The sequence below is a fragment of the Gracilinanus agilis genome, chromosome 3 (genome assembly GCF_016433145.1).
Source record: "Gracilinanus agilis isolate LMUSP501 chromosome 3, AgileGrace, whole genome shotgun sequence".
Taxonomy (NCBI): Eukaryota; Metazoa; Chordata; class Mammalia; order Didelphimorphia; family Didelphidae; genus Gracilinanus; species Gracilinanus agilis.
Genome location: NC_058132.1, coordinates 653,221,111 through 653,365,289, shown reverse-complemented (window position 1 = coordinate 653,365,289; position 144,179 = coordinate 653,221,111). Strand labels below are relative to the sequence as shown.

At 37.1% G+C, this 144,179-nt stretch overlaps 1 protein-coding gene across 1 annotated transcript; it reads left to right on the top strand.

Moving 5' to 3' along the window:
• The first annotated feature begins 33,633 nt into the window (after window positions 1–33,633).
• Window positions 33,634–131,285, top strand: GPR149 (G protein-coupled receptor 149). The gene is made up of 4 exons (XM_044667689.1): window positions 33,634–34,650; window positions 36,237–36,429; window positions 46,183–46,661; window positions 130,713–131,285. The coding sequence occupies exons 1-4, from the start codon at window positions 33,634–33,636 to the stop codon at window positions 131,283–131,285; spliced, it is 2,262 nt and encodes a 753-aa protein (XP_044523624.1).
• Window positions 131,286–144,179: the final 12,894 nt, after the last annotated feature.

Genomic DNA, 144,179 nt, shown 5'->3' with positions numbered 1-144,179 from the left:
TTTTCCAGGACTCGAAGTATTCCTGTCAGGTGCGAGAAAAAGGAGGAAACCCCAAGGAGGAAAGTTGGTGACATGAATTATTTGGATGCAAAGGCAGTGCTCACAAAGATATAATTTGGACAGGGCACATTTGCTGTATCTGATGTGGCAGAAAGAACACGGGGTTGGGAAACAAAACTTCAGCTCTTCCTTCCTCTATTAGTTATCTGAATTTGGACTTCATCTCCCTGGATCTCTGTTTTTCTTCTATGAAGTAAGCTTCCAGCCTAAGATGTTCCCAGTCATAAACCAATGATCGTGGGATGCTATGTGAAGCTTGGACAGTCCTCAATGTGAAGTTGGAGTTGGGACTACATGAAATATCAAAGGAAGGAAGCACCCAGAAGAGCACAGAGGGTCACCTTTCCATAGTTCCCTCTGGAGGCTTCCACTGTGGGGGCCTCCTGCGGCTAAATCTTCTATCCTATTCTAGTTCCCAAAAGAGTCAACAAAGTACAGAGGAAAGTGCCTTGGAAAGCAAGTACAGAAGTACTGTGCTGCCTCATTAATGTGGAGAAAGCAAAATCAGCAAGAGAAAGAGTTAAGTAAGTGGTAATAATTCAATGGGGGGAAGAATGTTAGAGGAGATATGAAGTCTTATATTCAGTTAATCAGCGCAGAATCTCAACATGGTATGGTGAATTCCTGATTTAGAGCTGGAAAAGACCATAAAAACCATCTAGTCCAACTCCCTCATTTTGAAAAGGAGGAACTGAAACCCAGAGACAATGACTTGCCAAAGATGACAGAGAGGGCAAATGACAAAGCCAAGACTTGAACCCAGAATCTCTGATCCAGCACCAGCATTCTTTTCATGGAAGAACATTGCTTCCTAATAGAGTGATAAATGTGGGTTTGAGAAACCCTTGGTTTAATACTGACTTGGACAACTAAATAGTTTTTACTAGCTTTGCTTGCACAAGTCATTTTTCCCTGGGAAGCCTTCATTGCCTCATCTATAAAATGAGAAAATTAGGTTGCTCAGTGGATAGAGTACCAGGCCTAGAATCAGGAAGATCTGAATTCAAATCTCGCCACAGTCATTTCCTAGCAATGTGACCCTGGGCAAGTCACTTAACCTCTGATAGGATCACCTGACAAAAGGCTCTACCAGATTCACTAGAGAAGGAAATGGTAAACCTCATAGATAGCTATGGTCCATGGCATCACAAAGAGTTAAACATGACTAAATGACTGAACAAAAGCAAAACTAATAACGGCTCTAATGCCAACCTCATGATATTACTGGGAGGCTTAAATGTATGTGAATTGCTTTCCAAATTTGAAATTGCCATATAAGCATGGATTATTATGAATATTCTCCTTCCTCAAATCTCACTGCCTGCAATTAGCCCCTGAAAAGTTAAAAGCCAAGAACCAGAATCATAGTTCTAAAGAATTGTACATGGGGTCAGCGCAATGGTAGTATAATATACACTCTGTAGCATGATCCAAAAAGAGTAGTGCCTAATTTATTAATAATTGACAGAAGTAGATAGAGAACCAAGCCTGGAGACACGATGTCTTAGGTTCAAATCTGGCCCCAGGTATTTCTTTGTGGTATAACCCTGGGCAAGTCACTTAACCCCAACTGCTTAGCTTTTATCACTCTTCTGCCTTGGAACCAACACTTAGCATTGATTCTAAGATAGAAATTAGGGGATTTTAAATAAAAATAAATGATGATGCAAGAAACTGGTACAGTGGATAGACCACCAGGCAGACTCAGAAAGACCTGGATTCAAATCTGTCCTCCATCACTTCCTAGCTATGTGATTCTGGACAAGTCATTTAACCCAATTTCCCTAGCCCTTGCCCTTCTATCTTAGAGTTGTTACAAAGACAGAAAGCAAGGGTTAAAAAAATAACTGTCAAAAAAGCATTTTATGTGTCTGATCTTGAGGAAGGCTCACTACTCAGTCAATTACTGGGTACTGAGTGCTATGTTAAGCACTGGGAACTCACATACAAACAAACAAAAAAAAAAAACTCCCACTGACCTCAAGAAACTTCTATGCTAATTTAGAAAGAAAGCACATACATGGAAACTAAAAGAAGACGAGAGAGAGATGAAGGAACTGGGAATGGGAAAATGGCAGAGAAGTCAAAGAAGTCCAGAAAGTAGCCCAGTGAGAAGTGAAGGCATGGCCTTCTTTAAATGGATATTAGAGGAGGAGCCCTCCAATCAGAAGGAGAGACCAAAGAGATGGAGGATACTTCCAAGACATAAACTTTAAAATTAGAGTGAACATCTAGGAAGGACAGTTTTCTGGAAGATGGGAGAGAATTTCAAAATTCAGGCTGAGAAATATAGAAGATCGCTATAAGGCACATGTGCAAGTTTTCTTATCCTCATTTTGTTGAAGGAGAATCTCAGATACTAAGAAGACAAAGGTATCATTCATGTCCAATAGCTGCAGGTAAGAATTGAATCAAGGTCTTCCTAATTCCAGATCCAGTACTTTTAGCACTTTGCTTAATTTAAAGCAGTGGTTCCCAAACTTTTTTTGCCTACCGCCCCCTTTCCAGAAAAAAATATTACTTAGCCCCCTGGATATTAATTTTTTTATTTTAATAGCAATTAATAGGAAAGATAAATCCGTGACCATCACCACCTTCCCTGGATTGCTGCAGCACCCACCAGGGGGCACTAGCACCCACTTTGGGAATCACTGATTTAAAGTATATCCCAGCTCTGCTCAGACAAAAAGAAAAAAAAAGCTAAAGGTTAGGAATCAATTTGTTATTCCAATAAGAAAATAACATTCATGTTCATTTCATTCTTTCAGAGTTCTTGTTGGTATTTTTGAAGGGCACATGTGAATTAGTAGCATTGTCACCAGAACAGTGGCAAAGTTATGGCAATAATATTGTTCACTTTTAAAGAGTTATCACGTGTTTCTATCTTTTATTCATGATGACAAGGACTGAGAACTCCAGTTCCCTTCAGGATAAATACAGACAGCAACTTCCTATGTTAAATCAAAATTATTTTTAACAAAAAGATACCCCAAATCCCAATGAAATAACTAAAGTATTATCAAAATACTAATAGAAAGTGTCTTTGCAAAAGTCAACCTGTAAGCATAAACTGGGGACAACTCAGTCCTAGGGCAATCATTATTAATAATAGAAAAGGTTATGCAGTCAGTTCATCATTTGACTTGGGATAACTTTCTGAACTGTAAACTTCAGCTAATAAATTTGTGGCTTTCAAGTGGGAAGGTAAGAATGATGAGTCACATTCTATGACTCTCTTATGTTTAGATGCAAATTGCACACATCACTTCTTGAGATTTGCGTCAAACATTCTTGTTTCAAGGGTAGAAATGGGCTTATCTAATTTTCTTAATTCATTGGTGCTCAATCCTTTACAGTAATCAATTTAACTAATTGCAAAAAGACATCAGTGTTTTGAGTTCTCTATTGCAAATCCCACTAAGCCTCGGCACTGCTGTTTCTGTGATTGTCCTCAAATGAAATCTCAGTTCCAAGGTCAGACTAACAGAATAGCTAGGGAAACACATGTGTCTTCTCTGGTTTCAGAAAATCAGCTCACTTATAGAACTTCTTTTAGATCCTCAAACTATCACTCTAAAAGCCTAGAAGCTAATGGGTCCCAAGAGACCAACCTGGAAATCATTCAATCAATGCTGGGAAAGCAGCCTACCATTCAATCATTAGTTGTTTTCATTCAACAGAAATTTACAATCCTACTAGATATTTTTCTTTCTTGGGAATGTGGCATTGCCAGAGAATGCTTGGCTTTCCCAGGTCATTCTCTAATAAGGTTATAAGGGAAATAATTCAGAGTAATTTAAATAACTTTTCCCAATTGATCCCAGAAACAAGAAGGATAATTAAAAGAAAATAGAAGACATTTTTCAAGCTTCTAAACTAAGTGAAAAACATTTTAGAAGTAGAAGAAAGGAAATGTCAAATTGTGAATTTCGATATGGCCCAGACTGATCATGGAGATCCAATGGAGGAGAAGGGATGTTAGATAAATCCTCCAGAGAGACCAGGAGTAAGTAGGAGCTACAGCTTTAAAATTGCCAGATCTTCAGGATGGAAGACACCTTTGTCTGGTATTTAATCATCAAATCAAGATTATCCACATTTTGCTACACCAAAAGGCATGATAATTGACTACCCTGTGACTACTTACAACTCTCTGACTCCCCAGATGAAAACTTACTTGACTAGCATTCCCCTTTATAAGTGGTATCATTCCATTACAATGGAAGCTCCTTGAGATTAAGGATGGTCTCATTTTTGCATTTATATTCTAAAGGCTAGGATTCTAAGCTGCTCTTGATGTTTTTCAAGAAAGAATTCATTAAGTTTCACCTACTTCAGAACAACTGGAGCCGTGTTTATTTTGCTATTAGTGTATGACCTAGCTAAGTCACTTAATCCAGTTTACCTCATTTTCATCACATATGAAATGAGCTGGAGATTGAAATAGCAAACCAGTACAGTATCTTTGCCAAGAAAACTCCAAATGGGATCACAAAGAATAAGAAAGAAATATAACAACTTAACAATAACAACAATAGGCAAAGGATTTACACTTGGAAGAGACATGTGCTATCACCCACCCCCTCACTTGATAGATAAGAAAGCAAGCTCAGAGGGAATTAATTATTTACCTAGGATTGTACAGGCAGCAAATGGATTCAGTCTCATGTGTTTAGAATCCAGGTCTCTTTCCACTTGTATTGGGGCTCTAACCTGTGCCCAGACAACCTGAGATGATGTTGTCACATGGAAAATGCTAGAGAGATGCTTCCAGAAGAATTGTGAAGGAAGTGGATGGGAGAGTCAGACTATGAAGCATGCATAGTCATTTTATACTTGTACCACATGGTAAATAAATAGGAGGTTCTTCACTTGGTTGTGTAATGATTCTAAAAGGTCTTTCATCTCTAGCCTCCTGATATTTGCCTTGGCATAATTTGGAAAGTTCAATGTGGAATGGAACTCATGACCTTGAGTGAGATTCATATTGCAGAGAGGAGTTCAAGCTGTAGAGAGGGGTTTTGGTTACAGCACAGAATTCGATAGGGCCCCCCCAGAAAGAGAGGGGGCAGTTAAAGGCAGTTGGAGCCCTGGTATAAGAAGGCAGGTCACCCTGTTTGCTGGTCCAGAGTCCTGGGCTGGTCTTGGGGGGCTTGGGTCTTGAATCTGAGCAGAGAGTTAATCTGGGTGACTCTGAGTTGAGCCCTTTAGTTCCTGACTGCCAAACTGCTTTACTTTAGTTAGACATTCAACAACATCACAGTCTACCTTAGTTTTGTTATCTTGATATAGAAGAAGAATATTTATAGGGTTAGAGATCAGATCAGCCATTCAGGATACCTATCCCCCTTTGGGGGAGGGGCTGCTTTGACATAACTGTTTGAGGGTTTCCCTGACCTTATCAAACCTTATCCATCTCCCATCCTTCCCATTCCCACCTATCATTAAACCTTTTATCAACTAGAAGCAGTGCCTAGATATATATTTTGGAGATATACTCACAAACTCCTCAAGCGAAGTTCCTCCTACTTCTAGCTCTGAAGTATATCCTAACCTCTGTGCCTGTCAGCTTCTAAGACATCAAGCTTCTCCAATACAATCTTGTGGGGAATTAATTTAGAAAAAGATATAATCATAAGGAGCTTGCCTTTCTCCCCATCTTGGCTCAGAAGATATGTCAGATTGTCCTCCATACTGTAACTGACTTGCCAACTGTCTAGTGGGAGGGGGGAGGTGAAGGAGCACTTTGACAAGATCCTGCCCCTCCCTTCCAGTCAAGCCTGCTTGTGGGTGTGTCCCTCCATTGACCAAAAGATTAGGAAGATTTGATTGCTACAGACCCCTGTCATCTTACAGTGTTTCCCAAATATAACACTTGTGAGTTCAAAAAGTCCAAATCACTCCTTGACATCCAATGTAGCATGTATGCTATGACCCATATCTCTCAGGGCAGTCAGACTACATCTCTACTCAGAGTTTGAAGGTGCCATCAAAGGCGTTTTATGGATTTTTCTCTACTGCCGTGAACTCAAGTCCCACACTCGTGGTATTTTCCTAATTTTAGGGGGCCAAGTGACCAGCACCTCTTTCCCATTTAACCACTTAAGATCTAGTAATTTGAAGAAAGGAATATTTACTTCAAAGTTATAATGAACAAAAAGTAAGCATTTTTTTAACACTCCAGGAACATAATTCCACTATGCAGTCTTGGTCCTTCATGGGCGGGGAGGGTGGGTTGGGAGGAGGGGAAGTGATGGAGGTTAGGCTCAAAACTTAACTCACTTTCTACATAGTTCATGTTCACATGTGACATGACAACCAGATCATCCTGAGTCTCAGCTACCTCTGTATCGGGTTCTTAAAGGTTATTCTGGAAAATGTACCACTTGCTCCTCAGGGCATCACTACCACACTAGTTTTGAAACCTGAACTGAAGAATGATGGGATACCATTGGAAGTTCTTCATTCCTCAGATTATCAATGTTGTGTTGACTACAAATCTGAATTCTAGAATGACAGGATGCAAGGATTCAAATCATAGGCTCCCCTCTCTTTCCTGATCCTCAAGCATGCTAAGACAAAGATCAATAGGCTGAAGCTGATAAATATTTTTGAACAATTCTACAACCAATCCAAGAACCTCCTATTCACACTGTGGAAGCAATCACAAGTTATAAAATGTCTACACATCTTTTTGTTTTGGGTATGTGTAAGACCTCTATTTTATGCTACTAACAGTAAGGAAAACTAAGATATTTTAGTAGAACCTGAGGGATCCCTTCATGTCACCAATTAAATCCTGTTCAAGTAAGGAGGTATTTAAAAAATAATGATATTTATTTTAAAGAAAATATTTCACAGGTCTTTCTATGTGATAAGCACTGTGCTACTGAAGCAAAAAGAAAGTGACCTCTTCCATCTAGGAGCTTACATTCTACAGGGGGCAGCAGACCATGTGTGCACTCATGTCTTGCTTAAGGGAAAATCCAAACACAAGTTATTGATTTGATATGAAAAGAGGAATATGTTCCCAGGACACAAATGATTTATTATACTGAATATATATGTCTATGAAGACCTGGGACTATAGATAGAAAACCCAGTTCCAATAGCCTACCATCAAATGGCTGAAGCATGCTACATTTTCAGTAAACCATGGAGCAGTTGCAGCATGGTTGATAGCTATGTTGTCAGGAGAGTAATAATCTTTGGCTGAGGATATGATTAAGTGGGACAGGCATAGTTATATTGATTTTATTAAGTAGTGCCTGAAAAAAATAGCAGATGTGTTAGTTTGACAGATATCCCCAAATATTGCAGAGTAACTAGAAAGGCTTAAATCTGGTGAAAACTACAGTATCTCATATTTGAAAATTTTTCTCTATATATGGAGAGAGAGAGAGGGAGAGGAAGAGAGAGACACAGAGAGACAGAGACAGAGAGAGACAGAGAGAGAATAATCCTAAATTGAAAGGAGACAATGTATAATTTGATGCATGTAAAACAATAAAAAAAACTTCAGCAATTAACAAAAAAGCAAAAGAAATACTATCTAGCACCTATACTCTGCCACTCACAAGACCACAAGCCAAATTAAGCCCTATAAGCATTCTCCTGAACTATTATTAAAAAAGCCTCCTAACTGATCTCTCCTTCCTCTCTCCCTTCTCTAATATGTACTCCCCACTGCAGCCAAAATAATCTTCCTCAGACACATCTCTGCCATTTCATGAAAGCAAGGTATTAACTCTTCAACCTGGCATTCAAAGTCCTCCACAATCTGGCTCCCAGATACCTTTCCAGAAATTTCATATAAATTCTATTTATGAACTTTATATTCTTGCCAAAATGATGCAATGAATCGCTTCAGACTTAGCATTTCATATTCCATCTCCAAGCCTAAATTTTTTTCCCATCTATCAAGCATTTATTGAGCACCTACTATTATCCACCAATGGAAAATCACTGGGTGGAAAATGAACCAAAAAGTCTCTACCTCAAAAAACTTCCATTCTTTAGGAAGAGATTACAGTTTGTGACTCAGATTTGAAATGTCATCCTTCATATCTTCCATCTCTTAGAATCATTATGCTCCTTCAAAGATCAGCTCAAGTACCATGTTCTGTTTAAAACCTTTCATGATTTCTCCAGTTTTTAATGTTCTCTCCTATAACAAATTACTTTGCATTTACTGATATGTGTATGGATATTTCTTCCTCACTCCCACCCCAGAAAAGTACAATTTTTTGTTTTGTCTTTTCATTCCTAGTGCCTAGCACCACTGCAGAAGGGTAGATAGATGGAGATAGATAGATAGATAGATAGATAGATAGATAGATAGATAGATAGATAGATAGATAGATAGATAGACAGACAGACAAAACAGACTGAGTGAAAAAGCCCCCACCCCCTTTTATGAAGATTAGATTTTAAGGTTAGCAGTAGCATTAAGTTAATCATAATTGTAATTCTATGACAGTTAAATAATGTTAGCATAAGTGATCATTTTAGTTGACCTTTTGTGATTATTTTAGTATAAGTTCTAAGGTTTTAAATTTAAGTAGATAACTGATTTAGCATAATTAATCATTATTATCATAGGCCTTAGTTTTGGACCTTAACCCATAAATTGTTATATCATACATCCTCAGCAATTATGGTCTTGAACTTGTGATCTATTGTACATCACCAGTCTTGACCTTGGGTTCAAAGCCTGATACCACCCAGCACCACCCACTTACCATCATTTACATCATCAGGCTTAGAAGACAGGGTTCAGGCTCCCCCATTTCTCTTTCCTATCAAGTGACTTCTTGTACCAATGAAAAAGGCTTTCTAGTTGCCTCAACCAATGAACATTGCTTCTAGGTGCCTCTATTTTCATATGGGTTCAACTTTTGTCTTGGGATTATTTTTGTGCTGGTACATAAAACATGATATTCTTGGAGTATATAGGAAGGTCTCCCACAAGGCTCTGGGTCTTTTGGTCTTGACCAGAATGTCTGACTTTATTGTGAGACTGGCCCTCTCCCAATAAATCTATTTCTTTTTGGCTTGGAGACTTTGTTTCTCTTATTCGTGTTCCTGTACTTAGAAATTACTCAACAAGACAGACAGACAGACAAACAGACAGATAGATAGATAGATAGATAGATAGATAGATAGATAGATAGATAGATAGATAGATAGATAGATAGACAGATAGATATAGATAGAGAGAATACTAGTTAGATGATAGATGAATAAAGGATAAAAGAATAGATAGATAATAACTCTACATATGTTTATTGAATAGAATTACATCTCAGAAGAAAAACTCTCATTCTTAACAAAAGGAGAGTCAAATCTCAAGGGAACCATTAATATTTAAAAAATAATGAGGCAAATTTAGTTTAATTCATTAAACTGTTTTAGTAATAAAAACTTATGGAAATATAAGATTGTTCTATTTCCCTCTAGACAACACAAAGGAAAAAGTGAGGGGAAATGCAAGAAGATAAAGCAAAATTAATATCTTCTTACATTAAAGGTGAATTGCTTCAGCTAATATATTGAAAGAAAGGGGTTAGAAAGTGGATAGAGAAAGTAAAATTAGTGAAAAGAAAGCAATCAAAAGCAATTATTTTTAAATGTATAGGAAAATTTAAATTTAGATAAATTTGCCTGAAATATATCATTCTATTAATATTTGACATTAATATTAATTATTAATATTTTAAATAGCAAAAGTGGCAGAACTAAGATCAGGTAAAATATAATTCAATTCAGAAAGAATTTTAAAATGTCATATGAAGTGATTTTATAATGGTGAAAAGAACAATTCATATTGAATATTTAACTATTTTTAATTAGGAGATATAAATTTTTGAGTTAAACTCACAAAAGAAAGGTGATCGACAATACAAAAAGAAACACATAAAATGTAATTATAGCTGAGGATTTAAATGTTCATTATCAGAATATGACAAATGTAGGGAAATCTTTTTGAATAATTTCAACTACCAAAATAAGAAAAAGTAGTGAAAGTAATTCTCCCAGGTCTAGAGATTACAATGAGTATAATCTCTAGGGATTTGATGGTCAGAGAGACCACTAACTGAGAAACCACTGTGCCTTCCTAGACAACACTGTCCCTCAGAAAAAAAAGGAATTAGAGCTCTCCTAGGAATTGACATTCAAAAGCATGAGAAAGCATAGACGCAAAGAGAATTTTTTCATACCAAGTGGGAAACAAAATGATTATGAGGAGGGAAGGAGCATATAATCAGAGATGCAGGAAAAGTTCTACCAGGAGACACTGCTTCTATCATGTGCAAGAATTGGTACTTCAAAAATAAGACAAAATGGGAAAAAATGGGAGAGGAAGAAAGATCTAAAAAGTAATTTCCTTGGTTGGTTGTTGTCTTTCACACTTAAAAAGAACCAAAATGACATTATGGTGGTATCTTTTGACTTGCATATACATTGGATTTAAGTAAGGCAGAGATACAAAACATCACCTCACTCTTCCATAGTCATTGAAGTCCAGTGGCAAGAAAAAAGCCAGAATTAAAGGCAGTGGCCTGAGATTCTAAGGGTGACCTTGATTTCTTCAACAGCTGACCAATATCTAAGCACTCCACTGTACCTGCTTCCACTACTTTTATGGCCATTGAAACAAATTCTTCTCAGCCCTTTCCACAAAGGGAAGTCTTCCCATGCCTGGGGTAGATATTCCCCTAATTCAGTGATAGATTTGAGACCTCTCAATTACCCTCAGTTTGGATTAGCCTACCTCATAGACTTAATATCATTTCCAATCAATGGCAACTGTATGTGTAGGCTGGAGAAGAGAGCCCATCAGAATAGGGTTACTTTAATGAAGATTAAATTAAAATAATTGAGGAGACAAAAATATTGTCTTAGAAAATGGAGACAGAACCAAGAAAAAAATCTTAACTCAGAAAAAGCAGGAGTAAAGCCAAATTGGGGAAACATAAATCTAATATATTACTTTGTATGTAAATGGGCTAAATAATCCAATTGAAAGAGAGAAGCAAATTGCATAAAAAGAAAAGCCCACAGTCTTTTGCTTGAAAGACACATTTGCAAAGACATATACCTAATAAAAAGAAGAGGAGAGAAAAAAGTTTATTCTGCATCAGACAAATCCCTAAAAATCAAGAGTTGAAGTCATATTATCAGAGAGGGCAAAAAAAAGAAATTCACAATATTGAGATTAACAAGGAAGTTGCATTTATGCCAGAAGGCATCACAGAGAATGAACCAATATCAGCATTAAACCTACATTTCAAATATATTAATAAATGAAAGTTTAATTATATAAAAAGTAGACCTAGTAACATATCAGGAGACTTTCCTGTCTCTCATATTTGAATCTAAGTTTTAAAAAAAGAGAAAATGCAAAATTGAACAAATTACAGGAAAAAAAACTAGACCTAAAGACATGTAGCATCTATCAGCAGCAACCATGAAAATATCTGTATATTTCTCTGTACCCCAAGGAATTTTTACAAAATTAACCATTCATTTTGGTGCAGAGATATTGCAAATAAACATTTGTTTGCTTAAATGGAAATTGTAAATAAAATATTTACCTGTAATAAAGTAATAAAAATAGTAATTAGTTCAGAAGCATAAACAAAAGTCATATACTTAGAAGGAGTCTTTAAAAAAGAAATCCTGAATAATAAGTGGGTTAGTGTCTGACACATAGTAGATACAATATAAATGCTTGTTCTCTTCCCCCTTACCCTTACCCTTTTATTTGAAGAATAAGCCACAGAAACAATAAACAATTGTGTTAAAAGCAATGATGATGAAATTATGTAAATTTTTGGAATATAAAATCAGTTTTTAGGAAAACTATATCTCTAAAAATATATGGCCACTGTTCATGGCTTAACTGAGCCAATAAAATAAAAATGACACTACTACCAAAATTAATTTATGGTTTTAATGATATACTAATCAAACTATCACAGAGAATTTATGTAATTTAATAAAATAATTTAAAAATCCATTTGGAGAAATAAGATCTTCTATATTAGGGGAAATAATTAAAGAAGTGAGAATGAATGGGGAGAATAGCACTTTCAGATATTATAACATATTACAATCCAGCTCTGAAGATAGATAAATCAAAAGAACAGACTAGGCAATGATGGAAAAAAAGATGAAGCACAATAACTCAGTGATCTAAAACCCCAAAATATAATTTTTAAAGAAAAATAATAATATAATTTTTACTAAGCATTTTACAAACATTACTTCATTTGATAATATTTGATCATCTCTACTTGTCATTTTCCATCAGTGTCTTTGCTTGATTTGACTATAGACAACATCATATCCCCCCCCTTCCTTTTGTGCATTGAATTTTCTCATTAGATCATGAGCTACCTGAGGGCAAGGTTTGTTTATAGGTTTCAAATTTATATTTCCCAGGACACATTGTCTTGCAAATAGTTATTCTTGTTATTATGATTAAAACTGAGGGACTGGCCAAGGATTTTATTATTTTATTAATCAGAAAGGAATAGGGGAGAAGGATGAGAGAGAGAAAGGAGGTAGATAACTTTTATGGAAGATTTACCCTAATCTAGCTTCTCTATTTAACTTGCTGTTCAACTGCAATCATTCAAGCTACCCAGTGAATACCCACATAGAAATCCAGAGAGAGAAATCATCTTGCCTCAGTTTATCAAACTTTTTTCCACCCACTGACTTTCACATGTCTTGCCTGGTAAGCCAACTAACTATCTTCTTTCTCCTTTGCCTGACCCATCCAAGAGACAGCCCAGGCCTGCCTCCTGCCTCATGATCCTTTACCTTAATTGCTGGCTTTTCCTGCTAACTATGGGGTAGGAGTGGGGCACCAGAGCTTCCATTCTATCTTCATGATAAAAGTACCCTCAATAATTTCCTTCACACATTGTTATAAAACCATTTTTTCATGTTCAACTTTCCATTTTTTCTGTTTGTTTTTGGCAGGGATATGGGAGTAGTTTGCCATTTTCTTCTTTAGCTCATTTTAGATGAGGAAAATGAATCAAACAATGTCAAGTGACTTGCCCAGGGTAATACATCTAGTAAGTATCTGAGGCCAAATTAAAATAATTGAAGAAGATGATTTTTTTTTTACTTCAGGCTTAGCACTCTATTTTCCATATCTCTTAGCTGCTCTTGCAAATACTAGTACTTAATAAATGTTAGTTGAATTGAATTGATGAAAGAAATCTCTATATGGTAAAAAAAAAAGGAAAATTGCAAGAATTAGGCTTAGGCCAGTATTTTGCACTATATTCTAAAATAAATTTATGTTAAGTCTATGATGAAAAAATTAAAGATAAAATAATTTTAAAATTAGAAGAGAAGACATTGCAACTTTTAAATCTGTGGATAAGAAGTGAATTCTCAATCAAACCAGGGATAGAGGCAATTACAAAATATAAAATGATTTCAATTACATAAAATTAAAAAGCTTCTGTGCACAAAAAATATTAATACATCTAGAATAAAAAAGGAAGTGGCTGAGTGGGAAAAAATCTTTCTATCAAATTTCTCAGATTAAGGGTTTGTATTTAAGAAACAAACTGTGTATTTGTTTTGTTTCTCAATAGATGTTTCCAAACACTATGAACAAACTTCCCCAAAGATCAAACTAGTAGAACTCTGTGAAAGAACACTCCAAATAATTAATAATAAAAACAATGCAAAACAAAAAAACAATCTAAAACCAATCTAAAAAAAAGCAATCTAAGGTTTCATCTTGTACACATCAAATTGTTAAAGGTGACAAAAGGCATGAATAGTTAAGTTGCTGGAGTTGTTGGAAGATAAGCACACTGGGTGTTTTGTTGATGGAGCTGTGATAATTAAATTAAGTCTACACAAAGTTGAGAGCACCTTCCAATTCTGGGAATTGTGCTAAAGTGAGTAACCAATCAGAATCAATTCACCACCCCCTATGCTTTCTATGAGAAAGAGTCTATTGTGATTGATCACTGAGGCTAAGGGAAGGCACTGGAAGTGAGATATATGTGAGCCCTTCCAAAGAGTAAGGGAGGGAGGCTGCAACTGGTGTGGTGAAGGAGACCTGAGGGAGTTGCTGGTTAGTGACTGAGACTGTTCCACGTGGTGAGTTTAAAGTCTGAATCTTCCTGAACCTCTATTAAGAAACTTCCTTTTATAAACTCAGAGAATGAAGTTTGCTCCATTCACCTCCAGGCCTCAGGCCCTTTAACTCTCAGCTGAGGGTTGAGATATACCTGGACTATTCAGTGAGATAGATTCTTATTTTCTTCCTCTTTCTCTTCTCTTATGTAAATAAATTTACATAAAAGTCAATTTCGATTTGAGATTATTCTTAATTGAGGATTGATAATAAATCAATCCTCTGGCAAACACCTTTTAATACACTGAACCCATAAAGCCCCTTTTTCCCCCTTACAGAGGTATGGTTCAATATACAATCTTTTGGGAAAACAATTAGGAATTCAGCAAATAAAGTCATTAAAATGTCCATTCCCTTTGCCCCAGAGGTTCTACTACTCACTAGATGCATATTTGAAGAAGGGCATTGGGAGGCTTCTAAGAATTTATAATTTTCAATGTCTCATACATTCTGTAGGATAGCTAATTAAAAGCTAGAGCTGTCTACTGTTGTAACTTAATAACCTCTGGATGCTTTCATGTAGGAAATGAATTATGGGAGGAAGACTGGCCTTGAAGATGCAAGAATAGTTTCAGACAATATTGTCATGTGCCATCCAGGGCAAAGGCAGCATATACAAGTCATAATGATAGTTTCTAGGCAGATATAGGATAATTCTCCTCCATTTACTGGAAAAATAGTAGACATAAACCAAGGACTAGATTGAAATCAGATACCCAACTGACTGTTAGCAGGAAGCCTAAAAGCCTAATCCACCTGACTGGCTCAAGAGAGCTAATTGTTCAAATTTTAGTTGGAATGTTTATACATAGGAAATCAGCAAATCATATAAATAAGGACTTGACTAATTGTTCTGTTGATTGTCTAGAATGAAAAAAGTGATGGAGAAAATGCCAGTAATGCAGATAAAACTGAAAATGTGTTATAATAAGGACATTTTTTTCCAGAAAGATGGATGTTAAACATTTATAAGCATGCCTATGCTGGCAGAGATTGATGTCCATGGCATCATAACAAAGAAGATGAGTGTGTTCTTTGTCCAAGCACAAAAACCAAAGGGATCTGTGAATAGTTAGGACGATAAGACACTGGAAGGACAGGAAAGTAATTTTTTTCTGAATCTATTCTTATATTGTCCAGATAATTCGGATACAATTCAGAAACTCAGAAATCTCCAAGTTAAAGGGACCTGAGAAGTCTTCCTGTTCAACCCACAACTGAACTTCCTATGAAGTGCAAGTCAACTCGACAAGTATGTATTTATTAACTGCCTACTATGGAGGAGTTAATGTGTTAGGTCTAAGAGAACTCAAGTGCTATCTGGAATATAAGATGCTTTTAGGAATTTCGATTTTTAAGGTCTCGGGCACTTTGTAGAGGACACAAAGATTAAAAATAAAACAGATCCTACTATGAAGGAGTTTATATTCTACTGAAGGGATACAAATGTACAAAAACAAGAAAATACAGTATATACACAGTGATTTCAAAATAATATCAGGGAGGAAATAAGCATTTATGTAGCACCTACTTTATATCAGAAAGTGTCATTATTTTTGCAAATATTATTTTGTTAGTTCCTCACAATAACTGTGTGACATAGATACCCATATTTATTGTCCACATTTTACAAATGAGGAAACAGAGGTAGCCAGAATGACTTGCCCAGGGTTGTACAGTTAGTATCTAAATTCAAATTCTTATGCAAGTCTTCCTGACTCCAGTCCCAGTAGTCTAGCCATTGTACTACCTAGCTGCCTCCAAGCTTTCCTCTCAGAGAAGAGGGAAAAAACACTATTTAGGGGGATCAGGAAAGGCCTAGGATTAGAGATGATGCCTGATCCAAGTCTTGAATGAGGCTAGAGATTTCAAGAAAGAAAGTGGATGAGGAGAAAATTAACTCTAGGCATTGGCACTGGGGATACTCAATAGGAAATTCTTCCTGCACTTTGAACAATATGAACCTTCTTTCCTTTTAATGAAAAATATTTTTAATTAAATTGGATTCTTAGCTCTCCTGTTCTTATCCCTTGAGGAAGAAAAACCCAGAGGTTGTCATTTCTATCTTGTACTTTTCTATGGGGAACAATCCCTGCCTTATCTTAGCCAAACTTCTAGGATTCTGGTTCAGTCTGTTTAAATTTATTCCCTCTTTTTCCAAGCTGATGTACTTTCATTGCCATTCCACACTTCTAATGGCCTACATGTTAGCTGATATAAATAATGTCTGATGTACCCTCAGATCTCATTGGGCTTATAATCTAATGGAGAGTAGTGCATGCCATGTACAAGCATGTTTCAGGATGCATAAACCTGCCTCTTTATCCATGATATCAGCTTGATTTTCCAAAAGCACATCCAGAATCACCCCTGGGCAGAAGCATAAGGGATCTTGATGACCATCTAGTCTAACCCATCCTTGAAAAAGGCTCCCTTTGTCAAAATCCCTGACAAGGGACCATTCATCCATTGTTTACAGATTTCCAAAAAGAAAGTTTCCTGCTGCTTCCAAGAGCAGTCTACTCTTCTTGGAGACAATTCTCATTGTTAGGGAGTATTTCCTTTTTGCCACTTTCATCTTCGTAACTAGTTCTGCCTTCTGGGGAAAAAAAAACGAAAGAGTATTATCACCTGTGACCTATATGAGAGTCCTTCAAATACTTGAAGACAACTCTAGGATTCCTCCATTTCTCCTCTCAAGGCCAGAGAATACAATAATCATACTTTGCATTTACCCAGAACTTTAAGGTTCACAAGGCACTATGCAAAATTACTTCATTTAATCCTCACAACATCCCTGTGAGGTAGATGCTATTAGTCCACTCACGTTTTCTGATGATAAATTTGAGATTCAGAGAAGTTGGGTAATCTGTTCAGGATCATGCAGCTAGTGAGTGTCTAAGATGGGGTTTGGATCCTGAATCCAAAGTCTAACATACTAGCCACCATGCCATCCCCACTTTTCAACTAATCCTCCTATGGCATGAACTCAAATGTTGCCACCATGTTAGTTGTCCATTCTGGACACTCTCAAAGGTATCCATGTTATGCTTCATGTCTTCCTGTTACAACCTTCATATCTTACCACCATATATTTTAAACTTCCTCTACAGTGCCCCTGTGCTTGATACCTTCATTCCCTCACTATCTCACCATGCCTCTCAGATTCCTTTTGACTTTCTCCCCCTCCCCACCCCCACCCCCGTTAGAGTATAAACTTATGGGCAGGGAGTATCTTTCTTTTTTTTGTAGTTTTATTCTCAGCCCCCTTGACACAGTGCCTGGCCCATAGTAAGCACTTAATAAATATTCTTTGACTGACCATCTGACCTTTCCCTTTGTAAGGATGTTAACTCAACCCATCAAGCTGATCACTTTATATAGGACCTGGGCATCAAACAAATAGTTCTTAAACCAAAGAAGTCCTACTTGCCACCAGGGTGCCACAGTAATTTGTCTGAGAGCTTTAACTTAAAAAAATTAATTAGGTGGCTCAGTGGATTGAGAGCCAGGCCTTGAGATGGGAGGTCTTGAGTTCAAATATGGCCTCAAATACTCCCTAGCTGTGTGATCCTGGGCAAGTCTCTTAAATCCTATTGCCTAGCCCTTACTACTCTTCTACTCCTGACTCCACAATTTCCCATCTGTTTCCTCATCTGTAAAATTTGGAGGTTGGACTAGATAATTACTAAGTTCTGTTCTGCTTCTAAATCTTAGGATTCTACAACAGTGTTGCTCTATGTTGACAGAAGTAGGGACAGGAGGGCTGAGCCTCATTTACACCTTGCAGTATATATGCTATATTTATATATCCATTTCTATATCCAGACATTCCATTGAGTTTACTTTGATCAGTGAATCACTTCTGATGAATCTGGCTGATTGGACAAGTGGAGCAACTTGAAAAGGAAGTAGAGAAGGAGCTATATCCAAAAATATTCTCATCCTCCAACATCATCTTCATTTGTAATTATCAATATACTGAAGGGAAACTAGGTAGCTCAGTGGATAAAGATGGGAGGTCTTGGATTCAACTCTAACCTCAGACTAGCTATGTAACCCTGAGCAAGTCATTTACCTCCATTTGCCTAGCCCTTTCCCTTCTGTTTTATAGTTATTATTTAGACAGAAAGCAAGGGTTTTAAAAAAATGTTCTGCCTCTGCCAAATACTGACTATGTGACTCTGGGCAAGTTGCTTACTCTCTCTGAGCTCTAAGCACCTCTCTGAGACTAGAAATTGTCAGGCAAGTGATGAACCACGCTAAAAAAGGGATGTTTTCTCACCCCAAAGTCCTCTGTATTTATGAAATCCTTGGTCCCATTCTTATCCTCTATCCCCATATCATCAGTATAGCACATTATTGGAGGAAGTTCCCTAGCAGGAAATTTCAATTGATTTTCCTCCTTTTGTATCCTCAGTGTTTAACACAGTGCTTGGCACATAGTAGGTGCTTAATAAATATTATTGATTGATTGAATATTGTGTCTCCAACAATTCCCTTTAAAGAAAATTTTCACAGAGTAAGAAATCTTCATGTGCAAGTATTTTTAACAAACTTAATACCAATTTTGGAGACATAAGAATTCAAAGTAAAACAAAATTTCTCGGTACATCAGGCCTAATCCTCAAAATTAATGCTGTCTGTAGAGACCATGAAAAAAAGGAGGAAAGGAATTAAGATAACTTGGGCTGTAACTCTACATTTGATTTCTTGTCTGTGATATCATAGAAGAGGATTAGATCCTATACTCTGCTGACCTAAGTATGGAATTTATCAATGGAATAGAAACCAATCTGGGAAGAGAAAAATAATGTGGGGAAAATGATCCTAATAATGATTATTATTCTAATAAATAAAATGAAGAAGGATTATTTCTTTAGCATTTTAATGTCTGTAAAGTACTTTATGTATATTATCTCCTCTGATCCTCCTTCATCCCTCACAAATCTGGGTCACATTTTTTGGCTCTAGTCCTAGGAAGGATGACAGCACATGTCAGGGAGTAACTAATCTTGTCCAGAATGGAAAGCTATAAGGCTTTATTTAAGAAGACTGAGCTAGTTGGTAATATACTGTTTTATCCTTCTGAGTTCAGAGGGAGCTGCAACCTTTTAAAGACATATAAATCCAGGGAAAATGGACCCCAAAAATGTTTGAATGACTACAGTCATAGAAAAGCCAGAGAAGGATAAACACAAGACTTAGTCAAATTCTTTGGCTTCAGGGACAGGACTTATGGTCTTATCAGTCTTATCAGTTTTTCTAGCTATTCCTATGTCTCCCACTTCTCCTTCTTCAAGGAAAGAGTCCGATCTAAACAGACCACGTCACCAAAGTGTCAAAACAATGAGTTGATTCAATAAGGGGAAACACACGTTAATTTCATGAAAAAAAAAATTGGTTGAAACAATGATTTAAAGCCTGAATTGGGGGCAGCTGTGTGGCTCAGTGGATTGAAAGCCAAGCCCAGAGATGAGAGGCCCTGGGTTCAAATCTGGCCTCAGACACTTCCTTACTGTATGACCCTGGGCAAGTCACCTGACCCCCATTGCCTAGCCCTTACCACTCTTCTGCCTCAGAACCCATATACAGTACTGATTCTATGATGGAAAGTAAAGGTTTTTTTAAAGCCTGTATAAAGCATCTAAATTAATGGTTGAGGTGAACTCATAGGTTTTAGAGCTAAAGGAAAATTCTTTCATTTTATGACTATAAATTAAAAAAAAAAACTAAGGTCCAGAAACACAATTATTTACCCAAAGTCACACATATATCAAGTAACAATACTGGAATTAGAACTCAGGTCCCCCACAACAAATCAGGGCTTTTTCAATGGCACCAGGCAAGCGTTTATTAAATAAGATATTTATTAACTTATTATTATATATTAAATATAAATATTAAATAAGGTAGAGTGCTATATGAACATGTTCAAAAACTGTTAATCAGCTACATAGTCGGTCTATACAACAGCAAACAGCTGGAAACACTGGAGAGAAATCCTACAGGAATGAAAACTAGCCTTATGGTACATTTTTGTCTCTGTACATGTGTGGTGTGTGTGTGTGTGGTATAAACAGGAGTATGCTGTTCAATATTTAACTGGTTCTTTAAAAAATGCATGCAAGATAAACTTTTTGGTTTCTTCTGCCTTATTAATATTTCACCATGGCTTTTTGAAAAGTCTAGAGAGTTTACAAACTAATCCCAGCTCAAGTTTGTATCATTAGTCGATTTCTGTGGCATACATAATCACATTGAAAATTTACCATTTGGCTTTCAGTTCTTGAACTAGCTCCAACACACAAGACATGTCCTTAGAATGGTATGGTCTCATTCTACTGACTCATTGTGGTTGGAAGAACTGAAGGTTTTGCAGGGGAGTAAAAGTTCCATCTAATCTCTGATTTCTAGCAAAATGTCAATTCCTCAAGTGATACTATCTCACATTTTTATGACACTTCAGATTTGCAAAGTGTATTACACATTTTCTTTTATAATCCTCACAACAACCCCATGAGGTAAAGGCTACTATTATCTCCATTTTTCAAATAAAGAAAGTGTGTAGTCAATAAAACTGAGCCAAAAGGAATGATGATAAGAAGAATTCAGAGAAATTTGAGATATACATGAACCGATGGCAGATGAAGCAAACAACACCAGGATGGCAATTTACCTGGTAACCAAAATAATGATAAGAAAACAATGCTTGGAGACCTCTCAACTATAGTAGGGACAGTGAACAGTATCTAGTTCAGAGGACTTGGTGGTCAAGTCTGCCTCTCACCTCTTGATAAAAAGATTTTAGACTATAAGTATGGAAAGGGGCTCACTTTTTCAGACCTGAACAATGAGTTGATTTGTATTGTTTAATTATTCTTATCTCTCAATCAACCAACCAGAAGTATTTTAAAAGAATTTACCCTATGCTAGACCCTTAGGATTCTGTACCATCAAGAGTCACTATTCTCAAGAGTATACATTCTTTTTCCCCCCTATTTTAACTTAGAATATTTTTCCATGGTTACATGATTCATGATCCTCCCTCTTTCCTCACCCTCCTGAATTGGATAAGCGGTTCCACTGGGTTATACATGTATCATTGTTCAAAACCTATTTCTGTGTTATTCATACATACAGTAGCACAATCCTTTAACATCAAAGCCCCAGTCATATCCTATCATATTACATGATCGATCACATATTTTTCTAATGCACTTCCATTTCCACAGTTCTTTATCTGGATGTGGATAGAATTCTTTCACATAAGTCCCTCGGAATTGCCTGGGTCATTGTATTGCTGCTAGTAGAAAAGTCCTTTACATCTGATTGTCCCATAATGTATCAGTCTCTGGTTCTGCTCCTTCCAGTCTGCATCAATTCCTGCAGGTCATTCCAGTTCACATGGGGTTCCACCAGTTCATTATTCCTTTCAGCACAATAGTATTCCATCACCATAAGTTACCACAATTTGTTCAGCCATTCCCCAATCAATGAATGCCCCCTTATTTTCCAATTTTTTACCACCACAAAAAGCACAGTTATAAATACTTTTGTATGTTATTTTTTCCTTATTATAAAAGTGTACATTTTAATGGAGGAAATAAGTCAGCTTTTCACTGGAAAGGAAATCATTGGAAAATGACTGGTATTTTAAAAATGAGAACAAACATATCAATAAAACACTTTTAAATTTTCAGTCCCAATAACAGACTGTATATCTATCACTTGAAAATGAGCTTAACTGAATTAAATAAAGTTCATCCCTAGAGATCTGTACATTAGGTAGTAAATGATTATTGGTCCCAGCAATCAGGAAGATTGTTTACTAGGGCATGGAGGATTGCAAATTGTTGTTAGTAGAGGGAGTGTTGACACTAGTGACTCATTGATCCATCAAAAAATCACTGAGCTATGAAGCATTATAATTAAAGCTAAACACTTTTGATTTGATCATGTATTTGCCCTCCAGGGCCAAAGACTTACTATGAAAAACACTCCATTTTTCTTTCATAGTTTTTAGACATGATATAAAGTTTTAGAAAGATGAATTATCTGCAATGATTTTCAGAAATCATTATGCCAAAGATGATTTCATTTAAAATGAAACTGTCATATTGTTCATTGCTTGTTGTCTGAGACTTTGTGTTGCTATAACTAAGAGGGAATTTATGTTTTGAACTGTCAAAGTAAATTAAAATGTCATGATAATCCAAAAGATATCAATCCAGGTTTATGTACATCTGATACAAGTATAATTCTTACTGACATCAAAGCCAATTTTGCCTTCCCATGTCACTGGATAATAGTATCCAAAGTTAAAATTATCAAAGACAGCAGGTCTTATACAAGGTGAGTAGAGTGAATGAGACATCCTGTGAGATAGTTCTCCCAAAGAGATGAATTAGCTCTTTAAAGACTTGAAAGTATTTCCTAGAAATCTTTCTTTCAGAGCCCTCGAATTACCCTGATTATTTCAGAGTTTTTTTACAAGGTGTTTTCTTGTTGTTGTTGTCATCTCATGGTCATTGTTGTTGTTGTTGATGATGAAAAAAATGTTGTAAGGAAAATGGGCTACTTACCATTTCAAGTAACTTGGACCTTTTTGAGCCATGAAAGGGCAACTGTAATCCTCTTAACAAAAAGTAATGTTCCTGGAAAGAAGTTAGTAAATTGAATTTTGTGTAAATTGAATTGCATTTCAAATACACTAGAAGAGCTTGCCATTCATAATTATCACATGAAGAATCCTTGCATGAAATAATCCTTATATAAAATTAATGATCACTCCTTAAGCAATCTGTTTTGTAAATTCTGAATTTTGCATTTGTCTTCTTTTTTTAAGGCCAAAGTATTAGTAATTACAGTGCATTTTATGATAATAATTACTTACAAAAGTATCCTAAATGACAGCAGCTCTTGTTCTTGCTTTCTTAATCTATGTATCATATGTTCATGACATGTATGTAAATATATACAGATACACATACATGATATTTACCTAAAACTTAAAATTATATATAAAGTTCAGATGTTATGATTATTGAATCCTAGACATATGATAGATATTTTCTTAATGACAATATGATCTATGGTCAAGGTAATAAGTTACATCATAGGAAAACACATACATATATACTTACATATGGATATATGTACATGTGTATATATACACACATACATGCACACATAAACACCTCATATATATACAGGTGTGTATATATGTACATGTATATATATATATATGTGTATATATATATATATATACACGTGTGTGTGTATACCCATACAGCCTAGATATCACTGGTATAGGGAACTTCTAGAGCAGAAATTTCCTGTCCTGATTAAGAATGACTACTTGCCTATAACTGAAAGACTTAGAGTTATCTACATTATCAAGAGATTAACTGACTTTCCCATAGTCACACCAAGAGTTTATTAGAACTAGACCTTGAACCCATGTCATCCTGACTCCAAGGCTAGCCCTCTAGGTACAACACTGTGTTACTTTGAATATTCAGGTTAAATGGCAAAAAAGCACAACTGAAGTCCACACCACCAACTCTTCCCAAGGACAAACAATCAAAAGGAAAAGGCACTGTAATACCAACATGCAATGCATGACCTATCAGGAATATCAGGTCAGAGCCAATTTTAATGATATTCTTTAGAAGCAACCCCATACTTTCACTGGTGTGACCATGTATTTCAGAGTGATTTTAGTCATTTTACCTAGAAAGAAATGAAATTGGAAGAGAACTTTACAAAAAAAATGTGTAACAACATCCTTGATGGAGAAAAGAAAAGTGTTAGGTTCAGGCATAAAGGCCAGAACAGCATGAAATAATGTTCCAGACTTGAAAGAAGCTCGGAAACATCTAACCCAAACTTTAAAGTAAGAATCTTGTCTTCAGTATCCCAGAGAAGTGGATGTGTAGCCCCTCTTCATTTGAAAATCTACAAATGATAGGCAATTCTCTACTTAAAGAGGAAGTTTTGGAGAGCAGGAGTTTTTCCTCCTATTGAGCTAAAATCTGCTTCATCTATTCCATTCTGTCTGAGTAAAATTGATTTTAAGCTTGAATTGATGGCCTCAGATTAAGTTCTATTAATCATATCTAATTGGCTTCAGTTCATTGTTCTAATCTATTCAGTCCATTGTAGATCTCAATTAGAGATGAAGTGTGAATCAGAGAAAAAAAAACTTGGGATTTTGATTTAAAGGATTTAAAGTCCAATCCAGTGTCTGTCATAATCTATGTAACTCTATAACAAAGAGTAATTTCCCTTGGCCTCAGTTTCCTTATTTTAAAAAATAAGAGTTAAGTTATATATTCTCTAAGGTTGTTTCTAGCCCTAAATTTATAACATTCTACTCTACTCTCCTGTATTTGGAAGAGTGTTTATTATACTTTCTGCAACATGCTAATGACTAAGGAAGCACTGCCATTTATTTCCATTTTATCAGAAAATTCAGAATGGATAGATGGGAAAATCAGTGAGGATGTGATGTGTGGGCCAGGGATGCAGTGGTAAGAAGTGAAGTTGCTGTTTCCAGCTTCCATCCCCTGTGATGATACAAGCTGGAATCCATTTCTGTGAAGGCTGAGCCCTACCTCCATAGAAGCCAGAGCTAGTGAAATCCAAGAAAAGAAAGTTCTTGCCACCAAAACAGCACCACTTGACGCTGTTAAGTGGCTCATCATCAGATATAGCTATGACTTTGTTGACAAAACATCATTACAGATACTGTCGTCTTAACATAGACTATATCATTATATACTAACAGACTATGGAAGTTTCCCACCTTACCAGCAGCTAAAACCATTATGCAAGGCATCTCAAAAGTCTTTATCTTTAATAGTTTAAAACTTTGGGATATCTTGTGTGTATTGTGTCCCCCACAAAGAAAGCTTCTTGAGGACAGGGCCTGATTTGTGTTTGTTTTTCTGTTTATATCACCAACATCTAGCATAGCGCTTTGTACAGAACAACTCTCATGCTGATACTATTTCCTCTCTTGGTTTTTGAGATACAACTCTCTCCTAGTTCTTCTCCTATCTATCTGACTATACCTTCTCTCTCTCCTTTGCTGGATACTCCTAATCATATCCCTCAATCAGAAGCTTCCCCCAGGATTCTGTCCTGGACCTGCTTCTCTTCTCCTTCTATATTTACTTTACTTGATGATCTCATCAGCTCCCTTGGTTATAATGATATCCCTATACTGACAATTCTCAAATATTTCTGTTCTGCCTAAAACTCTCTGCTGACCTCCAACTGCCATCTCAAACTGGATGTCCAGTAGATATCTTAAACTCAATCTGTCCAAAATGGAACTCATTTTCTTTCCTCATAAAACTTGATCCCCCCTACCTTGCATATTACTGTTGAGGGCAACACCATTCTTCCAGTCTCTCAAGTTCTTGAACTAGGAGACACTCCAGATTCTTCACTTTCTCACCTTCTCCATCCATGATCTGTCAATTTCAATTTTATATCATCTCTTGAATATATCCCCTTCTCTTATCTGACACTGGTACCTCCTTGGTACAGGCCCACATTTCCTAACCCCTCACCCATGGACTACTGCACTAACCTACTATGGGAATCTGTTTGCCTCAAGTTTCTACCCATTCTAATTCATCCCCATTTAGCCACTAAAATGATTTTCCTAAAGCACAGGGATCAAATGTCATCAGTTATCCACGTAATAAACTCCAGGAGTTCCATATTGCCTCTACTATCAAATATATAATCTTCTTTTTAATATTCAAAACCCTTTATAATCTTGCCCCCACTCCTTTCTAGTCCTCTTATAGTTTACTCTCCAAAATGTAATCTTTGACCCAGTAACACTGGCCTCCTAGATATTCCTCTACCCATCACACTCTATCTCTTGGTTTGTAGCATTTTCTCTGGTTATCTCCATGCCTGGAACTCTCTCACTACTCTTCTCTTCCTATTGACTTCCCTGGTTTCCTTTAAGTTCCAACTAAAATCCCATCTTTAATAGAAGTCTTTTTCAACCCTTCTTTTTTTCATTTTTAAATTTTTTTAGAAAAATTTTCTGTACTTACATGATACATGGTCTTACTTTCCCCTTCTCCCCTCCTCAAATATCTTCCCCCGTAGTCAAAGCACATTTCCACTGGTTTTAACATGTGTCATCAATCAAGACTTATTTACATATTATTGATAGTTGCATTGATATAGTCATTTCAAGTCTACATTCCCAATCATGACCGCATCAACCCATGTTTTCAAGTAGCTGTTTTTCTTCTGTGTTTCCACTCTGTAGTTCTTTCTATGAATGTGGGTATCGTTCTTTTCCATAAATCCCTCAGAATTGTCCTGGGTCATTGCATTACTGCCAATACAGAAGTCCATTACATTCAATTTTACCACAGTATATCAGTCTCTGTGTACAATGTTCTTTTGGCTCTGCTCCTTTCACTCTGCATCAGTTCCTGGAGGTCTTTCCAGTCCACATGGAATTCCTCCAGTTTATTATTCCTTTGAGCACAGTAGTATTCCATCATCACCATATACCGCAATTTATTCAGCTAGTACCCAATTGAAGGGTATATCTTCGTTTTCCAGTTTTTTGCCACCACAAAAAGCACAGCTATAAATATTTTCTTACAAGTCTGTTTATCTATGATCTCTTTGGGATACAAACCCAGCAATGTTATGGCTAGATCAAAGGGCAGGCGGTCTTTTAGAACTCTTTGGGCATAGTTCCAAATTGCCATCCAGAATGGTTGGAACAGTTCACAAATCCATCAGCAATGCATTAATGTCCCAATTTTGCCACATCCCCTCCAACATTCATTACTCTCCCCTTCTATCATTTTAGCCAATCTGCTAGGTGTGAGGTGGTACCTCAGAGTTGTTTTGATTTGCATTTCTCTAATTATTAGAGATTTACAACACCTCATATGCTTATTGATACTTTTAATTTCATTATCTGAAAATTGCCTCTTCATGTCCCTTGCCCATTTATCAATTGGGGAATGGCTTGATTTTTTATACAATTGATTTAGTTCATTGTATATTAGAGTTATTAGACCTCTGTTAGAATTTTTTGTTATAAAGATTTTTTTCCCAGTTTGTCATTTCCCTTCTGATTTTGGTTGCATTGTTTTTGTTTGTAGAAAACCTTTTTAATTTAATATAATCAAAATTATTTATTTTACATTTTGCAATTTTTTCTAACTCTTGCTTGGTTTTAAAATCTTTCCTTTCCCAGAGATCTGACAAGTACACTATTCTGTGTTCACTTAATTTACTTATAGTTTCCTTCTTTATATTCAAGTCATTCATTCACTCTGAATTTATCTTGGTGTAGGGTATGAGATGTTGATCTAAGCCTAATCTCTCCCATATTGTTTTCCAATTTTCCCAGCAATTTTTGTTGAATAGTGTATTTTTGTCCCAAAAGTTGGGCTCTTTGGGTTTATCATACACTGTTTTGCTGACATCACTTACCCCAAGTCAATTCCACTGATCCTCCCTTCTGTCTCTTAGCCAGTACAACATTGTTTTGATGACCACTGCTTTGTGGTATAGCTTAATATATGGTACTGCTAGACCACGTTTTTTTCATGATTTCCCTTGATATTCTTGATCTTTTGTTATTCCAAATGAACTTTGTTATATTTTTTTCCAATTCAGTAAAAAAGTTTTTTGGTAGTTCGATAGGTATTGGCACTAAATAAGTAAATTAATTTGGGTAGAATGGTAATTTTTATTATGTTAGCTCATCCTACCCATGAGCAATCAATGTTTTTCCAATTGTTTAGATCTAGTTTTAATTGTTTGGAAAGTGTTTTGTAGTTCTGTTTGTATAATTCCTGTGTTTGTTTTGGTAGATAGATTCCTAAGTATTTTATATTGTCTAGGGTGATTTTAAATGGTGTTTCTCTTTCTACCTCTTGCTGCTGTGATGTGTTGGAAATATATAGAAATGCTGATTATTTCTGTGCATTTATTTTGTATCCTGTAACTTTGCTAAAGTTATTGATTATTTTGACTAGCTTCTTAGTTGATTCTCTAGGATTTTTTAAGTAGACCATCATATCATCTGCAAAGAGTGATAGCTTAGTCTCCTCATTGCCTATTTTAATACCCTCAATTTCTTTTTCTTCTCTAATTGCTACTGCTAGTGTTTCTAGTACCATGTTAAATAATAGAGGTGATAACGGCATCCTTGTTTCACTCCTGATCTTATTGGGAAGGCTTCTAACTTAGCCCCATTGCATATGATGCTTGCTGATGATTTTAGATATATACTGTTTACTATTTTTAGGAAAGGCCCTTCTATTCCTATACTTTCTATTGTTTTTATAGGAATGGGTGTTGTATTTTGTCAAAGACTTTTTCAGCATCTATTGAGATAATAATGTGATTTTTGTTTGTTAGACTGTTGATATGGTCAATTATGTGGATGGTTTTCCTAATGTTGAACCATCCTTGCATTCCTGATATAAATCCTACTTGATCATGTTGGATAACCCTCTTGATCACTTGCTGGAGTCTTTTTGCTAGTATTCTATTTAAGATTTTTGCATCTATGTTCATTAGGGAAATTGGTCTGTAATTTTCTTTTTCTGTTTTTGATCTACCTGACTTTGGAATCAGTGCCATATTTGTATCATAAAAGGAATTTCATAGGACTCCTTCTTTGCTTATCATATCAACCCCTCTTAATGCCAGTGTCATCCCTCTGTTAATTATTTCCTCTTTATCCTATAGATATCCAGCTTGGTGTAGATTTATTTACATGTTGTGTCTCTCATTATATTGTAAGTTCCTTTAGGGAAAAGACTATCTTTCATCCATTCTTTGTATCCTCATTGATTAGCACAGTGCCTAACATATAGTAGATGCTTAATAAATATGTAATGATTGCCTGCCTATATGTTCAAGTAATTTATTTAACCTTTATTAAGAAGCTTCTTCTCCTATGAAAAGGTGAGGGAGAGAAGTATGGCAATAAAAGTACCTACCTCACTGTGTTATTGTGGGGTTCAATTAAAATAATACATCAAGGGCTATGGCTAACATTAAAGAGTCACTAAATAATAATTGTGTAACAGATAAATCTAACTAATCAAAAAACAAAAGGCCAAAATCAAGTTGCCTCTCTTAGATGAGGTTATGGTACAGACATGGTTTGGGAAGTAGAAGAAAATTAAAAATGAGAGAAGGCCAAATGAAATCCAAATTTTCCAATAATAGCTAAAAGGGGTTTGGACTTGACTATCATTTTTGACATTGTAGAGCATTGCGACTGGAAAATCCATTGAAATAGAATCAGATATCATAAATTTTCCAGCCCATTTTTGTATTGTCACAATGCCATTGGATAATTGGCTCTCAGTATGGAGACCCAACATTTAATGCAACTAGTGATGAGCCTGCTTTCAAAACTATTCTAATGTGTGATTAGATATCAATATAGTGTGATAACAACAACAACAACAACAAGATGATATTCTGACTTTGGGAATAGGACATGAACACTAGCATCTGCTTTCCCTTCCTGCTTCCACAGTTCTGGGTCCCAGAAACACTGGCCTTGTTGTAGTCCCTCCAATCCAACACATAATCTCCTATTTCTAAGACTTCACAGTGGCTGCTTTCTCATGGCTGGAAAGCTCTGTACCGTCACTTCCAATTCTTTATTTCCCTGACTTCTTCAAGACTCAGTTCAAATTCCACTTATTTGAGGAGGCCTTTTCCAAACACTGTGATATTAATTCTTTTCCTTCTCAGAGTGCCAAATATTTCCCATCTATGGCTTGTATCTGCCAAGTTTTTTATGGTTTCCTCCATTAGAAAGTAAACTCTTTGCAATTAGGCAGAGACTATATTTTTGCTTTTCTGTGTATCTGTCATACAACACAGTGCCTGGCACATAGTAAGTGATTAATATATACTTGTTGTCTTGATGTAAAATGCAATTTCAATCATTAACTAAATCAATATGATACTCTAAATCTTATTACTAAAATGGTTCACTTTGTTGACCTCAAGCTTCTTTCTGTTTCTCCAGTGTAAGAGGCTTCAGCATAGATCTACAACATTTGAATGGATGGATCACTACAGGTCAGAGACAGAGAGAAAGCTTAGACAGAATATGACAGCATGGACCAACATTTCTTTCAAATGTCTGCTGCTATTATTTACACACTAAGCAACTCTTTTAAAGAGAGGAAATGAATGGAGGGATGAAGGAATGACATGTTTATTAAGCATTTACTATATGTAAAGCATTGTGTAGATGCCGAAGATAAATTAGAAAAGCAAGACAGATCTCAAAGAGCTCACATCGTAATTGGGGAAACTATATGCAGAAGGTTTCAGCTGCAAGTTATTTGGAAATGCCTCATGGTCTGGAAGGCACAGCACCAAAACAGATGGCAATTTGTTGTCATTCAGTCATTTTTTAGTCACGTCCAACACTTTGTGACACCATTTGGGGTTTTCTTGGCAAAGATATTGGAGCAATTTCCATTTCTTTCTCCAGCTCACTTTATATATGAGGAATTTGAAGCCAGTGGGTTAAGTCCCAAGGTCACACAGCTAGTAAGTGTCTGAAGCTGGATTTGAATTAAAGAAGAAGAGTCTTCATGATTGCAGGCCCTGCACTTTATGGAAAAAATGGTAATGCTTCCTCTTTAATATCATTTTCACTAATAAAGTAAAGTTGTTCACTGTTTTCTGTTCAATCATTTGACAACATGTTTAATGTTCAATCATTTGACAATATGTCAAGTACTTTTGTGGCAAAAACTTTGTTTCTAGTGTCTTCAGTGGTGGTAGTCATTCAGTATTTGGTCTTCTTTGAAAATGAAGGACAAAAACTAGCCACATTCAGAGGAAGAACTGTGGGAGGAGAAACACAGAAGAAAAACAACTGCTTGAACACATGGGCTGATGGGGATATTATTGGTATTAAAGACACTAAACAATAACTCTAGTCCAACTATCAATAATATGGAATTAGGTCTTGATCAATGATACATGTAAAACCCAGTAGAATTGTGCGTCAGCTAAGGGGGGTCAGGAGGGTTTGGGGGAAAAGGAAAGAACATGAAAACATGTAACTATGGGAAAATATTCAAAATAAAAATTAAAAAAAAGTATTTGAGTAAAATTCACAAAATTCTCTTGCCCAAAATTCCCCTTTCCATAGGACAGGGGTTTGATCAGAAAATCTGCACATATTAGCAATGAAGCCTAAGATTATCAGCAAACAGTCATCCCTCAAGGCAGGGGGACCAAGATTTGTAAACCTTTCCAGGGACATAAAAATGGCACTAGTCCTCCAGCATGTCACAGAATCAGAGAAAGGCAAAAGACCTTTGAGACCATCTTGTCTAATCTCTCATTTTACATAAGAGGGAACTTAAAGTCTAGAAAGGAAGAATGACTCTTCCAAATGTATTAATACGAAGCCTGGAACCAGAACTCAGTTTTCCAAACTGCCGATGCTTCAGGGTTTTCCCCTAAAGCATGCTATCTCATTTGTTTTTCTTTTTTTACGGCTTGAATCTTCCTATCTTGCTCGAGCTGGAAGTTCAGGAGCTATCCGCAATCCAAGTCCTACTTCAGTTCCATACCACTGGAGCTCTTACCTTCTCAGTTTCCAATCTGGGCCAGTTTTCCTCTATTAGGTAACTTATGAGAGAGAGAGAGAGAGAGAGAGAGAGAGAGAGAGAGAGAGAGAGAGAGAGAGAGAGAGAGAGAGAGAGAGAGAGAGAGAGAGAGAGAGAAATGATCATATCTATGCAGTCACATAGCTGACTGCAACTCAGAATTCTGGAGTTCAAGTGACCCAATAGCCGGAGCCTCCACAGGAGCTAGGATTAGAGGCATGCCCCACCAAGCCCAGCCGGTATTTATTTTCAAGTAATGATGGAGCTGCTGGAGAGAACAAATGCTTAAAGGGCACTATTTACAGAAGACAAAAAACACAAGCCAGGAATGAACTACTGTTCTTATACACAGCTTCTGTATTGTCCCTTGTGAAGTTAATTGTGCTGAATATTATAATGACTCCTTTGGATTGGGGGCTGGACCTGGGATTTTACTGATATACTTAAATACATTTTTTTCTCTGAGTATTTGGGCGTTGGGGGAGTGGAGGGAAAGCCGCGATGTCTATGAGATCTGGGCTGTACTAAACTACCGGGGAGGAAACTCCCTCTACCAGTGCGGATGGGTAACTGACTGTTCTGCAGTTTCTGCTCTTAGTAGTGCCTGGGGGCACTGAGAAGTTTTATCACTTTCCTAGGATAAGAATCCGTGTTTGCCAGAGGCAGAAGCAGAGTCCAAGCCTTCCTCAATCTGAGGCTGCCCTCAATCCACTCTGGCACACTCTCTCTCTACTTCTAGGAAATTTGCGTGTGTGGCACAGATGGAAATCACCGTTCTTTTTCATCCCAACGAGGAGACTGAAATCGCTTTCATCTTTTTCCAAGAGGAATCTGTAGGCTTTGCGCTGGTCTCCATTGGGAAACAGAACTGGCCATCAGACTGAGAAGAGCATCTGAGCCGCTCGCTGGAGGAGTTCCGAGCTCGGAAGTACGACTGCAAGCGCGAGCAAGTGTTTGCTTGGGGTTTGAAGTCTCAGCCTTGAAGGGTGTGGCTTCACAAGGGCTGCTTCTGGCTTGGGATCAGACTGGGAACCAGGTCGATCCATGAGCACATGCATCCTCTCCTTCTCCTTCTCCCCCTCCCCCTCCTTCGAGTTCCTGCCTCTACCCTGCTCAGAGCTGACTCCTCCCTCCTGCAGCAGCAGCAGCAGCAGCAGCAGCAGCAGCAGCAGCAGCAGCAGCAGCTCGGTTCAAAGACAGAGCCTCTCATTCGGTGCTCTTTCTCTCGCTGAGCCAGCGGGGTTGAAACGTACCTGAGGATTTGCCTTTTTTCCTGACCCAGCTGTCAAGCGAGGCTCTTCTTGAACTACTCTCCAAAGTGAATGGAGTTTGAGTATTCTGAGAAGCCAATGAAACTGTCTGGCTGCATGGAAAGGAATAGTAAAGGATCCAAGAGGAATTGCTTTCCTGTCTGAAACTTGTGGGCTGGGGAGCTGGGAGTTTGAGTTGGCTTTGCTTTTGGTCTTATTTTCTTTGGAATGGAGGGTGGGGAGTTTTCTATTAATATCCAGTCCAGTGGAGCCCGATTTCTAAAAGGTGGGATGGCAAACCTACAGGACTCGTGCCTGACCCTATCCTGAAGAACTGACCAGAGGCATCACCTGGAAAGACAGAAAAGAAATTTGGTGGGAGCCAAGAAAAACTCCATTTGGCAATTACTAGCCATGTCTTGCCTGGCGAAAACTTGCAGAGTCATTGATAAGGACAACTGAGTGTCGTTCCGGGACCATGTCTGTGATGCCCAGTAACTTTTCCATGAATGGGACTAGTCCGGGGATGGAAAGCCCCATTAAGGACGCGACTCCCAACCGACCAAGACCGTTAACGGTCTTCTTCCTCTGCTTAACATTTGCGATGACTATCACAGCGCTGGTGGGAAGCATTTATTCCTTAGCTTCCCTGCTGAAAATGCCAAACAAGACGGTGCTCTCCATGATGGTGGCCTCTTGGTCCGTGGACGACCTGATCAGTGTCCTGCCCATGACCATCTTCCTGTTTCTGCAGTGGCCAAAAGACAGTCCCAGGGACTCCCAGCCCCTGTGCGCCACGTCCGCCTTTCTCTACCTCTTCCAGGGCATCTCTAGCAACCTCAAGGCTTCAGTTATAGTTTCCTACAACTTTTACACGCTACACAGAAGTGTGGGGAGCCCTGGCGCGGCCGGCCAGCCCCGCGCTCTTCTCGGCACTCTGCTCGCCATCTGGGTGGCCAGCCTGCTCCTGTGCACTCTCCCCCTCTGGGGCTGGGGTGCCTTCGTTCGCACGCCTTGGGGGTGTCTAGCAGACCGGAACAGCTCCCTGCTGCTGTTTGTAGTCTACTCGCTCAGCTTCTGCGTTCTGGCCGGATTCTCCGTCCCGCTCACTTACCAGCTGCTGTGCTCTGACCAGCTGCCGAGATTTCGAGTCAATTACCAGGAAATCTCCCGCGGAGGAGGTTTCACGCCGTGCACCCCTCCGTCCCGGGGCGGCGCCCTCCTCAGCACCCCGGAGGATCCCCAGGCCTCCACAGTGCAATACCACAGGGGAGCAGGACGTACCTTGAGCTCAGAGGCTGCCTTTGGCCTGGGTCTACCGGCAGGGCAGGGGCCCAGGACAGGGACCGAGGCAGGGGCCAGAGGCTGCAGGCGGCCTGAGCGCGAGCAGGGGGGCGTCCAGCGCGGCAGCCGAAGCTTCACCGTGAGCATAGCCCAGAAGCGATTTTCCCTGATTCTGGCGCTGACCAAGGTCGTCCTTTGGCTTCCAATGATGGTAACCAAAACACACACACACACACACACACACACACACACACACACACACACACACACACTCACTCACTCACTCACTCACTCACTCACAGAAAAGGCAGAAAAGCATGTAGAAAGTAACTCCGGATGGATGGATGGATGGATGGATGGATGGATGGATGGATGGATGGACAGATCCTTCTGTAAGTGTGTTCGTGCTTGCCAGTGGGCAGACCACTAAGGGGGTTACTCGATTGCCCCCAGTGTGCCCACAAGTGACTCCTCTAATTTCAGAGTGGCTCCCTGAGCAATGGGCACTTCTCTAGAAGCCTCTGTAGGAATGTGCCGGCTTGATAGGCTTGGGCGTGTGTGTGTGTACCCGTGTGTTAATATTTTCCAAATAAACTCTTTGAGGTTTCCACCCAAGGGCCAGAGATCCGCCCTCTTCCGAGGTAGTTCTGGGGATTCAGAGAGGGCAGCGAAGAGGGAAGTGTAACTCTCCTTTCAGCAGATACCTACCGCCCCCTTCCCCGTCTCCACCTCAGCCCCATCACTATCCGTGAAGCCCATCCCAATCTCCATCCCCAGCCCATCCCAAACAGTCCCCTATCTCCATCTCTGCCCTCAACACATCCCTCCAGCGCATCTCTCATTCCAGATCTCGTCCCCATCCCATTCCTCACCCCTATACCTAATCAGCCTCACTCCCATCCTCACCCCCGAGTCCCGTCCTGATCCCGGCCCCCAGCGCTATCCCAGCTTCATCCCTCATCCCTGGTCCTTTCTAGCCGCACCCCTGCTGAGCGGGAACAACGCCCGGGGGGGCTAGTGAAGAAAGAAGGAGACCGACAGGTGGGAACAGGCAGTGCAGACACAGGGGGTGACGGGGAACCGAGGATGCCTGTCATGGATCTCTTGCCGAGAACCGGGAAGACAAGGCGGCTCTCCTGTGCTGTATCCTGTGATGGGGGAGCTGGGGTCCCAGGAGCATCTGACGGAAGATCAAAAGCAGCCCGGTCCCTTGATGGGGCCAAAGCTAGGGCAGAGGAGCCGCTAACCCAGTCAAGGCCTGGCGGCGGCAGCATCCACTAAGTTACACTCCCTCTCCGACGCAGGGCTGGAGGAGCTCGGGGTCTTGCCAGCCTGGGCTGGGCAGGAAAGGAAGAGACCGTGCCCGTTTTGGGTTGCACTGCAGGGACGGCCAGGCCCCGGGTCCTGGATGCCTCCTCCGTGCCTCCTGCCTGCTTCTCCTTTCCTTTTCTCCTCCTGGCGGGGTTGAGTGACCGACCGGGGCTCCTGCTGAGGAGCTAAGGGTCCTTCCCAGACCTGCCCTGGAGCTAGGGAGCAGAGGAGCAAGGCTGGCGAGCCGAAGGGCAGAACCACCCCCAGACAGGCAGACAGGCGAAGAGAAGGTGTCCCCGGGGAGAAAGGCAAGCAGAGTGGCCAGGAAGGGAAGACAGGAGGCAGGATGACCTAGAGGGCAGCCAGGCCGGAGGCAGAGGAAGCCAGGGCAGGTAGGACATGGACAGAGACAGAGGAGGGTCCCCTGGAGGGATGGAGGGCACAGGGTTGGGAGTCCTCGCACTCTGAAGCCTGGTGTCCTTGCAGATCCACATGGTGGCCCGGAGCACCCCGGAGTTCCAGAGCCTCTCCTTCGAGCTCTTCAGCTTTCTGTTGACTTCCCTGGCGGCCACCGTGACCCCAGTGTTCGTCTTGTCTGAACGCTGGACCCACCTGCCCTGTGGCTGTATCATTAACTGCCCGCAGAACTCCTATGCGGTGGCTTCGGAGGAGACCAAAAGTAAGGCAGCCGGCTGGTGGGAGAGGGGCACAGCGAGCCAGGGGCTAGAGGGCCACCAGCGGGGAAAGGATGCAGGAAGCAATGATGCACACCTAGAAGAAGCCAGGGAGGCCTCCCCTCCCCCCACCAACACACACTCACACACAGAGACCCCTCAAGCCTCACTTCCTTGGCCCGGACTGTATCACACTCTCCCTTTATGTAGGCATCAGGAAGGGAATGCAAGTCGGAATACCTGACGCTGAACAAAAAGATGACAGGGGCTTGGCGGGGGTTGTTTGTTTGTTTTTTAATCCCAGGCTGTCGAGCCCCTCCCCTCCCCACTTCTCCTAGAGCTCCCTTTCCAGGTAACCTCGGGTGCCCCTGGCTGGCCCTTACTCTCCCATTACCAGTAGGGGTAATGAGGACCAGGAAGGGGACCCCACTTTGAACCCCTGATAAAGAGCCAGAAGCAATGAGTAGCCTTTTTATCCCAGGCTAGCAGAGCACTAGAGAGCTAAGACAGCTTTCAAGCAAGTCCCAAGCTAAGCTTTGGAGACCAGACACAAAAAGCCCCAAAATTCATTGGCATTCAAAGCCCACAAGCAATCCACGGGGCCTTGAAGCTTTCACTTCCTCATTACCTGAACCACTTAACAAGCCTATCCCAGACTGGAGGAAAGGGGTGGGGGTGGGGGACAGCTACCAAGCTACAAAGATTTACATCAAATTATTATGCAGCAGCAAACCTGGGAGGAGAGAAAATCCAAGACGCCAAAGTATTGTGTTTGGCCTTCCAAAGGAAGGGCCAATTAAAGCAAAGGTTCCAAGGCTTATGTTCTCTTCCCTGGACTGGGGAAGAGAAATAAGCGTAAGAAAGCAAAAAGGAAAGCTAGTTGAAAAGAAAAAGACAATCTCAGGGCTCTTTCTGGAAAGGTCTTTGAGAACAGCAGGACAGAAATGGCTAAGAGCCAAAGGGGGGGAGGGGGGAGGGAGTAAAAGAATTCTCCAGTGTTTCAGGGAAAGGGATGATCATTCTGGAAAGTTGCTTTTGGAAGAAAAATCTTGCCCTGGTGTCCACTTCAGTTGTGTTTTGTGGGATGTGACCTAACCCTGCATACAGGTATAAAGATGATCACACCCCTGTTTTTAACAAGCTGTTAAAACTGATTTGAAAAGCATCTCTGTTTTGATGGTGCCAAGGAGCACAATTTCCCCTAGATGTAGTTATGGTCCGTGGGACCCTTTTGACGTTGCTTAGAAACATACTTTGTGGTTTCCAGATTGATGATTTGGAATTTTATCAACAAAAAAAAAACACCTCTTGTGACCCTGGGCAAGTCTCTTGACCCCCACTGTCCACCCTTACCACTCTTCCACCTAGGAGCCAATACACAGAAGTTAAGGGTTTAAAAATGTAAAAAAAAAAATAAAAAAAAAACTTTTGATTTTTGAAATTATTGCTAAGCTATAATGTACATATAACCTAAATCTCCCCAATTCCTATTTAATACTATTATTATATTTCTGTTATTGATTGAAATTATTATTAATTTACTAGTATTACTATAAGTATTCATTATTATGTACTCCTTTATTACTATTACATATATGTTATATATATTATTCTCTAGAACTATCTGTGTGATCTTGGGCAAATCACTTACTCTCCTGGGCCTCAGTTTCCTTATCTGTACGATGAGTAGATAGGACTAGCTAGGCTCTGAGGGCTCATTGCTTCCTAGGTCTATGATTATGATCTTGTTCCCTCTGCATAGATAGAAGTAGATAGAGAGGCTTCTTGATATAATGACTGAAAGCTTTTGAATCAGGAGGACCTGCTGCTGCCACATGCTAGCTGTATGATTATGGGCAAGTCAGTTAAATTCTCAGTATCTCAGGAAATTCTCCAAGATTTTCAGAGATGAGTTGCTGAATTGCATCATCTGAGAGAATTTTTATCCACATCAATTAAATCACAAATGCAGAACCATCTCCTTACCACAACTACCAATTACCAGTGATGGGCAAATCACAGCCCTCGGGCCAGATGTGGCCCCCTGAAATGTTGCCTCGAAACATTATTCCTAATCTGACGAATACAATGAGTAGGACACATACAATGAAACTTAGAAAGAGTTGCCTTAGAAACAGACTGACAGATGGGCATTTCCTTTCCTTTGGCCCCCTCTTTAAAAAGTTTGCCCATCACTGAATTAAACAAATATTGAGTTCTCCCCTACATGTAAGATTTGAACTAGCCACCAAGACAGAAATAATACGTGAATAGTCAAATCAACATAAGGAAGGGCACTTCCCAGACAAGGGGATATCCAGAGCACATAGCACCTGAGCTGAGTCTCAAAAGAAGCCAAAGATGTTGAGAAGGTATAGGTGAGAGAGAAGCACTTTCTGGGTAGATTAGGTGATCTTTATGAAGGTTTAGAGATGGAAGACAGAATTGCCAGTATGGGCAAAGCAAGTAGACTAATTTAAGTAACATGTAGAGTATGTGAAATATGGTTATATAAAATAAATTGGAGAAGGCCAGCAGCAACCAAACACAAAGGGACTGAACAGATGAGGCTGAAGAGTTTGTGCTTGAGAAATCCTGAAGTGAGGGAACCATTGAAATTTCAGCAGTGGGAAGAGAGTAGTGAGGTCAGACGCATGCTTTGAGGGACTGATTTTTGAAATGGCTTGGAAAGTAAGTGGAAGATTGTATGGATTAAAAGCTAAGGCACCAGTTAGCAGATTGTTGCAATAAGGCATGAGGCAGAGCAGGTCAAACAAGGGTAGTGGCTGTCAATGAGGGGATGGAGTGAACAGAGAAAGGTTGTAGACCTAGAATCAGGCAATTGTCTGGAAATGGGAAGGATGAAGGATAGGGGAGGGTCTCAGAAGATCAAAGGAGGGTGCTGCTCTGCTCAAAAGGATCATTTTAAGAAGTCCATAAAGCTATCTCTGCTTTTTCAGAGTGCTTCATGCACATTATCTCATCTGATCCTCACAACAACTTGGGAAGGTTGAATTCATCATCATTTTATGGATAAAGAAACATTCATAGAAGTAAATGAGATTGTCTGGCCATCATACAGCCACTAAACAAATGAGACACATCTTGAATTTGGATCTTCCTGAGCCCAAGGCCAGAAGTCAGTCACCTATACCACAGTGCATCATAGCTAATTATTCTGAGTCATTTCCCCATATCAATAGCTGGAGAAGTTTTACGAACAATGATTGGATATGAACTATGGTACATGTGGTTTGACTCCCTGCCTTAGTGGATAAAGGGGCTGGCCTCAAAATTAGGAAGAGCAAAGTTTGAGTTCTCACCCTGATTGTAACTGACTCTGTGACTTCAGCCATGTCCCTAAACCTCTAGAACCCTTATTATCTAAAACAATAAAGGGCAGGGTAGTACCAATCTGCAGGGGGAGGTATCTAGGATCATCTAGAGTTACCTATACCAGGAATATCCCAGGGCCAGGCCAGGGGAAAAAAACAAAATTGAATATGGTCCCAGTACCTGATTATGATTCTTTCTATCCATGAATCAGATTTCTAGGCTCATCACCAAAAGTCTGGCAATCAGTTGATTTGTTTTTTGGTCAGAGAAGGTCTTGAAGAGTGTCAAATAAAGTCTGCAATAATGGAAGGAAGGTTTTGAAGAATAGAAGAAAATATTTACTAGATATTACTAAATATCAATGTCTTTGTAGCTTCAAAGTTCTATTACTTTCTTATAAGTCAAACACTACCTCTAAAAGGATGAATTTATTCTGACTTGGAATACTGGCTTTGACCCCTGAAATATTAGAGATTTGGGAGAAAATGGACTGCTATGGAGGGTGAAACTCCAGTGAAATGATTTATGCTAAGTTGACAATGCAGTGATTCTTTCCTTACTCTCCATAGTGCCAGAAAAAAAAATCCTGAGATTCTGGTGAAAGTGTGTAATATTTATGTTAGTGGAAAGACTGCCATAAATATGCTTGTTGCTGGGGTGACAGAAAGCCAGATTTTGAAACCTGGCCCCTGGCAAAGTCGGCATGTCATAATGGTCGGCTCCAGTGGACCAGATGGCAGATTTCTTATTGTACTGTCATCCTTTGGAAGGAAGGATCAACAGTTCTACTTCCAAGACTTTTCTACTTTAACAAAGTAAAACAGCATTTCCTTCACATTTTATCTTGCATGAGTCAATTGCACTGGCAAAAGAGTGACATTTTTTTTCTTGCAAGTAGAGTTGATACCATTAGTTGACTGTGAAGATATAAATAAGACTTTGCATCTCAGTTTTCACTGAATGTTAAATATTGGAAAGTGAATTCAGGCAACTAGGAAATAATTAGCAGAGATCATCCCTTTACCCTGTTTCCAACCACAAGTTATATTTAATAATGCCTCAGAAAGGAAATATCAACATTAACAAAAATTATTTCAAAAGCTAAAATTATGTTCCCTATCCCTAAAATACTTGCCATGAGGATATACCTCTCATTATTTTATAGAGATTTGGATTTGGATTTTAAAAGTCTGCAAGAAACTTAAATATTTTGAAAGGAGTACAGGGGGAAAAATTGAGGTCTTTTTTTTTGAGCTCCAAATTCTAGTAACATCAAAAATTTAGTGAGGTCTGGTTTTGCTGAGATGTGTTCACTCTCCCAAGAGTGGGAATGAAGCATATAGAAAGACCTGAGTCCTGCACTTTTAGCCCTCCCTGGCTAATTATCATGTTATATATAAAATGTGGCAACAACTTAAAAATTTTTTAAACATCCAGTAGAGAAATTACTTTTTTTAAGTAAGTTTTTAAGAAGCAAAAAATGTACTTCAAAAATATTGTTCAATCATTCATTCACATCCAACTCTTCATGACCCCATGGACTATCAGCAGGGTTATCTTGGCAAGGAAACTAGAGTGGTTTGCCATTTCCTTCTCCAGGTCAAAAATATAGCCTAGATGTTAGATTATATTGAGATGTTCATGGCTTAATAGATAGAAAGCTAGCTTCAGAACCAAGAAGATGTAGGTTAACAGACATGTGGCTGAGACTATGTAACCTTTTGTCATGATAAGGCCATAATACATCCAGATGGGATATATTTTTAAAGCATATTAAATTATATTTAAATTAACATATTTGGATCAGAAGATTCTCACTGGCCATAGACAATTTTCTAATGCTCTACATTTCAGAAAATATTTTCATCAGAATAGGAAGATGAGGTTCCTCCCCAAACACTACCTTCATTGATGAATTTTAAAGTCTTATACCTAATAAAAGCAGAGAATAAAATTCAAATTATTAAGAAACAAAATTATTTTTCTTTTCAAATTTAGAAATTTTAAGTTCTCATGATTATTCTGTCACCACATTGATTTCATGTTTTTTAAATAGTCTTTGTCATTTCCCATTCAGATGAGTATGTATTTTTAAAATTCTGCGATAGTTTCATTTTTATGGTTTTAAGTTTAAAATGGACACTTTCTCCAAGATGGACATCCTTTTTTGGTTCATTATACTTGACCATGACCTTTTAATATTCTTTCACAGCTGAGCAAATTTTGTCAAGTAAACAATTCATTCAGGTTATATCTTTTCTCTAGAAAACATGTGTTTTCTGCATTCGTAGAGATGAATGATTGACACACAATGAAGCATGTTCAATAATGTGCACCAAAATGACTTATTTTGACTCTTCATAGTGATGACTATTCTGAAAGCAATAAATAACTGATTTTGTTGCTTGTTCGTTCAAGCAAAACCAACAGAATGTCTACAGAAAATTGAGAACGATAACTCATATTTACATGGTTTGACAAGATATTTTCCTCCCAAAAACCTTTGATGCAAGTAGTATAGCTATTATTCCCCTTTTATGCACAAGGAATCTGACCCTCACAAGTAACAAAAACAGGATCGATTCTAAGTTGTTTCTTCCTGATATTGAGACTAAGGCTGTTCCCACCACATCACACTGCTCTATTCGAAAAGACTTTGGAAAAATACATTGTATTGTTTTCATCTAAAAGCATTTTATATTATTATCTGATATTTGTCTTTGTATCCCAAGCATAAGAACTAACATCTAAGTAAATACTTAGTAAATGCTTGCTTAATAAAGTACAAGAATATTGAAATGAGGATAATTTGGTTTTCAGCCCAGAGTTTTCCACAATGGCCTATGTTGTCATGATCCTTCTTACAAATCCTTTTCCAAAATATTCTCCTTCTCAGAGTCTTTAATTAGAATATTCTATTAGTGTTAACTGTATAATTATTGTTAATAATAATTATTATAACACATTCACATTAAAATATTTACTTAACTCATACACTATTGCCTTAATGACTTTCAACATTCATCAAATATTCCTTAAACTCCTAATTTCTGCAACTGCCTCTTTGTGGTACTAGGGAAAATACAAAGTTTAAATAGAGCATAGACTCTGTCCTCATAGAACTTAGAGAGAATGGTGACAACCTCAGGGAGTTATAATGCACAATATTACTAAAGTAATATTGAAAAGTTTGAAGTAGATACCATATAAGATCTGAGCAAGAAGATCATTGTTATCTAAGAATATCAGTTTAGGATTCTCAAAGGAACTGACATTTGAGTTGATCTTCAGAGAACAGCCAAGTTAAATGGTGAGGAAGGTGAAGGAATATTATGCTAGCAACAGTATGAGTAAAGATACAGAGAGGTTGAGTCTATAGGACATGATCGTGGAGTCAAAGATAGGCCAATTGGGACAGGAATAATATCAGCTAAGTTTGGAGTGGTATGGTAGTGATGTATTGAGAAGGTCCTTACATGAAAGATGAGGAGCTTGAATGTTATTTTGTAGGTAATAGGAAGCCATTGAAATATTTGCAACCAAGAAGCACCATGATTACATAATTGAAAAGGAATGATTCTACCAGTGGTATAAAACATGGTTTGAAGAGTAGACAGGGTAGAGGCAGAAAAAATGTTAAGAAATTACATGAATAGTCCATTTGGCTTGTAATTGAGGTCTGTATTTTTGTGGTGGAAACATGAAAAGAGATGAGAGTGGAAATATAAAACTTATTGCAAAAGTGGAATCAATAGAATTTGGTAAATGAAGGATAGGAGAGGTAAGGAAGAGAGGACAAAGATAAGACTGGATGAATGGTGGTAGTGTAGAAAATCATGCTCTAGTGTTCAAGAGGATAAGCAAGTTTAAGAGGAAACATAATACATTTGATTTTGGACATGATAAGTTTAAACTGCCAACATTATGTCCAGATAACATACGATTTCAATGTCTAATAAATTAAATGTATTTGGATCAACTTTTTTGTCTACTTGCAGTGTTATAGCACTAGTCAAAATGATTAGAACTTTCCTTAGCTCCCTCAGCTTCTAACATTTTCACCTTTTATTCTTTTTGTCTCCTTCAGACAGCTTACTATATATCACAAACATGGAGGTGTGTTCTCAATGGACATACCCCTTAAAGGATTTTATACATGTAACTGAGACAACAAAATGATATACAAAAAAAATCCCAATTGAAGTCAATGCTATTCTCATAGTCACCAAACTAGAGTTTCTTCTGACCTATTCAATGTATTTTTAGAGTCCAGTGGTAAGCCACTAGTTGCTACACTAAGATGACATGCTTTAAATTGTGTTCATTTTAACTAACAAGCAATGTAGTGTAATTCAATAATCATCACTACATCGATTGAAAATAAATAATTGAAAGATCCCAAGATATTTTCATAAATTGTTAATAGGACTGGACTTTTTTTCTGTTCCCTCTGAATAAAAATATTTTTTATTTATGTTCTGGCATCAAACCATAATGAATGGTGCTCATAAATTCCATTTTGTCAGATGGCAGAACTAGCTTATAAATCCTGACTTTGGGGAGCATTGCAGTAATAGAATCGAGTTTATGGAAGGCACAGTGCTATACAGGAAAATGAATCATATTTTGGCTGTTCCATTGCCATATAAACTTTAAAAGTTTTCACAAATTCTTTCCTTCCCTCAAGAATGGCTAAAATGTCTAACAATAAAACATGCAGCCTGCATATTATTTGTAGAAATACCACCATGTTTTAATAGAAGAAAACTGAATACTTTACTTAGATTATACTCTGCCATAATGTCATGACTTTATACTGCCAGAGTGTAAGTTCCTTAGTGACAGGGAAGAGCTCATAAAAATAATAACTGGCATGTAGCACTGTTTAGTTTGCAAAGTATTTTATATAAACTATCTCATTTGAGACCTTGAATAACAGCTGGTTGGCATTTTTATAACACATTAAAAGTTTACAAAGCATTTTACAAATATATAATTTGATCTTCATAACTTCCCAGAAATGTAGGTACCACTACTGTCCCCATTTTGCAGATGAAGAAACTGAGGCCAAAAGAAGTTAAGTGACTTGCCCAGGGTTACATAGCTAAGTAAATTTCTGAAGCAAAATTCAAACCCAGGCCTACCAGATTCCAAAACCTTTTGAGGTATTACAGTTACGATTATTCTCATTTTATAGTTTAAGAAACTAATACATTTCCATGCTAACCTAACTAATATGTTTTGAACCTGGTCCTCTCCCTATTCTAAATCTAGTGCTGTCTTCTGAATCTTGCTGTCTCCCTGAGTTTTGCATTTCCCTAAACAATTAGAAATGTCCAGTGCACCCAGAAGGTACTTAATAATTGTTACTGAAATTAAATGGAAAGAAGTAAAAGGAAAGGATGGAGGGAGAGGAGCAGAGATTAATTCTAAGAATAAAATTGTGTCACGTTTGAGTGGAACAAAAAGCAGTTGATCCCCTTCACTTCCACCTCATCTTCTGTCCTACAATTGAAATTCGTTTCCCAGCTTCTTTTCACCATATCCACAAATCAAAATTATATGACCTTGAGATAGTTCATTAGATTTCAGTCATGAAAGATTTCACATGTGCCTACAATATGTTCATTCAGTAATGAAATTAGTCTTGCCAAAGTAATCCTAAGACTTTTAAGATATAAATATGTTGGGTACTGACCTCTATGTGCAACCCATTTCAGATTTAGCAGCATCAGAGATACACAATGGAGACTGTATAGTGCATAGGAGGATAGGAGGTTGATTTTGCAAGGAAAAAGCCCAGAGTTCAAGGATTGTCTCTGACATTTCCAGGTAACTAATTCATTTAATGCCTTCAGTGTCTAAAGTAATTCTGTAAGGCTAAGTTACAGAACTGTTGTTGATCTGTTTGGGGAGAGTTGGTTCATTATTGGAAATTTTCCACACTAGATGAAGTCATGGGTGCAGAACAACAAAATTCAAAAGATATGGGGCAGTTGGTGACTTGATAGACAGTGTCCCAAAGTCATAGTGAAGTTTTAAGTTTTGGTAGGTTTAAACTTTTAGAATACCCTTTATATTGGTATTAAAACTGAAAAACTTGCATTTAACATTTAGTTATTTTACATATTCACAGATTAATTTCTTTAATGCATGTGAACCACAGTAACCTCATGTAACTGACTGAAAGGTAAGGTAATAATATACTTTCATTTATAATATGGCTAAATCTCAGTGCAAATAATGAATCCCGTGAAGTTCTCACTTTATTCAAATTTGTACTGCCTCTTTTTGTTGGCCTGGAACAAATTATTTTACATAATTATAGCTGAAAAGAGTGCAAAAAATAGATGTTACTACATCACTAATCAACTATTATCTCTATCTATCATTGATATATTTTTTTTTCTATTTTTCCTTAGCTAAAAGGAAAGGCTTTGAATTCAACTTATCATTCCAACACAGTTATGGCATTTATAAGATAGCCCGTGACAATCAATATGATGAAGATGATGATGAAAACTCCATAGCATATCATAACTTGATGGATTATGAATGTGGACCCCTAAGAGAAACACAGAAAGATTCCAGTAGCTTCCTCCATGCTATAAAAGTAGAATTCAGCACCACACCTTCTCAGGACAGCTCCATGCTTCCAGATATCAGCAAAAGCACAAACACAGTTAGCACTGAAACAAATCAGGACTTTGACAGAGACAAGGGCATTGATCAGGTGCTGACTGACAAGACAACAGTATTTGTAACAGAAGATACCAGAAACTTTGAAAAATCTACCTTTTTGGAAGGGCCAGAAAGAAGGCTTTCACATGAGGAGAGTCACAAACCAGAACTTTCAGACTGGGAATGGTGCAGAAGCAAATCTGAAAGAACTCCTCGTCAGGTAAAGTAGAATATTTCCCATGAAATTAAAAGTGGGACCAATTTTATAAAGTCTCTAATAGAACTAAATTTTTTGTTGATGTTGTATCCATTCATCTTCTCATTCATTTATTCAATTCTCAGTTTTCCCTTCCACCACATTGTTGACTCTACATGCATTTTTTATTCTTGAAGAATTACTTAATTTTTTTCAAAACTGAGCAATGTATATCTATTTGCCTGATCAGTTTGCTCAATTCAGAGATTCTTTTTTAAGCTAAATTACAATATGAAGGTTCTTAAAGTCTAATTGTTTCAGTAAAGGATTAATTAACTGTGAGATGATGTGAGAACATATTTTCCTTCAAGCTATTAGATGATTATATTCTAAGTTGGCCTTTATTTTTTCACATTGTTGCTTTCCTAATGAGAATTATTCTTTCCCAATACTGTAATTTTAGTCATGTTCCATAATTAACATTTTAAAACAACAAATTATATTCTCACTTAGTCGTGGGCATTTGTAATATTATTCCCTGAATATCATCTGCTGGAAATAATACATGTAATGACCAAAGTGAAATTTGATGAGATAAAGGCCTTTTCAACTTAATAAGGATCTAATGAGCACCTACTATATGTAGGATATTTCAGTAAATTATGGTGGTAGAAAGATGAAAACAAAAGTTTATTCGTATCATATAGCTACAGCTGGAAAGGATCTTATAGTCCAACCTCTTCATTTTTCATATAAGGATTTTAGTAGCCAAAGATTTTATATGACTTACCCAAAGTCACATTGGTGACTCCAGAGTCATTTAGTCAACAAGTAGTTGACTTGTTGCAGCCTCTGCAGTAACTAGTTCATTTTCTAACTCTTTCTTCATAACCAGCTCATTCTTTTCCCTTCCTCTGCAGTTTTTCTTTTGAAAGGTTTATAGTTAAGATTTCATGTGATTGCATGTTGACTGATACCAGGCACTGTGCCAAACACTTGGGATACAAATATAAGCAAAAGAGAAAAACAGTTCTTCCATTCAAGGAACTTAGATTCTAATGAGGGAAGAAGATGGCTCAAAAGGAACTAAAAAATGAGAGAGGAAGTAATGGAAATTCTCAGCAAACAGAGAATTATAGAAAAGTCTAGAGTGATGCCTTTTTTAAAAAAGAAGACATCACTGGCCCGAGTGCTCTCCTTAAATGAAGGTTCTTGGAATAATCATATAATCAGAGGAAGAATATGAAGGGTTGGGAATACTTGGAGGTATATATGCCAATGTTGGAGTGATCTTCCAGGATGAAGAAGCTTCTGGGATATGGCAGTTTAGTCTAGAAAGCAGCCTTGTGAGAAATGAAGAATCAGTGTTATTTTCCCTGTCATTCTACATATGGTCCCTGGGTATTAAAAATATGCATTTTACTAAGTGATAACAACATGTAAATATAAGAACAATAGAGCAGGGAGAAGATAGTGACTACCCATGATACAATGAAAAGAACACTGCTATGGCAGTCAGGTGGATCAGAGGATAGAAAGCCAGACCTAGAGAAGGAAAGTCTTATGTTCAAATTAAATATGAGACACTTCCCAGCTGTGTGACCCTCAGCAAGTCACTCAATTAATTAATTGCCTATGCCCTTGAGTTCTTCTGACTTAGAACTGACACTTAGGATCAGTTCTAAGAGAGAAAGTAACAGTTTCTTTTTTTTAAAAAAAAAGGAAAAATCATTGTCTTTCAAGATGGATGACTGGTGTTGAAATTCTGCTCCACATATTTTCTATCTATGTGAGCTTGGGCAAGTTACTTCACTTATCCAATTGGTTCTAGATTTCCTCATCTGTAAAATTAGTAAACTGATTAAGACTGCCTCAAGTCTCTTCTAAATCTTGATCTATAGTCATACTGCAATTGCATTTTTCAAGAAAATAAGTTAATGCAGATACAAAAGAAAATATCCTACAAGGAGTACCCTTCATATTGTGAAACAGTAGAGACTCCAAATATTCATTTCTAAAAGCTTTTTAAAAATTGATCAATGTTTAAACTAAATAATTGAAAAATAAATTTTCACAATGAAAAATTAAAAAGGGGAAAAATATTTTCTAATCAACCTTAACTAATGATGCGGTATCTCAAAGGGTAAAAATTCCTCCAAGTTTGTCATTATGTACCTGTAATTTAGAATTGCAGAATCATATAATTGGCAAGATGAGTGACTACACTACCAAGTGGGGAAGTCACATGTCCAAAGTCACATAGGGAATGGTAGAATGGGAATGAGAACTCAGGTCTTCTAGCTATCTCTCTGTATTCTTTCTACTCTAATAATTGTCCAAAGTTTTTTTAAATTCTCTTCGCCTAAAAATTAGTATTTAGTAATAATGTTCAGAGTGAAACAACTTAGAAAGATGATATATGTACACAAAACATGTATTAACTAAGAAACACAATATTCAATGCGAAATTAAATGATTGTTCTATTTTTCTTGTTTATTTAGATCAAATATTTAGGAAATAAATTATCCATAAATGGAATGGCTTATGCCTCTCTTTTACTTTTTTGAGTCACAATAATAAATTAGTGGTCCCAGAAAACTGCAATGTAATTAGGGCATATTTTCACATCAAAATGTTTGCTATATGAAACTGATGAGCAGAGAGGAATATACAAACACTTCTCTTTAAATATAATAGATGCTTAAACTGAACAGATGTTTTAGAGAATAAACTCTTGAAAAATCTTGATCTCCTTTAAAGATGTCCTCAAAGAACTTCTAGGTATGTTCTGAAGTTATACTTTTCCATGTATCAACCTACTTGGTTGTTGTTTGCACTGTAATAGGCAGTGCTCTGAAATTTACTTTTTTGCTAGAAAGTATAGCTTTAAAAGAAGTGGACATAAATCCAGAGAAAATAGATCATTATTTTTCAGGCAATGGAAAGCTTTATATTTCTAGAGATTTATTAAATTTTAAAATGTGATCATTTTTTTAAAAAAATCTTCAATAACATATTCATTGTTTGACTTGACCTTCCCTTATTTTTAAAAAATTCTTTCTTTACTTAAGATTAGCATTATACATTTCTCCCCATATTCCAATTTAATTAGAAAGTTTTCTCCTACCCAAAGAGATTTTAGCTTTCTCCCTTGTAATTTAAATTTTCAAAGATCTATTTATTTCATTCATATAATGTAGTGAAAGATTAAAAAGTTGCCTTTTTATTTACACACACAGCTGATTCTTTTCCCTTCCTCTGCAATTGTCCTTTAAAAAGATTTGTAGTTAAGATTTCCTGAGTTCGTGTGTTGCTTGATAATTTCTCCAGCATATGTTGAAGTCAATATGTATTGCTATTCTGTTCTATTTTAGTAATATGGTTAGGTTTTGGGAATGATGTCAAATAAGGAGGTAGGGGAATTTAATATGGAATAGCTATCATTAAGGGTAAAAGAAGCTAATGAAAATGGCATTACATTATGTTTATAAGGCTAGGTTTTGATGTTAACATTGCCTGTCTGGAAAGCCAATGGCTATTCATTGGATTTCTTCTAGTGTACTGATGTTTCAATGGATTTGGTCTTCAGTCAGCTGTGACTAAGGTCTGAGATGGTTCTTTGCCAAGTTTCCAAAGGGAAGCTCAGCATACTATTGCCATGGCTCTGAAGCACTTTGGTCACTAAGATTAAGAGGAGAGTGGTTACAGTGTGTCTTCCTTTCTGAGTTCCCAAAGGTGTTTCAGACTATTGCTTGTGAAGAAAGGAAACTGGACATATGAAATAATTCAGTGAATGGGAGATATATTTCAAAGTGACCCTGAAGCATTTCAGATGGTGAAGGAATGTTAGAGGCCAGCTAGTCCTGCACATACCTAAAATTAATATCCTTTACAACATCTACCAGTAGTCAGTCATTCAGAGCCTTTACCATAAGACCTCTAGAGAAAAGAAGAAGCCACTGTGTTTGCAATTAGCTCCTATGACCTTAGGATGCCTCTATTTAGAAGGAAACATTTCCTTTAACGAAGGCTAAATTTGAATCTGTATCTTCTATCCATTGTCATTGTGATACAGTAGAAGGATCTGTAGATTTGGGATTAAGTAGCAGGGATCAAGTGCTAGCATTGATATTAGTTCACTAACCTTGGACAATTGAGCTTTTTAGGCCAAATTTTCCTCATCTGTAAAGCGGTGGTGGAGTAAATAAACTCTGAGGTCTTTTTTCATATATAAATCTACAATCCTATAGAAATATCTAATCCAATATAAGTCTAGAGTTCTGTCCTCTGGAGCTAAGCCATGCCATCCTAATTTCAGTTCTTTGTGGCAGCCCTTCAAATACTTCAGAAAGAAAATTAGACTGATGATAACTAATTTTCTTTCTGAAGTACAAGTGAGGGCATCTGAAAATAAAGATTACTGTCACAACTATGCCACTCAGAAAGACAAGCATCTTCCTATAGAATCCTAAATCTTGGAACTGGGCATTCTCTTTGTTATATAACCTTGGTCATAAAGATGGACAGTTGATGGCAACAGCCTCTCTAGAGCATGTGACCAAACCAGAAGAAAGGATTGTACTTGAATTTTGCCTCATAAGCTCAATAATACAAGGGGTGGGGGCATTCAGCAGGAACTAATTTTAAAGTGACCTTTAACTAAAATTTCAGGTCCTCTGCAAGTTGTACCAGCTGGGGCTCAGGTAAGTGGCATTTTTATTATTCTGTAATATTTTAATAAGCTGTCGACAGAGGATTTCTCAGGCCAAAGGTTTACAAAGATTATTTGCCAATGATATTCAATAATAGCATTGTTTCTTCTAATTTGCATTCCTCTTCTCTATGAAATTCTCTTAGGGAGCTGTGGAGATAAGAATTTGATTTTAGCAAATTGTACCCTGCAGGAGTTGTATATTTTTAAAGATATGGTGAAATTAGTTCTTTTAGGCTGTCTATATAAAATGGAGGCAAATGAAATATTAGGCAAAAGTATGATCAATCCAGAAATAGATCTTCCTCTTGCAAAAAGAAATTCCAATCCTCTTACATAAAAAGCTGATATTAAAAGTAATTTAGGCAAAAGATGCTGCTATTTCTTAAACTGGAAGGATATTGATAATAGCAACTGCTTTTACTTGGTCTCTAAGCAAGAGCCCGAACAAAAGTGACCAGGAAGAAAAACCCCATTCATTATTTCATCTCATTATCCTCAATTCAGTTCAATAAGCATTGGTTGAGTGCCTACCATATGGAAGGCATTGTGCTAGGCAATGAGACATGAAGGGAAAAAATAGAACACTTTATGTTTTTAAGGTACTTACAGTCTTTGGAAGGATATGATAGAGACTGAGATAAGTAATTACCTGGTACATATTAAATTATGTTGATACAGGTGGGGGATTAGCAACTAAGAGGGAGTTTGAAAATCCTCCTTTTAGGAAGTGACTGGAGTTGAGCTATAAGGAAAGCTAGGGATTTCATAGAACAAAGGTGATAGACAAGGGAAACAGGGAATGAGAGACAGACTATATAAAAGTGAGAAGGTAGGAAATAGAATGTCACATATTGAGAATAGCACGAAGGCCAGTCTTGCTGGAACTCAGAATACAGGGAGAGTGTAATATGAGGTAAGTCTAGAAAGGTCATTTGGAGCCGTATTGGGAAAGGCTTTGGATGCCAAAGAGAGTTGGCATTTTATCCTGAAGGCAGCAGCAAATCACTGCTAAATAACAGTCAGAATTGTGGTTTAAGAAAATCAGGTCAACAGTCTAATGGTAAGGTCAAAGTTCCATATATGGATGGAATCTCAGAAGCCAAATAAATCATCCCAGTCTCTCATTTTCATGATTAGAAAACTGAGGGTTGGACAGTGACTTTTCCAGGTTCACATAGAAAGAATAGTACCAGAGACTGCATTTGAATGCATATCCTCTAATTCTAGAACCAGTGTCTTTCTTCTCTGCCACCTGATGCCTTACAACAAGGAACAATTGCTAAATATTGTCAAGAATGGGCTATCGCCTTATTGTATTTACTATAACAATATATCTGGAAGGACTGGTGCTCTAGATACTGTCCAAAGAGGGGGTTGTTGCATTACTTGAAGGTTTTTTCAAGTGATTCAATGTCTTTACTTTATTACCTGACTTCCCTGCCCAGCTTAGATAGACAGAATGTAATTGTACTGTACACTCAACTTTTAATATTCATGTTTATCCTCATAGTAATTAAAAAGTAATTAAAGACATAGAAATTAATGCTCTGGGGATTTTTCCTTAACTAATTAGAATGTTCCCCAATGTGTCTTGGTAGCCTTTGCATCACTTACTGTAATGAAGCACAATCCACTTGGCTAATTGCTCACTTTCTGAAAACACCAAGGAATAGCTTGCTTTTGAAGCCTTGTGTTAATACTCTAATTCATTTTGTTCACTAAAGACTATCTCTATGTTCACATCAATATTATACAAGAATGCATGTGTCTTTTCACAATCTTAAGAAAAATATCTTTTGAACTTAAAGAGGTGTGGTTTTATGAATAATATGTTTGACCTGGAGTTGGGAAGATCTGAATTCAACTCTTGCCTCAGAGACTTAGTAACTGTGTGACCTCAGACAAGTCATAAAATTCCTCTGTACCTCTATTTCATCATTTTTAAAATTAAGGAGTTGGGATTAATGACCTCTAGGTCTCTTCCAGCATTAAATCTATTATCTGAATCTATTTGACTCTTACGATTCTACATTCAATAAATGTATTAAACAAAAATTACATGAGAAAAAGAAGTAATGTCTTTTGTTATTGGTTGGCATGTATTTCAATTGTTATAGATGGTACTTCTGTATTGTGTACCAATAACAATTTGATGAATTCCAGAGGCATCTAGCTCTCTTTGAAATCATAAAACTTCAGAAATAATTGAGTTCAGGCCATGTATAAACAAATATTTCTTTTACATTTTGTACAACAATTCACTAAGGCAGCTAGAAGACATGGTGGAAAGAATGCTGGGCATAGAATCAGGAATATTCATTTTCCCAAGTTCAAATCTGGCCTCAGACATTTACTAGCTGTGTGACCTTGAGGCAAGTTATTCCACCCTATATGCCTCCCATTTCCTTATCAGTAGAATGAGTCTGAAAAGGAAATGGCAAATAATTTCAGTATCTTTGCCAAGAAAACCCCAAATGTGGTCACAAGAGTCAGACACAATTAAAAAAACCTGAACAATTCAAAATCTAGTTTTGTTTGAAGAATTTGGGGACAGTTAGGTGGCTCAGGGGATTAAGAGTCAGGTACAGAGACAGGAGATTTTGGGGAAAAATCTGACCTTTGATGCTTCCTAGCTGTATGACCCTGGACAACTCACTTAACCCCCATTGCCATGCCCCTATCACTCTTCTGCCTTGACACCAATACACAGCATTAATTCCAAGATGGAAAGTAAAGTTAAAAAAAGAAAGAAAATAAAACTTCTAATGAGCTCCTAGGTCACCCCACTCTATTTTGGGATACTTCCAATTTTCAGAAGTTTTTAAATTTATCTCTTTTGTAACTTCCACTGGGATATCTCTAAGTTTTGCCTGCTGGAGCCAATGAGAACATGTCGAATCCCTCTTCCACAGAAGATCAGCCAACTTCAATAAAGTTGTCTTGTCCTGTCTATGTCTTTTCTTAAGCTAAACACCCTCATTTTCTTCAACTAATTCTCTTTTGGCATAACGTAAAAGTTCTTAACCACCATGAATTTCCTCTCCTGGACATTCTCAGAACAAAGGTCTTTCTAAAATATGATGCTCAAGACTAGGCATAACTAACACCTCCTCAATCTATCTTGGGTGATTTACCTTTCCTAATGTAGCCTGAGATCATATCACAAGGTGGCTGCCATATTACATTATTGCTTCATCTTGAGCTCACAATCCACTAAATCATCTTCATACAAACCATTTTCATACACACTACTATATATTCACCTCTTTCCCATCCCATCTTGTACTTTTGAGGTCCACTTTTTTAGCCCAGGTGAAAAATTTTCCATTTATCCCTATTAAATTTCATGAAATATTCAGCTAGAAGTTGGCTAAATTATTACTAGATTCTAACCTTGTCATCTAGCATTTTAGATATACTCACCAGCTTTGTAATACTTGAAAATCTGATGGGCATGCCCTATTTGCCCTTATTCCAAGTCAATGATAAAAAAAAGTTCAAGGGTACAGGAGGAAAGAGAGATCCCACACTCCACTAGAAATGAGTTAAACAAACTTTTATAAAACACTAAGTTCTTTACAAATACTATCTCATTTTATCCTCATAACAACCTTGGAAAGTAGGTACAATTATGATTATTCCCATTTTATACTTGAAGAAAATAAGGCCTTCAAAGTTAAGTTCCTTTCTCAGAGTCACATAACTTGTAACTCTCTGAGATTGGATTTAAATCCAGGTTTTCTTTATTTTCTTTTATTTTTCTTTATTTATTTATTAATAGCATTTTTGTCTTGGTATCTCAGCCCCTTCCTTCACTGCACTGCAAAAGGCATCATCCAGGAAATATACTTAGAGAGTGTGTCTTTTGTGTTTCCATTTTTTGGTTCATTCTCTGGAGGTGAACATTCACAAGTTATTTTTCAGATATTAAATCTATATCTATATATAATGTTCTCTTGGTTCTGCTTGTTTCACTCTTAATTATTTCATAGAGTTTTTCCCAATTTTTTAAACTAATCTGCTTATCATTTCTTAAAGTGCAGTATTATTCCATCACAACCATATACTACAACTTGTTTATCCATTCCCCAAATGATGGATATCCCTTCAATTTCCAGTTCCTTGCCACCACAAGAGAACGGGTATAAATATTTTGGAACACATAGATTCTTTTTCTTTTTTTCCTAATTTCCTTGGGAAATAGACTCAAGAATACCAGTGATGACTCTAAGGATATATACAGTTTTATATCTCTCTCCAAATTGCTCTCCAAAATTACTGGATAGTTCACAGTTCCACCAACTATGTAGGAGTGTCCCCAATTTTCCACATCCCCTTCAATATTTGTCATGTTCTTTTTGTCATTTTAGCCAGAGCCCTGTTTTTCTTAAGTCCGAGGTTATTGTTCATCTACTGCACCATTTAGCTACCCGTAGATCTTTTTTTAAGTTGAAAATGAATCAATAATAGCTATTCTTTGACTCTGTCCATTCAAACAAATCCAAATTCACATAATTATAACCCATGCCTCTCCATTTTGTCTATGATGAGAGATAGCATAAGAGATTTCTTCAAATGATTGGCTAATATTATTTTAAAATATAATGTTCTCTTGATTTTGTTCTCTTCACTCTTTATTATTTCATGGTTTTTTTTCCAAATTTTTTAACTAATCTGCTTATATTTTCTTAAAGTACAGTATTATTCCATCACAACCATATGCCACAATTTGTTTAGTCTTTACCCAAATGGTGGATAACCCTTCAATTTCCAGTTCCTTGCCAACACAAGAGAACTGTTATAAATATTTTGGAACAAATAGATTATTTTTCTTTTGTACCTCTCCTCTGCCTTACAGGTATGTCAAAGAAAGAAAGAATGTGTGTGTGGCATATTCTTGATAATGCTATGCTTGCTTTGGTATCATTTCCTTTTCAAGATATTCATTTGTTCTCTTGTTATTATGTTCTAGAGTTTTATCTGGAATTGAAATCAAACCTTTAAAATTTTAGTTGTAGGATGTATTCTTTCCCTTTTTGGAAAATCATTATGTCTGTCCTTTTCTAGCCCTATAAACCCTCACCTATTCTCCACCATCTTTAAGAGATTGTTTCTTGTGGCTCGGCAATCAATTTTGACCTTGAGAAAGCTCATAGGAACTTTTTCTCAATTATTTGAAGAGGTGAGGATCAGGAAAGGCATCTCTAAAAGGCTTAGTGATCAACAGGTTAGTTAAGCTACTATTATTAAATTTTATTTTAAGCATATTTAAATTTATTGAAAAACATTTTAGGGTGGAAATAAATGATCTAATATTTTCAATCTATGAAAAAAATAGCAATTACTTCTAGCTCTGAAGTGTGCTAAAATATAGTATGTGGAGTAGATGGGGGAGAGGGATTGTGGAGGTATTCTATTGCTGGATGACAAAGAAGAGGTCTGAAATGCATTTGCATTTCTCTCAACTTACAGTTTCTGCTCTAAGATTTTTTTAAAGAAATGTATCCACTCCTCAGAAATTGTAAATAGCCTTTTGCAGACAGGCTATGACATCATATACCTTCCTCAATTTACTCCTGAGAGCACAGAAAGTAATAGGTTGAGCAAAAAATTACTTAAGCATTCCCCCAGTAATGGATCTTAGCAAGTGAAAATAGATCAAAACAGGTTAGTAGCCACATGAATTTGGACAAGTTACTTAACCTCCTAATTCCCCAGTTTCCTCATCTTAAAATTAAGGTGTTGATTAGACTAGGTAACTTCAGAATTCCCTTCTAACTCTAAAGCTATGATCTTACAATTCTTTATTGTTAAAGAACCAACCAACCAATCAATCAACATTCACAACAAGTATTTGTCTATCATCTGCTATGTATCAGGAATGTTTTTTTCCATCCCTATCTTTAGGTGCTAGAGATACAATTCTTACTCACAGTAAGCTTACCTTGTAGTAGGAGAGACAAGTATATAGAAAGAATATAGCTCATAAATATAAAGTTAAAAAAATATTTTTGGAGGAAAGGCTGTGACAGTCATGGGAAAGAGTGTTTTACACTGTTGAATAGTTTCACACAAAATAAGGTGCCTCAACTGCAGATTAAAGGAAGAGAGAAACTCTATGAAGCAGAGAGGAGGAAATGATTTCCAAAGATGTGGTTCAGCCATTGCAAAGGAATAAAAACTGGAGCTAGAATATATACTGAGTGAGGAACAGAGAAGAGGCCGATGTGACTGAACAGCTAAATGTGGGAGGATGTGTAATGTCCATGATGTTGGAAAGATGGATTGGGGTCAGGTAGTAAAGGTTTTAAAAACTAAGAAAGTGCAACTAGGTGGCTCAGAGGATAGAGAACCAAGGTCCTAAGTTCAAATATGGCTCCAGACACTTCCTAGTAAAACAATCCTAGGCAAGTTGCTTAACCCTATTGCCTAGCTCTTACTGCTCTTCTGCCTTTGAACCATTACTTAGTTTCAACTGATATTAAAACAGAAAGGAAGAGTTTTTAAAAAAATTAGAGAAGTTTGTATTTTATCTTGGAGAGAATAGGAAGTCACTGTAGTTGTTTAAGTAGAAGACTCACATGGAATATCTGTGCTTAAGGAAATGTTCTTTGGCAGCTGTGTTTAAGATGGATAAAATGAGCAAAGACTTGAGTCAGAGAGATCCCTTCATTAGAAGGCTGTTGCCAAAATCTCCTAGGAGATTGTTGATGAAGGTCAGAACTATGATAATAGTTTTGTTGTAGAGAAAAAGGGTTGGATGTGGAAAATGTTGTCAAGGAAGAAACAGCAATATTGGCACCTGATTAAATATGTGTGGAGGGTGTGCGTGGTCAGTTTATCTCTATCAGCATGGCTTTTATTAAAATACTATTCTTCCTTTTGATCTCAGCCCTCATCATTTTTAATCATAACAAGGGAGATGAGGAGTCCAGGATAGTACCAAGATTACAGACTTGAGCCACTGAAAGGATTATGGTTGCCTTTGACAAAAATGAACAAGTTTAGATAAAGAAAGGGTTTGGGAAGGAAGATAAGAAGTTCCATTTTAGACATGTTGAATTTGAGATGTCCCCATGACATCCAGTTAGAAATATACAATCAGCAATTAATGATCTAGAACTGCAGCCTACGGGAGAAACTGGAACTGGATAGAGATCTAATTCTCATCTCTCAGATCACTTAAAATCATTGAGCCAAATATAGATGAAACCACTAGAGAACAATTTTTTTTAAAAAACCACAGGCAAGTATCAGATAAAATGTATGGATCCCATATGTAATGAGTGCTAAGGGAAGAAGACATAAAGGAGTGAGGAGAATCAGTTTGAATTAATTAAGAAAATGTTTTGGGAAAGGTTGAGTCTTCAGTCTGGAATGAAGGAATTAATATAAACAAAAGTAGATTTGTATTTTTAAAAACCTGTTTTTAATTGCCCATCCAAGCAACTTTTTAAAATTAGTGTATCTAAAATAGCTTTGTATGAAGTGACAATTATAACAATAATTACCATCAATGCCTCCACAGAGGCAAAAAATAAAAAGGTGAAAAGTTGTGCCTTATTAAAGAACTTATTTTCTGCCTGCTTTTATCTGCATGAATGTGTCTGGTCCCTTAGCATACCTCTACCAATTAAATTTTGCTGCTCACTCTGGTATTAGGGGAATATCATTCTGAATCTCTTTTTTCAAGGTTAAGCTAACGTCTGCCAACCATTCTTGGTAATGCAGCGTATGGCTTGGCTTTTTCATGCCATAAGGGAAGAAGGGAGAAGAGAACAAACAATATGTCTAAATAGATGGACCCTAAAAGCTATGAGCTTATTTTCATCCATCACCCAGCAAATACTAAGCAACCACTATGTTCCAGGAATCAATTAACCAATTGTGTATTTACTAAACATTTACTATGTTCCAGGGCCTGGTGATACAAAGGCAAGAGTGGAACTGTCACTATTCTTTAAGAGCTTACAATTCTACTGAAGGAAATAGCACATATGGGAAGTGGTGGCCTGGTGGCCATGATGGAGATGAGCAGTGGGCAATGAAGGGCAATAATAGAAACTGGACCCTCATGTTCTAAAATCTCGTGAGCACTTGTGAGCACTAGTTAAACATAAACTGCAAAATCTGTGGTTTCAGGATTAATCAAGCATAAATTACAGAATTTGTATGATTAATCAGTGGATTATTCTGAATTGTTCACATACTTGATGAAAACATTCCAGGATAGCAAGACCTCTCCCTCACTGACAAATGATGACAAGTGGGGCAATGGAGGAAACTGAGACATGCACACTAAGGGCTCTGGCAATACAGGAGAACCCCTCCCAAACCTGCCCATGCTCTTTATTCCCTTTCTGGTGTCCCCAAGTTCACATATCCCAAAACACATCGCCACCTGAATTCAGACTTTCCTCCTCTAGGCTCATTTTCCTGGGTCCTCAGCCTGCAATGCCCAGTAATGCCCAGGAGTAGGCTATTCTGAGAAAAGGCAGAGATTTCCCTGGAATGAAGAGTGACAAGCACTCCCCCCCCCCAATAATAAATATGCAAACCTTGAGCTACCCCTTTAGGCTATTCTATTAGCTCTGCCCCTAACCCATCAACCCCGAGGCTATCTCGTCAGCCCCCAGGCTATTCCACCAGCTTTTAGGCTATTATACTATCTTAAAAACTTCTTCAAATAAAATTCTTTTCTTACATCTGGATTGAATGGAGTTTGAGCCACCAATTCTTGGGAAGAGACACTGCTAAAAACCTGGATGTGTTTTTCCCACAAAAGCCAAAGAGAGGACCTTTGATCTAGGTTATCATGGGACTTATGAGTGAAGCCATAAGACAAAAGATTGTTTCCATCCTTGATTATTTTTTCCTTGAATTTGCTTCAATTAAGAGTTAAGTTGGTGAGAGGCGTTGTTGCCATCCGATTACAACCTGCAGAGTCATTCACATTGTGACTTTGAAACTTCATATAAATTAAGAATGTAATGTTCACCTCTGAATATCTATGCTTTTGTAATCATCCGCAGGTAAATAATAAACAAATATAATTGTGCTTCCTTTAAACTAGCCATGTTATTTAGTTGAGGTACTTGGAATTGCTTCTAAGAAATCAATGATTTGTTCATTGATTTTACACATAAGAAAATATTTACACTTAAATACTTCGATAGGTCTGTGAACTCATCGAGATTATTTCCCTGCCAAATAATAGAGAAGATAACCTAGGAGGATTTTCTCATGCTGTGAGATTCTTCTCTGGCTTGGAGAAGCACTCTGCAATTTCTCAAAGGCTTTCAGTCTAATTCTCTTCCCCTTATTCAATTCTGTACCCAGCTCATTGTCTATCTGAAATACTTGTCCCAAATATATGTATTCTTCTAATTGCATGAACTTACTTTGCAAATGTGCCCATCATAATGTAGAAAAATTAAAATTCATTTTTCGTTTAATGTACATTAATCTCCTTGCTCTCCTCTCCATCCCTACTGAGAAGAAAAAATGAAAAAAAAACCCTTGTTAAAAATATGCACTTAAGCAAAACAAATTCCCACATTGGCCATGTCCAAAAATGCAAGTCTCATTCTATATATCAAGTCCACCACCTCTCAGTTAAGACGTGGGTACCATGGTTCAGTCATCTTTGGTCCTCTGGAATAATGGTTTGTAACATGAATAATCTTAAGGGGGGTGAACTGCCCCACAGAACTCCACCCAGCTCCCTCTGTCCCCCAAAGAGTGATCTTGCCAAGCTGGGTGTCCTGCTTTTATACCCACATTCTTAACTGCCCCAACTTCCCCCTCTCGTGGAGTTCTGGGGGTACTGTGGAGTTCTGTAAGGCAGTTCACCCCACTTAAGATTATTCATGTTACAGGTAGTAGTAGACATTTTAATCTATTTAAATTTTCCCAAACAACTTATTGGGTTAATCTATTTTGATTCATAGTAGATCTCATTGAAGTGACTTTATAAGGTCCTGGGGCTTGATCCTTTCCTCAGAAAATCACCTCCATAGGGGGCAGCTGGGTAGCTCAGTGGATTGAGAGTCAGGCCTAGAGACAGGAGGTCCTAGATTCAAATCTGGCCTCAGAAACTTCCCAGCTGTGTGTCCCTGGGCAAGTCACTTGACCCCCATTGCCCACCCTTACCACTCTTCCACCAAGGAATACACAGAAGTTAAGGGTTTAAAAAAAAGAATATCACCCCCAAACATGATCAGCAGGAAAGTTTTGTCATCTGTAAGGATGACATTTCATTTCATCCCTCTACAAGACAATGATGAACATCTCAGGTCTGTTTTTTATACGTTATTTGATGTTAATAATCAAAGGATCAGTGAACAGAGTGGTCTCTGTGATTGCAGTTGATAAGGAATCTGGTATGATAGTATGATATACATGAGATATTTCTTGTTTGTAGATTTTGAGGCTCCATTTTGTGCTCTACAAATACAGGGACTTTTTTGTTTTGTTTTAACCAGTAGAAATTTCTTTTGCTCTCTGCCCCTTTCAGCAAAATGTCTCACTGTGAAGCTGGGATTTGCTAAATTAGAGGGAAACATATGCAAAAAGTCTTCCTATTTTATTTACACAATCCTACTTTATTTACACCTTTCAACTCCTTCCTCATCCCCTATATCCCCTATCTCAGTTTCTCCTTTTATCTTTTCTTTTTTCTATATAGTTCTTTCCTATATAATTCCACCTTTACCCCATTTGGATCTCATTTGTCATTTATGTTTTATGTCTTTTGATTTACTTATCTTGTAATTCATGTATTATATATCTGTCAAAATTGATGTCTTATTTCAACAGACTATTAACTCCGTGAAGACAGGGGTCATAGCATAGCTATACCTTGCATATGCACCAGCACTTACAGTGCTTTAAACACTGAGATCAGATGCTTAATTAAATACTAAGAGGTAGCTAGGTGAAACAGTGGATAAAGCACTGAACACAGTCAGGAAGAAATGAGTTCAAATCCATTTCCAGAAATGGACAAGTCACCCGGACAAGTCACTAAAGCTTTATTTACTTCAATTTTCTCCCTTCAAAATGAGAGTAGTATAAATTCTGTCTTCCACTGTTGTGAGAACTGAATGAGATAATATCTATAAAATATTTTGCAAACCTTCAACATTTTATAAATGGAAACTACCTTTTATTATTTAATGAATGAGTGAAGAAATTAATGATTAAAAAAACCTTCGATATTATGTATTGGTTCCAAGGCAGAAGAGCAGGAAGGGCTAGGCAATGGGGGGTAAGTGACTTGCCCAAGGTCACATGCTAGAAAATATATGAGATGAAATTTGAATCCAGTTCTTCTCATCTCCATACCTTCCTGTCTTTCCATTGAGCCACCAGCTGCCCCCTATTAATGTAGTGTTAAATAGGTGGTGATCCCATAATCCAGAATGAATCATGATTATTTTCTAAAAAAAAAGTAAATTTGTTGCTTTTTCTTAAGGATAAGTTTTAGAGGATTGCATATTATGTCTTTTAGAACATTTGTTCTGGAGTTCGTAAGCCTGGGGCTTTCCAAGTTTTTCTTCTATCCTACTGCTGAGTAGGAAAATGTAATCTGCAGAATATATAATCATAGCCTGTCAGATCCGTATTTTTTATGTATTTTCTGAGGCATCATTATTAGCCATGAAGTCCCAAATCAGCATTTCTCAAAAATAATTTGGCAACAAAACACTTTAGCACTTGAAATATATTGTAGAAACCTGTAGATGTTGATCTATGCTTGGGTCACTCCTAACAAGAAGTTAGAAAAGGGAAACTTTTGCAATATAGGTGTATTCTCATGCAAGTCATGCCAAGTCAAGAAACATTTATTATATACTTAAAATATACAAAGCATTGCACCAATCAATAGGAATAAAAAGAGAGGAAAAAAGAGTTCCTGACCTCAAGGAAGTTCCAGTCTAATATAGGAAACAATATGCAAACAGCTAGATACAAACAGTTAGTAGTTGATGGTATTTATTGAATGGGGGGGGGGGGAGAAGATGCTTGAATATCTGAATGGAGGGTGAACTGGAGTGACTTGAGGTAGAGAGGACAACCAACAGGCTATTGCCATAGTTCACACATAAAGTGAGAAGGAACTTTGCCAGGAGAGTGTCAGTATCAGAAGAAAGATGCAAGGAAAAAAAATGAAAGACACAATATATATTATTGGTATTGTTATTCAGTTGTATCCAACTCTTCATGACCCAATTGAAGTTTTGCTTGACAAAAGTACTGGAGTGGGTTGCTACTTCCTTCTCCAACTCATTTTACATGTGAGGAAACTGAACAAACTGGATTAAGGGACTTGATCATAGAGAAAATATTTGGTATGTGGGCACAAGAGAGACTGAAACTGGTCTTTTCTCCCATGCTTATTCATATCAAATGCAATTTTCCCAGAGAACTACTATCCATATAATGTAAACCCCTAGGCCTCCACAGAACAAAGTTTGGGACACACTCTACTAAACATTTTCATTCAGAACCAATAATACCTTCTGAGGATCCATAGAAAAAGCCATGGAGTTGGAAGTCCAAAGACTTGGCTTTAAATGTTGATTTCCCTTCTTATGATCTATAAGACATTATTAGATAAATCATTTTCACTGACTGTCCCTCATACCCTGAATGCTATCCCTCATCACCTCTTGACTTCTGACTTCTTTCAAAAGTCACATCAAATCTTATCTTTTCCAAAGCCCTTTCTCAATCCTCCTCTACCTCTAGAGTCTTCCCTCCCATTTATCCCATATCTATTTTGTACATAGAGTTATTTATTTGTTGCATTCCCCATTAGAATGTGAATTCTTTAAGGAAACGGACCATGGTTTTGCCTTTCTTTAAATCTCCAGAACCTAGCACAGTGCCTGGTACATAGGAAAGAGCTTTATAAGTATTTATTGACTTACCCACTAAAAGACTCATCTTCTTTCATGTTGGTTTTCTCATCTATATTATTAGTTCATTGGAAAAGATTAGTTCATTGGAAAAGATGATCATTAAGGTCTTTCACAGTTTTATATTGATTAAATATTAATCAAGAGAGTTGCTATTTACAGAGTCATTTAAGTTCTGCACAGTGTTTCACTTATATTGTCCTATTTGAGTCTCAGAACCCTATAAGGAAGATAAGTATCATTTGTGCAGATAGGCAAACTGAGTCAGAGAAGTTAAGAGATTTGTCCAGAGGCACATGGCTAATAAGTGTCTAATGTAAGGTTCAAAAGCAGATATTTCCAATTTCTTGGTGATGAGGTCTCTCTACAATATCAAGAAATCTATTCATGCATTCTGATTATGGGAATAGGAAGCTTACATAAATGACTGGTAATAAGGTTTATTTCAAAGGGAGTTTGCAAAATGTAGATTAGCTTCATAGTTGCTCAGACTGTCTTGGGGTACAGATCCAAGTAAAATTCAGACAATGCTGACTTAGTAGCATTTGGAATTGAAAGAGATTTGCCATTTGCCAGGAAAAAGGGTGAATATTTCTATAGTGTTTTAAGGTATATGCAACTATTTTTCTCATAAATACCATTGAAGTTAGTAATTATTTTAAGAGAGGCCAATCTCAGGCCACTCTGATGGTTCCAGTTTGGGACTGAGCTGACATGAGATACTGTTGACCTCTCTAACAGTTAACAAAAAGAATTTCACTAAACTAGGACATGGAAAGGATAGTCAGAAGAGATACAGCAGTGCTTCAGGTGGGCATAGCTTCCCTGGTTTGTGGCCATCCTACTCTTACTCATCTGATCTCAGAAGTTAAGTAGGGTCAGATCAGGTTAGAACTTGGTTTGGAGCCAACTGGGAATAATGGGTCTGGGTGAACCTGAGCAGCTAGATGGCACACTGGATTGCCTGCCAGGCTTTGAGTCATGAAGACTCATCTTCCTAAGTTCAGATATGACCTCAGATACTCATATTTTGACTCTGGGCAAGTCACTTTACCTTATTTGCTTCAGTTCCTTCATCTATAAAATAAGCCAGAGAAGGAAACAGCAAACAACTCCAATATTTTTGCCAAAAAAATACCAAATGGGGTCATAAAGAGTTGTACACGATTGAAACAAATCAACAATAACAACAAAAATAGCTTCCCTGTCTCTGTGTTAGCCTACTGGTATACCAGTTAAACCTGAGAAATGAGGTATTAACTCCTAATGGATTGTGTCAGACCACTAGGAAGCTAATTCAATGCTCAGACTTGAGACTTAGCTCTCTGAACCAATTAAGCCTCCAAGATAGTTTCAATACAGAAACTGAGCTAACTTAAGTATAAAATAACCTTCAGAAAACATAATCCAGTCTCCATGGTAAGGATAAATATTATTCCCACCCTTGTTTCCTGTTCCCATTTTGCAGATGAAGAAATGAAGGTTTAGTAAGAAGTTCAACATCATATACCTAAACCAGGCCTTCAACCCTGATCTGTCCAATTATGGAACTAGTGCTCTTCCCAAGACCCCCAACTTACATATTACTGATCTCCTTCTTCCAAATCCACATCCCTTTCAAAGACATCTTATGAGGCTATTATTATTTCTTATCATTCTTTTCACATATAATCTGACCCTGACTCCAAGTTCTTTTGTCCAAAGATTTCTTCTCTTCAGGACACACATTGTCAGCTTATCATCTTCCTGGAAAAGAGAGTGAAAAAAAGAGAGAAGGGAAAGGTAGAGGAAGCATGCATAGCTCAGCCAAAGGAGGAGAAGCACTGGCTTATTTTTTTTTTTATTCCATAACCATGAGAGGGTTCTCTGAGTCTTCTCCCTCATGTGCCTTGTCAGTTATCTCTATAGTCAGTTGGAAGAGAAGATTCCCAGAAATGTCTTCAGCAATGGCGTCACCATTTAAATTAGGGCATAGTCTTGAAAACAAAACTTACTTGAGTGTATATATTTTCTTATACTTATAATCATGGGATTTATATCTGGGAGAACATCTAGTCCAAGACCTGAGCCTACTTTGCAGATGACAAACTGATCCCAGAAGAAATGGAAGTGACTAGCTTGTCACACAAATAATGACAAATAGCAAAACCTTGATTTAAGCTCATAACAGCAAAATACAAATCAGATGCTTTTTCTGCTACATTTTTGAAAGATGATCAGTCTCTCTCTCTTTTATAATAAATGTAATCCCCAATTCTAAAAAATGACTAAGAAAAACTAAAAAGCAATGCTTTCAAGATGATGACCATTAATAGTATATGTTTCAGTTTTGTCTTTGAAGTCATAGTCCCTAGTCTAGACCTCACATGGAGTGGGCACTTAAATGCTTGTTAAATGAATGATTAAATGGAGTTATGATTTAAAAGATTTAGGGCATTGTGGATTTAATCTCAAATTTAATGCTATGTATCTCTGAGTTGAGCTACCATTTATAACAATATTTGAGAATTTTTGACAATGTTGTGAAAAATTTAGTGAAAATAATGGTTAGTTTATAGATTGGAATGGTTATGAGAAAGTAATTCAAGATGGCAGAATTCTTATTTATTTCAAAGTGAACTCTAGTAGAAAATTATTTTTATAGAGAAATATTACAGGGGGAAGAAAAGATGGTAGTAAAACACATCCCTTCATTAATTTCTCAAGAAGTCAGAAGAATCCCTTAGAGTCCTTACAAATGTATCCTCAAAGTTGCTTTTGAAATTTTCCCCAAATCAATGTTTCTAAATTCCATGATGCAGATGAACTTACTCCTTCACTTTCTGATTTATTGAAAAAAAAATTATACAGTATCAACCAACAAACATTTATGAAGTATATATGCTATATTCCAGGAAGTAGGAATAAAAATGCCAATATGAAACAGTACCTGCCCTCAAGAAGCTTGCTATCTCTTTGGGGGGCAGGGGTAAACATGCAGGTATATGAATAATTATAAAATTTGACATAGTAAATAAGAGGTACATCTGGGAGAACTAAAGTTTGGGAGAGTCTAGAAAGGCCTTACATAGGAGATAAGATTTTTCCAATAATAAAGAATTAGAAATTGGAAAGTGGTATTTACTAATTAGAGTATCTAATCATGACTTCAGAAAATAACAATAAAGCATCCCTCCTCTCTTTTGGTATAGAAGTCGTAGATGAGAGGTAGAGGATGTCATACATTTCCAAATATGGTGATTGTGGTGCATTTTTTTTTAAATTTTGGTTTTTTTATATATATTTGTTACACAAGAAGACTTCAAGGACATGGCAGAGAAGGTGGAATTTCAGTCAATGGATAATGGGGGGACAGACAGACAGAGAGACAAAAACAGAGATAGAGAGGAAGGAGATGGAGGAAGAGGGAGAGAGATGACAGAGAGGGAAAGAGAAGAGGGTGGAAGGAATAAAATATGTGACATTCAAATATAAGTCTGGTTAATCCTATAAATTATTGATAAATTATTATGGGAAAGGATGGGGAAAATTATGAGCAGAATCATTTCATGAAACAGAGAGAAATACTAGAGAGGAAAACTTAAAAGAAAACTTAGTGAGAAATCCAAATAAGTAAAGCTATTGAAAAGGTGTTTAAGGATGAAAGTAGGAAGACAACAAATAGATGAGAGATGAAAACATCTCCAAATCTTTTTATAAAAATATAATTCATTAACAGAGCCAGTTGAACTATCCCTACATTTGGACTCCAAAATAAAAATCCCAAATGAACTTAAAGAGAAGAAAGTGGCCCCAAGGAAAACAAAAATGTCAAAAGCATATGAAGTAGAGAGTATACACAGAGGAAGTTCATGTTAAAGTAATTGTAAAAGATTTGAGAGATCAGTTTTCAAGATATATGAAGGAAGGAACTATATCAATGCAGTAGGGAAAAAATCTCTGGCCTTATTATTTAATTTTTTAAGTAAATGAGAGAATATCATCAACTAGCAGCCTATATGTTTTCCTTCCAAACTATATGAAAATTTTAGAAGAATAACCTAATAATTTAGGTAAATGATCTAAGTTCACAAGGGATATTGCATAGATGACCATATTTTTGTTGACTGTCATGCAACTGGCAAAAATATAGAGTATAGGGGGCAGCTGGGTAGCTCAGTGGAGTGAGAGTCAGGCCTAGAGACAGGAGGTACTAGGTTCAAACCCAGCCTCAGCCACTTCCCAGCTGTGTGACCCTGGGCAAGTCACTTGACACCCATTGCCCACCCTTACCTCTCTTCCACCTATGAGACAATATACCGAAGTACAAGGGTTTAAAAAATATAGAGAGAGTATATAAGACCCTACTGTATACATTGCTTGTTAATTATATTTTAAAATTTGATTCTGTAAGATGAAAAGCTATCTTATAAAAGATTCTCCTTCAACAATGTCCCTCCTGACAAATATGTTTTAGAAGATACCTTGAGAATGATAAAAGACAATATGTTTTTCAATGAAGCTTATTTAATCATTACTATCATGTGCTGCACAAATCAGGGAAATATATATTTCCTAATATGTTTCAAAGGAAACCCAGTGAGGCATCCAAATCAAAGATGAATTCTCTATCAATGGTAAGGTTTTCTGACTTCCAGATAGTGTGCTAATTTCAAATCCTAATATACTCTATCTCCTGATGGAGATCAATAACCAGTCAAAAAATGCCTTGCCCATCCACACAGGAAAAATCAAATGGATGATGAATGATTATTATGTAGTCTATGATATGCAAAATGGAAAATAATAGAATTTATCCATGTAACTGATGGAAGAATTCTACAGTTTATCCAACTGCATATTATATCTTTCACAATAGGGTCACTTGTCAAGTGGATAACTTGAACAGGAAAGGGAAGACAGCTGGATTGCCTTTGGGAAATTTCAAAATTCTTTTAAAAACCCCAGACTTCCTTTTAAAAATGGGAGAATTTAATATCAATATTGGACTATATTTAATTTGATATCAGATTAGTATGTCATAAAAATGGATGAGCAAAAAAGATAAGGAGTTGGTCACATGGCAAGAGTAAGTGACAATCAATGGACAGCCCCTGTGTTCTCACAGTCAAAAGAAAGCAAGGAAGTGCCTGAGCACATTGGGTAGACCCTTGTTTCAAAAATATGGAGATAAATGAACAAGAGTCAAATTAGATCAGAGGGGAAGGGAGGAATTGTAGTATATGTCAAAGGAGAGAATATTCTTTATCAATGAAATCACAGATCCATTGGCATTTCTGATAGTATATTTTTGTTATACAGATGATAACCTAGTGTTCTGTATCATGTTGATACTTTTTTAAGTTGAAAGCACCAATTTGTGCTTTAAATTGAATTGTACAGATAATGGAAATTAAGCAACTTTAGTTTGACTTAGTCTTCACATGAGAATCTGCCAAATCTATCAAATGGTAATGATGGCAGAAAGTCCTAAGTACATGATCTCTCTTTCCTCTGAGTCAGTTCTACTGTTAGTAGAATGAGTCATGCCCATTTTTAATTATTTGAGATCTCAGAGACACATTGGTATGAATTGGTTGAACCTCTCATCCCATCCAACTTTCCATTTTAGTGATTATACTCTGCTTAGGTCACTTCCCCATTTAGTTTCAGCTGTTTGTTTGTTTGTTTTTTAAGTACATATATCCTCAGCTTCCTGTTCTCAATTATGCCAAGCTATGATGTTTTGAAAATTCAAACCTGTCTTTGAGTGGGGATAATAATGAAAATACTCATTTTTAAGATCCTCTGTAATAGGTCAGAAGAAAGAGACTAATAGATGAAATTCATAGACAATAATTAAACATTATAATAGCAACACTTTATTATCTAGATATTACCTAAAGCAGTGACAGGCAAACTTTTTAAAGAGGGGGCCAAAGGAAAGGAAATGCTCATCTGTCAGTCTGTTTCTAAGGCAACTCTTTCAAAGTTTCATTGTATTGTATCCTACTCATTGTATTCATCAGATTAGGAATAATATCGCATGGCGGGATAGAACATTTCAGGGGGCCTGCATCTGACCCACAGGCCATAGTTTGCCCATCACTGGCCTAAAGCATCTGTCATGGCTGTTATTAGTGGCACCTATAAAGGAGCAGAGGGTTTTTTACATTTAAAGGTCTTCAGGGTCACTAGAGCTGAGGGGAAATAATCTACTTTCCCTAAAATATCTGAGCTCTAATGGACAATAGTAAGAGCTTTCTCATGTATTACATTTGTTAATTTTTCCTACCAAATACTTAACCAAAAGTGAAATGGTAGAATTGGTTATGATTTTTTCATTCTTCTTCTTTTCTCTTTCCCTACACCTTAGAGAATTGTGGAGGAAGAGGAAGGGAGGAAGTGAGGATGCTAATGAACAATGAAAAAATTAGCTGATTGGCAGAGCAGGAAGAAAAATGATAAATTAGCCCATAAGAAGTACTTCAGTATTTCATGGAAATCAAAGAAGTAAAGTCCAGTTACCAAGCCTTTATTAAGTACTCATTATGTGCAAGTACTATATTAAGCTCTGGGAATACAAATAAAGGTAAAGATGTGCTTGCTCTCATAGAGTTTACAAATTAATAAAGGAGATGGCATGCAAATAGCTATGTACTAACAAAGTATATACAGGATATAGCAGACATAATCATAAAGGAAAGAAGCTAGTATTATGGGAAAACAAGAAGTATTTCTTGCAGAAGGTGCAGAATGTTTGCTGAGCCTTAAAGGAAGCCATAAGTAGAAATGAGGAGCAAGAGCTTTTCAGGTATGGGGAACAGCCAGTGGAAATGTCCAGAGTCAAGATCACAGAACTGGAGTGTTGATAGGGATCTCAGCAACTATCTAGTCCAATCTATACAAAAAATAATCCCCACTCTCACATTCTATCTAAGTATTATCTAGCTCTTCTTACAGACTTCCAAGTTTTCCAGACAACCCCTTACACTTTTGGACAGATCTAACTAAAGAAACCTTATCCTGATATGAAGTTTGAAGCTATATTTGCCATTTCTATCCATTGCTCCTGGTTTGTGAAGCCAAACACTACAAGATTACTCCTTCTACCATATGATAGCCTTTGACATATGTGAACACTGCAATCACACCTCCATTTCCCATCCAGTCTTTTCTTCTTCAATCCATACATTCCTGATTCCTTCACATGATATCCAATGATTGGGATGGACAACTTCAACCCAAGATCCAATGAAGAATCTATACTGAAAGATGCAAGAGAGTGGAAATTGTCTTTTGCAACAACTCCAAAGATAACAGAGATAGAAAAGGCAGTTAATAGTGGCTGAAAATAAAATATGACCTGGTTCTATAATCCTTTTAGGAATGAAAATGCTCAGAATTATCTGAGACATATAGACAAAGTTTAGAATTATAAAAAGGGTGATTTGGGAGCAAAGAAAAGATAGGACGACTACTCAGGCTAACAGATGGAAAACAGAACTTCTTATATTTTCTCTGACAAAGAAAAGTATCTTTAAAGAAAAGGATAGCACAAAAATGGATGAGGGATCTCAAAGACAGTTTTACAAAACCAATAAAGAGAAGTATATATGTAAAGTTTACTTAGGAATAAGTTCATTTAGTATTCTAGATTGTAGTACTAATTATACAATTCTGAGGCAAATTAATTAATTTTGAGCCTTATTTTTCCTTCTGTAAAATAGAGGCAGTCATATGGCTTCTACATTTAATGGGAATGTTCTGAGGGTAAATGAGGTAAATGCATATGTCTCTGATTGTTCACCCAGACAAAAGATATAGTCATTTATGACATGATTTCTAAAATGAGGAAAGCTTCAGCATCAAGCATATGGCAATATACATAGTATCCATCTATGATTAATTGTTTTAGTAAGAATCTTCCTAAGCACAGATCATATCTTTTCCATATTTTGTGACTCAAACCAGCAAATATTTTGGTACATTTCTCATTCTTGATAAGCACTGCCATCATCTGAACCAAGGAAATCATAATAAAATATTTAACACCATATGAAACATACATCTGACCTCTAGAATAAATATTCTAAAGCTTTGGGCAGCATTCTGCTAGGGAAAGATATCTCTAAAATTATATATTGCTTTTATCACATCTGGATCCTTTTTTCATAGATAAAGTTGCTGGGTTTTTAAGTTAAATTATATTTACTTGGCATAATAGTTACACATTGGAGAATATCAATATTTTCTTTTGTATCAATTATAACATGTATGATTTGGAAACTGATTTGGAAATAATGACTATCAAATGGCTTGTAGTTTGAAGATTTGTCTCACTAGTTGTCCACATCTAAGCTATCACTAATCAGTTTTGGTATGTAAACCAGTCAGTCATAATGTAAGTAGGGCAAAGACTTGTTCTATAATGGCAGGAATGCAGAGCAAAAATCACAAGATAGCCTCCTGCCCTAGATGATTTAGGAATCTTTCTCAATGAAATTATTGAACCTTTAATGCAACTTATACAGTCCTAATCTTAGCTGCTCAGGATGGACAGGGAAATTGGAAGAATGAATGAAAAAATGATGCATATCTTCATGCTCATCCTCATAAAGACTCAGCCGTGGTCTTTGACCATGTAATCAGCACACAGTCTGCATTCTAGGACAGGAAACATATGAGAGGAATTTATATATTCTGAGTCAGTAGTAGAAGCAAGTACCAAAGAACCTACCAGAGAATGGGTATAAATAGTAAAGAGATTTTGCCAGCTGCCAGGAAAAAACTCTTTTTCAGGGGTGATGGTGAAAGGGAATGGTAAAGACTTTTTAAACAAAAGATCAGAATAGGTTGATTAGCCTTTGAGGGCTGTTGGTCCCAGGCAGTCTTCCAAAAAAAAATGATGAAGATCCCCTTCCCTCAAGGAAAAGGTAGCAACAGCAGCCAATGACACTTCAAACAGATGAAATCATTAGCTCAGCTGGAAAGCAACAAAAGGCAGAATTCAAGGCAGACCCTCAGTGAATGATGGCTGTGGTGGGGAAAAAGCTATGGAGATGAAGTAGAATGAGATCCCTGGGGTTATACCATGGACGTTTCAGAAGAATGTGCTAGAAAGGCGTATCTGATTATTGAAAGGAGTTGTTATTCCTTTCTCAACACATCCCTTCCTTACTTCAAAAAAAATTTGGGGTTGGGGGGAGGGTGGTGCTACTTTCCCCACTGTTGTATATAAAATATTATCCCCCTTCATAGGGATACTAAGAATGTCTCTATTGCCTGGTTTTTTTTCTGTAATTTTTTTGATTTTCTCTCCCAATTATATGCTTTTATATTGAATCGCCTGTTACCTGATCTGTTGAGAGAGAATGCACCATACCTTATGTTTCCATAATTATGATTACCCCACACTGAGCCAGAGGCTCTGGAATCTTAATGATATCTATGCTTTAGTAGCATTAATTAAAAACAAACAAAGAAATAAAACCTACCTTCTTGGGGCAGCATCAGTAGATGGAAAGCCATGACTTGAGATAGGAGGTCCTGAGTTCAAATTTGACCTCAGATGCTTCTTAGCTGTATAACCATGGACAATTCACAATGCCCATTGCCTAGTCCTTACTGATCTTCTGCTCTGGAGCCAATACACAGTACTGATTCTAAGATGGAAAGTAAGGGCTGATAAAAAAAAAACCCCTTACCTTCTGTCTTAGTATCGATTCCAAAAGAGAAGAGTGGTAAGGGTTAGACAATCTGGTTTAAGTGATTTGCCCAGGGTCACACAGCTAGGAAGTGTCTGAGGTCAGATTAAACTCAAGTCCTCCTTACTCCAAGCCTGGTGCTCTGTCCATTGTGCTACAATACTCCCCCTTTAGAAGTATGTGCATTACTAATATCAAAAATGTGCTTTTTATATTCTTTAAAATCTTCAGATATAACTAGTGTGAACTACTTTAGTAACTGAGCAATATGTATATATATGTTTATATATATGAATATATGTATATGCATGCAGCATTCTGGAATAGAATCCATACATGTATATGTGCATATTTACACATACATATAATAATTTTATTAATAAAAGCATATGTATATACAGATATATTCATCCTCAGCTACTCTATAAATATATATGTACTTTGTGTGTACATACACATGCACATATGTTTATAATCTTCATCAGAGGATCCTTCCTATCTGAATTACTCCTCACAGATTTATCCCAATATGTTTCTGCTTTGATATAATCTTTAAGAAAGTCATTCTTCCAATAAAGGAAGCAAATTCTAGAAAGTTGAAATCAGCTGAAGATAGTTCTTGTCTCTATCCTGAATTCCATTTTTTAAAATAATAGAGCAGAGATTGGAAAAGAGTTCAGAACCCCTGGACACCAATCAAAGCAGAAGCTATAGAAAATAGAAGTTCAGTTGAATTGAACTGATTTTGAATTGAATCAAATAAGCACTGGTCGAGGATTACATAAAAGGTGAATTGAGGTTCAGAAATAAATTGAATTAGATGACCTAAAGTTCATTTCCACTTAGATTGCTTAATTTGCGTTGAGTATTTGTCAGATAGCATTGTGGATCCAAGATAGTAAAGGTTCTTCATGAATGCCTGAATTGGATGGTGTCAAACTCAAACACACACACACACACACACACACACAAAATATTGAAGGCTGCTTATTAACTTGGAAAATGACAAATTAACATTTTCTATGTTTTATTGCATTTTTATTTATTTTGTTAAACATCTCCCAGTTACATTTTAGTCTGTTTCAGCTACTCTAGGGAGTTTTACAGTTTGAGTTTCATACCTCTGCAGACTGAGGCTCCTTTGCAGGTGTCTTCTGGACTGGAGATGACCTGGAACTGGGCCATTCTCCTCAGACTGGCCTTTTCAGGATCCAAGATTCCTTCTTCTTTCTCCTCCTCCTCCTCCTCCTCCTTCTTCTTTTCTTCTTCCTCCTCCTCCTCCTCTCTTATCTTACCTCTCAAACTATCCCACCATTTCCTTGCTCCACTCTATCTCCCATCTACATCCCAAATTAAAGGGTAAAGACTAGTCACTTTATTTCAAATTCAGTTTATTCCTTTAACAATGAGTCTAATTATTCCTTTCAAGTAGAAGTTTTCTTTATTGGAGGGGAAGTATCCTTCCCTTTCTTTGAGAGATAGAGAAATGATCCTCAATTCTGCCTGTGCCAATTAGCATTCATCTGGGATTTTCCAATTCAAAGTTCATACTTCATCCATTAAATCACACTAATCTTTAGTTAGCTGATTACTCTGCTTACTTTATAAATAATGAAAATAAATCCTGGAACTTTTGTTGCCTGTACAACATAAAGCATAGATTCGCTGGCCAAAGCTGAAGTTATATTTTCCATATTCTCTTTCATCTTTCTCTCCTGCCCAGGTCATGGTGCTTTTGTTAAAACACATAGATAGTTTAAAGAACTAGAATGTCCACCTTCCATTGAAATTTCCCCTATCCTTCATCTTGGCATGAAAATGAACCTGGGTTCTTCAAGGCTACACTAGCTGACAAGTTCAGATCAAGTTGGAATGGTTTCAAGTAAGGGGATAGGTATAGACTATGCATCCTCCATCTTCAGATCAACTAAGATTGAGGGAGAGATTCTACACTAAAATCCTGAGCACCAGACAATGATTTTTTTAACACAACTACAAGTGAAATAAAGGGGTTACCACCTAAGTTGACTGGCAAGCACATGCTTAGAGGAAATCTTGGGTCTTTCCAAGGATCAAAGCCTAAGCATCTAATAAAAAATTTTAGAATATTACCTACATAAATTAGGTATAAAGGATTTGTTAGAACTGACCAGTTGGGGCTAAAGATGTCACTTATGTAAACCAGCTTTGTAAAATTAGCTATAACTCTGCCATGCTAAAAATTTTTATTTTCTTAGAAACTGAATGCTCGTCATATCAATACTTTTTTCCCTCTCTATCTCAGAACTTGCAAAAAAAATTCCTTTATTCTTTAAAGAAAAAATAGCCCCTAAAGGCAGATTGTGAGAATCAGTTGAAACAAACAGGAAACTCCTCTGTTATTCTCAGCATGTTCTTTATCACTGTGTAGGTTTTCTAGGGGTGAACTAAAAAGTTTGGCCCCCATACTGTTCTTTTTATGGAATCTGTTCAAAATTGTTTATTTCTCTAACTCTTCTAGCACCTAGCACATCATGTTGGAAGGAGCCAGTATTTAATAAGTGAATGAATGAATTATTCTTATAAATGTTATACAAGTTCAAAAGTATTTATTAAGCACCTACTGTATGTATACAGTAGGAATAAAGAGGCAAAACTGGAATCCATCTTTGCCCTCTAGGAGCTTGTACTCTGCTTGGAGGGGAGGGAAGAAGTATTTTTTTAAAGCATCTACTGTATGCCATGTATTTTACAGATAGAATCTCATCAGTCTCTCACAACAACCCTGTGAGATAGGGTCTATGATTATGCCTATTTTACAGTTGAGAAAACTGAGGCACAGAGGCTGTGACTTGCCCAGGATCATATGATTAGTAAGCATCTGAAATAACATTTGAATTCAGGTCTTCCTGACACCAGACTCAGCTTTCTACTGTACCACCTAGAAACTGGCAGTCCCTGCCTTCAAAGTGCTTATATCCTTTTAGAGGAAAGAGTACATATAGGGAAGTGGTAGGCAGGACCACATGTTTGATTTGGAAAGTTATTGGGAGCTGAGGGGCATCCATTTAGGTGGCTCACGGAATAGAAAGCCAAGCCTGGAGATAGAGAATCCTGGGTTCAAGCCTGGCCTAAAACACATCTTAGCTGTGTAACCCTTAACAAGTCACTTAACCTGCATTGCCTAGCCCTTATCACTCTTCTGCCTTGGAACTAATACTTAGTATTGATTCTAAGGCAGAAAGTAAGGGGTTAAAAAAGATGAAAGAAAGGCACAGGAATGGGGAGGGGACCAAAGTGAATAATTTAAGGAGACAATGAAAATGAAAAGAGATATTAGGAAATATTTCATAGAGAAAGTAGCAGCTGAGCTGAGCATCGACAGATCTTACACATTCTTTTTTTAATTAAATTTAATTTTTTGAACATTTAATAATATTTATTTTTTAGAAAAGTTAACATGGTTACATGATTCATGCTCTTACTTTCCCCTTCACCCCCTCCACTTCCCCCCTCCCATAGCCGATGCACATTTCCACGGTTTTAACATGTGTCATGGATCAAGACCTATTTCCAAATTGTTGATAGTTGCATTGCTCTGGTAGTTTCGAGTCTACATCCCAAATCATGTCCGCATCAACCCATGTGTTCAAGCAGTTGCTTTTCTTCTGTGTTTCCTCTCCTGCAGTCCTTCCTCTGAATGTGGGTAATGTACTTTTCCATAAATCCCTCAGAATTGTCCTGGGTCATTGCATTGCTGCTAGTACAGAAGTCCATTACTTTCTATTTTACCACAGTCTATTGGTCTCTGTGTACAATGTTCTTCTGGCTCTGCTCCTTTCACTCTGCATCAATTCCTGGAGGTCTTTCCAGTTCACATGGAATTCCTCCAGCTTATTATTCCTTTGAGTGCAATAGTATTCCATCACCAGCATATACCACAATTTGTTCAGCCATTCCTCAATTGAAGGGCATACCCTCATATTGCAGTTTTTTTCCACCACAAAAAGCACAGTTATAAATATTTTCGTACAAGTCTATTTATCTATGATCTCTTTGAGGTACAAACCCAACAATGGTATGGCTGGATCAAAGGGCAGGCATTCTTTTATAGCCCTTTGATCATAATTCCAAATTGCCTTCCAGAATGGTTGGATCAGTTCACAACTCCACCAGCAATGCATTAATGTCCCAATTTGGCTACCCCCCCCAACATTCATTACTCTCCCCTTCTATCATTTTAGCCAATCTGCTAGGTATGAGGAGATACCTCAGAGTTGTTTTGATTTATATTTCTCTAATTATTAGAGATTTAGAACACTTTCTCATGTGCTTATGGATACTTTTGATTTCTTTATCTGAAAATTGCCTATTCATCTCCCTTGCCCATTTATCAATGGGGGAATGGCTTGATTTTTTATACAATTGATTTAACTCCTTGTATATTTGAGTAATTAGACCCCTGTCAGAGTTTTTTGTTATAAAGATTTTTCCCCAATTTGTTGTTTCCCTTCTGATTTTTGCTGCATTTTTTGTTTGTACAAAAGCTTTTTAATTTAATGTAATCAAATCATTTATTTTACATTTTGTAATTTTCTCTAACTCTTGCTTGGTTTTAAAATCTTTCCTTTCCCAAAGATCTGATGAGTATGCTATTCTTTGTTCACTTAACTTATTTATAGTTTCCCTCTTTATATTCAAGTCATTCACCCATTCTGAATTTATCTTGGTGTAGGGTGGGAGATGTTGATCTAAACCTAATCTCTCCCATGTCGTTTTCCAAATTTCCCAGCAGTTTTTGTCAAATAGTGGATTTTTGTCCCAAAAGTTGAGCTCTTTGGGTTTATCAAACACTGTCTTGTTGACATCACTTACCCCAATCTATTACACTGATCCTCCCTCCTGTCTCTTAGCCAGTACCATACCATTTTGATATCGGCTGCTTTATAGTATAGTTTAATATCTCGTACTGCTAGGCCACCTTCCTTCACATTTTTTTTTCATTATTTCCCTTGATATTCTTGATCTTTTGTTATTCCAAATGAACTTTGTTATGGTTTTTTCTAATTAAGTAAAAAAGTTTTTTGGTAGTTTTGATAGGTATGGTGCTAAATAGATAAATTAATTTGGGTAGAATGGTAATTTTTATTATGTTAGCTCTTTCTACCCATGAGCAATCAATGTTTTTCCAATTGTTTAGATCTAGGTTTAATTGTTTGGAAAGTGTTTTGTAGTTGTTTTCATATAATTCCTGTGTTTGTTTTGGTAGATAGGTTCTTAAGTATTTTATGTTGTCTAGGGTGATTTTAAATGGTGTTTCTCTTTCTACCTCTTGCTGCTCTAATGTGTTGGAAATATGTAGAACTGTGGATGATTTCTGTGCATTTATTTTGTATCCTGCAACTTTGCTAAAGTTGTTGATTATTTTGACTAGCTTTTTAATTGATTCTCTAGGATTTTTTAAGTAGACCATCATATCATCTGCAAAGACTGATAGCTTAGACCACTCATTGCCTATTTTGATACCTTCAATTTCTTTTTCTTTTCTAATTGCTAATGCACTGTTTCTAGTACAATGTTAAATAATAGAGGTGATAATGGGCATCCTTATTTCACTCCTGATCTTATTGGGAAGGCTTCTAATTCATCCCCATTGCATATGATGCTTGCTGATGGTTTTAGGTATATACTGTTTATTTTTTTTAGGAAAGGTCCTTCTATTCCTATACTTTCCAGTGATTTCAATAGGAATGGGTGCTGTATTTTGTCAAAGGCTTTTTCAGCATCTATTGAGATAATCATGTGATTTTTGTTTGTTAGATTGTTGATATGGTCAATTATGGATGGTTTTCCTAATGTTGAACCAACCTTGCATTCCTGGTATAAATCTCACCTGATCATGGTGGATGATCTTCTTAATTACTTACTGGAGTCTCTTTGCTAGTATTCTATTTAAGATTTTTGCATCTATGTTCATTAGGAAGATTGGTCTGTAGTTTTCTTTCTCTGTTTTTGATCTACCTGGCTTTGGAATCAGTACCATATTTGTGTCATAAAAGGAATTTGGTAGGACTCCTTCTTTGCTTATTATATCAAATAATTTGTATAGTAGTGGAATTAGGTGCTCTTTGAATGTTTGATAGAATTCACTTGTGAATCCATCAGGCCCTGGCGATTTTTTCTTAGGGAGTTCTTTGGTGGCTTGTTCAATTTCTTTTTCTTATATGGGCTTATTTAGGTATTCTATTTCTTCTGCTGTTAATCTAGGCAGTTTATATTTTTGTAAATATTCATCCATATGACATAGATTGCTATACTTATTGCCATATAATTGGGCAAAATAGTTTTTAATGATTGCTTTAATTTCCTCTTCATTAGAGGTGAGGTCTCCCTTTTCATCTTCGATAGTGTCAATTTGATCAATTCTTCTTTCCTTTTTTTATTAGATTGATTATTACTTTGTCTATTTTATCTGTTTTTTCAAAATAGTTCTTTTACTTTTGATTTTATTAATTTCTCCCTTGATTTTTAGTATTTCTAATTTAGGTTTCATCTGGGGATTTTCAATTTGCTCTCTTTATAGTTTTTTACCTTGCATGCCCAATTCATTAATCTTTGCCCTCCGTATTTTGTTAATATATGCACTCAAGGATATAAATTTCCCCCTGAGTACTGCCTTACCTGCATCCCACAGAGTTTGGTAGGATGTCTCATCCTTGTCATTCTCTTTAATGAAATTGTTGAATGTTTCTACGATTTCTTCTTTGACTAACTGGTTTTGGGGAATCATATTATTTAATTTCCAATTAGTTTTTGAATTGCCTGTCCAGGTACCCTTACTAATTATTATTTTTATTGCATTATGACCTAAGAAGGTTACATTTTTTATTTCTGCTCTTTTGCATTTGTTTGCAATGTTTCTATGCCCTATTACATGGTCCATCTTTGTGAATGTACTATGTGCAGCTTAAAAGAAAGAGTATTCCTTTTTGTCCCTATTTATTTTTCTCCACATACCTATTAAATCTAATTTTTCTAGGACTTCATTCACCTCTCTTATCTCTTTCTTATTTATTTTTTGGTTTGATTTATCTAGATCTGAAGAGGAATATTTAGATCTCCCACTAGTATGGTTTTACTATCTATTTCCTTCTTGAGCTCTGCCAGTTTCTTCTTTAGGAATTTGGATGCTATGCCTTTTGGTGCATACATATTGAGCACTGTTATTTCCTCATTGTCTATACTGCCTTTTATCAGGATGTAATTACCTTCCCTGTCTTTTTTAATCATATCTATTTTTACTTTGGCTTTGTCAGAAATCATGATTGCCGCTTCTGCTTTCTTTTTCTCATTTGAAGCCAAAAAGATTTTGCTCAAACCCTTTAACTTAAACCTGTGTATGTCCACCCGCCTCATATGTGTTTCTTGTAGACAGCATATGGTAGAATTTTGGTTTCTAATCCACTCTGCTATTTGCTTCCTTTTTATGGGTGAGTTCATCCCATTCACATTCAGAGTTATAATTATCAGTTGTGTATTCACCAACATTTTGATATCCTCTCCTAGTTCTACTCCTTCTTCTTACACTATTTTCTTTTAAACCAGTGGTTTGCTTTAAGCCAGTAACCCTTGTCCCCTCCCTTGATTTACTTCCCTTTCTACCCCCTCCCTTATTATTCCCCTCTTTTTATTTTCAAGGCCTAATAAATCCCCTCCCCCTTCTTCTCCCCTCCTTTTTTTGACCTCCCCACTCCCCTGATCCCCTTGGTTTATCCCTTCTGACTTTCTCAGTAGTGTTTGATAGAGTTTTATATCCCCATGGATATAGCTACTCTTCCCTCTCAGGGTTAATTCCACTGAGAGTACGGTTTACGTATTACCTCTTAATGCTCTCTTCCTCTCCTTCTTATAATAGTATTCGTCCCCTCCCCTTCCCATGCCCTTTTTGTGCGTAATAGAATATCCTATTTTTCTTAATTATTTAAGTTTCTCTTGGTGCCCTCTACTATTCACCTCACTTTTTCCCACCCCCCATATCATCTTAGACCATTTAGAACTCCAACCTCTCCCTATGAACAATTCTTCTAATTACTATAATAGTGAATACTATAATAGTGAATAGAGTTCACTACAGAGAATTACACATAACATTTCTCCACATAGGAATACAAATTATTAGATCTTTTTGAACCCATTAAAGAGGCAAATTTAAAAAAAATAAGTTTTCTTTCTTTCCCCTCTGTTTCTTATTTACCTTTTCATGTTTCTCTTGATTTTTGTGGTTGGATATCAAACTTTCCATTTAGTCCTCGTCTTTTCTGTGGAAATACTTGGAAATCTTCTATCTTGTTGAATGCCCAAACTTTCCCCTGGAAGTATATAGTCAATTTTGATGGGTAGGTTATCCTTGGTTGTAGACCCAGTTCTCTTGCCTTTCTGAATATCCTATTCCAAGCCTTGCAGTCTTTTAGTGTGGAGTCTGCCAGATCCTGTGTGATCCTAATTGGTGCTCCTTGACATCTGAATTGTCTGTTTCTGGCTTCTTGTAAAATTTTTTTTACTTGGAAGTTCTTGAATTTGGCTACTATATTCCTGGGGGTTGTCTTTTCAGGGTCTAGTGTAGAGGGTGATCTGTGGATCCTTTCAATGTCTATATTTCCCTCTTGTTGTAGAACTTCAGGTTAGTTTTGCTGAATAATTTCTTTTAGTATGGAGTCCAAATTTCTATTAATTTCTGCTTTTTCAGGAAGACCAATGATTCTCAGATCATCTCTTCTAGACTTGTTTTCTTGACCTGTCACTTTCTCATTGATATTTTTCATGTTTCCTTCTATTTTATCAGTCTTTTGACTTTGTTTTATTTGTTCTTGCTATCTTGAGAGGTCATTAGCTTCTAATTGCTCAATTCTAGCCTTTAGAGACTGGTTTTCATTTCCAGTCTGGTCATTTCTGGTCTTCAGTTTCCTTGTCTCATTTTCCAATTGTGAAATTCTGCCTTTTAAATTGTTATTTTCTTGCCTGATTTTGGTTTCCAATTTGCTTACCATTTCGTTTGATTTTTGGGCATCTTTCTCCAATTGGGAGTTTCTGTCTTCTAACCTGTTAATTTCCTTTTCAGCTTTTTCCCACTTCTCTCACCAAATCTCTTCCATCTTTCTCATTATCTCAGATTTGAACTCTTCAAGAGCTTGTGACCAGTTTTCATTATTTTGGGAAGGATTGGATATGATTATTTGTTTGTTCTCCTCTGCTGTTTGCTCTGTTAGCTGGATTTTCTCTGTGTAAAAGTTGTTGAGTGTTAAAGATTTCTTCTTTTTGATCTTTCTCTTTTGTGGTTCTTATGTATGGCTTGCCATAGTGAGCCGCAAGCCCTCTCAGGTTTATCCTCACACCCAGGGTCTGTCTGCACTCTTTAAGCTCCTGAGGTCTCAGGTCTAGTTGTTCTCAGGGTCAAGCCTCCTGGTGGTCTCCTTGCTTGTTCCTCTGCCAGAAGCTCCTTTAACAGTCTCAGGGCACTGCTTCCACAGTCGTGCACCCCTGTGCACTGGGTCCCTACCAAGGTCCGCACCTGTGCTCAGGATCCATGTCCACACCTGTGTCCATGCTCAAGGTCTGTGTTCAAAGTTCCTGTGTTCTTTAGCCTCTTGGGGTCTTAAGTCTTGCTGCTCTCAGGAGCAGGTCCTGGTGTTCCCAGGTAGCTTCCAAAGACTTAATAGGTGCCCCAAACTTGCTTTAGCTCTTTTGAACTGGCTTTGGCACTCTAAGTGGTGTCGGGGTTGGGGGGGGTTGCTCAGCTTGCATTTTAGTGAGGGCTATTTCACCCTTTTATAGAATGGAAATGCCCTGATTCCACATACCTTCAATGCTGCGCCCTTTTTTGGGGTCCCTTCATTCGTCTCAATTTGTTTTTATGTCTTCTTGAGGAGTCCTATATGTGTTTATTTAGGAGAGGTTAAGCAGCTGCTTTTTACTCTGCCGCCATCTTAACCCGGAAGTGATCTTACACATTCTTAAAGGAAGAGATGAAGAGGAAATGTATTTTAGTCATGGAAGACAGACTTGCAAAGGCAAGAAGGAGAAAAAAAGAGCAGTGGATAAAGTGTTGAGTTATGAAGGTCTGAATTCAAATTCCGCTTCAGAAACTCATTAGCTGAGTGATACCTGAAAATCACTGAATCTCCCAACTTCACTTTCCTCATCTATAAAATAAGGGTATTGGACTCAGTAGCACCAACAATAAAAACAGTATTCCAGTTAAGATCTAATCAGGACACATTACTCTCCCCCTTTTAGACATCCTGCAGCTTAATGAAATTAAGAATAACCGAAGATTTTTTTGTCTGCTATCACACTGTTCATTTATTTTGAGCTGATGGACCACTACAACCTCAAGTTGGTTTGTTTTTTTGTTTGTTTGTTTTCCATATAAGCCATTCACTAGCCATACATCTTCTACTTTATATCTGGGAATTTGGTTCCTTGAAACAAAATGTAGAATTTTAAAATAATCACTACTAATCTGTATTTAGATTCATCCCATCAGTCTGATATTTCTTTTGTGTTCTAACCCTGCCAACCAATATTTTAGATAGATGGTCCTTCTTTATATCATATGCAAATTTTATAAGCATTCTGTCTCTGCCTTCATCCAAGTTATTGGCAAAAACTAAACTAAGGGTTCTTAACCAATGGTTCACAGGGTCCATGGATAGAGATCAGATGATCCATGAATGTTTTTGGAAAAAGCATTGCATATTCATTTTTCCTTTAAACAGATTTAAATTTAGTATTTCCTACAATTATTTAAAAGCATGATTCTGAGAACTGATCCATAAGCTTTACCAGACTGATAACCCAAAGAACATGTGGCATGAAGATATTTAAGAACTCAACATCTATATGTTGCCTCTCCATCTTGTCTGTGAGGATGCCATGAGGGACTTTGTCAAAGGCTAAGCTCATATTTAGGTTATGATCTGTGATTTCCTTGATCTACCTTTTCAGTCTTTACAATCTGCTATAGATTTCATAGGATGTTAAAGTGGGGATAGATCTTAGAAATCTCCTAAGGCTAAGCCTCTCCTTTTGCAGGTGAAGTAACTGAGATTCAGAGAAACAAAATAGAATTGGAGTCGGAAGTCTTAAATTGAAGTCCCATCTCAACCATTTGTTATCCCAAATTCACTTCGGTCCTCTCAGTTTCCTCATCTGTGAAATGAGAGCGTGAGACTACATCATTCCTACAGTCCCTGAAAATAGGTATGCATAGGCATTTAGACAGCATAATTGAGTTCCAAAATGGAGTCAGGAAGACCTGAGTTCAAATCCTTCCCCAAACATTTTCTAGCTCTATGAATGTTTGGCAAATTGCTAAAATTTTTTAGGCTTCATTTTGCTCATTTGTAAGACAAATGGTTTGGACTCAGTAACTGTCAAAGCTCCTTCAAGTCTAAATTAATAATCTAGTGATCCAGTATCACTTGGCTGAGAGCCCATCCATGTTCTTTTATTTGAATGATTCAGAGACATGTCCAAAGAAACACAGAGAACAATAATACACTCACATGTCCAGAGTAGCAAGTTTCTTCCCTCACAATGAACCCTTTGTAAAATAGGAAATATGCGTAGACAATGCTCCATTTTATTGGTGAGACAAATGAGACTCAAGGTGATGAGATTTTCTCCAGTCACCAATGGAGTAGGTGGCAGTTTGAAACTTGACCCTATGGATCATAGTTTGACCATGAGAATATAAGTGGCCTCTCTAAAGTCAAACAGGTTGTAAGTGGATAACCAAGATTTGAACCCAGGTTCTCTGACCACAAACCAAGTGCTCTTCTCAGTACATCACACTGTTAAGGGAGTTTTGAGATCACTTCATCCAATACCCTCAATTTATAGACATGAAACCTTAGGCATAGAATGGTTGACTTGATCAAGGTCACATAGCAATCAGAGCCATGCTTTCCAATCCAGCTCATCCAGTTCCAAAGAAAATGATCTCTCCATTATCCCTAATGACTTAAGCAATAGCTCTCTGCTCCACAGTCTGTCCTGGATCCTGAGAACTGCCATAGTCACCATCTGTCACAAGGCTGGGAAGTTGGAGCATAATTTAAAGCACAGAAAGATTAACATGAGACAGAATCCAGGTTACCTGTGCCCTAGCAACTATATAAACTATGAGTAGTTACTTATTGAATGCCCAGAATTATGCTAACCCCCACGGGAGATCTGGACAAAGCAGAAAAAAATTGTCCTTCTTTCAAAGACAAGATGTGGCTGAGGAGAAGATGCCTGTGGGTGTTGAGACTTTAGAGAAAAATTATCCTTTCCTATAACACATTGTTTTAAAATGTTTTCTTTTTTTTCCAAAGTGTTGGTTAGCTTTGCTGAGTGGTTTTCTCCTTCTTTTTTATCATTTATAAAAAATAGATCTCTGGGAGGAAGAGAGAGTTGGATATGATATTCTTATATAGGGCTATAAAAACCAAAAAGATATCAATAAAATACATAGTTTAAATGACTAAAATCAAATGCATAGGATTGAAAAGGAGGCCAATTTATATTAAAATGCAGGTGTAATTTTTTTCCCTTTCCAAGTTCAGTCACACTCCCATTCACTCTACAGGAGTTCAGGGATCCCAAATTAAGAGTTTCTGATCTAGAGTTCGAAGAAATATCAGAAGTCATCTTATCTAACCCCTCCATTTTGCAGATGAGGAAATGGAAACATGGGAAGCTCAAGGGAGTTACTGTAGGTCATGTGGGCCATCTCTCTGGAGCAAGATTTGGATCCAATGCCTTTGACTCAAAGTTTGGTACTTTTCCCATTATACCACACTGCCTTAGGACAATACCTGTAGTATTACCGTAGCTGGCATCACAGAGTCATTGGGAAGATCAAATGAGATCATTGTACAGGAGGCTCTTTGCAAACCCCAAAGCACTATAGAATGTAAATGTGGGGTATTGTTGTTAATATTTTTATTACTATAAAAAGAAATTAAAGAAATGAAGAAAGAGAAAAAAGAAAGAAGGAAGGAAAGAAGGAAGGAAGGAAGGAGGGAAGGAAGAAAGGAAGGAAGGAAGGAAGGAAGGAAGGAAGGAAGGAAGGAAGGAAGGAAGGAAGGAAGGAAGGAAGGAAGGAAGGAAGGAAGGAAGAAAAAAATATGGTATTTGGATGATTCCAGCAGAATTTTCATATTTTGTGAAAGTCTTGTTGTTTGCATTAAGATAAAAGAAAATTAACTGCTCTAATGTAAGACAATTTAGCATTCTTCCCCTTCCTTTGCTCAGGCTTTTTCTGAGTATGGGAAGACTTTGTTGGCACAAGGAAGTCTCTATGTCCTTTCTGGCAGTTGTGGTTTTTTTCCCTTAAATCCTATTCACTCTCAAGTCCAATTTCAAGAACTATAACTTACTGTGATTTCTTCCCTACTGTTTTGCAAATGGACCCTGAATCATTACTTTTATACCTGGGTTTAGTGTGTAGGAGTTGTTAACTTCATATTACAATAAGCATCTAGAGTATATTACTTCCCCCCCCCCCCCATATATTTTGCACAAAATATTTTCAGGCAATTAAATAAAGGATGTGTGTTATGACACATCTTTAAACAATCATTGTTTCTAAGAATAAACAAAGGCAAAAAAGCCAAAAGAACTTGAAGGATTTCTATGAGGTCTATTGAAAAGGACAGAAACTATATGTTGATTTGTGTCACTGCCCTGGTTTACCAGCTAAGTGCAGTTCCACCTTTCTGAGATTTTCCAGTTCAATTGAGCATCTCCAATTTATATATTTCCACATGTGTGCTTACCCCACCTCATATACACACACAGATAATCTGAAAACAAATTCATGAGAGAAAAAAATAAGGCATGGCTCCCAATTATTCCCTATTAACTCCCAGTCATTTGAATACACCTTACCTATGTGTAAGCTAGAATTGAGAGATGGTGGGCCCAGTGCGAGTCTGCAATGAACTTCCAAAAGGTTCATTCCTGTTATCCACCACAGTATTTTTTCAATCAGAAAACTGGCCTCCTCCATTGCCTATAGCATCAATTAGTTTTACTGGCTGCCATTGACTAATTTTGAGCTTTCAAACTCTTAAAACTACTAAGTTATTTTTCACTTGTGACATTTATTTTTTGAACCTAAGCAAAACACTTTGCATTTACCTCTATTATATTTCATTTTAATAGATTTAACCTCATGTTGTCACCTATCAAGATTTTAGGTTCCTGACTGTCACTTAGTGTGTAAACTATTCAAATAAGCTTTGTGTCTTTTGAAGATTTGATAAGTATGGCATATGCCTTTATCCAAATCAATGAGAAAAATGTCAAAGAGCCCAGAGGTCAAAAAGTACTGTACTTTCTTCCAAGGGCACACATAAGCATTCATGAGTCTCCTTTGGGTGTGACCATTTAATCATTCCCAGATCTGTTAAATTGTACTATTATCTTCCTGCACATTTCTCTACTTTTTCCATAAAAATTTCACAAGAAGCTTTGTCCAATATTTTTTGCTCTATCTATAGCACTCTCTACCCCACTTTCTACTAATCTCATAACTCTGTCAAAAGAGGAAATGAAATTAGTTCAGCATATACTATTCTTGATAAAGTTATAGAAATGTTCTCCAACTACTTTTTAAAAAATAATAAATGTTTACTAACCATCTCTTGAATAATACATTGAAAATGTTTGTCTGAAATCGGTCAAGTTCACTACATTTGGTTTACAGGCACAATGTTTTTTCTCTTTGTATGAAAATGGACATGTTTACCCTTACAACCAAGCAATCAACCCTTCCACATTTTTTTCAAAGATCACTTGCAGTCACCTGGCAATCACATTCTTTCCCAAAGAAGCTTACATTCACATTCCATGCTTATACTGTGAGAATGAGGAAGGAGATAAAGGAGATTATACTGCTCCCTCCAGCCAAAACATGTCCCTGGCTCTATGGCAAGGATTCCATTTGAACTCTCTGCTAAATTTGATAACCCAAGGATATTCTCTTTATCTTAAAGTAAAAAATCCCTATTTTCATTTTTTAATCTTTTTATAGTCTAAAGATTATTCTCCATAGCAGAGAAAATATAATTTAAAAAGATTTGAGCATGTCCTTCTTCTATTATCCATTATCATTATTTTACATAGCCCAGATAAAAGTCTTATCCTTTCTTTGGTGCTGCTCTATCACCCTCTAATATAGTAAAAAAATGAATCTTTTTGGTTGACTATAGAGATCCTGCTCTATAACCAGAGACTTATCTGAGTGGACTAGGGTGGTCATCGGATGTAAAGAATGAAACATTGGAAGCACGGCTTGTTAGCTCATAATGCTCCGAGGGATACTGGAGTCACCAATTTATTATAAAGGAAATTAAAGATCCCCTTCCCCCAAAAGCCCAAGAAAGTTTCCCACACTTACAGAGAACAGAATTTTTACTATAGTCAAAATAAAAGCCTTAGAAGCCTCCAGATGTAGATAAAAAACCTATGCTAAACTATCAACTATATGTATTACCTTTAAGTGGAGCCTGGGACATATCATTAAGCCAGAAAGTCCCTGAAGTTCTCAGCCTTGATGGTATTAAACAATTTTTTGAGCCTCATTATTTTACTTTAATTCTGGGCAAAATGCCCTGTCAAAGGTTCAACCTTGGCTGTACTAGGCAGCTGCATTCTCGGTCAAAGGGGAACAGTGTTAGCCCCCCTCCTGCTGGATTGCTGAGAACCCAAAGCTTTTTCAATAAGACTATAATGCATTTAAAGGAAGGTGAGAATTATGAAAGGACTCAAAAGAGGAATCTCAGATTTTTATCTTAAATAGCCCACTCTGTTTCTCGATCCTGATAGAGAGAAAAACCAATGGCTTCGCCTATCTGTATTGATCTTTTGACGGGGTTCAGATAAAAATATCTACTTGAGATTCTAATTTCTCTTAATAGCTCCTGACAGTTGACCTTAGATTTCTCTTCAGCCGTAGTTCATTATTTTGTAGTGCTTCTGATATTATTTTTTATTGTTGTTGTCAACCTTTCCTACTTCCCCTTTTTCCTCTTCTTTACATGTCTATGCAGTATCTGAGTTGGTCGATACCTTATGTATCTGTATCAGTCTTTTGACCATTCCCATTTTCTCCTCATCCAAACTGTTTCTCTTTGAGCTTTCAGATTTTTATTCTAGAGAGCTTCCTACCCTATTCTAGCTGATTTTTCCTGTATTACTTAAGATTGTGTGATTCTAGCCATTCTTTCTTTGAACCTTTTCAAATGCATTCTTCCAAAAATTAGGCTCTGCCAAAGATATTTTCCAGCAAAGGTCCCATCATGTCCATTTCAGCACCCAGCTTCATTTTGTTGGTCAGGATCACAAGAATGATTGGTTCCTCTATCTTTTGAAAGATAAGAGAAGAATTTATTACTTCTATTCTTTAGACATAGAGACAGAGCATCCAAAGGTGTTTAGATAATTATATACTGATTACTATAAATAACATCATGTGTTGTGAAAAAGATAATATTGGGAATAGGGAATAATAATAAACTGGGACACACACCTCACAAGGGAAAGACAGACAGAGGAACATAGGTAAATCAAATGGGGATGTGAGGTTTGGGAATGACAGTTGGTCAATAATTGCCAACCTGCCAACTAGGGAAAACCAATGAAGTGGGTTCTTATAACTAAGAGGAGAAAAGAAGTGCTAACAAACGGGGTTTATTGGTAATAACTGGGGGAAGTAGGGAGAGGGGTATTTCTATACTAAGAATTGCCTAATAGTTTAACTAAACTAGATTTCTAATTAAGCTGATCTCTAACTAAACTAGGAGGGCTGAAGAGGGGTTCTCACTGTACAGGTTTAGAGATGCTCCAAGCTGGTCAAAGATGTTACAGGAACAAGTTCAAAAGCAGCTAGTTAATCCAACACAGACTAGGGAGTAAGGTAGATTGATCTGCTGTCCACCAACAGATAACCCAGTCCTTTTCTCAACCTAGGCCACCATGTTTCCTTGTAGAATCTTCTTCTTAGTAGTGGTATCCCACACTGACAGATCCTTGGGTATTTAGCAAAAGCTGGACCACACAGCCAACATACCTCCTTTCCTCCAGCTTCCTACACCTTTTTCAAAAACCCAGCTTCATTCCATTATGGAACTCTTAGGTCTTTAGAAGCAACCTGACAGCCTGGGTGTTAATGCTTAATCTCCCCATTACAGTTGGTACCAGACTTCTGATCAGTTTCCTGAACTCCTTATTTATTTTCCTGTCATTATGGTCTAGGATACAAAGCATTATCATCAACTTCTGCCTCTGCTTCCACTCTTTTTCATGTATAGGGTCTCCACTGTGCTTTGCCCATCTGGTTCTTAGATTTCTTCATGTGCTTATTATATCTTAGCATACATTATCTATGTATATGTGTAAGATATGTTATGCATAATTATACATTATATCTTACTATATGCTACCATACATTTCCAAAAATACACTGTCAGTGCCATGTTCCAGGAGTATTTTCCACCATCAGTCATGCCTATGAGATGAAATTGTCCTTTTTGCACTCAGATTTGAGAAGCATATCTACATGAACATGGATAATTCTCAGTACTTGAGTCATAAAGGCCTGAGTTCAAATACTGCCTCAGATACTTATTGGTTCTGTAATCATGAGCAAGGCACTTCACATCTAGGAATCTGTTTCCTCATCCTTTAAGGTCCCTTCCAGCTCTAAATCTATACTCTTAGGATTTTTATTTCACTTTCCTTGTTATCCATATTTAGTTGATAGACCATGGGTTTTGTTGCAATTGTCTTTCTCCAAGTTTTCCTTCTATGTGTTTTTTCTTCTATGGATTTTTCTTCTATTCTCCTTCTACATCTATTGTAGCTAGCTTCCCACATATCTATTTATTTGATGCACTGATTAACTACCCCATTATCCCACTTCCCATGGCTATGACTTCCAAAATGAAAACATTCTTTCTCAAATCACCATTCCAATTGATATGTCCTTCTCTTTAAAATCTAAGTTCTTTGAAGCTAAGGACTGTTTCTCTTTATAGTTATCACAGTGGGAAGCACTTAGCAAATGATTTTTTTTTGTTTGTAAGTTAGTTTTCACCATTTATCTCCTATCTGTGAAACCTACCTTCAGTCCTCTCCAATCAACAACTCCTAAAATAAATCTTTAACTCCTGTTCTCATCAGTTTAAAATCTTCTGCAGAATTAAAATGATTTAGTAATAAATTAGAAAACTTGGTTTCAGACATCAGTTCATATCTCACCTTTGATCCAAACTGCTTGACCATGGCTGAATGACTTAAATTCTCTGAACCTCCTTTTCCTCATCTATAAAATAGGGCTGATAAAGGCCACAATGTCTACTTCACAGGGTTGTTTTCATAATACTCAAATGAGAAAATTTGTATAAGGTATGCTGCAAACCCTAAAGTTTATATAAATAAATATTGCTAGTATGTTTTCTCCTCCTACATATGTTTCATTAAAGTTATCTCTGGGAATTTTAGAGGATCATAGGAATTTCTTCAGGCATGTTCCTTATGTCACCACTTTTCTGGTTCACATGCTTTCTTCCTTTGTCCACAAAAATGCCCATTCTAATAACAAATAGAGAAATTATAAATAAATATATAGGGAGACAGTGTGAGTTAGAGAGAGAAACATAGTTGATTAATAGAGAGAGAGATAGTTGATGGATAAATATATATAAAGAGAGAGACAGAGAGAGAGACAGAGAGAGAGACAGAGAGAGACGGAGAGAGAGAGACAGAGAGAGAAACAGAGAGAGAGACAGAGAGAGACAGAGAGAGACAGAGAGACAGAGAGAGAGACAGAGAGAGAGAGACAGAGAGAGAGAGAGAGAGACAGAGAGAGAAATAAGCATGGATATTTATTATTCCATTATCTATGTTTGGGAATCGGATTGATATGAGACTACTTTCTCAAAGGTCACCACTGACCTCCTAATTACCTAATATAATATCTTTTACTCAGTCTAAATTCTTCAACTGTTCCTTTCTCTTTCTCCTTTGTTGATATTCACCAATTTTTTCCCCTTGACAGATCATACCCTCATTAAATTTCCCTATTACTGTTAAAGGAATCATCTTCCCAGTCACTCAGACTCACAATCTTATTATCATCTTCACTTTCTCACTTTCATTCATTTCACATATCAAATTCATTGCCAAATGGTGTCAATCTTATTTATATAATATCTCTCCTATTTATCCCTCTCTCCACTAACCTCCCCAGTTCAAACTCTCATCATATTTCACTTGGAGTATGGAACGTTTTCTAACTGGTTTCCCTGCCTTGAATCTCTCCCCACTCCAATCAATCCTCCACTTAGCTATCAAGATGATTTTTCTAAAGCATGGTTTTGACTTTGATATCTCCTGCTCAATATGCTCTGGTAGTATCAAATATAAAATCCTCTTTTGGACCATTAAAAAACCTTCATAACCCAGTTCCCTCCCTACTTTTCTAGACATACTTTACTCCTTTCCATGAAATGTATGATCTCACTACATTAGCCTATTTAATTTTCCTTAAGCACAAAACTCAGTTCCTATTTCTTTGAATCTTTGAACCAGCTATCCTCCATGCCTGGAATCCTCTACCTCCTTACTTCTCCCTTATGACTTCCTCAGCATCCTTCAAGACTCAGTTGAAATCTCACTTTCTGTAGTAAGCTTTTCCTGGTCTTCCTCACCAAATCCCTTGTCACAACACACCTATACACACTCACACACATTCATACATCCACACTCACACAAACATCAACACACTAATATACATGCTCACACACATATATACACATACCCTACTAGTGCCTCTAAAATTGCTTTCTAGCTCCTTTATATGTATCTTGTATATGCCTGGCTATTTACATGTTGTCTACCCCAATGGTCTGTAAACTCCTTGAGGGCAGGAATTTTTTTACCTTTCTTTCTATCAAGAGCACAGGTATATATCAACTTGCACAGTTCCTGACACAGAGTAGATGTTTAATAGATGTTTGTTGAGTGAATTTTTCTCTATACTCATTCCTTTGGCAATCTCATTTGTCCCATTGTTTCAGATGTAGTTTCTCTCTAGGTGATTACCAAACTATATCTCAAACACTGAGTTCTTCCCTGCTCTCTAGGTCCATGTTTCTAACTATATACTGCACATCTCCACATGCATGCCTTACATGACATTTTCCCGAATTCCACAAATACTAAACAAAACTTACCTTCCCTGAAAAGCATGCCTTTCTTTCAAATTTTCTTTTATTCTGTCAATGTCATGCACACACATACAAAAACAAAAACACAAAACCAACAGTCTTTTATGGTTACAACCTGAATGAAAATTTTCAAGTTCTTTCTTGTTTCTTACCTGAATAAAATCAGATACAATGACATTTTTTTAATTTGTAAAATTTAACAAATTAATTTAGACTACACTATTCAACTAGGTTTTACATGTTTCATTGATCAAGACCTATTTCCATATTATTGATATTTGCACTAGGGTGCTCATTTAGAGTCAATATCCCCAATCATATCCCCATCAACCCATGTGATGAGGCAGTTGTTTTATTTCTGTGTTTCTCCTCCCACAGTTCTTCCTCTGAATGTGAATAGTGTTCTTTCTCATAAGTCCCTCAGAGTTGTCCTGAATCATTGCATTGCTGCTAGTAGAGAAGTCCATTACATTCAATTGCATCAGTCTCTGTGTATAATGTTCTCCTGGTTCTGCTCCTTTTGCTCTGCATCAATTCCTGGAGGTCATTCCAGTTCACATGGAATTCCTCCAGTTCATTATTCCTTTGAGCACAATAGTATTCCATCACCAACAGATACCACAATTTGTTCAGCCATTCTCCAATTGAAGGATATCCCCTCATTTTCCAATTTTCTGCCACCACAAAGAGCATGGCTATAAATATTTTTGTAAAAGTCTTTTTTCCTATTATCTCTTTGGGATATAAACCCAGCAGTGGTATGGTTGGATCAAAGGGCAGGCAGCCTTTTAGCACCCTTTGGGTATAATTCCAAATTGCCATCCAGAATGCAAATCAATTCACAACACCACTAGGAATGCATTAATGTCCTAATTTTGCCACATCCCCTCCAACATGTATTACTTTCCTTTGCTGTCATGTTAGCCAATCTGCTAGGTGTGAGGTGGCACCTCAGAGTTGTTTTGATTTGCATTTTTCTAATTATAAGAGATTTAGAACACTTTTTCTTATGCTTATTGATAGCTTTGATTTCTTTATCTGAAAATTGCCTATTCATGTCCCTTGTCCATTTATCACTTGGGGAATGGCTTGATTTTTTTGTACAATTGATTTAGCACTTCATTAATTTGAGTGATTAGACCTTTGTCAGTGGTTTTTGTTATAAAGAGTTTTTCCCAATTTGTTGCTTTCCTTCTTATTTTGGTTGCATTGTTTTTGTTTGTACAAAAACTTTTTTAATTTAATGTAATCAAAATTATTTATTTTACATTTTGTAATTTTTTGTAAGTCTTGCTTGGATTAACATCTTTCCTTTCCTAAAGATCTGAAAAGAATATTATTCTGTGTTCGCCTAATTTACTTATATTTCCTTCTTTATATTCAAGTCATTCACCCATTCTGAATTTATCTTGGTGTAGGGTGTGAGATGTTGATCTAAACCTAATCTCTCCCATATTGTTTTCCAATTTTCCCAGCAATTTTTGTTTAATAGTGGATTTTTGTCCCAAAAGCTGGGCTTTTTGGGTTTATCATAGACTGACTTGCTGAGGTCACTTACCCCAAGCCCATTCCACTGATCCTCCCTTCTATCTTTTAGCCAATACTATATTGTTTTGATGACCACTGATTTATAGTGCAGTTTAAGATCTGGTACTGCTAGGTGTAATAAAGAATTTTAGCATTACCATGTTGCCTTAGGGCAAACCTGTGAGTTGCCCTGCATGGAATGTTGAAGAGGGCATGAGAAACTTAGCAGATACCAACTGACATTTGAGCTGAGAGTATGAAAAGCCCTATAAACCCAAGGTTGGGTTCTGTTCTTCCCTGACCTGATTTCATTCTGACCACTCATCTAACCCTTCCCCTTGGGCCCCAGGTGGCAGGAGTGAAAAGGGTGGTGGGAGTGTGGATCATGGGTAGAACTAGAATAGCTTGGATTTTAGGACCTATCTACAAGAGTAACTCAGTTATTATCTATTATCATCATCTACAAGATAGCCAATAGATCTACTCAACTTCCTAACCAGAGACTGCTTTGCTCTGGCCAAGGGCAGGCAGCCCACCATCCACACTCCCACCACCCTTTTCACTCCCTCCACCTGGGGCCCAAGGGGAGGAGGTAGATAAGTGGGCAGGATGAAGTCAGGTCAGGGAAAAACAGAATCCAGCCTTGGCTTTCCAGGGCTTCTTATACTCTCAGCTCAACTGCCACTTGGTATCTGCCAAGTGTCTCATGCCCTCTTCAACATTCCATGCAGGGTAACTCACAGGTTTGCCCTAAGCCAACATGGCAATGCTAAAATCCTATATTACATAGGCCACCTTCCTTCACATTTTTTTTTCATTATTTTCCTTGGTATTCTTGATCTTGTGTTCTTCCAAATGAACTTTGTTATGTTTTTTTTTTCTAATTCAGTAAAAAAGTTCCTTGGTAGTTTGATAGGTATGGCACTAAATAGGTAAATTAATTTGGGGAGGATTGTAATTTTTATTATGTTAGCTTGTCCAACCATGAAAATTAATATTTTTCCAATTATTTGATCTCATTTTAATTGTGTGGAAAGTGTTTTGTAGTTATGTTCGTATGATTCCTGTTGGTCTTGGCAGATAGATGACTAAGTATTTTATATTGTCTAAGATGATTTTAAATGAAACTTCTCTTTTGAACTCTTGCTGCCAAGATGTTTTGAAATATAGAGAAATGCTGATGATATATGTGGGTTTATTTTGTATCCTACAACTTTGCTAAAGTTATTGATTATTTCCACTAGCTTTTAGTTGATTCTCTAGGATTCTTTAGGTAGACCATTATATCATCTGCAAAGAGTGATAACTTGGCCTCCTCACTGCCTATTTTTCAACCTTCAATTTCTTTTTCTTCTCTAATTGCTACTAATAGTGTTTCTAGTACCATGTTAAATAATAGAGGTGATAATGGGCATCCTTGCTTGTCTCCTGATCTTAATGGGAATGCTTCTAATTTATCCCCATTATATATGATGCTTGCTGATAGTTTTAAATATATACTGTTTATTATTTTTAGGAAAGGCCATTCTATTCCTTTGCTTTCTAGTGTTTTCAATAGGAATGGGCACTGTATTTTGTCAAAGGCTTTTTCTGCCTCTATTCAGATAATAATGTGGTTTTTGTTGGTTTGCTTGTTGATATGGTCAATTATGTGGATGGTTTTCCTAATATTGAAACATCCTTGCATTCCTGGTATAAATTCCACCTGATCATAATGAATAACCCTCGTGATCACTTGCTGGAGTCTTTTTGCTAGTATTCTATTTAAGATTTTTGCATCTATGTTCATTAAGGAAATTGGTCTGTAGTTTTCTTTTTCTGTTTTTGACTTGCCTGGTTTTGGAATCAGTACCATATTTGTGTCATAAAAGAAATTTGATAAAACTCCTTCTTTGCTTATGTCAAATCGTTTGTACAGTATTAGGATTAGTTGTTTTTTTAATGTTTCCTAGAATTCACTTGTGAATCTACAATGATCTTTTGATGCTCTCACTACAACATCTCTCAATCTCTCTCTTCCTTTCTGCTTCCACTACTAAAATCCTCATTATGTGGACTATTGGCATTAATTCCTAACTTGTCTTCCCACAACCAATTTCTTCTTTTAACAACCTGCAGTCCTTCATGTTCCCAGATTGATCTTCCTTATATATGAATTTGATCCTATCATTCCTCTACTCAAAACATATTGCCTGCTGAATTGTAGAATTGTAAGGGGACTTATAGGCCATGTAATCCAACCATCAAATATGTCAACCCTAATTCTCTCTATAATATATGCAAGTGGCCTTCCAACCTTTACTTAGAGATATCTAACAGAGAAGCCAGTACCTTCGACTTTTTAGCTTGTTCTACTTTTGGCTAGTTCTAATTGTCATGAGCTTTTTACTTGCATGAAACCTAAATAGTTTTCTTTGCTAACTTCCACATTTATGCCCAATGGGGACAGGCAAAACAAATCTAAATGCTCTTCTGCATGACAGCCTTTCAAATATGTGAAAGCAGCTACTATCTTTCTCAGACTCCAGCTTTTCTCTTCTTGTCTGAGTGCTCCCCTGGTTCTTTCATCCAATCTTCAGGCTCTTTACCATGCTTATCACCCTCCTCTGGAAACTATCCAATTTATCATTATTCTTCCTCATATGTGACACCCAGAGCAAAATCTAAAATGGATTCCCTTAAAGCTTTTCACAAACAGGGACTGCCCAATGTTTCTAGCCAGTCTCACACATGGTTTCTATGTTCTTACAATCCAGACAAATTGGACTAATAACCATCCCATAGACATACTTCCCTCTATCCTCCTCTCAAAAAATACTTAGCCCAGTCCCTGGCACATATCACACTCAATGTAAATGTTTATTCTCCTCCAGTGACATCGTGTATACTTGGGATGGATATTTCTTACAACATTGCTAATTCTATCTTCTTTACAGTCATTTATGCATATTTTGTCTCTCCTATGAATGAATTCCATGAAGCAGAGACTGTGTCTTATTCACTTTTGCATCTCCTCTTTCTTATTCCCTGTGCCCTACCTCCAGAGCCTTCCACAAAGCAGACCCTAAAAAAATGTCTTTTGAGTAAATATGTGTTGTTAGATGAAATATAACCCGTGAGCTTTGATCCTGCGAGCAAAACCTATGAGGGATTTATTGCTTTTCACATACTGTTTCACTCATTAATTTCTATGGTATATAGCTGGGAAGGTTATTCTCCTCTGGGGTGAATAACTCAATAGTCTCACTCTTTTCTCTTTGGTCATATCCAGTCCCCAAGTAATTTAATGTTATCCTGTAAAGGTACAAGACCAATGTTCTAGGAAACTTTGTGGAAACATATAATGGGGAAGATGGATCACTTGAGGAGAACTGTAGGCTGGATAGGTAGAGGTCTTTACAACCAAACAGATGGGGATTGTGGCAGAAGTCACTTTCAGCAACTAAAGGTTGCCAAGCTGAGGTGTGGATAATGAAGGCAGGGTTTCATTGTTTACTTTTATAATAGGGAACATTGAGTGATTTAATTGAACTCACATGCAATTACTGCATAATTAATCTTTTTAAAATCTTTGTTTAGCCTGACTGCCATGATGGTACGTGAATTATGGGAATAATGTGATTTATTTCATGGTAAGTTTCAGCATTAGGAGTTTTTCAGCATGTTAAAAATTAATGTCTTGGCACATCAAGTCCTCTGGCGAAAATAGTGTCCTAGTTTCAACTAGACAAAATGACTGGAGAACATTCGAGACAGGAATTCATTCGGATTTAATATGAACAAAAAAGCCCTACAGTGAAATGATGACAATATAGAATACAGTTTGCTGAAAAAACCCTTTTTAAAATGGAGTCACTTTTATAAAACACAGTGTTTACAGAATGTAATGCTTAGATGTGGAAATACTGAAGACAAAAATATACTCCAGTCATCCACTGCTCTTTCTGATTCTTAATCTAAAATAGCCTGTCATTTCATCAATATAGGAAATTACCAGAAGGAAAAAGTACCTTCACCCAGATCATGCCCTTTTTTGCAATACTTTGCAAATTTATTGAGGTTTGTCTTCCTACCACGGAAGATCATGATGTCATTTTCATAGACCTGAAAGAGAACTCGGGGGCTATCTAGTTCAACCTCCATCTTTTACATATTAAGAAACAGAGAACCAACAAAGCTAAACAACTTGGCAAGTCAGATATGGAATTTGAACAGATTTCCTCTGATTCCAGAGCTAATGTTGATTCCTTTATGCTGCACTGCAACTTTAAAGCTGTAAGTAACCACAGAGAGCCATTAGTCTAACCCCTTCATTTTAGAGATGATGTAATGATAATTATCATCCAAAGGAATGACTTTTCTGGAAGATTTAACATGGCAACTGCTTTTGCAGATGCTGCAGTCCTCACCTCCTTAGCAGCCACAGTTACTAAAGTCTCAAATGCTTTCATCTGCATCCCTATTCCAACACCGCTTTCTCTGGAGGTGGAGAGCATTCTTTGTCATAAGTCCTTTAGAATTATCCTGGATCATTGTATTTCTGAGGTCTATCACAGTTGATCATTCCATCATATTACTATTATTGTGTACAAAGTTTTTTTGGTTCTGCTTATTTCACTCTGCAACAGTTCACACAGGTCTTTCCAGCTCTTTCTGAAATCATCCCATTCATCATTCCTTATAGCACAATAGCATTCTATTACCATCATATACCACAATTTGTTCTGCCATTCCCCAATTGATGGACATTCCTTAATTTCCAATTCTTTGTCACACAAGAAGGGCATTTATAAATATCTGTGCAAGTAGGTCCTTTGCACTTAAAAAAAAAAGGGATACAGACCTAGCAGAGGTATCATTGGATCAAAGCATATGTGTTATTTTGTAGCTTTTAGGGCATAATTCCAAATTGCCCTCCAGAATGGTTGGATCAGTTCACAACTCCATCAGCAATGTATTACTGCCCTAATTTTGCCACATCCACTCCAGCATTTATCATTTTCCTTTACTGTCATATTAGCCAATGTGATAGGTGTAAGGTAGAACCTCAGAGTTTAATTCACATTTCTCTAATCAAGAGGGATTTAGAACCTTTTTAATATGATTATTGATAGCTTTGATCTCTTCATCTCAAAATTGCTTATTCATATCCTCTGACCATTTGTCAATTGGGTAATTACTTATCTTCTTATGAATTTGATTTAATTCTTTACATATTTAAGAAATGAGATCTTTATCAGAGAAGTTTGTTATGAATTTTTGTCCCAGTTTGTTGTTTCCCTTCTAACCTTGGTTGCACTGGTTTTATTTGTTTAAAATTTTTTTAATTTAATATAATCAAAATTATTCATTTTATATCTTGTTATATAATGTTCTCTATCTCTTCTTTGGTCATAATTCTTCCCTTCTTCATAGATCTGACAGGTAAACTGTTCTAATTTAATTATATCACCCTTTATGTCTAAATCATAAAGATACAGATTTATACCTAATTTTTGCTATATTGTTTTCCAGTTTTCCCAGCAGTTTTTGTCAGATAGTGAGTTCTTATCCTAAAAGGGGGAATCTTTGGGTTTATGAAACACTAGATTTCTGAGGTAATTCACCCCTTATCTATATCATTGATCCACCATTCTATTTCTCTGTCAGTACCAGATTGTTTTGATAATTACTGCTTTATGTTACAGTTTAAGATCTTGTACTGCTAGGCCACCATTCTTCACATTTCTTTTCATTAGTTCCCTTGATAGTCTTGATCTTTTGTTCTTCCAGGTGAATTTTGTTATTATTTTTCTAGTTCTACAAAATAATTTTTGGTAGTTTGATTTATATGGAACTGAATAAGTAAATTAATTTAGGTAGGATTGACATTTTTATTATATTAGCTCTGCCTGAGCATGAGCAATTAATGTTTTTCCAATTGTTTAGACCAGTGATTCCCAAAGTGGGTGCCACCCCACCCAGTGGATGCTGCAGCAATCCAGGAGGGTGGTGATGGCCACAGGTGCCTTTATATTTCCTATTAATTGCTATTAAATTTTTAAAAAATTAATTTCCAGGGGGCTAAGTAATATTTTTTCTGGAAAGGCGGTGCCGGTAGGCCAAAAAAGTTTGGGAACCACTGGTTTAGACCTAACTTTATTTGTGTGAAAAGTGTTTTGTAATTGTGTTCATATGATTCCTCTGTTTGTCTTGGCAAATAGGATCCCAAGTTCTTTATATTGTCTAAAGTGATTTTGAAAGGAATTTCACTTTCTGACTTGCTATTGGACTTTATTGGAAATATATAAAAATGCTGATGATTTATGTGGGTTTATTTTGTATCCTGCAACTTTGCTAAAGTTTTAAATTATTTCAATTAATTTTTATTTGATTCTCTAGGCAGATAAGGTTTTGAAGGCAGACAAAAGGGAGTGGGGAGAATTATTAAGCCCATCTACTTTAGCACTTTGCCAACAGAGACAAGTAGATTATTAGAAATGCCAGTGAGCTCTTCCAACTCCAATTCACTTGCCTCCCTAAGGAGTGCACTAATGCCATCTCACAAAGATAGTGTCACAAAATGGAGGGGAACTGGAACAGGAGATCCACACTGCTATTCAGCTTTTCTGATATCTCAATGATGTCTCCCCCAAAGGCTAATCTTGTGAAAATGTGTCTCATGAGTTTGAAGGTCACAATTCAGGTCAGTCTAGCCTATCTCTATTGCTCCCTATTGCCTGATGTAAAAAAAACAACAACATGGGAGCTTCATTTTTATGTCCTTAATACAGCCAAGGCTGATGATGGGGAGCTCTAGGCTTTCTATTTCAGATGTGCTATATTGCTTTGAGTTATTTAATCCCTCTGTGGCTGAGAATTTTGACAATATTTTCCTCTCTGTCTCTTGTACATGAAGCCCTGTGAAGCCTGCACTAGACTATTATATGGATTGTTTAAAAATATGTTTCTTGCTCTAAGTTGTAAATTCAAGAGCTAAGACAAGCCAACAGAATAATACAATACAATACAATACAATACAATACAATACAATACAATACAATACAATACAATACAATACAATGAAGGTCATCCTTTTTTTCTTTTGGGATTAGGAAGATGAAAGATAAATTCATCAATTTCCCTTCCTTTAATGATTTTCTCTCTGTAACTCTTCTAAAAACCTCACCCCTAAGATACGTTCAATGAAAAACCCATATTTCCTTGTTTTTTTTTTGTTTTTAATCACAGAGATTTGCAGAGATAACTTCAACTCTTCTTCAAAAAATTATAGAAAGGAAAAGATAGAATAAAGACTGAAGTCAGGGAAATCAAATATAATTCTACTATGGTCAATTATATGAATTATATTCCCAAAATTCTCATAGAATACAAGCTGAATGTAGGGAATTTTTTGGCTTTGGCTTTGTAACAGCAGGGCCTAAAATGATGTTTAAGAAGTTCTTGTAAAATGAATGAGTAAACTGAGGCCGAGGGGGTTGTAATTTGCCCAATGTCTCATAAGTTAAAAAAAATAACATCAGAGATGGGATTTGAACCTAGATACTCAGATTTCAAACCTTCCATTATTTCCAGTACACCATGATGTCTAGCTATTTTCTTTGTTAGCTAAGAGATTATATCCTACTACAAGTGGAGAATCCCAAAGCTTTACATGACATGGGAATGATTCCTGATTAAACAGGAGGGCACTTGAGATAGAAAGAATAGAGGAGCCCATGTGGGAGAATCCCAATGGTAGTGTGAATGCATTTTGAAGGGAAGATGTATCCATGTCTGGGTAGAGCAGGTACAGTGCAATGCCACTTTCAGTTAAGTCATTTAGTTGAATTTTTACTTAGTATCTACTATGTGCCAGAGAGAACCAGTATGTCTGCCAAGCCTGGCAAACTTTAGTATATATTACCAAATATGCAGGGTCATCCTCATAAATGAAATGATACTTTTGATTCTTATACCACAAGAAAATTCCTACATGCCTCTATTCACATTAACTTCCCCTTCCTGAAAAAAAAAGGGCAAAATAAAGCAAAATTATAAAGTAAGTGCATCTGACAGGATCTCCAGTCCCCCATATCTTTAGTTCCCCATCTCTTTATTAAGAAGAAAAGGATGTGTTTCATCAACTATTCTCTAAAACCAAAATTATTGGTTACTGAATTTAATCTGAGTTTATCCTTTCTGCTTGTTTGTTTGTTTTTCTCAGGCTAACTAGTCTTGGCCTAGGTTGATTTATTTTATAAACATATCATTACTTTATTATATTATTTCTGAATTTGAGTATAATTTTTCCTTATTCATAAACCCTAGAAAATGTATGCTTGTGGTCTAGAGTATCTGGGAAAAGGGCATAGATAGAAAGAAAAATAAAGAAATAGTAATGGACAGGTTATTCCAAAGTATTTGGAAGAGTAAAAAGGGAGATGGGGAAATAGGAAATAAGGGTTTGAGTGCAGAAGACACCTGGATACAGTAAGTCAAAGTTGACTCCAGGGTCTGAAAGATGAAGATGTCTCAATACCTCCTATGGGAGTTCAGGGATTATAGAGAGCTAGCTCTATATTTTGGGGGTCCTGAGTGGCATTTAGTGGCATCGGATTGAAAAGACCAGAAACAGAAAACTGAGAACAGCCGGACTAATTGTTTAGCTCATAGCTGCTCCAACTTTATGGAGTTTTAAGTTTATTATATACTGGTTTCACACAAAGAACACAAAGAAGGAATCACAGCTGTGAAGGGGTTACAAATCATACACAAACCCATTAAAGTCTAAAAAGTAGAGAGATAAGTACAGGGTCAAGGGCCAAATTCCAACCACCAATTAGTAGGGGGTTAATTCTGGCAGCAGAAATATATTTCATAGAGATTTTTACTAATTGAGTTCTGTCCTCTTGAATTATAGGACTGCACCTGGTCAGGTAAAGTCTTGACTAGCTTTGTCTGTCTCCAACCTGATTATCTAAGTAACATATTTTTTAGAGTTCAGGCTTCTTAATTATCAAGGAGAAAAACAGTTAACTCAGTAGCTGTTGGTCTGCTAAGGACTCAAAGCTTTCCAATAAGAATGTTGGGAAAAGGTGGGGATCTAAAAATGAGTCAAAAGAGGAGTCTCAGATTTTTACCTTAGATGGCCCATTCTGTCTGCATCCTGACATGCAGTGCAGAAAAAAAAATCATACACACAGTTTTACTTGCCGATGATTTTGTAATGAGATCCAGATAAAATATCTATTACAGACTCTATTTCTCTAAATGACTCCCAATAGCCTCCTGGAGGGGTCAAATTGTTTTTGGATTAACCAACCTGCTGATACCAGAGCTTTTCAGGTCTCAGGTGACCAGGACCAAACACAAAGACTGCCTCAGCCTGGATTGGTCACGTAGGGAATCCAGATAACAGGCCCTATCCTGACCCGATTTCTCCAATCGGCCTTCTACAAGGGATCAGGGGAGGTGAGAAAGAGAAAGATCCCTGTGGCCAAAGACAAGATCACTGGGATTACTTCCAACAGATGAATCTGCTCTTATAAAACAGGAAGGGATGAGAATGTTTAAAATGTGTATCAGTTTGTTTAGTGCCTTCTCTGATGAGTCTCCAACAACTTCTCTCTAGCATTGACTCTAGACAGTCCCTTAAGTGAAATTATAAAATCTCAAAAGGACCTGGGATCTCATTGATTCAAAATTTCCTTCTAACTAGGTATTTTGTAAAGTTTTTGTGTCTGATTTGAGCCAAGAATCCCTGGGCACGAATCCTATCTCTGAAACATAATGGCTTCGTGACCCTGGAAAAATTACTGAAACACACAGGGTTCTGGGCAACTCTCTAAGACTTTAAATTGCAAAGAAGGCAACAACCTGCCCTATAGACAGAGTTTCCTCATCTGGGAGTCTATGATTTTGTTGAAATTCCAGGACTGTCCTAATCCAGATCTTTTTCTTTGAATATATGAATGAGAGCTCGCATGGGACAGTCAGTGGAAACAGAGATGGCTCCAGAGTCAGGAGGACCTTAATTCTAATCCCATATCATTACACCTACCTTGAGACTGTGGGAGCCTAAGTAAAGCACATAACTCCTCAATTTCCCAAGTGACTCAATAGGACTCCAAGTCACAAAATGGTTGCCAAAACTGCACTAATAGAGGGTTTTCTCACAAAGATGAAATAATAGCTAAGAGAGATAGAGACAGAGCTAGAATGAGAGAGGAGGAAGGATTAGGGAAGGAAGAAAAGATGGAGAAACAAGAAGGGAAGAGAAAGAACTATAGAGAAAGATAAAGAAATAAGGCAAGGATATATGCATAGATATACTTCTATTTGCCTATTAACTATGTAAATGCCAATAAAATTAGAGTCCCAGTCTCCCCAGTCCCAGTGCTTAGCACAGTGCCTGGCTAATGATAATTGATTGATTTGATTGATTGATGTATATATATGATAGCATCATACATTTCAGTAACTTCCATATGGTTACACAAGGAATAAATGGCAGAGACAGGATTCAGACTTAGGGCTTCTCACCTGAACTCAGTACATTTTCCCTACACCATGGCTCTCCTCTCCTTGTGCCATAGCTACACCTCACAAATCTATATTGGAGTTGAGTTCAAAGAAATCTTTGGAAGATCTCTAATGCTAATCTTAAACTTGCCTTACTAATAAAGGCTCACCATCAGATCCCTTTCCTTTAAAGTCTCATTTAAGCATTTAGGTCTATCTTGTATATGGATCTATTGGTATTCCCAATGTGCATTCATCTCTCTCAAGGAATAAGACAAATTTGCTATTTTGCAGCACTCATTTTTTTTGGCAGCCAAGTGATTCATTTCCCTAGTGAATTCTGAAAGGGTGATGCTCTATGCCTAATACTGCCTTGGGAAGCTCCTTCTCTGAGATTCAGTATCCTCAGAAGGGTTTTTAGTTACTGTAAAAGGAGAAAAGGAGCCTTTGTAATGATGCTTTTAAGGGTTGCTATAGCATTTACCGTGTGGGATGGGAAGATGTTGGCAGCTGCCTCCTAAATCAGCTTTGGAAAACACAGTTTTCTTTTCAGCATCATGTCTCTTTGCCATATAAGAAAGGGGGAAAAAGAAATTAGGAGTTAAGATCCAGGAATGTCACATTCTTTACACATGGTTTGGGGATTATGATTTCAAATTTCACTGTAGATTTTTCTTAAATAGATGAACAGTTACCTCTGAGTTGAGATAAGGAAACTGAAATCCAGAGGGTTAAGAGACTTGCATTAGGCCACACAGGTGGTAAGGAGCAAAGATGAAATTCAAACTCAGGTCCCTTAATTCAAAGTTAAACTCTGGTAAGAAAGCACCTGAATTAGTCATTATTGATTTAAAAAATAATATAACTTTAAAATATCAGCATCCATGGATTAAATGTATAAATAGTATGTAATAAATGAGAAATAAATTGTGAATTCAAAAGTGAAAAAAATGGAAAGAAATATAAGACCTGGCAAAAACTGATGTTTTCCCTTTTGCTTCTAATGCAATTTAATCTAAATCATTTATTAAACACCATGCTGATCCCTCAATCCATCAAGGCATATGGAAAAAAAGGAAGGTATCTGAAATATGTAAGAAATTATACAGATTGTTACCCAAAAAATGAGTAAGTAAATGGCACTAACCATTGACCCACTGGTAATAACTACTGAGCCATATGTCTACTTGCCCAAAAATATGGAGCATTAATGAGAATAATTTACACGTGACGTAAAGGCATCCTTAATAAAAAAAAATAGACAAAATTTGAATGGAGTGAAATTCTAGAGGAACCCAAATCTTTATAATCCCATAGCTGAATAAAAGCTATAGAGAATGCAAATGTGTGTGTGTGTGTGTCCCCTGTGAGTGTTTGTATATATTTTGGTGGAGATATATGAAAATGTGTGTGAACACATATATGTGTTTATGTGTATGTATATGCATACCTATCTGGGCCAGTTATTGCAACTGGACAATAGATCTCAATCTGAAGGCTTTTTCTTATAACTAAAGTAATCGTTTTAATATTATTTGGCTGTGAATCATGGCAGACTAAAGTCTGTAGACAACTGAAGTTGACGATTTCCCATATGGAACTAGACATGTCCATGTATCCTTGAAGGCAGATGGGACCACTGAAGGCTATTGAACTAAGGCCAGATTTGTGCTTTGGGGGAATTATTCTAAGAGTTTTTTGGAGGGGGAGAGACTGGGGAAGCCAGGAGTCCAGTGAAGAGGCTACTGCATAAATCTAGTCAAGAGAAACAGTGAGGTGACTCAATGGATAAAGAACCTGGCCTGAAGATGAATGGTCCTGGATTTTAATCTGTGCGCCTCTGTGGGCCTCTGTGCGCCTTTAAGAGAGAGAAGTAGAGATGACACAAAGTTTGTGCATCTGAATGACTAATTATAAAATTATAATTTTCTCCCAGAATCATTTGTAGATTTAACCCTGATCGATTTCCTGCCAAGAATTCCTTTGCCCAGACTCTAGTGATAGTGGGCAATAGTTGTGTTGGACTTGGTTTGTATACTTTAGTGACTGAAGATGACCACATAGAATTCAAAGACAGAAGAGTCCAGTTGGTATGCATGCATATATATGTATACCCACACAATATATTTGAGTCTTTCTAATCACATCCTCTCACCTGGATTATTGTAAAGGCATTACAGTGTCTCCCTGACTTGTCTCTCTCCATTCTCATCAATCTTCCATACGGCTACCCAAAATTCTATTCCTGAAGCAAAGATTTGACCATATCATGCCTCTATTCAAAACAATGCCAACAATCTCTCAATTGCTTCTAGGATCAAGTGAAAACTCTTATTTTAAAGCCCTTCTCAGCCAGGCTCCAACCTATTGTCACTATCTCTTTGTACATTATTTCTCCATCTCCAGCAATCTTCAGACTAGCAAATTGGTCTTCTCTCTGTTCCTCACACACATCATCACTCATCATCGAGCCTTTGCATTGGCCAACCTCCATGCTCCAATCTTACTCATCCCTCCCATTCACTCAAGGAATCCCTCTTTTCCTTCCAAAATCACCTTGTGCTTGAAGCATTCCCCACATTCCCTGATTGCCAGTATCCTCCTCCCAAATAACCTGGTATTTAATGACTTCATATACATATAATCATATGGCATATAATATATAATATTACATACATATATGGGATATATATATAAAACCTTTATATTTGTTCTGTATATGGTTCTTATCTATAGTCTTGGCTCCCCATTAGAATGTAAGCTTCTCAAAAGTCCTTACTGCGTCATTTTTTGCATTTATATCTCCAGCCTCTGGCAGGGTGCCAAGTATGAGCAAACATCATAAATGCTTGCTGATGGCTCCATTAATTACTCTAATAATAGAAACCAAAAGACTACTCTAAGGAAGCCACATTTCAGATAGACTCATCCTAGTTCTGGAAAAGGCATAATGGGCTGCAACTTTTTCCTTTCAGAAAAGTGGTGAGGGAAGACTTGTAGATCCAGAATGTTAGATATGCTCTCAGATATGTTATCTTTGATTGGTTGTTTTTGTTTAATTGGTTTTCTTCATTAGAATGGGGTGCTTATTGAATAGAAGGTGCCAGAGAGAAGTATCTAGAAATGACATGTTTGTAAAAACAAAATTTATCAATAAACATTTTAAAAAGGCATTACGAGGAGAGCTAGGTGACTCAGTGGATTGAATGCCACACTCATAGATGAATGGTCCTAAATTCCAATCTGAACACAGATACTTCCTTAGTTGTGTGACCCTGGACAAGTCATTTAACCCCCACTGCCTAACCCTTACCCTTATTCTGCCTTGGAAACAATACACAGTATTGATTCTAAGGCAAAAGTAAGATTCCCCCCCCCAAAAAAAAAAAGTCATTACTCCCTGGTAGAATTAAAATTGAAGAATCATTATTAAAAATTGAGCTGCTAAACCCTTCCCTCTCTTATCCTTAGCCTTTTACTTTCTAGTTCACCAAACAACCTAGTATTTAAGGTCTATAACAATAATACCAAAAAATAATAACATTCTAATTTTTATTTCATTTTTAGCAATTTAGTTATATAAAGGGTTCTCACAACATTCTCCAGAGGTAGGTAATGAAAGTGTTATTTGCTTTTTTTTACAAATGAGAAAACTGAGATAGAAAAAGATCAAGAACTTGTTCATAGTCTTTCAAAGAGCTCATATTGAACATATGCCCATAGCCAGGTCTTCTGAATACAAGATTATTTCTCTCTCTAGTACACCATTCTGTGTCCACAAAAGACTTAATAACATCTGGATAGCATCATTTGGCTCTATCTCCAAAAATTCTGATATTTCCCAAGTTTCCAATTTTAAAAAATAGCCTCCATTGGAGCTCACAGAAACCTTTGCCATAACTTCTGACTCTCTTATGTCTCTGCCCTTTCACTTATGGGGGGAAGTCAAGAACATTTTCCAGGTCTTCTCTCCCTTCTTTTACCCTTAAGATCATAACCCTACTTCTTGATCATCTAGCATTGGGTCTCTCATCTTCAATACTATGCATTCTGTACAGCTCACACAGAGCAGAGCTCCTTTACAATTATTATCTCATTTCATTCTCACAGCAACTCTGGGAGGTAGATGAAGTTTTTATCCCCATTTGCCATTGAGGAAATGGAGGTTAAGTGACTTACCCAGAATCACACAACTAGTAAATGTCTAAATCTGGATTTGAACTCAGGTGTTCCTGACTCCAGGCTTAGTGATATATCCATTGCCTGTCACCTTGCTTCCTCAGTAAAAGAGTCAAAAGTCTTCATTCGAATTCAGCCAACATCCTTTAAGTATTTATTACTTAAGAGTCCTGTCACAGGTAGTATTCATCAGTCTTTTGTGTCTTGAGATGTAGAGCTTAGAGCAATTCACAATATGTGCCTTCTCTCTGAACATTTTTATGTGGAAAACTGTGAAAATTTGAATGGATTCATGGATTTACCATTTTATCAGTCAGTGTCAATATTCCGACCACCCATTGTATTGGTTTCAAGGCAGAAGAGTAGTAAAGAGTGGACAACCAGAATTAAGTGACTTACCCACCATCACAGAGCTAGGAAGTATCTGAGGTTAGATTTGAACCCAGGACCTCCCACCTCTAAGCCTGGCCGTCTATCCCCAGAGCCATCTAGCTGTCCTTACTTAGGCCTTTCTTGACTCTTATTCCCTTAGTTTCTACTGCCTCCACCTCAAAATGGGTACGTATTTACCTGTGTAGATTCACTTATATATTGTTTTCCTCCCATAGAGTATAATATCCTTGAAGATAGAGCTCTCTGATTGTTGTCTTTGCATCCCCTAAGTGAAGGGCTCATTGCTGCTCAGCTATAACAGTGATCTCATATGAGATGTTCTTAACAAAGATAATAGAGTGGTTTCCCATTGCCTTTCCTGTTGGATTAGGCAAACAGAGGCTTATCAAGTGACTTGACCAGAGTCACATAGCTAGTGAGCATCTTTGGTCACATTTGAACTCAGGTCTTCTTGACTCCAGGTCCAGTGCTCTATCCACTGAGCAACTTAGCTGCCTCTGCCTGGCTCATAGGAGACCTTAAATTTGTTGATTAATAGATTGAGTAATGAAGAAGATAATAATAGTTATTTCCTTTGCAGTATCAAGGTAGAAAAATATCACATTTCAGCATCACAACAATCCTAAGAAGTAGACACTGTAGATATAATTATCCTCATTTTTCAGATGAGGAAACAGACTCAGAAAGAGTAAGAGGTTTGCCCTCTCATATCATAGCTGGTAAGGGTATAGGGCTTCCTGGCTTCTAGTTCAGCCCTAAAAGCCCTCATACTCTGGATTTATTCCCTCTGGAGATTGCTGTCCAAACCTTTCAGGCACTGTTTGCTTTTTACACATCCAAGCAGTTTTAAGAAGGCTCAAAGGAGTTCCTTGCACACTGTACATGATTCAACAAATGTCTGTCAAGAATGATGATGATAGGGGCAGCTGGGTAGCTCAGTGGATTGAGAGCCAGGCCTAGAGACGAGAGGTCCTAGGTTCAAATCTGACCTCAGACACTTCCCAGCTGTGTGACCCTGGGCAAGTCACTTGACCCCCATTGCCCACCCTTACCACTCTTCTGCCTTGGAGCCAATACACAATATTGACTCCAAGACAGAAGGTGAGGGTTTAACAAAAAAAAAGAATGATGATGATAAAGAGTAAACAGCATTCCTGTTTCAGAGGGCAGAAGTATCTAATGATCTTTTCTGTAAAGATTTCCAACCTCCAAGGAAAAGTCATGTCCAAGTCACTTAAAATTATTTTATAATTTATAAATATTAATTTAGAATTCATTTTCATTCTTGCCATGACAGCATCTGTCTGTGTTTTCCCTTCCTGGACATTTTCACTGTACCAGGGGAGTGGTTATTGAGATTTTCCGTATTTATACCAACCATAAATTGGATCTTGTGCCATCAATAATGATTACTTGGCACTGGTGTTTAATGAATGCTCGGAACGTCTCTGACCCATAATTGGTTCTGGCAAGTTCATTAAGGAAATAGATGTGATTTCTATTGCCTCATAGCAGAACTTGCCTGCTTAGATTTTTGTCAAGGCAGGAGTGGTGTCCAAGGTGGCTTGCTTGTCTTTAGAACAAATGGTAAGGGCATTTTTCTTTTAACTGTTCCCAGTGGCATATCACCAGTATGATTAGCTTTCAAGTTGTCTTTGAAATGGACTTGAGTCACCAAAAATTTTCAGCATGCCTTTAGAGGTTAGGAAGTGAATGAAAATCCACTAGTTCATAGTTGATTTTTTTTTATTTTAAACCCTTAACTTCTGTGTATTGGCTCCTCGGTGGAAGAGTGGTCAGGGTGGGCCATGGGGGTCAAGTGACTTGCCCAGGGTCACACAGCTGGGAAGTGTCTGAGGCCAGATTTGAACCTAGGACTTCCCGTCTCTAGGTCTGGCTCTCAATCCACTGAGCTACCCAGCTGCCCCCAATAGTTGATTTTCTTTATTACCATATCCATATGAATGAACGACTCACTCTAATGGGGCAGACAACAACAAACTCTTGGATTCTCTGGATTAATTCCTTATTGATGAGTTTTTCTCTGCTTTTCCAAATATATTTAAACCGTGAACTCTACTTCTTTTTAAGATATTCATCTTTCCTATTTGTTTGTTTTCTAAAAATTGGTCAACAAATACTAATTAAACATCAATTATGTTCCAGGAACTGGGCTAGGTGCTAAAGAGAACAACAAAACACTCCCTGTCCTCGAAAAGTGTCTACATCTGGGAGGAGGGGGAAGGTCAGAATAGACACATAGATGCATATAAGTCATTTTTAAAGTATTTTAAAATGTTTTTTAAAATGTTAACTTTTGCTTTTTCATCACATATGTCCCAATGTATATTTATTCCCCACAATCACCTCTCAGAAAGAACCTTTATAAACCCTTTTAAAAAACCCTTATAAACAAAGTATAAAGAAAAACCCAAGCTTGCAAAACTGACAAATCAAAAAAAAAATCTAACATTATAGGCAGTATTTCACCGAGGAGGCCTTCTCTTTTTTAAAATAAACTAAATAGCAAGTGATTTGGCAAATTTATGAGAGGGGACTAACAGCTAGACAAATTAGGAAAGGTCTAATGTAGAAGATGGCCCCTAAGCTGAGTTTTAAAGGAAATTCAGTATTCTAAGAGATATAAATGAGGAGAGAGGGCATGCCAGGCCTGAGTCAGAGTCTGTGAAAAGGCACAGAGAAAGCAAATGCTGTATCAGAAAGAGCAAGAAGGACAATTTGGCCATGAACAAAAAGGAGTAAATAATAATAATAATAATAATAATAATAATAATATTTACATGGTGTTTTGAGAATTGCAAAGTGCTTTATATATTTTTATTCATTTGGTCCTCACAGGAACCCTGTGAAATGGATCCTGAAATTATCCCCCTTTTACAAATGAGGAAACTGAGGCATAGAGCAGGTAAATGACTTGCCCACTGTCATACAGTTACTAAATATAGGAGGGAAGATTCAGATGGAGGTCTTCCTGACTGGAAGCCCAGCACTCTCTGTACTGTGCCACCTAGCTGCTTCTCATAAGAATAATACTAGTAAGCCTGAAAAGTTATGTTGTAGCTGTATAGGAAAGGGCTAGAAATGTCAAATGGGAGAATTTGTATTTTTCTCAAGAGGCAGTAGGGAGATACTGGAGATTTTAGATCAAGAGAAGGGCATAGTAGGTCTTAGGCTTTAGGAATGTTATATTGTCATTTCACATGATTTGATATTTGAGGCAGAGGGACAAATTAGACAGCAATTGCCAAGCAAGAAGTGATAAGGACCTGGACTAGGGCAATGGCTTTTTGAATGGTGAGAAGACAAATAGGAGAGACGTTATGGAACTAGAATGGAATGATGAATAAATGACTGGATATGGTGAATGAGAGAGAGTAAAGAATCAAGGATGACCCAAAGGTCTTGTCCCTGGACAGCTGGAGGACTGATGGTGCCATCCACAAAAATAGGGAGGAACAATGAAATCCAATGGATATTTATTGTTCACTGACTCTATGTAAGGCACTTTGCCTGACACTGGAAATACAGAGGCAAAAACTAGAACATGTTCTCTTCCCTCAAGGAGTTTACTTTTATCTGGAAATTAAAAAAAAAACATTAAAAATAAGTATTTATAAGTTGATTTGAGAACAATTAGAAGACTCTGGAAAGTCTTTTCATAGGAAGAGGCACCCAAGCTGAGCCCCAAAGGAAATAAAAGTCTAAGAAACAGAGGTTTGAATATGTTTTCAGTATTAAAGATGATCCATATAAAAGCATAAAGATAGGACAGAGGGTAGGAAAACACAAATTCAGCCATTTGGGCAAGAATATAGGATTGTGATGAAATGAATATGAAATAGGTTTGAAAAGGTCAGTTTGAATCATACTTTATTGTGAAGTACTTTATATGATGAAGGGAGAAGTCAGTGTTTTATCTGAAAGGAAATAGAGAGGTTCTAAAGGTATTTGGGCAAGATAACAATAGAGTCAAGCCTTTAAGTCTTAACACAGAAACATTCAGGGTTGTTTGTGATACATGGCTAAAGATGAGGCAAGTGACTTTTTGCTAGATCAGAGAATGTCAGAAGATGCCCAGTAAACCCCACATCACCCACTTAGGCTCCAAACTCCTCATGTGTATACTAAAGACCAGAGAAAGGAAATGGATAAATCATCATCTCTGAGCTAAAAAATCTGAGAACGCCAGTTGCTTTAAAGATGAAGAAAATAATTTCAGCTCAATGATGTATTCATTTCAAAAGCTCATTTGGAGGCCAAAAGCTCTGTGTGATAATAGGGATTCATGCTGAGGCTTGATCATTTTTCATCAGGCTGTGTTACATAAGAATCGAACTTGAAAAGCTTTCTGCCTTCATTACCTATGGAGGAATTGAGGGATCTAATCATCTCATGTCATTTGGATAAAACATTGGGATTGATTAAAGCATTTTAAAAAATAAAATTGCATTTTCATTCAACTCAGAGAATAGAATTGTTATGGATGTTCTTCTCTTGCAGTGAAAAAAACAAAAACCTAAAGTTCCTATCAAAAGTGGCAATGTTTTGTATCAAAAATATTCCACCTCAAAGAATAAATATAAGTATCCTTTTCACATCTTGACTTTTCCCACATAGTTTTGATACGTGACAGCTTGACATAAGAAGTTAAATGGGAATCTGGGGAGAGTTTTGTGGAAGCCACAGATGACATATAGAGATTTACACAAGTAAATGCAAGCTATTACTATTACGTGAGATATGATCCCTGGCCACAGAAAGCTTACCATCTAGTTGAAGCAAATGAGTGTCCTAAAGGAATATTACTATTATAAGCTAGAGGAATCAGGATGGAGCAGAGAATAGAACATTGGACCTAAAGTCAATAAAACCTGACTTTGAATCCTGATTCAGACACTTATTAATTGTGTGATCCTGGGCAAGTCAAATAACCTCTGCATGCCTTAGTTTCCTCACCTAGAAAATGGAGATTTAAAATAACATCTAGGGGGCAGCTGGGTAGCTCAGTGGAGTGAGAGTCAGGCCTAGAGATGGAAGGTCCTGGGTTCAAACCCGGCCTCAGCCACTTCCCAGCTGTGTGACCCTGGGCAAGTCACTTGACCCCCATTGCCCACCCTTACCACTCTTCCACCTATGAGACAATACACCGAAGTACAAGGGTTTAAAAAAATAATATCTATCTTCTGGGGTTGTTGGAAGGATCAAATGAGAAAATATTTGTATTTTGCAAACTATAATGTACTATGTAAATGTTAGCTATTATTATTATTATTACAAACTTTATTCCCAAGACATAGCATTAGTATAACTATTTTAAATGTTTTCCAGTATTTCAGATATAAAGGTTTTCAAGGCTCTTTACATATGTGTTATTATTATTCCCACTTTGTGGATGAGGAAATGGAAGCACTGATTGGTTAAATGTCTTGCGTAGGATTGCACAGCTTGTGACAGAAGATGGGTTTGAACTCAATTCTTATCTCCAAGTCCTGTGTTCTATTCCCTGAGATTCAGCGATCCATATACTCTCAGGTATCTGTGATGGTCCCATCAATGATAAAGATTGTAACTCCCTCTCCCTCATTCACACCTTTCCAACCTGAGACACTTTGGGCCATGTGTCCACCATAACAGGTCTATTCAATGTTCTGGTGACTGCCTTCTTAACTTTCTCTTGACATTGCAAGGATATCAATGGAACATGTAGGCTTTCCAGCAATCCTCAGTCTGGCATATAGAAAGCATTTGGTAAATGCTCATTTAGTGGCTGAATGATTGATTGATTGATATGATGCAATAAGACACTCGCTGCTGCTTTCTTACATAAGAGACAATTTTTACCACCTCTACCTTAGCTCCAACTGTAATGTTCCTCTTGCTGATAGGGGATGATAGGAAATAGCATCACTAGAGACTGAAGTAGGCTCTCTCTTGTGAGATAGACTTGGGCATGTCAATACAGAAGGGAAGGTTGTCTAACTCTGATCCAGGTTCATTTCCTCCTATCTTAATTTCCTCCCCATTAGTGACTTTGGTCTTTAATGATAAATTACTAGGAATCCATAGTGACTTTTGAAGAGGTTATGTTCCCATCAACAGTCCTATAAGGCTGGACCAAAAACACTGCATTACCTAGCTGCCCCTGAATTAATCATAGTAGAGCTTTAATCTAATAACACTGCATGAAGGAAAATGGAAAAAAGAGCTCTGAAGATGGAAGGCAGAGGACAGGAATTTGAATTCCATTATCTGCAACTGACTACCGATATGGCCTCTTTTTGGATGTCATTTTCTTCATCTGTAAAAAGAGGTTATATTAGATAAAACTCTAAATCTTATTTACTGATTTTAGCACCCAAAAACCCTAATTCAGTCCTAGTCTTGCTACTTATTAGTCAAGTTGCATAACTTCTTTAATCCTTGCTTTTCTCATCAATATAATGGAAGTAATAATATTTCCATTTCTTACCTAACATTGTTGTTGTAAAGAAAGCATACTCTAAGATTCTATATTTGTTAACTATAAACTATAATTATAATGCACTAAGAAAGGCATTTCTACATTAAATAATTATAGTGTATTCAAATAATTTTGTGCTGTTTTAGAGTAAGAGAAGAAGCTAGATTGGTTGCTAGTTAGATGATCAATAAAACTTCTATTCAACCAGAATGTCAGGAAGATGGACAGAGTCATGGATTTCTTTTAGCTTAAATTCAACCTAAAAATAAGTGTAGTCTGAAGCTGTGACCTAGAAATGTAATGTTGGGTCACATGAATTGACAGTATTGTCTGTGTATTAGTTTGAAGAAATTACATTGCAAGATTTGATCTAGATAAACATTACCCAGTACACAGTATGGCAAGACCATCTGTGTCTCCAGCCCACATGTCTGGCCCACCAGCTGATGTTGAAAATTCAGAATAAGGCTTTGCCAATGTTAGTTGGGACTTTTCCAACATTGGTTAAAATATCTTTTTGATACTTAATTCGTCATCTGCCCTCATTGCACCAATGGGTTCTTGAACCAGATTGATAACTAAGGAAGGAAAATTGACATCCTTGCCCTTTCTCCATTTTTATATGAAAAAAATTTATATAGTTTGTATATTTCTTAAGAAAAAAATTGGGGCAATAATTTCTATTTCAGCTATTTTTAAGATTGCTTAGTTTGAAAACAGAATCACCACTTCAGCTTTTAAAAGCATAATGAGAGCATAATAAATTTTGGTTTAACCCTTAATTTTTGATCTGCATGCACTTTTTGTACTAAAAAATTATTAGATTCTCTTCTTATTCTGTGATTTTATTCTTTTTCATAGGCAGGTTCAGCCCATTAATATTCAGGGTTCAATTTGCTAAATTTTGCTTTTGTCTCATAATACATACATACATACACACACACATATATGTAATGTGACACTAGGTACCTATAGCTTTGAAACAATGTGCTTTCAGTTCTTTTCCCAGCCCTACCCTTCATAATTTAATTACTTGTTATTTGTCCTTTGTTTTGCTAGAAGTAATGCAATTCTTATTCCCACTCTCAAAAACAAACAGCCCCTTTCCCCTTCCTTGCCTCATGTAGCTGATTTCCTTGATTCTACTTTAACTGATATATATATATCAGTTTATATATATGTATATATATTTATGTTTTCATTGCCAAGTCCCATATAATTATAGTTTATATGCTCCTCACTTAGCCCTATTTTTCCATGTTGTTATTTGAATGACCTTCCCCTGTGGTCCTTTTGTTGCAAGAAACAATGTCACTTAATTTCTAAGTCCATTGCTCTTCTCCCCTTATTCTTTCAGTGCCCATTATACGACATGAGACTTCTAGGGGCAACACTATTGTCTCTTGTGTGCAACCTATAAATAGTCACTTATCTCATCATCTGGCATTATCATAACCCTGTAGGCCTGTTTACCTTTATAAAAATTTTTCTATTAAATTTGAATTTCAAAAATCCTATTGAATTATAGTTTGCTCAAGAAGAATGATTAGAAGTGATTGACTATTTTTTTTCTCTTGAAGATCAAGCTCACTTTCTAGAACAAATAATCCTTGAGGAAAAATAATTTTCCTATTCTAGATTTTTCTCTCATTTTCTCAACTTAAAACTTAAAGCTTGATGTTGAAAATCCTTTATAACTTACCTTCCTCCTACATTTACAGTCTTCTTACATCTTTCTCCCTGGTATGGACTCTTCAGTCCAGTGACAATAGCCTCCTAACTGTTCCACAAACAAGATACTCCATCTCTTAACTCTGGGCATTTTCTCTGGCTTTCCCTAACACCTTCAATGCTCTCCTTAATCATTCCTGCCTTCTGACTTCCCTGGCTTCCTTTAAGGACCACCTAGTATCTTTTCTTCTACAGGAAGTTTTTCCCAATACCTATTAATTCTTCCTTTTATTTTTTTTTTAGTTATTTCCTATTTACCTTGTATGTAGTTTATATGTATTTTCTTTTTGTTTTCTTTTAAACCCTTACCTTCCATCTTAGAATCAATACTGTGTATTGGTTCTAAGGCAGAAGAGTGATAAGGGCTAGGCAATAAGGGTCAAGTGACTTGCCCAGGGTCACACAGCTGAGAAATGTCTGAGGCAAAACTTGAATCCAGGACCTCCTATCTTTAGGCCTGGCTCTCAATTCACTCAGCTACCCAGCTGTCCCTTATATTTTCTTGTTGTCATCTCTTCCCTTAGATTGTGAGGTCAATGAGGGTAGGAACCAACTTTTGTCCCTTTTTTTATCCATGGTGCTTAGAACAGTTTGACACATTGTAGGCACTTAATAAATATTGATTGATTAATTAATTTTACTCTAGATCTCCAGTGTAGAAATATTATTTCTTCATCCATTTAGATATTATCTTTTTTAGAGCAGAGACTTTCATTTTTGTACTTGATTCTCCAATACTTAATTTAATTCATGGAGTATAGCAGATATTTAATAAAAATTTGTTTATACTTTATTATGAACTCTTCTATGTTTACCTAGTTCTTTATTCTGCTATTTGTGTGTGTTTGTGTGTGTTAGATTTTTTTTTGTAAGAATTATTTTTCTTTCCCTTCTTTTAAAGATTATTTTTACTTTATTTGGCACATTTATTGCTGCCTTGAAACAGTTGAGTGGTTGAATTAAGACCCAACTATTCATTCAGCCATCTTTTTGAGAGCTCTCCAATCTCTTGATTGGGTAATATCTAATTTTTTATTAGATAATATTTAGTATCATCTTGACTGTATAGAATATGAGGAAGAATTGACCTAATTAGATTACTGTCCAAGATTGGTTTATAACTCAGATTTCCCAGATTTTCTATTCCTACCTTAATCCTATGGATATTTTGAGGACTTTCATTGCTATCAGACACTCCCAGATCATAAAATCCACCCACACTGGACAGCACCTTTTCTGGAACTTATAACCTTATACAATTGACTAGAACATTGAAAGATTAAATGATTTATTCTGAGTCATACAACCAGTATATTTTAAAGGTAGAACTAGAACCCAGGTATCCCTTGCTTCAAGGCAAGTTCTCTATCATCTAGGGAAAAGATTTGCTTAAGTTTCTTTTTTTTAAAATGCCCCTATAGGAGGGGGCAGCTGGGTAGCTCAGTGGATTGAGAGCCAAGCCTAGAGATAGGAGGTCCTAGGTTCAAATTTGGTCTCAGATACTTCCCAACTGTGTGACCCTGAGCAAGTCACTTGACCCCCATTGCCTAGCCCTCACCACTCTTCTACCTTGGAGCCAATAGACAGTATTGTCTCCAAGATGGAAAGTAAGGGTTTTTAAAAAATAAAATAAAATAAAATGCCCCTATAGGAGCAGAAACATAGAAGAAAACAGCTGCTTGATCACATGGGTCGATGGGGGTATAATTGTGGATGTAGACTCTAAATGATCACCCTAGTGCAAATATTAATAATATGAAAATAGGTCTTGATCAATAACATATGTAAAACCCAGTGGAATTGCATGTAGACTATGGGAGGGGGTTGGAATAGGGGAGGGAAAGAACATGAATCATGGAAAATTTTTCTTAAATCAATCAAGCAACCAATAAATAAATAAATGAATAAATGAATGTATAAAAATAAAATGCCCCTATAAGCCTCCATTTTCCCTTCTAATGTTCTTACATCACCTCAAAGTATCACAAGTGATATGGTATATTGGATTGAATGCTGAACTTCATGTCAGGAAAGTATCAGTAATTTCACTTTCTCTGAATTCTTGAAAGTCTACCCTATTCTGTGTCTGGGGCCAATGTCTTATAACATCTTATAAATGTCTTATAACAATTGCTTTTATCTGTATGACCATGCTGTCAGTAGCTAGTGTCATTAGTGTTTCAGTGTGACAACTTACCTCCCACATGAGAGACAAGTTTGAATCCTGATTTAATGCAAATCTCTTTCAAAAGGCAAATGACATTGTGAAGGAACACTGGAATACAAAAAATCTGAATTTTTACCCTGCATCTTCCACTAAACAGTTTGTATAACCTTGGCTAAGTCACTTAGAAGCTTGGTTCCCAATTTTCCTCATCTATTAAATAAAAGAGTTAAGCTCGATGATGTCTTAGGTTCATCCTAATTCTAAAATCCATTGAGAATATGCAGGTTTTTTCTTGGGTTTTACTTTTCCTGATTTAGATATGTAAGAAATAAAATGGATATAAAAGGATAGATTTAAAAATATTATGGTCTTAAAAGATTTATTGGTAGCCATTAGAAAAATGAAGCCAAGTGCTATGTTAAGAATCAGTTTAAAAATGCACACCCTGTTCCCTCCTTTCCCCATGGTGGATCAGCTCCAAGTCAGCCAAGAGACTGTGCCAATCCAGTCTTCAGTCTTTATCCTTCTGTCTATGTCATTATGCAAGAGAGGAAGCCAGTTGGCTCATGGGAAATGTAGTTTCAAAATTTCAATAACACAGATATCAGCACCATATTTGTGCAATAAAAGGAATTTGGAAAAGTTCCTTCATCACCTGCTTTTCCAAATAATTTATATAGTATTAGAGTTAATTGTCCTTTGTATAATTGCTAGAATTCACTTATGAAGCCATCTGGCCCTGGGGATTTTTTCTTAGGGAATATATAAATAGTTTGTTCAATTTCTTTTTTCTGAGATGGAGTGAATATGCATATTTTCCTGCTTCATTTCTAAAGGTTACACAATTTTTCACCTTGCATAAAGGCACTATATCAGGAAAGAAAGAAAGCAAATTTCAGCATAACTCCATCCTACATTCCACTAAGGATCTTGTGTTTAATGGTGAATATTTTGCAAGAGGTCCAAGGTTGGTGAATCTGAACCAGTTATTTTTAGGGTCTTTGAATTAATGGGTTTCCTGTAGCATTTCCACTCAAGAAGTTAAGCATTTGTCAAGGTATGAGCATCTTTTTCTCCTCAAAAAAAATACTTTGTCATTTCTCCCAAGAAAGAAAGATAAGCAACCTTTCCGGTAGCATTTGCTAATGTATAGACGTTTAAATTGACTGCTAATGAGAGGATATGAACAAAATCTTCTCCAGACTTATAACTCTTTATCTCACATTAAAACTTTCATGAGAGATTCAGTCCTATAATAAATGACATTATTTAATGTTTACTAAGGAATAGGATCATACAATCATGGATTTAAAATGGGAGAAACTTTGGACATCATCTAATTGAATGTCCTAATTTTACCTCCACATCTAAGATGGGGATAATAATAGAACCTGCCTAATAGGTTTGTGGTGAAGATGAAATGAGATAATATGTGTAAAGCACTTTGCAAAGTTTAAAATGCTATATAAATGCTATTATTGTTGTTGTTGTTATAATTCTAACAATAATAGTTATTATTTTGTAAAAAGGAACACTGAGCCATAAAGGGGATAGTTGTATTTCCCCATGTTTCCCAAGTAACAAGCAGAACAGCCAGGATTCAAATTGGAGTCTTCAAATCTAGCCCATTTTTTCCCCACAGTACCACAACGTAAGATTCTAATTGAGTCTGAACACATATACTATATCTTATATCATAACTATTAAAATCTAAAGAAGCAGGCAATTTGCATAGCCTTGTCCCTATGTGATTTTATCTCTTACACTATAGGGGGGAAAATGAAGACAGCAAAACTGTAAAGTTTAAAATGCCTGCAGTGTGGTTAAAAAAGCAAAACTCTTTGATTAATTCTAAATTGTTTATGTGTTCCAAAGAAAATGGATGGAGCAAATGTGATCACTGAAAATGGATGTCATTTATACCTGCTTTTATGCTGACATTGACAGAATAATTTTAGGTTTTATGTATTTCCATCAGTCCCATTTTGGGAGCTTTTTCAGTAGCCCCAGCTACCCTCCCAATGTTATTCAACCACACCTTTTAGAGTCATTGTCTTTGAAGGTTTTCATTGAATAGCCAAGGCTCATTTATAATTTTGTCCTTTGACACTGAATGATTCCCAATGTTAGGCTTTGTAACTTAGATTTTATGCCTTTATTTAAGATACAATTCACCTAGCAACAATTACATCAGCAATTTATGTCTAAGTATTTTTAATTTATCCCATCAAAATGAAGAGAGGGGCAGCTAGGTAGTACAGTGGATTGAGAGCCAGGCCTAGAGACAGAAGGTCCTACATTCAAATTTGACCTCAGACACTTCCTAAATGTGTGACCCTAGGCAAGTCACTTAATCCTGATTGCCCAGCCCTTGCCAATCTTCTGTTTTAGAATTGATAACTTCTTAGCCACTTTGATTCAGAAGCTAAGAGTTTAAAAAAAGAAATTATTTGAATCAACTATTGTCCTATCTGGGAGTAGAAAGGACAAAAGATTCGCACTGGGTCTATATGTCTATGAGTAAATGAATCAACAACAAAAAAAGAGATTCATTAAGCACTTCCAATGTTGCAGGTAGTGTGCTAAATATCAGGAATAAAATTATAAAAATATAGTCCTTACTCTCAAGAAGTTTACTGAAGTGCCCGGAGAATTATCCCAATAATTGAGTCTGAATCACCAATGCAAGATGCAAAGGGACTTTATTATCTTAGTTTAAACCAAGAGTCTCACATTGTAGGTCTGGTGTGTGACCACAAGCAGTGCCTGAGCTGGCTATTTATAGACTGGTAGGCAGCAGGGGTGGGGGAGGGAGGGGGGATGGGGGAAGGTCTCCAAGGTAGGTGGTCCAGCAAGGGAGAGGTCTGGGAGGTGGGCGGTCCCTTCAGATAAGTGGGGGGGAGGGGAGTCTGGAAGGAAGGTGGTCCTTCAGATAAAGAGGTAATGTCAGGAAGGAATTCCTTCAGGTAAGGGGGGAAGGTCTGGAAGCCATAGGTCTGAAAGTTAGGAATTCCTACAGACAAGCCTGTTTCACTATAATATTACACATGAGTCTGGATTTTTAATTCTGACTCTTTCTGGGTTCTACATTTACATTCTAGTAGGGGAAGACAGCCCATATTAAGTACAACAAAAATATCTACTCCTTTCATTTTTTCGTTCTAAATCTTTTTTTTTATGTTAATGCATTTGTTTGTTTGTTACATTAAACTACCCAGGTAACTCTCCACCCTGCCTCCCCTCCCTGTACTAGACAAAGCATCATTTAACAAAAAGATGTATATATTTTCCTTCTAAGGCCAATGAGCCAATAGTAGTGTTCATTTCAAACCAGGAGGGGGGTTGAAGAAGCATCTTCTGTGTACTGAGCGCCATGTTCCCACACAAAGGGAGAAGCAAAGTTTAGATGAGATGTGGCCCCTGCCCGCATGAATCTTATAGATTGACCGGAGATATGGCACATATAAAAAGAACTTTAATTTAAAGTATTACATGATAGACACATTGAAGGTGTGCAAAGCAAGGGATGAGCCTCAAGAGGTCAAAATGAGAAGTCAAATAAGACTTTCTAAAGGAGATGGCATTTGAATTGTCATGGTGTAGTAAATAGAATGTTGGACTTTGAGTCAAGGAAGCCTAAACTGGAACCTCACCCCACCTACCCCCCCCCAGCATTTACAAACTAAGTTGTCTGACTGCTCTAGTTTCCTCATCTCTAAAATAAATACAAGATTTTCAGGCCACAACGCAATAAAAAGTCTGTGTAATAAGGGACCATAGAAACACAAAGTAGAAATTAATTGGGGATTAAGTAACTTAAATCTTAAAAGGAAGATAATTATACCTACCCATGAAACTGTCAAGAGATGAAAATGAGATATGAAAAAATCCTTTTCAAACTGTAGAGCTATAGAAATGTCAGGTATTACCATCCAGGACTCAGAAGAGTAGATAACATATAGTAGGTACTTAATAAGTGCTGGTTTATTAATTAAGTTGAGTTATAAAAGATAACTGGAATTTAATAGACAAAAAGAGAGAGAGGGAGTCAAGTCCAGGTATAGAGAGAGAGCAATGTAAGAAAAGATTGTCAAGAAAGCATGGAAAATATTTGGGGGACAGTGAACTTTCTCCAGCAGTTGGATTATATAGTATATGAATGGCACTACATTTCCTGACTCTGCCTTTACACTTCCGGTCCCCAAAGCTTAGAATTCATTCTAGATCTCTGAGAAATCCTAATCTTGGGGGGCAGCTAAGTGACTCAGTGGATAGAGAGCCAGGTCTAGAGGTGAGAGGTCCAGGGTTCAAAACTGTTCTTGGATACTCCCCAGCTGTGTGACCCTAGGCAAGTCACAGACCCTGCATTGTCTAGCCATTTCCTGCTCTTCTGCCTTGGAACTAATACACAGTACTGATTTTAAGAGTTAAAAAAAAATTTTTTTAAGAAATCCTAGTTTCTGTCAACCTGGAAAAACATAGAATGACTAAAGTAGTCAGCAAAACCAAATCTTTAATCAGGAAATACATAGTGTTCAATATTCAGCCGCCACAGAATCAAATACCCCCAAACCACACAAAGTCAAGAGCTCTGGATCTAGTATCTCTGAGAGCATCACCAAGAGAGATGATTCTCCAAAGAATAATAGAACAATACCTTTTGGGGAATTAAGTACATCAAACATACACTGAGAGGTTGTAAACAGGCTTGGGAAAGAGGCTGTAGCCAGAGGCTGGAGTATCAGGGACTGGTCTACCACTATGGATACTAAAAAGATCGTGCTTGCATAAGTGTTGGTCTTCTTGGGAAGAGGATCTCGGATACAATGGGGGAAACATCTGTTTAACTTGGAAATAACACAGAACTACTAAAGTAGTCCAAAAAACCAAGTCTTTAATCTGGAAAAGGATAGACCCAGTATTCAGCCACAATCACAGAGCCCAGCCCCAAAACTTCACAAGACTTACCCCCTGGAACTCCAGGAGGAATCCCTGGGAGAAGGCACCCTGCTAGATGATTTCTCCAAAGGACAAGAAAACTTGGGGAAACTTATATACCTTTTGGGGAACTAAGGTCAGGGAAGTATGATTGGTATTACCAGGGTTACAAGGAAATGGGAAGCCAAGGACAGGATTATCAGGGAGAGATTGATTCTTTTCAATGGACACAAAAGGGAAGAGTGCAGCCTAAGCCTGGGCTACCCCAGAGAGGATTTTGATACAATGGGAGAAACTACTAGGACAAAAAAGTATGTAACATCTGTTTAGGTCTGAAATGGGCAGTCTGGGACTTCCCTTGGATTGAGTTCTCTGGGGACCCAGGTACACTTGGGATCACCAGATTTCAAATGGACACTTCTCAGATTAAAAGGGTGATTGAGGATTTGAGCATTTCTGTTACTCCTATTCAGGACTCTTAATGGTCCCTGGGAGATCCTTTATTCAATCTAAGACAAAGTCACTTTGGGACTTCCCTTATAATAAGTTCCTGGGGGCATCTGGGTGGCTCAGTGGATTGAGAACCAGACCTAGAGACGGTTCAAATCTGGCCTCAGACACTTCCCAGCTGTGTGATCCTGGGCAAGTCACTTAACCCCCATTGCCGAGCCCTTACCACTCTTCTGCCTGGCAGCCAATACATAATATTGACTTCAAGATGGAAGGTGAGGGTTTTAAAAAAATAATAATAATAAAATAAATTCCTAAGGGAAATGAGCAAACCTGGGGCTTCCAGAATTCATGTTGACAGTTCTAAGTCTTAGCTTAAAAGTAAACTCCTACAGGAAGCCTTTCTTAATGCCTCCCAGCAAAATCACCTGGTCTTGTATCTACCAATATAAATGCATGTTTACACAGACAAAATCTTGGTTTCTTGAAAGCAGAGACATTTTCACTTCTGCTTTTGGGTCCTCAACATAGAACACAGTGCACATAGCACATAGGGGACCTTCAAGAGGTGTTTATTGAATGGATTCATCATTTGAAGAACATGAGATAAACTTGAAAATGTAGAGTAGTCCCAATTTCAGAGGCAAAAAAGAAGTTTGGGGCAATAAGTAGCCACTGGAAATTTTTGAGCAGATGAGTGATTTTTCCATATCTGTATGAGTAATATGATCTTCTGAGATCAAAATTCAAGCTAGCAAGCAGAAAGTAGCCTAATTAAAAGGAAAATTGCAGCTAAAAGAATAAACACAATGGAAAACAAAGGCTTTTTAAACTACTTAACAGCTTGGCTCATCATTGCTTAAGGGAAGAATTGAGTTCTAGAAAAGACACCTTAGATTTAAATTACCATACCAAAAGCTCAAACTTTTTAGTAAGTTTTTTTTTTTTCCTCCCCATTGCTGTGGGGGAGTTCTCTATTTTTGGGTTCTATTTAATAGCAGTGATTTCTTGGTGGAAAGGTAAGGGCACTGCTTTAATGACATTTGATTCTCATGCTAAAACATAGAGTTCAGGCATCTTTTGTACCATATCTGAGTCAGAGTTCTGTGACTGTAAATCTCCCTGGCATATTAAGCAGAAGGGGAAAAAAATGAATTTCAATAACACTTGAATCCTGTCTCCCTCACCTGTACAGCATTTTAATAGAATAATCAAGTGACAACTTGCATAAATAAACTTCAGTTTGTGACCCTGAATTGTTTTTTTTAAAATACATTTTTTTTATCTTTTGTTTTCACACTGCCTAAATTTTCTCCTGTATCCCTCTCCCTCCCTTTACCCATAGTGCCATCCTGTATAATAAAGAACTTTGTTTAAAAAAAAAACTTTTTGTTTGTTTGAGAAACAACTGACAGAAGGGCAAAGGCTAGGTAAATGGTGTTGTGACTCAGGGTCATACAGCTAGAAAGGGTCTGAGGTCGAATTTTAACCCAGGTTCTCTTGACTCTAGACCTGGCACTCTATCTACCCTGCCACCTCCCTGCCCCAATAAAGATATATATATATATATATATATATTTACATTTTTAAACCCTTAACTTCTGTGTATTGGCTCCTTGGCGGAAGAGTGGTAAGGGTAGGCAATGGGGGTCAAGTGACTTGCCCAGGGTCACACAGAGCTGGGGAGTGTCTGATGCCAGATTTGAACCTAGGACCTCCCGTCTCTATGCCTAATTCTCAATCCACTGAGCTACCCAGCTGCCCCCCAATAAAGATCTTTTAAAGAGGAAAAGAAGAATAGAAAAAAAATTAGCAAAACCAGTCAACGCAATGAAAAAAATCCAACAATATATACAATGTTCAACACCCTTTGTCTGCAAAGGATTATTTCTTCTTTGGGGTCATTTGTTCTTTGTAATGTTACGACTACATTCATTTTCACTTGTCTGTGATGATGGTTTTTTTTTTTTTTAGCCCTTACCTTCCATCTTAGAATCAATACTGTGTATTGGTTCCAAGGCAGAAGAATGGTAAGGGCTAGGCAATGGTGGTTAAGTGACTTGCCCAGGGTCACATAACTAAGTGATGGTAGATTTTTTAAAATGATTATCATTATTTAAATTGTAACCATTGTGCATAGCTCTCTTGACTCTATTTATTTTGCATCCATTCATTTGAGTCTTTTCATGATTCTCGGTATTCATCATACAGTGGTACCTTGATACACAAGCACCTTAAGTTACAAACAATTTGAGATAGAAGCACTCATGATCAGGAATGTTTGCTTTAAGTCATGAGTGGATATTTGAATGACAAACTTCTGCCACCCTCCACTAGATAGCCTGCGGAATGTTTGGTTTCCCAAGTTACAGGAGGCTGTTTCATTTAGTTCAGGGTTTATCTGGCCATGTGAGTATCTGTATTGAATTAATTTTGCTTTCTTCTTTATTTTTCTCTCTATTATCAGTTTTTTGGGTTTTTTTTTTTTACAAATTTCTTAACTTTTAATCATGGGTCCTATGGTTGGAGGAATTGAAGAAGTTACAGCAGTAGCAGTATAAGGAGTTTTTTCAGGAAATTAGTGGGGAGGAGCCTGAGGATGATGTAATTAGTACTAGGGAGATTAAGGAAATGATGAGGATTTGAGGAAAAATTAAATAGTTTATTGAAAAGACAGGCAGAAAAAGTTGCAATAGGTCATGAATTGGAGCTCTGTAATGACAATTGTTTCACACATTATCATGTGTGGAGAGTAAGTTATGTTAAATAATAACACACAAAATGATAACCTTCTTCTCTGTCAGCATCTTTGCCTGACCTTGAAGATAAATAACATTTCATAAGCAAGTCTATTTCTTTACATTCCTTCTTATTATCCATAAACATATTTATTTGTCATTTATAAAGTACATTTTCATATTTAAAAGCATATAAAACAAAAAAAAAGTGTGTGTTTTTGGGGGGGCCAGAATGGATTAATTGCATTTCCATTAATTTATTTTTTTTAAACCCTTAACTTCTGTGCATTGGCTCCTAGGTGGAAGAGTGGTAAGGGTGGGCCATGGGGGTCAAGTGACTTGCCCAGGGTCACACAGCTGGGAAGCATCTGAGGCCGGATTTGAACCTAGGACCTCCCGTCTCTAGGCCTGGCTCTCAATCCACTGAGCTACCCAGCTGTCCCCCACTTCCATTAATTTAAATGGGGAAATTGGATTTGACACATGAGCAAATTGAGGAATGAGCTTGGCCATGGATCAAATTAAACTCGTGTGTCAAGGTACCACTGTACTAATTTCTTACAACACAGCAATATTTCATTTCATTTCATTCATGAACCAATCAATGGGCATCTGCCTTACTTCTAGTTTTTTGATGCTGCAAAAAGTGTTTCTATAAAAATTTGGACAAATATGTGTATTTTCTTTTTATCCATGACCACTTTAGGGTATTTATCAAATCCCTATGTCAAAGAGAATGAATATTTTAGCTACTCTATTCGCATAATTTCCAGAATGCTTGTACTAATTCAAAATTCCACCAATACCTTAGTTGGGGCACTGACTTTTAGGACCAAAATTTACTGATCTTGAAAACATTTGTCTATTCTTATCAGTAAGCAATTCCTGTCCTCAAAAGAGTATGTTGTTCTTTCCATATGGTGAAAGATTGATTCAAGCTTATACCTGAGCACAGCCTTTGAATTGTGAGCAATTGTGCTAGAAACTCATCTAACAGAATTTGTCTTCCATCGTCTGGATCCTTGGAAACTAAACTAGAAAATAAAGTCATTCTCCTTTCCGAAGGCGGGGAGAAATAAAAACAAAAGCTTTGTAGTTCAAAAGTAAATCTTAATACCCTAGAAATAGCCTCAGATTAGTAACAAAGACCTAAATTAAAATCCTACCTTAAAAGCTTAGTAGTCATTTAACCCCGGTAAATCATAAATGTTAACCTCAGTTTCTTCATCTATAAAATAGGAATGATAATAGCCGCCACCTCACAGAGTTGTTGTAAGGACTGAATGAGATGATATTTGTAAATTGTGCAAACGATGAAGTGCTCAATTAATTAGATACTGTCACTGCTTTAAAAACGATCGTTTTTTGTTTTGTTTTGTTTTCCAGAAATCTGGCGGTGCTCTCGCTATTCCTTTGTGTGCATTTCAAGGGACTGTATCTCTTCATGCCCCCACAGGGAAGACCTTGTCTCTCTCCACCTACGAGGTGAGCGCAGAAGGGCAAAAAATAACCCCGGCAGCCAAGAAAATCGAAGTCTATCGATCCAAGAGCGTGGGCCACGAGCCAAACCCCGAGGATTCGCCCACCACTTTCCCGGACACCAGTGTCAAGATCCACTTGGAAGTGTTGGAAATCTGTGACAATGAAGAAGCAATGGACACTGTGTCCATCATCAGCAACATCAGCCAGTCCTCCACCCAAGTCAGGTCTCCATCTCTACGCTATTCCCGGAAAGAAAATCGTTTCGTTTCCTGTGATTTGGGGGAGACCGCCTCTTACTCCCTCTTCATTCCCACAAACAATCCTGACAGCGACATCAATATATCCATTCCGGACACCGTGGAGGCACACAGGAAGAACAGTCAGAAGCAGCATCTGGAAAGAGATGGCTATCAGGAAGAAATTCAGCTGCTAAATAAAGCTTACAGGAAAAGGGAAGAAGAAGGCAAGGGAAGCTAAGAGCTGTCCAGGGTACCGAAAACAAAAGCTGGGCTCCCTCTGACTACTAAGTCAACGACTTTCTTAGCTGGTTTTGGTTCTTGTTTTAAGTCCGATAATTCATGCATAGTTTTCAGGCATTATTTGTATCCCCTGGAAACAGCCCTTTGTAAATAATGGGAGCCAAATGGGTTGCCTCTGGTCTCCTAGCCATGTGGTAACTAAAAGATTTTGTTTCTAGGTGATTGCTACCCCTCTTTTCTGTTCATAGTGCTTATGAGGTTCTTCCAGTTTGGAATTGGCAGAAGTTGTGTAGAGATAGATTAAGTCAGGAAAAGTGTACTAACCATTATAAGTCTCCCAAAGTAGAATAAGTAGTCTCCTTCAGAGGGCGAAAAGATCTCTCTCCCCTTAGGCTATTGTGCCATAGAGTCTAGAAATGGAGGTCACTTACTCCAAACCTTTTGTTTTAAAGAGGAGGAAACTGAGCCACAGGGTAACCACATACACAGCATCAGAGTCAAGGGTTAAATTGAAGTCCTCTGTCTCCAGACCCATTCTAATCATTTTGAATCAATGGCTGTATGGTTGGATGAGTTGTGGAGAGATCAGAGCATCAGAGATGGAAGAGATTTTGGAAGCCATCCCGTCCAAATATCCATTTAACAGCTATGGAAACTGAGGCACAGAGGGTGATTTGTCCAAGGGTACATAGCTTGTAAATATTTGAAGTGGGATTAGAACCCAGGTCTTCCTGACTCCAAGTCTAATGTCTGGACCATTATAATACACTGCCTCACAAACAAAGCAATTCTTGTTCAGCCAAGGATGACCCCTGAAGTACCTTCCAATTGTAAGAGTCTGTGGTCTGTCTGAAAAGTCCTCCTCCCCCATCTTGGAAGAATTGGTTTCCTGCTCATATGCCCCTCTTTATTTGAAACTTTTACTGATCCCCTCAAATTGTTATTGCTGCCTCCTTCATCAAATTTTTAGGTCTATATTTATCTGTATACTAAGTTATACTATGCCCTCCTCAACTCACAGTAAAATATGTCCCTCCACAATAAAATGTTGCCCAAATTCAGAGACTATCTTGGTTTTGATTTTATAACCCCATGGCCTGGCTTAATACCTTGCCCATAGTAGACACTTAATAAAATGCCCACTGTATTTGATTGGATTAGATGATTTTCTCAGATCATCTAGAACTTGTAGTAATGGGCTGATGAGATTGTTCCTGGACCAGTGTGTGGGCTGATGAGATTGTTCCTGGACCAGTGTTCCAAAACTGGGCATTAGCCTTCTCCTAGAGCTCAAAAGCAGGCCTTTTAGGAATGGCTCCTCTGGAAACAAAAGGGATATTAGCAAATATTGAGGTAAATTTGGAGAGCAGACTACATTCAGAAGGGATTCAAGCCCATTCCTATCACCCTCTTAGTTTTCCCCTCATGTTAAGACATACTACATTCATGTATATCTTATCGCTAGAAAATAGGAAATCCATTTGGGGGTCTAAGCAGCTTAAATATAAGCATGTGTTTTTCCTGCCCTGGAAATTTTATTTCTCACATTTCTTGAAAATGTAAGCCCCACGGGAGGTCCTAGGTTCAAATCTGGCCTCAAACATTTCCCAGCTGTGTGACCCTGGGCAAGTCACTTGACCCGCATTGCCTACCCTTACCACTCTTCTGCCTTGGAGCCAATACACAATATCAGCTCCAAGACAGAAGGTAAGGGTTTAAAAAAAAAAGAAAAAGAAAATGTAAGCCCCTTCCTAAATCCTCCCCATCTCCTGCCTTTAATTTTTTTTTCTTATGTTGGGATTTGAGGTAATCAGTGAAGTAGCTGGAAGGTCTTTCTTAAGAGATTTCAAAGGTTCTGGACAAGTTCTACATATGTACTGAGCTATCGCTAGGCTTTGAGTCCTTAATTGGTAGGAGACTGAAAGAGCAGAAAGGAACTGATAACTATGCTTACCCTGCCCACACCTTGCTTGAAAGACCCCACTCCAAGGACAATAGCTATAAGGATTCTATTGGACATTCATGAGTGGAAGAAGAGGGGCTATGCCAGCTTCTCAAAACCCAAATGATCATTTGCAAAGTAGCAGAGTAAGCAAACTGGTTCAGCCCTCTCTGCTCCTTAGAAAAAGAAGTTCTACTAGAAGTGGCTGCCTTTAGGATTTTCTTCCTAAAAAGCTTGAGTCATATGCTGAGAAACTATTCATTCATAGTGTTAACTGTGGCCATAGAGGGTATATTTCCAGTGGGAGAGGTAGATGAATTAGATCACACCCATGCAGCATCATTGTAACCATGGAATATTATTCCTGTATATGTATAATATTGTTAAACAGGTTTTCTTTGAAATATTTCACTAAAACTTTTATGTAAATATTAACTGTCTTGTTCCAGTGTTGAAATGGGTCCTTTTGCCGTGATTTGAATGCATTCACATTTATTTACAGATTCAAAGTAAAATTTTTCCCACAAAGTTTTATTCTAGTTCCTATTGTTTAGATCCATGATATTAAATGATAACACAAATATTTTCACCTGATATTGTTGCCCATCTTTTAAAAAGCTCTTCCAAAATAATGTAAATGTTACTATGCTACCCCTTGCTCTCATTTAAATTCTCTGTTTAACTTCAAAAAAAATGTAATATAATTGTAATACTTCCAATCATGTTTGTAATGAAATTCTGGGTTAAATTATAATATTAAAGTACACCTTCATTTTGAATTTCACTGTATTTATTTGAAGATTTTATTTGAAAATTTATTTGAAAAATTTCTGTATTAGAGCAGGACACCCCCAAGTAAATAAACCAACTGGTGGCTTCAAACCAGTGGCTCAATCTGAAAAGAAACTGTGAAGTGTAAACAATAGATTTATTATGATTGACTTGTTTCATATTGTTTGAAGAAGGAAAGTCTCGAGTCCTTAAAAATACAAAATCAGTCAGCAAGATGGAATCATGATAAAACTAGAGACCTTAGTTATCCAGCTCACTGAAGGCAAAGAAGTCCTTTTCAGAAGTCTATATTTTTGAAGAGACAAGGTAAACTGAGTCCAAACAAAGGGAGACACATCTATGAATTCAGTAGTCAGTCAACATACCATATTTGACTAACTTCTTTGTGTTGGACACTTGAAATTTCATTTGTTCTTATATTTTACCCAGAACTTTGTCACTAGCAATTTGGACCATAAAATTCTAGTTTTATGTGTTTATGGCAATTCAAAATAAATTCATTTAAATTTTCTCAAAGTACTGATTTTCTTTTCTTTTGATAAGAGTATTTACTAATATTTTTAGAAAACAAACACTGCCTCTAACATATCAAACTATAAACTGGCTGGGAAAGTTTGATCTGCAATCAAAATCTACCAGGGTCCCACTTGGAAATATGTTCCAGAAAAGAAGAATTCCAGAAGATTTTCATGTGAGAGGAAGAATAAAAACCAGTTCGCCAGCCAATTTTAAGCTTAGAGTGCATCAATACATGCCTAATATGTTTAGGCATCATTCCACACCTAGTGTAAAAACAATTGAACGGGAGTATAGGAAAGTGAGAGGAAGCATATTGAAACACACAGATTATTGTTAAATTTTTAATTGGTCCACATCTTATTATATTAGTACATATGTTTTGTTATTAATAAAATAATTTATTAAACATGGTTGTGATTTTTTAATATTCCATTTATACAGAGAAGCTCAGACTGCTGCTATTTGCTCAGTCCCTTGCACATAGTAAGTATGTATTGTATATTGATTGAATGGAACCTATAGGATATCAAAAGAAAAGATTATCCTCTAGCGGAAACTCCTTTCAACTGCAAACTTGGGGTCTTATCCCCAGATTTACTGCAGCAAAGAATCTTAAAATTCTTCTGCAATAGACAGAACTTTGGGCCTGGAGTCATGAAGACCTGAATTCAAGTCCAGCCTCAGATACTTATACCTATGGGCAAGATATGTAACCTGTTTGCCCCAATTCCCTTACCTCTAAAATGGAGATAATAATAGTATCCACCTCCCAGAGTTGGTATGAAGATCAAATGAGATAATACTTGTAAAATGTTTAGCACAGTGCCTGGCACATAATAGGAACTATACAAACACTTATTCTCTTCCATGCCTTCATTCTCTAATTTTACAAATGAAGAAACTAAAGTCTAACAAGGTTAAGAAGTGGCTTATCTAGCATATTCCTGGCAGATGTAAACCAATTTGATAGCACCAACCTCACAGGGTTTAATTAAAATGTTTTGAATGCATTGAAAGTTATATATGAATATAAATATGGATGTACATCATCACGAAGACTTTTCCAGATCAGTAGCTGAGGAATGCTTGTTTCTTCTAACAAGATTCTCTATTTTAATACTGGCAATAAAAGCTAAGTCACATGGTTTGAGGGAGAAAGTAGTCATGCAGAGGAAGATAATTTCTTTGGTCATTTTCTACAAACAAACTCTAGAACTATGGGAACTAAATTGTAGGGTCTTTAAAAAAATAGCATGGTGGCAACTAGGTGACTCCGTGGATTGAGAGCCAAGACTAGAGATGAGAAATGCTTGATTCAAATATGACCTCGGATACTTACTAGCTGGGTGACCCTGGGCAAGTCACTTAAACCCCAGTGCCTAGTCCTTACCCCTCTTCTGCCTTAGAATTAACACACAGTATTGATTCTAAGATGGAATGTTAGGGTTTTTTAAAATAGCTTTAATTTGTTTAGACTCATGAACACTTTAATTCTTTCAGCCTATTACCATTAAGTTCTATGTAGGAGACAGAGATAAACACAAAGAAAAAGAGAGACAGACACAGAGAAAGAGCAAAGGCTAGCTTGTAATTTAAAAATGCTTTAATATTTACAAAGCCCTTTTTATACATTAACTCATTTGATGCTCAAAACAACCCAGGGAAAAAGATGTTATTATTATCCCCATTTTACAAGTGAGAAAACTAAGGCAAACAGAGGTTAACTGTCTTGAGCTTTTCCAAAGGTCAGTCCCTTATCCATCATCCCTCAATGCTTATTTCTTATTCTATCCATCTTTCCCCAAGTTCCTTCCTTATTCCCTAAGTGTACCCTCCTGCTTCTTGATTCCTCTGTCCCCTCACTTTACCCTGCTACCTCTTGTTGTGTACTCTCCTCCAGGAGAGTTTAGACACCATACTCCAAGAAATAATCAAGGAAAACTGTCCCCAAACTTCTTCCTTCTCTCCCTTTACTTATTCCCTCATCCTCCTTTCTCTTCCCTGTCCCTCCCTTATCCTATTCCCTTTCCCTCCTATTTCTCTGAACATTAAGAAAAAATTTTTACCCTTCTAATGGTGTATGTTGTTCTTTCTTTATCCCAGATCTGATGAGAGTTTGATTCTAATACTCCATCCCTCTATCCTCCCTTCCCCGTCTCCATGGCAATTCCTCCATTCATTCCTTCTCCGAAGGAGGTGGTCATTCTGCCCTGCCTCCTCCTTGTCTATTTTATTACCCTTTCCTTTCCTTTATATTCACCTCAACCTCAAGTCTTCCCTCTGTATAAGACCCTTCAAAATACCCAGGCAATGATACCATTCCCAGGAGTCATAGATGATATTTCCCTATACCAGAATCAAACAATTTGAGTTTTTGGATTGCTTATGGATAGTCCTTAGTTTCCTTTGTATATTTCTTATGGATTAAATTTATGCTGAGTTTTGGGGTTTTCACCAGGAACAGATGAAACTCTTTTAGCTCATCAGATGTCATTTTCCCCCTTTTATAATTATGCTCACCTTTGCTGGATATGTTATTCTTGGTTGTAAGCCTAGTCCTTTTGCTCTGCAAAATGCTGTATACCATGTCCTGCATTAATTTAATGTTGCAGCTGCTGAGTTGTGTGATATTCTAATTGTAGTTCCACAGTATCTCAATTACTTTTTTCTTGTTGCTTGTATATTTTCTACTTAACCTGGGAGCTGTGGAACTTAACAATGATGCTTCTGTGCATTTTTGTCTTTGTTCTCTTTGACATGGTGATTGCTAGATTCTTTTGATTTCCATTTTACTTTCTGTTTCTAAAATTTGGGGACAGTTTTCTTTGATTATTTCTTGGAGAATAGTGTCTAAACTCTTTTTGATTGTAACTTTCTAGGAGTCCAACTCTTCTTATATCATCTCTCCTTGATCTATTTTCCAGGTCAGTTGTATTTGTGATAAGATGTTTCATATTCTCTATGATTATTTCACTCTTTTGATTTTGCTTTATTATTTCTTGTTGTCTGAGGAAATCATTAGCTTCTCCTTCTCCAATTCTAGTTCTTAATACAACATTTTCTTCTGTAAGTTTCAGTATCTCTTTTTTCCATTTGGGTGATCTTTCCTTCATAATTTTCTTGCTTTTCTTGCATTTCTTTCCCCCCCCCCCTAATTTTTCCTTCACTTTCTCATTTGGTTTTGAGGTCTTTTTAAAACCCTTATGAAAGCTCTATAGCCATTTATTGTATTTCTTTGTTGGTTTTGAAGTAGGTGATTTTACTTCATCATTCTGAATTTTAGCCAAGATCTTCTCTGTCTCCATAATAGCTATCAATAGTTGTGTTCTTTCTCTTTTGCTTGTTCATTTTATTTATTTACTTTAATTTTAATGGCCAGGTCAATCACTTAATTATTGACTTTTTTTTCTTAGAGTCCTAGGGTTCCTATTTTGCTGATGTATGTTATCTCAGGTTTCAAGATTTGTGAGTATGTGTGTTTGTTTTTTTTCTTGGGTTCTATTTAATTATTGCATTTTTTTAATATCCAGAGTCAGATGTACTCCTGGTGCTACTTAAAACACATTAATGGCTGACCTCAAGTGCTCCAACCATAGCCCAAAGGCATTTCTACTACTGCAACTGCAAGCAGTCAGTTCACTTCTCCCTGTGGCCAGGGACTACTGTCCTGGGCATGACCACAGCTGATAGGGCCCCAGTCCCTCAGTAAACTTTCACTGGTATGTGCTTTCTTCTTCTCCTCTCCTACCCCGGCATTCTAGGATAGAACAGGTAAACAATTCTCCTTTTTCAGGTCTCCAGAGTCCCTTATTTGGTAGCCATGTGGCTTGAATTCTTGCTAAAAGACATGGCACCCACAGAGGTGTCCACTCCTTGATTCTCCAGTCATGGGCCAGCAGGGTCTCTTGAGCTGGGGATCCCAGCAAGCACAGCTGTTCTCAGGGACCTCCCTACTGGATTCAGATTCCAGTGATACTCTTGTAGGCTGAGCAAATAAGGTGAGGTTGCTGATCATGTCCTCTGGGGCTGCTTAGTTCCAGCCCTCAAGGCCTGCAGCAAGTGGGACTGGGGCCAGAGAAGTTAGAAAGCTTTCTCCCTAATTTGTTGTTCAACTTAACTCTGGACACCTCTCTATTTCTGCCACTTTTAAGGTTGATTTTACAGATTTATTTTTAGTTATTTGTGGGGGATTGTAGGAGGGCGAGAAAGTTCCCCACTCTACTCTGACATCTTCCCACAATGCACTCTTACAAATCATTAAAAAAAAACATCTCAAGCATTTCATCAGGCATTGATTAGTTCTTCAGAGATTTATTGGTCTCTAAATGAAATAGCAGAAATTAAATAAAGTTCTAATTTTTAAGATAGTTAAATTTCAGGTTTATTTACTACCAAAAAATACAGACTCTAAAGTAAAAATGTATAGATATGTTTTGAATAGATGACATGGTCATATAACTAACATAACCTATTAACAACATGAATTATACAGATTAGATTGTGAGATTGTAGTTATAATAAAGTGAACATTTACATATAGCTCTTTAAAGTTTACAAATGCTTTACAAACATTTCATTTTAACCTCACAATAACCCTGGGAGGTAAGTGTTTTATGCACTTTACAGATGAAGAAACTGAGGTAGAGAGAGAGGTAAAGTGATTTGCCTCTGGTCATCCAGCAGGCAAGTGCCAAAGGGAGAATTTGAATTTAGGACTTTCTGTCTCCAAGTCAAATGCATATGCAAAAGATTTGTTTTTCTGTGAATCTGAGTCATTCAATCAGGCAAGGTTAGATATAAGGGTTTTTTTTTTTTTTTTATTAAATCACAAGCATTTTGTTAGGCAATTATTTGTTCTTCAGTGGAAAGGAGGAAGTTATTCAGTTTCTTGTTGTCCTTGGAGAGAAAATGTGTTGTTAAATTTAATGAAAAAAGCCCCATCTGAAATCAAAGACTAGTAGCAATTGTCCCTGATTTTACTATAACCCCTTTGGTCTAATTTTCCTACCTCTCATACACATACATAACATTTTCAGACATTATAAATGGAATCCCAGGGTCACAAAGAAGGAAACAATTGTGAGAGAAAATTAAGAATTAAACTTCCTAGGTTTGCTACTCAAAAAAGCATGTTCTGCTGCTGAGAAAGAATTGCATCCTTAAGGATTTAGATATGGTTCTAAAAAAATTCCACTTTCTCTTCAACTCCTTTTTGGGGAGAGGCAGGTAACACAATGAACTCTTCAGAGATTCTGGAGAAAAGAACTAGGAAATTCAATATAAAGGAGGACTCTTTTTCTTCTTTTTAGTTTGAGGAGGTGTATATTTTTAGGAATAAATATATTTATTAATTCTCAGGTATGGAAATATTCAGGATGTAAAGTTAAAGACTAATGTTGCTTTTACAAAAACTCTAATACCTTTTATTTTATTAATGCATTGGAGTTTGTTATCATTTTTATACTTAAGGAAGATAGGATTTCACAAAAAAAAATCCTTTGGGGAAAGCACTAAATCACTAACAATTCTTCCTCCATGCCAACTCTTCTAAAACGCTCAAGAATCTCAATGTTCTTTATTGCTCCCTTTTTGCAAAGAATTCACAAATTCATAATCTTCTTTCTCTTCTGTTGAACATTTAATTTATAATTAAAACTCAATTTAGAAACCGGTGCTCTTGATTCCCTCTACTATCAAACTGGCCCCAACTTCTTTGATTTAGAGTAACAATCAAGTACCTCTCCACTGTGACTGGGGCAAGAAATGAGATCACCTAATCCATCAGAGTAGCAGATCTTTTCTGAATATGCAACTCAGCTATATCATCGCTCATATTACAAAAGCTTAGAATAGAAGAAACTGTAGCAGTGTTCCAGGCACACTTATTAATAAGTAGCACTTCTATAATATGCCTGGATGAATGAGCTTCTACTTTGTAAGATTTCATTAATGAGGAATTTTCTTTACTGACATAAACTATTCCATTTTGGGGGTACCTCTGATTCTTAGGAAGTTAATCCTTGTATTAAGTCTCTTTGAAAAATCAAAGGATCTCCATTGATCCTAATTCTACTTTCTGGGCCCAAACAGAAAAGAAGTACAATCCCAGAAAAGAACTGGGTTTAAATTCTGGCTCCAGCACTAATTAGCCACATAATTTTAGCTGGATTTTAACCTTTCTGATTATTGGTTTCCTAATCTGAAAAAAGGGCTAAATACTTCGAAAGCCTTTCTCACAAAGTTGCTGGGAAAACACTTTGCAAAACTTAAAGTGCTCTATAAATTCAAGATATAAGGAAAATATTATTTTCCTTTTCCTTCTTTCCTTCCTTCCTTCCTTCCTTCCTTCCTTCCTTCCTTCCTTCCTTCCTTCCTTCCTTCCTTCTTTCTCTTCTTCTTTCTCTTTCTTTCTTCCTTCCTTCCTTCCTTCCTTTCTTTCTTTCTTTCTTTCTTTCTTTCTTTCTTTCTTTCTTTCTTTCTTTCTTTCTTTCTTTCTTTCTTCCACCTGTGATTTCATCAACTTCAGAAATTAGTTACAAATTCAGTCCTATAAGGAAACTGAATTGGGCTATCTAAGATAAAAATCTGAGATTCCTCTTTTGAGCCCTTTTATGATCCACATCTTTTCTTTTAAATTGAAGTGATTTATTACACAGCAAAACTTTTTTTAATGAAAAGAGCCATTGAGTAGTTATAACCATCAGCTATACCAGGTTCTGATGGGATTTACAGATTATACTGTTTCTTTATGGCTCACCACACTTCTCCCCTCTTTTACTGTATTTTCTCACAGATGAAAAGCCTTTAGATACTTTCCCCAATCTATCAATCAATTGATAAACATTTATTAAGTACTTACTATGTGCCAGGCACTCTGCTGACTTCTGGGAACACACAAAGAGTCTGCTCTGCTTCTTTTCTGTCAAGTTGACATGGGCATTGTGCAGAGATGGCAGAGACCCTGTACCCCTTAACTCAGGCAGGCTGTGAACAGGGGAATTCCCTTCCCCCTTCCTGTCCTTGTGACTCTCCAGGCAAAGACCATTATCCTTGGAAGTCCTTTAAGTTGAGATAGACAAAGAGATACACCTCCTCGATATCATCAAGTTGTATCTCAGACATCCATCTGTCCTCTAAACTATGAGGGTCACCCCTATGTCTCCAGGCAGACCCCGATCAGATGACCACCAGCCCCCCACCGAATACCTGAGTGTTTAGCAATCTAGAATCACATCCCCATCATGACACAGCATCACATCACCAAGGTTGTAAAAGTATATAATCCCCAGAACTGAGGGATTCAGGGGGAGCCTCCCATGGTTGTTCCACTCATGTTGTCTTGCTGGCCATTAATCCTATCTTACTAATAAATCTTTCTTTTTACTTTTAAGCTAAGTTTGGAGTCCTCTCATTCTTGAGAAAGGTTTCCTTTCTGAACCCGGGGGTTCACCATTTTGCACCCCTATAACAAAGTGTTTCCTATCTTACACTCCCTTCTCTCCTAGTGATTATGGGTTGGATGCAGTAGATGCACAGAATCCCAGACCCCACTGAGCCTCGGGAAGATCTGTAAATTCAGTTCATGCATAAGAGACATAAGCCAAGAGCCCCAACTCTGAAGGTATCTGTACTTTCCTGGGCTCACATGGCTATTCTCATTACCCTTTGCTTTTTCCCCCATTAGCAATGATGCTTTCCTCCTTGGCCAGTGGCAGCGACTAGTAGCAGGTCAGATGCAATTGATACTCAGCTATCCTTTCCAGCCCCAGTTCCTCCTCCTTCTCCATTCTATAGGGCTAACACCCTCCCAGCTAAAAGATTTGAAGTCCTTCCCAAAACCTGGAACTGCTTCTTACTTTCCTCACACCCTTATCTTTCATGACACATAAAGCTCACAAAATAAAACCCCCTTTTACTACTTCTGTGTTGCTGACATTTAAACTATTTCAGGTGATTTTTAAAGACTTACTACATTTTTTTTTTAGTGAGACCCTAGAATAGCAAAAATCACAAATAGTTGTGCAATCTCAACAACAGAGTTCAAAGGAGAGTCTAGCTCTCTCTCTTTCTAGGTTCCATGGGCTAGAATGCTGCCCCTGAAGCAGGAAGAGCAGGGCTTATGTCCCAGGCTGCTCAAACATGCTGATGTGACAATGAACAAGTCTTAAATTCTCAGTGTTCCAGGCAACTCTCTAAAGACTGTTAGGGGCAGTGAAAGGGCCTGTGGACTCTGGCCAAGGAAATTTCCTTATGTGGGAGTTCCATATCAATGAAATCAGAGGTCCAAATCTCTCTCCTTTTATTAAGTACAGATAAATAAAGTGTCTATGTCACATCCTATTTGAAGTCTAGAGTACCCGTCTCAATCTTCGCAGGTTGTTTCCATCATTAGACTGTGAATCCCCAGAGATTTTAGAGGCTGCTGTTTTGCCTTTCTTTGATTCTTCAATGATTAGAGCAGGGACTACTATGGAGGAGATGCCTAATGAATGCTTCTTGACTGAGTGATGTGTGGAAGTTAACATATTAAATGGTGATTGCATTCATTTAACTGCTTGATTTCCCTCTTCAAATTTCCCATAATTCTTTTGACACAATCCACATTTGAATGATTGAAGGTTGTCTGTTTACTCTTTCCTCCCTTCTTCATTGTTAATTATTTGGTCACAGCAGCAGCAGTAACTTTAGGAGGCAGCAAGGGAGTCAGAGAAGTGGCCAGAAAAACAGTATGAGGGACTGCTGGAACTGGGTGCAGATAACAGTAATATAAGTAGTTTTGAGTCTCTGTTCGAGCCTGGAAAGTAGTAGTTATGATTGGTCACAAGGGATCAGGGATCCAAAACACAGCTCCAGGTCCAAGAGAAGCACAAATACATGACGCTGCAGAGGAAACAAGGATCCTTCCTGGTTAAAGACCAGGAAGGCAGTGACCATATTGTTGTGCAGGGCTGAGGTGAACTTCTGGGGTTCGGGAAGGATACCTATTGCAAGAATGCAAGACTCCAAAACTTAGCTTAAAATTAAAAAGAGAGATTTATTAGTAGAGTTGAATTTTTGGCCAGCAAGATAGCATGAGAGGTACAACCTGGAGGGTTATTCCCAAAAACCATCAATCCTGGGGATTATATATGTTTTACAACAGTGGGGACATGATGTTGTGTCATGGTGTGGATGTGATTCTAGAGTGGAAAACACTCAGGCATTGGGTGGGGGATTTGGTCATCTGACCGGGGTCTGCCTGAAGACCCTCATAGTTTAGGGAACAGATGTATGCCTGAGTTACAGCCTGATGGTATTGAGGTGTAGCCCGGAGGTGCATCTCTATATCCATCTCAATCTAAAGGACAATCCAAAGATGATAATAATCTCAGAGTCTTATAGAAGTTATCAGATGTTCTTGGGTTAGGAGTCTCAAGGACAGAAGGGAGTAAGGGAATTTCACTGCTTACAATTTGCCTGGGTTTTTAGGGGTATGATGCCCATGCTGATATCACACACATATCCCTCATATCACCCTTGGAAGCATTGAAAACTTGCAGACCTCCAAAACTAGCTCTGAAAATACTAGTACAAAGAAGCCTGAAGCTTGAGATCATGCCTCCCCATGCCCAGGTGAATAATGCCCAACTTTGAAAAATT

Coding starts and splice junctions, on each gene's coding strand:
- GPR149 (XM_044667689.1), top strand. CDS start 33,634: ATGTCTGTGATGCCCAGTAACTTTTCCATGAATGGGACTAGTCCGGGG. Junction 34,651..36,236: donor TCCTTTGGCTTCCAATGATG/GTAACCAAAACA, acceptor GTGTCCTTGCAG/ATCCACATGGTGGCCCGGAG. Junction 36,430..46,182: donor GGCTTCGGAGGAGACCAAAA/GTAAGGCAGCCG, acceptor ATTTTTCCTTAG/CTAAAAGGAAAGGCTTTGAA.